General features: G+C 44.5%; 2 protein-coding genes across 13 annotated transcripts; both read left to right on the plus strand.

The window, feature by feature from the left end:
• The first annotated feature begins 2,063 nt into the window (after window positions 1-2,063).
• Window positions 2,064-105,739, plus strand: FAM120B (family with sequence similarity 120 member B). 12 transcript variants are annotated; one of them, XM_055269845.2, is made up of 11 exons: window positions 4,156-4,185; window positions 12,718-14,292; window positions 18,224-18,404; window positions 25,274-25,375; window positions 42,405-42,577; window positions 52,511-52,603; window positions 86,615-86,821; window positions 91,565-91,673; window positions 96,052-96,144; window positions 103,215-103,266; window positions 103,840-105,739. In XM_055269845.2, the coding sequence occupies exons 1-10, from the start codon at window positions 4,171-4,173 to the stop codon at window positions 103,253-103,255; spliced, it is 2,589 nt and encodes an 862-aa protein (XP_055125820.2). In that variant the 5' UTR covers window positions 4,156-4,170; the 3' UTR covers window positions 103,256-103,266; window positions 103,840-105,739. The 12 variants fall into 12 exon arrangements, 10 of the variants coding, with proteins under 10 accessions (XP_063480072.1, XP_063480071.1, XP_063480069.1 ...); XM_063623994.1 differs by lacking the exons at window positions 4,156-4,185; window positions 103,840-105,739 and adding exons at window positions 4,698-6,710; window positions 103,428-103,743; XM_063624001.1 differs by lacking the exons at window positions 4,156-4,185; window positions 86,615-86,821; window positions 103,840-105,739 and adding exons at window positions 2,066-2,178; window positions 103,428-103,743.
• A 14,309-nt stretch (window positions 105,740-120,048) lies between these two features.
• On the plus strand, window positions 120,049-120,984 carry LOC129477203 (uncharacterized protein C22orf42-like). The gene is made up of 2 exons (XM_055269854.2): window positions 120,049-120,413; window positions 120,489-120,984. The coding sequence occupies exons 1-2, from the start codon at window positions 120,146-120,148 to the stop codon at window positions 120,890-120,892; spliced, it is 672 nt and encodes a 223-aa protein (XP_055125829.1). The 5' UTR covers window positions 120,049-120,145; the 3' UTR covers window positions 120,893-120,984.
• The last annotated feature ends 23,195 nt before the right edge of the window (window positions 120,985-144,179 follow it).

The following is a 144,179-nucleotide window of genomic DNA, read 5'->3' on the forward strand; positions in this document are numbered from 1 at the left end:
CTCTGCTTCCTGCTTCCCTCAGCATGAACCTCCTGCGCATGAGAGTTTGGTCTCTTGAATTTTTCCCTCAGTCTCTTTCCTAGGTTTGCTCCTTCTGCTTGGAGTCCTTCCTCTTCTAACCCTTTCTCAGATCCTACTCCTCCTTCCAGGCTCAGTTCACAAATTTGCTCCTTGAAGCTTTTTCATCCCTATCTTAGACAGTTCAGATTGCTACAGCAAAGTACCATAGACTGGGTTTAGAAATTCATTTCTCATAGCTCTGGAGGCGCTGAGGTTTCAGATCAGGCACCAGCATAGTTAGTTTCTGGTGAGGCCTCTCTTCTGGGTTGCAGGCCATCTTCTCACTGTATCCTCACATGGTGGAAAGAGGGTAAGAGAGCTCTCTGGCCTCGTTATGGCACTATTCCCATTCATGAGGCTCCACCCTCATGATTTATTCACTTCCCAAAGGCCCCACCTCCAAAGACCATCATGCTGGGATTAATTTCAACTTATGAATTTTAGGGGGGGGGACAGAAACATTACAACCCTTACTCCTTACAATATGTTTCACTTGTTGCCTGGTATTTAAAGTATGTTAGTTTATGTCCCCAACCACGATGAGCACTCCTTAAGACTAGAGGTCATTTCACATACTTCTTGGTGTCACCCCACAGCACTAATCAGCAATAGGTGCTGAACACCATTTGTTGATTTTACTTAAAGAAAAGCCCATCAGGAAGCGTAAGCCTTGTATGCTGAATCGAGATTCCTTCCCAAATCCCTTAATGCATACGTGGTGCCACTTCAATTTGGTAATGTTTTCTGCGTACCTGATCAAGTGCTTTGCTAGAGATTCTGAAGAAAATCAACAGAATGTGTTTCCTAGAACAATATTTGACCATTTTACTTCCCTGATGGAAGACTCATTAGCTCACCAGGGCTTATAGCTGCCTTGCTGAGACATACTGTGTGTAAGGATAGGTTTGGAGATACATCCTAAATAAGTTGATATTAATAATTGACATTTGTCAATAACTTACTTTTCAGAAAAATAAATCAGATTGGTTTCAAGGTTGTCACTCACATATGCCTTCCAAAATGTTTGCTTGGTTGTAGAGAAAAAGGTGGAACTGCAGCTAGAGGGGTGGACTTGCTCATCCCCCGGGAGCCCACCTGATTTCCTAGCCCAAGGGAGCATGTCCTGAAGGTGAGTTTCGCTATCTTAGAGCAGCTGCAGAAATAAGACTGAGATTGTGGACTACAGAGTCCAAACTCCTGAATATGACGACAGGGACCTGCACGATCAGGTGGCACCTGTTCCCCTGTCCCCGCCACCATGTAACCACAGCAGCCACTGGAATTCCTCTGAAGCATCCTGCTCCCTCACTGCTATTGCCTCTGCCTTTCCCCTCTCTCCCTGGAATTCTCTCCCACCCAATTCCGGACTAGCAACAACCTGCCTGAAACAACTTTCAGCTGAAGAGTAGTCCAGAGCGACAATGGTGACGGTCAGAACACCCGGCCGAGAAGTGCTCAGCGCTGACTGGGGCCGGGCCGTCTCGATACGGAGGCTAGGGTCGAACGCCAGGACGTCCCCGCTCCCTCCCCAAACGCGGCGGGGAAGCGCGCGGCGGGTCCCCTGGGCAGAGCCCCCCCGCCGTCCCCGTTTCCGGCCCAAGCGAGGCTCCCCGCCTCAGGGCCGCCCGCCTGGGCCGCGCTCGCACAACTGCGGCCTGAGGCCCCGGGAGCCGCCGGTCCTCAGTGCCTGCGGCAGGACAAAGACCAGCATGCAGTGTCAAGACAGCGTCCCGGCCGCAGGACAGTGTATGAACAAAGAGGTTCAAGGGCGGCACCCGCCCGACGCCAGCGGGCAGCTACCTGACTGCGCGAGCCGAGGTCCGCTAGCACCAGAGCAGTTGCTGTGGCAACAGGCCGCGGCGTCCCACTCCGCCGGCGCCTGTGCGCCGCGTCCCAGCTCCCTGCGCCTGCGCGCCTCTCTCCCCGCCCCACCCACGACGCGGGCGCTCCTCACTCTCGCAACGGTCACGCAGACCCCGCCTGTGCGAACCGGACCAAGTCCCGAGCGGAAGTGCCTTGAGCGGAAGCGGAAGTGAACGAGGCGGCTGTGGCGGTGGCTGAGGCGGCTGGGCCTGGGCGCAGCGGGCGCGTCTGCGGCTGGTGTTGGCTCATCTCTAGGTAGGGCCGGGCCCGAGGGCACCCGCGCGCCGTCCGGGCCGCTCCCGGTCTGCGTGACCGTCCGTTACCCGCGTCCAACCCTCGTGCGCGTCAACCCCTCGGCCTCTGCCCGGTCCCGGATGCCTTCCTGGCCGTGCCTCTGTCGTTGTCACGGCGGCTGCGACATCATGGGATCCTCGCGTCCCCGCTGCGGAGCCCGTCGTCATCCCTGTACCTGCGCAGAACCCTCCTGCCGGGCCCTGGTCCGCGTCGTAGCGCGCTCCCCGACCTCGCGACCCTCGCCTTGCCTGCCCCATCTTGAGGTCACCTGTGACCCCTACTCCCTCCCTTAAGATGTGTGTTTGGCTCCTGTGTGTCATTTTTGGGTCAGATCTGTTATCCTTCATAGCTGCACGAGTTTTCTGGTCGTCTCTAGAAGAGAGAGGCATCCTCTGATCTCCACTTTTCTCCCATCATCTGTGGGCTATCCCTGAATCAGGGCCCCAGCTCCTTGGGGAAAGACAGACAGAAAGACAGGGTTCCCTGCCAGCAAGGAGTTTACAGACCCGTGGGATAATACTGAGCGTCAAGCAGTTCCCACAATGCAGAAAGAAAAGGGTACCTTAGAGGGTGATTTGCCCAGGAGGGTCCAGGAAATTTCCATAAAGGTTGGATTTGAGCAGAGTTTTGAGTAAGTAGGAGTTGGGAGATGAACGAGGGTTGAGAGCCTATTCCTGGCATTAAGGACGTAAATGTTTAAGACATGAAGGTCTCAGACAGTCTGACATATTTGGGGAACTAGGAGTTGAGCATTTGTGAGACAAGAAATGTTGGTTAGGGATGGGGAATGGCAGGAAGGAAGCTAAAGAGAATGTGGGGCAAGGAAGTGATGTGATCAGATGCGTTCAAGAGATTCGGTCTGGCAGATATAGGGGTGGGGATGAGGGTGACTGCAGACAGACAAAAGGCTTTTGTCGTCGTTCAGGGACTGGAAACCCCGAAATGGCAGTGGAGAGAACTTGGAGGTAAAGAAGTGAGAGGGTAGACTTTCTGATGGCTTGAGCCCTTGAATAGAGAAGTGCGGAGAGGGAAAAGCCCAGAATGGGGACCATATCTGGAGCAGCAGGGTCCTACCCACCATTTCCTGAATATGTGAGAGCATCTTATCCGCAGCTGTACTCCCAAGTTCCTCCATGTCTAGTGTCATGCTTTTGTTTTTGACCTTTCTCTGGCCTCCCCTTCACATAGGCTCTTTGACCTGCCATCTTTGGACTTTGCTGTTAGGAGCCACCCTCTGCCACCACTACAGCCTTCACACTCTGTGTTCTGATACCTTCTTCATCCCATTTCTGCCGTCTCCCAGCTCCATCATTAGTGAGTGTTTCCCGACTTTGCCATTCCTTTTGTTTTGGAACTCTAATTGAGCCTTCTTACTAGTTGTATTCTTGAAAAGCACCAACACCATAGCTGGGTCGGGGTCTTCACTGCTCATCTTCACACACACACAAACACACACACACACACACACACACACCCCATTTTGTGACTACCTTGACCTTCCAGTTTTTTTGTTTGGTTTCTAACCACCTAATCTTCCAGACATATTGAAATCTCTGATCACCTGTGGCCCACTGAGAAAACTACAGTAGGTGACATCTGGGATAACGTAGTTTTTAGCATTCTGAGATTTTACCCCATCCAGGAACCTGAATCTGGATACCATTTATGGGGCAGATTTACTATAAAGCTAATGAAGTTCAGGTTTCTGGGTCTGTCACTTGCATGGGCCCTTGCCTAGGCACTGGGACCTCAGAGATCTTGTGTTTATAATTTGTATTCTTTTTTGAAAAGAGGGTTCGCAAATGGTATGTTTCAAGTCATTCACAGCTTAGATCCCTGCAAAACTGGCTATTTGTCATATCCAGCCTTGAGATTTGCATTTTTGTCCTTCAGACACCTTCCCTTCCCTACCTCCTACTTCTTCCTCTTTTGCTGTGTGCTTTTTATTTAGGCATGGAGAAACAAAATGTGAATGAATGGAACTGATCAAGTTCCTGCCATAACCTGACTTTATTTAGCTGTAGTGTCAGGAGGGAGATGTCAGAGCTTAGTAACTCAGCATATTGGACAGGATCTTTGTAACTTCTTTGTTGCAAGCTTAAATGCCTGTATTGTTAGATTTATTTCACTGCTGAGTTGCCACTTCCTTTAAGAAAAGGTTGATGCTAAGAAGGATAGTCCGCTTAATGGAAATCATAAAAGCAACTCTTAACTCCATGGAAACTAGGGTTATACACTATGTAAATTCACACAGGAATTTATTGCGACTTTTGATTTATTACTTTGAAAATGCCACCAGTTATTTTTATAGAGCTTTATAATGAGTATAAATAATTTTAATTTGTGTTCTGTTGGAAAATCTTCAGATTTAAAACATGTTTAAAGTTTAAATTATTTATGCAGAGATAAGGTATTTCTAAGGAATTTTTTAGTAGTAGTTTTAAATCTCCCTAATATGAGAAGTAAATAATTATCTTATTTTTACAAATAAGGACATCAGTGATGTACAAAGAGGTTAAATGATTTGTCTTCAGCTGTACAGTAAATCAGGGCCTCCCTTAGCCAAAAAAGCCAGGCCTGAGTACTGTTTTGCTTATAAACAAATATTAATAAAGAGGAATCTATTTTATCAGTTCTTATTATAGAACATTTAATATAAGATGGACCAAATTATATCTTTTGGTGTTTCCATATATTAATACCTATCTGTGCTCATCCATATATGTCTACACACTAGGTTCTATAAAAGTGGGCAGTGTTAATACTGTTCCTATTAGGACTTTTAGTCCAAAGAATTAATTTAATTTGGATTTGTGCAAATTATTATAAAGTCATTTACAATAAAACCATGGCTAACTATGACAAGAGCATATTAACCTTTTGAATAGGGGAGGAGTTTTCTGGTTAGATTAGGTTTTTGCCCATTAAGCACCAAAATATGCCATTTAGGTTGGGAATCTTCCTAAAGTATATTATTTCTTGTGTTCTTAAATAGAATGTGCTGAATGTGATGTAAACTTTCCTCAATGATCTCAAGTGACCATTTAAATATAATTTGTTATGTTGTGATGTGAACAGTAATGTTAGGCTTATTGAGGCATATACAGCTATTTGCTTTGGGGGTTTTTGCATCTTTCCAGTTTGTAAAGTTTTCTGTCCTATTGTTTCCTTGGGTCAGCTGTTAGCACTTCTAACTGCTGTCAGTTTTCCTGCCCAAAGTTTCTACATTTTTCCCTAGTATGGGTTTAGGAGCTAATTGTTAGAACTGATCAGAAAAGTAGTCCGTAGATGATAATAAGAGCCTAAATAAGTGTCTTGTGAGTAAGTTGTTTATGCTGCATCAGCCTCTAAGGGGTTTTGTAGAGCACAGTGTGGGTAGGAAAGGCCAAGGGCACCGGAGTTCTGAGTTGCTGGGAAAAGCCAGAGAGTCTCTTTTATTCCCGATCCTTCTCTCAGGGCCCAGTGATAGGCTGGTGACTGGGAATAATGTAGGAAGGAGAGATCTCGGGTAAGGACACATCCCACAGGGTGGCTCTGTGGTGAGGCCTTTGCCCCACTGGCAGCACACAGCAATGACCAGATCACTAACCCACAGCAGTGCTAAGTGAGGGTTGTGGCCTAGTGAAAGGCAGCTGGGCTATGGAGTCAGATGGATTCAAATCCTGGCCTCCTTATTAATTACTGCTTGTGGCTTCAGGCAGGTGATTTCACCTGACACAAAGTTTGCTGCCTCCTCAAAGTGACTCCTGCCTTCTTCTTTGCTGCTAGAATGTGTCTTTGACTTAAGAGGCTGCACAAAACTGATAATGTGCTCTAATCTGGGCCAGTGGGACTAGAGGAGCTGCCATGGGACTTTTGGAGTAGACTGCACACACTTAGACAGTTGGGTACATTTTGATGTATGTGTTACAGCCCTCACCCAAAGCTCTGTGCTTCTCAGAGGACTCCGAGTCTTTGTTTGCCTCATTCCTCAGGGTTCATGGTCTTAGCTGGGGATCTTGTCTTATTCATTGCTGTATCCACAGCTCCTAACATAGGCCTTGGAGCACAGTAAATCCTGAATGAGTATTTATGAGTGAATGTGGGAATTTGGTTGAGTTTAGATCTCATGTTCTTAGTGTATTTCTGGGGGGATAGAAGAGGGTCTCTCTGCCCTTCATTTTCTTCTGTGATAGGAAGTGGCCCTGCATCCCTCTAGCCTTGGGATTCTCCCAGAATAGGGAGGGAGAGGGGATGCTGAACAGCCATAGCACCTGGTTCACGATGGACCATCTGACTCCCGTCTTGCCTGCCTCACCCATCCCCAGAACATAGGCAGAGCAGTGTTTCTGAAATGCACTTGCTTGAGTCCTTGGCGACATCTCGTTTCCCTTCGGGTGAAGCGTAGACATTTTAGCATGGTTTGCCAGGCCTTTCATTCATCCGGCCCCAACTCCTCCAGCAGTATCTCATCTCTTCATCCTCCCTGAAAATAGGTTCTAGACATACTGAAGGTGAGTTTTTTTTTTCCATTTCTACACTTGATGAACAAATTTATAAATACAATTGCAAGTTAGATTAAACTACTTAATAGAGCAGATGTTTTAAGCACCTAATAATTTGAAAAAAGATACCTTGTAGACCTTTAAAAGATTTCCTCCATGCTGCTCATGCCTTCCTCTGGCCACACCTGCCTGTCTTCAGGCCTTGCCTTGAGTACCCTCTCCTGAGGGGATTGTCTTAGAGCCCTAAACTAGGTTGGCTTTCCCTGCTGAAAATTCCCCAGCACTCTTACCTTGTCTGTCCTACACTTGTGTCCAAGAGACTGTTGCCTGCTGGAGGGCAGGGACCTCATCTGTCTTGTTCATAGCTCAGTGACTACTCCAATGTCTAACATAAAGGTGCTTGCTGAATGAGTAAGCCAAATTTATTTTCAAATAAAATTACCTGGTATTGTTGAAGAGAGCTGAATATTCATGAGTTACAAGTGGGTCTATTCTTGATACAATGCTTTTGGAGAAAAACTACCAATGTGTGCCTATGCTGTGACTCAGCAGCTTCCTGTCTAACATACTGACGAAATGATCAGAGGTCTAAGATTTATGTACAAGGATGCGTTTCATATTCTTAGTTATGGCGTGCAATATCAGAAATAATCCAGGTGTTCTCCAGCAGAGTTAGAGAGCTTACGTCCACGTTGTACATCTGTTATACATGACACTGTGGGAGAATAGTGACATCATGAGTTGGGAATATATTTATAACAAATTAGACACCAAAACAGATTATAAAAGTATAATCTCAATTTTTAGAAGCAGTGAATAGTAGAAAAAGGCTGAAATATGTAAAACGTTTAAAAATTTTTTCTTGTGTTTTCTCTGAATTTTCTGCAAATGGTTCATTTTTTGATCAGATTTTTTTACAAATTAATATATTTCCCAATATTAAAAAGTAATCTAGCTTATAAAAATTATAAATACAATAAAACCTCGCTAAAATTTATGTCTGTTTTAAAATTTGTGATAATTTAAGAATTTTGACATATTGGGCTGATTTTACTAAACTTTAGGCAATCGATAAACATGTTTGATGAACAAATTTATAATTATACATAAAATTGTACCACAATTTCACTGTTACTAAGTGGCAGTTAGAATCTGGACTGTTGCATTTTATTCTGGAACTTTTCGTTTTATCAACAAAACTCTGCCCATTATTCTCCCACTTCCCCTGTGACATCAGCTGGCACCAGTGGTTGTGGCCCAACTGTTCTGAGGTATCCTCCAGGGCACCCTGAGTCTAGACATCTATTCCTAGAAATTCTAAAGTGCATAATAGCTATAGGCTTTCTTTGAGGTGCTGATGTTAAAATTCTAACATTTGTTCAAACAGTAGGAAGATTTTACTCAAGACTATTGTAGTGAAGGAGAGAGATCTGGCTCAGCTCTGAATACAGTGAAGACAGCTGGGGATTTACAACCAAGCAGCAGAGTGGGGGTGAGGGGATGGGAAATTTCTAAGGGAAGACATCAGGGGTAGGGAAATTCTTGCTGAAAGCAGGCCAAGGTAGCCAGATATCAAAGGTGGGTTCTCTTTAAACTGACTTAGCAGGATTCTTGCTACAAGCACCAGATTGAGGCCTGGTAGAGAGGAGGGCTCAAGGCCCTAGCAAAAGTGTGGTCAAGATGAGAGTCTTTATCGGTGATTGGGAATTCTTGCAAAGCTCAGCAGTTTAATGACCCCTGTATGGAGATCATCTGAAGCAACAAGACCAACTTAACTGGCACCCACCCTTATTTATTCACCTGGTTGTTTGTGCATTCATAAATAATAAACCTTCAGCAGATACTATCCTGTGTGCTGTCAGGGGATAAATATTAATCTCTTGGGATTTTCGGTCCCTGTTCTCACCCAACTGGTGTTTAAGAGGTCCCTATGAGTTTCACTTTTTAGGCAGGGGAGGAGAGAAGAAACAACAGACCTCAGATACTCCACAACAACCCATGGGGGAACATCACTGGGAGAGCCTGGGCCCAGGCCCAGCCAGAAGTTACCATTGAAAGAAAAATTACTTTGTACTTGGAAATAAAACAAGAAAAAAGAAGACTTTGTGTTTTGTATTGTCATACTGGGCTGTTGTTTCAGACTCACCCAAAATTATTTAATTTTCTAACAGATTTACCTCTGTTTGGCTTTGCTGCTTACTCTCCATTAGAGTACAAACATTGTGATGTTATATGCTAGTTTGTAGATTCGAGATGCGAATTATTTCTGTTCAGAGATTACGGTTTTATTTTCTCCAGCTTACCTTGCTTATTCCAATGTGCCTTTGCTAATGGACTGTGTGAGCTTGAGCTCCTCTAGTGCTCTGATCCAGCTTCCCTGTCTCTTATGTGCCATTGCTCATTACTACTTGCCTGAGTTATGTCTTTTAGCTTTAGACAGTTATACTTTGACATGGCTTAGATGCTGGGGGTGTGTTAAGGTGGTTACAGCAGCCAAGTATTGGTTGTCCCGCAGAGGCTGCTGTCCATGTGGGGAGTTGCCCTTGGGCTGTCCGTAAGTCCCTCATCCCTGTGTCCAGAGTGACGCCAGACGAGTCTTCCTCACTGTGTGTGCATCCATCAACGTCAGGCAGCTTCGTTTATGCTGAGCGCATTGCTCTTAACCTCAAGGTTTGTAAGTTGAAAGATTATAGTAAAGGAGCTTCTGAACTTCTCTTTCCTCTTTCTATTTCCCCATTTACTGGTAACTCAATACCCCGGGACTGCTCTGACTGTCAGGAGAATGAGCCAGCCCTAGGAACAAGGCAGCTTCCAGCTGTACCTTATGCCTGCAGCAGCTCCTTACTGGGATTTCCTGCTGGTGCTTTGTTTCCCAAACCCTTTGTAGGCTGCTTGAGGGCAGTGATTCTACCTTGCACTGCTTCTTTGGCCATAATTGAAGTCTGTAACTTACTGATTCCTGATTTCTCTTTATATACTGCCCTTGGATTAATTCATTTATTTATTCAAATACTGGGCCTGTCCCATGCAGATGTTGTGCTAGGTGCTGGAATAAGACAGGATGGTGAGGCCCACCTCAAAGGGAGAGATCCCCAAAGGGTCCCAGGCCATATTTGGGGCAATTAGACTCCTCCCTAATGAGAAATAACTTCTGTTTGTTTCTAAACAACTATTACCTAGATAATGAAAATTTGCTATATAATTTGCAGGTAGAATGACTTTTATATACACATATTATTTTCCCCAGTCATCCCATAATAACCACCTTTAGAGAATGAAAAGCCTGCATATATGCTCTTAACAATGAAAGGCTTAAAAAAGAAAAAATTTAAAGCGATATCCATGGAATTTTCTATATCTTTTTATACATTTTATTCCCTATCTCACTAATTGCATTGATGAATAGATGTTGTGAATATTTAGCACTTTGAAGATACTGAAATACTGGAAGGCATCCTCTAATGTCACAGGTTCCCAAAACCTTTGCTATCCCAATTTTTCTTGGTAAATAGCATAGAAGAGCACATTGTAATGTCACACTCTTAACTCATGATTCAAACTGTGAGAAATTGGTCCTATGTGTCTTGAGCAGTCCAACCAGCAACTCTGGGAACTGCCTGGCCTGAGAGCCCCACTGGCTGCTGGCTTCTGACCACAGTGGGTGTGCAGTGAACCCTAGGGCCTGGCTTGCAGTCAGGTTCAGTCCTCTGCTTTGACTGTATTCAAATGCTGTTCCTTGTTTTTTCCTTTCTGCTGTCCAGGGGCTCTCCTGGGCCCGCAGCAGCCAGCACAGAGCTTGGTGAGAGAAGTGGGGCCTTCCCTCACAGCGTAGAAATCAAGTCACACTCGAGATTTGTGAGGCTTATCTTTGGCCAGCTCATCATCAGCAAACCATGCAAGGCCTGTTTAAATTAAAGCCAGGCATAGAGCAGTCGTCTAGAGCTGGTGAAATCAGCCTTTTAAAAGCCATTTCGACCAACCTTTTTTGTATTCTTGTATTTCCTTTCCAACACCTGTCCCCTGCCTACTCTGTTGGAATAACAAATGAAAAAGAATACTCTTTTTCAGAAATAAGAGTGTAACCTTCCTGGACATAGGTTCCATGCCATAGAACCACCTTACAGTTGACATAATACACTATGAAGCCCAGTTTCCACTTCAAAAACTCAAATACCTTGGCTGTGTTTCCAAGATAAACTCTTTACAAGTCACAATACTGTAGTGATTTGGTGTAGATGTATGAATGTATCCCATTATATTTAATAACTTTATAAGCAAGCCTTCTCTAAATGTCATCATAAAATGTGTGCTATTTATGTTCACCCAATTTTTGCATATTTTCATTATGCAATTAATGAAAATCCCATTAATGTGGCTATTAAAAGGATACCTTCAAATTCTACTGTTAGGGGCTAGAGTCCATTAAAAATCAGTAAATTCTGTTTGGGCACAGTGGCTCATGTCTAATCCCAGCGCTTTGGGAGGCTGAGGTGAGAGTTCGAGAGTTTGAGACCAGCCTGGGCAACACAACATAGTGAGAGCTTGTCTCTACTAAAAAAAAAAAAAAAGAAAGAAAAGAAAAATATACAGGTGTGGTGGCAGCTAAGACAAGAGGATCGCTTGAACCTGGTAGGTTGAGGCTGCAGTGAACTGTGATCACACCTCTGCACTCCAGACGAGGCAACAGAGTGAGACCCGGTCTCAAAAAAAAAAAAAAAAAAAAAAAATCAGTAAATTCTTAAAAGATAGTCCTGTGAGGATGCCTTTTCTCAACCTAACAATTTATAGTTTCTTCATTTGTAAAATAAAGCTGATAATATTTATGTGTCAGGGTCGTCCTAAAGATTAGAATGTATATGTTAAGTGCCTACCACTGTCTGGCAGCTGGGAAATACGCTAAACATGAGAGATACCCATGTGCTTAGTCACCTCATGACTGCTGCCTTCAGCCTGTCTAGGAGAGGCATCATTTGTTTTGTGCTGCTGTTTGCATATTAAGAATTTTTTGTTGTGTTTTTATCAAAGGACATAAAGCCTGCATGACTCTTAAAGAAAACTATAGCGGAAAAAGCATAGATCATAAAGAATGTCAGCATGGAGTTTTTCTGACCATTCACACACATCATTGCCTACTTGAAGAACGCCTTTTATAACGTCATATACAATATTGTGTTCATACCTTTTCCAGATTCCAAATTCTAACTGTAAACTACTTTGTATCTGTCTTTAAATTTTCCAATGGGCAGTTTCTCTGCAAAGTCAGTCAGTCACTATCTCAGATACTACAACATTCGGCATAGTGAATTTTATGTGGCCTTCTTAATACCTTTATTCAGGTGTATGTGACACATGTTTACAGTATACAGTTTGGTAAATTTTAACATACGCACACACTTGTAAAACCGTGATGACTAAGTGGTTAATGTATCTGTCACCCCCAAAAGTTTCCCCTTGGTAATCCTTCCTGCCACTGTCTGTCCCCATCCCAGACAACCACTGATCTGCTTTCTGTCACTACGGATTAGCCTAACTCTTCATGAACTAGAATTTTATATAAGTTGAATGATAGTGTGTACTTTTTTTGTCTGACTTCTTTTACTCAGAAAAATTATATTGAGAATCATCCATGTGGTGTTTCAATTTATGTTTTAGATTTTTAACAATAACTTCTGTTTGAGTTCCTAGATGAGAAATACTACTACTTTGAAAACTTAACCTCTTTTTGAATTTTATCAAGAAATACCTTGAATGATAATATTAATGAAAACATTAAAAGACTGCTACACTCTCTTGTCCTTGTGAAAGTCCAACTCAAGTAATTAACTTATACTTAGGTAAAGTTCCCCATATGTTTGAATTAAGAACTCTTCAGGCTCCTAACCAGCATATCATGTTACCTCGGAGACGAGTGTTTTTGGAAACAGAGTGTGAATATTAACTACTGTGTTTGCTTTGAAAGGTGCCACATATCTAATGATAATGCCATAATTACTCATTAATTTATTTTTCTTTCCAGATCCTTTCCTGGAGTTCAGTTATGGGTGTGAGAGGTTTGCAAGGATTTGTGGGAAGTACCTGCCCACATATATGTACAGTAGTAAATTTCAAAGAACTGGCAGAGCACCACCGAAGCAAGTATCCTGGATGTACCCCTACCATTGTGGTTGATGCCATGTGTTGTCTCAGATATTGGTATACTCCAGAATCTTGGATCTGCGGTGGCCAGTGGCGAGAATACTTTTCTGCTTTGCGAGATTTTGTTAAAACTTTTACGGCAGCTGGGATCAAGTTGATATTCTTCTTTGATGGCATGGTGGAGCAGGATAAGAGAGATGAATGGGTGAAACGAAGGCTCAAGAACAACAGGGAGATATCCAGGATTTTTCATTACATCAAGTCACACAAGGAGCAGCCAGGCAGAAATATGTTCTTCATCCCCTCAGGGCTAGCTGTGTTTACACGATTTGCTCTAAAGACACTGGGCCAGGAAACTTTGTGTTCCTTACAGGAAGCAGATTATGAGGTAGCTTCCTATGGCCTCCAGCATAACTGTCTTGGGATTCTGGGGGAAGACACTGATTACCTAATCTATGACACTTGTCCCTACTTTTCAATTAGCGAGCTCTGCCTAGAGAGCCTGGACACCGTCATGCTCTGCAGAGAGAAGCTCTGTGAGAGTCTGGGCCTCCGTGTGGCCGACCTTCCTCTTCTGGCCTGCCTCCTTGGCAATGACATAATCCCAGAGGGCATGTTTGAAAGCTTTAGGTATAAATGCTTATCATCCTACACCTCTGTAAAAGAGAACTTTGACAAAAAAGGTAACATCATATTAGCTGTGTCAGACCATATATCGAAAGTTCTTCACTTGTATCAAGGTGAGAAAAAATTAGAAGAGATATTACCTCTGGGACCAAACAAAGCTCTTTTTTATAAAGGAATGTCATCATATCTTTTACCAGGACAAAAATCTCCATGGTTTTTCCAAAAACCCAAAGGTGTAATAACTTTGGACAAGCAAGTAACATCCTTGAGTTCAGACGCTAAATCCAGGGAAGAAGTTCCCATGTGTTCAGACCCTGAATCCGGGCAAGAAGTTCCCATGTGTACAGGCCCTGAATCCAGGCAAGAAGTTCCCATGTGTACAGGCCCTGAATCCAGGCAAGAAGTTCCCATGTGTACAGGACCTGAATCCAGGCAAGAAGTTCCCATGTGTACAGGCCCTGAATCCAGGCAAGAAGTTCCCATGTATACAGACTCTGAACCCAGGCAAGAAGTTCCCATGTGTACAGGCCCTGAATCCAGGCAAGAAGTTTTAATATGGACAGACCCTGAATCTAGGCAAGAAATTATGTGTGCAGGCCATGAATCCAAACAGGAAGTTCCCATATGTACAGATCCTATATCCAAGCAAGAAGACTCCATGTGTACACACCCTGAAATCAATCAAAAATTACCTGTAGCAACAGATTTTGAATTTAAGCTAGAAGCTCTCATGTGCACAAACCCTGAAATTAAACAAGAAGACCCCACAAGTGTGGGGCCTGAAGTAAAGCAACAAGTAACCATGGTTTCAGACACTGAAATCTTAAAGGTATGTGTATCTGCCCAGCCAATATGCCATGATTGAAAATATATCCTCTGATGGATTTGTTAGTGAAGATCCATTACTGCCTTAGTGTTTGGCCAGTGAGAGGATGCACAACAGGAGTCTCTAAGTCTCATTAGGAAGTGTGACATTATATGTGTGAAAACTCATAACCAATGTTGGATACTGTCACATGAATATTACAGAAAAATGCTATAAGAATATGAGAGAGAAAGAGAACATTGTGGGTTAAACAGGGAGAAGGCCGGGCGCGGTGGCTCATGCCTGTAATCCCAGCACTTTGGGAGGCCTGAAGCAGGTGGGTCACCTGAGGTCAGGAGTTCAAGGCCAGACTGACCCACATGGTGAAACCCCGTCTCTACTAAAAATACAAAAATCAGCTGGGCATGGTGGCGTACACATGTGATCCCAGCTACTCGGGAGGCTGAGACAGGAGACTTGCTTGAACCTGGGAGGCGGAGGTTGCAGTGAGCTGAGATCATGCCATTTGTACTCCAGCCTGGGCAATAAGAGCAAAACTGTCTCAAAAAATAAAAATAAATAAAGTACAGGGAGAAGTTCCCCAAAGAGGTAGAACTGGAGCCAGACCTTAATGGGGCAGCCAAAATATGCATTGAATAAGCAAAGACTTGGGAGTTGTGGAAGTACTAAAGGTGTAGCGTTTTGAATCTGCATCACGTGGGGGCGCAGGGAGAAAGGCCAGGCTAGAGTGTGGGGTTTGGAGAAATAAATGGGAAAAGGTAGACAATCATAGCCAAATTGGGAAGGTCATTAAATGCCACATGAGGAATTTGGACTTGATTCTGAAAGTATTATAGCGCCTTTGAAGATTTTTGATGGGGGGCCACTACGTGTGAGGTTCTGTGCTAGGTGCATTAGGTAACTTTTCTCAGATCTTCTCAACAGCTCTGTGAGATAGACTTATCCTTGTTTTACAGAAGAGGTCTGTGTCCACATGAATGTCTCAAAGGTACCTCAGTAAGTTCTAAACCAAACTTAACCACACACCTTTCCTTGTTCCCAGCACTGTGAATGCCACCATCTTTCATCTAGTTACAACTACATAGATCTGTAAGGAAGCTCCTGCTCCTAGTCTGATGCAAAACTCAGGCCTGGACAGCAGCTGAGCAGCTGTGTGGTGAGACCTGGAGGGCAGCCGTGTGAATCTGCCAGCCAACCAGCATTCGATTTTTTTTAAGCAGGTATATTGATGTGATCAGATTTTTGGTTTTTGAAACATTACAGTGCAGTGAGTGGATTTAAAGTGGCCATTGTAGTAACTCAGGTAAAATACAAAAGAGCTAGAATTAGGAAAATGGCAGTGGAAATAGGAAGAAACAAATTCAAGAAATGTTTCAGAAGTGAAACTAATAAATAAGTCTTGCTGTGGAGGTGAAGTTCCTCCTTGAGCACCGGGGATGATAGGTGCTGTTAATCTAAGGAAGAAGGAGGAAAGGTTTTACAGGGAGAAGAAGATTAAGTGGGTTATATTTTAGTTGAGTAGATGGCTCCTCTAACACATGTTCTCGTAGTGAAATATGGGCCTAAAGTTCTATTACTGGCATCTGGGAGTTATCCTATGTGTAAAGTAAAAGATGATGTGGGATGGAGACTTAAGGAACAGTCCACTGAGAGATCAGGAGTGAGCAGAGGAGGAAGGAGAATAAGGAGGGGATAATCCCCACAAAAGTCCAAGGGGGCAAGTTTCAAGAATGAGAAAAGAAAGGGTCAGGAGTATCACATGCTGCAGAGGTAAAGAGGTAGAATAGGACTGGACATAGGCACTTGGGTCAGTAATTAGGAGGTCCTGATGGCCTCAGAGAGTTACTGCAGCACAGGGTTGGGAGTGGAGGCAAAGCCGACAGGGAGTCTGGCAGTGGAAGAGCCTTTGTTGGGGAAGGCAGAGTCAAAGAGAGTCCTCACAGGAAGGGAGTGCCTGGGCAAAGTGGTGGGTCGAGAGTCGTTCACATGGATTGAACTTAATTGTATCTTTGAAAACAATTTTGAAGTTTCTTACATTGCCCTTACATTTTCTCCATAAAAATTTTTTGCGATGTCATCTTCCAACCCTAACAGGCAACTAAAATTCAAACGTGTATTTTAACCATACGTAGTCACCCTGGAAAAATGCTCAGGTAGAAAGGCTGTGGGCACAACAGTTACATTGGATACATGCATAACCACAGCCTTATATCTGTGTCTTCTCTATGTCAGCATTTTGGAAGATCAGTTGAGTTTCTGTTTGTTTGTTTCTTTGAGACAAGGTCTCACTGTCACTCAGGTTGCAGTGCAGTGGCACTATATCCTCCGCCTCCCAGGTTCAAGCAATTCTCCTGCCTCAGCCTCCTGAGTAGCTGGAACTACAGGTGCACTCCACCACACCCAGCTAATTTTTGTATTTTTTAGTAGAGATGGGGTTTCGCCCTGTTGCCCAAGCTGGCCTTGAACTCCTGACCTCAAGTGATCCACCCACCTCGACCTCCGAAAGTGCTGGGATTACAGGCATGAGCCACCGCTCCTGGCCAGATAGCCTTATAATCTTATAGAACATGCATTGGCAGTGAGCTGCAAGCCACACCTCAGGACAAGTGCTTTTCTTATATTATTTAATCCTCACAGTAGTCCTAGGAGCCGGGCACTTTTTTATTAAACCCATTTTCTATAGGAAGAAGGTAAGGAACAGAGTAAGACTGAAGCCTACGAATAATGAATCAACATAACTAGGACTATTTAAGTACATATAAATGAGACACTCTTAGGATTCAGAGTTTCTGGTATCCAGGTTATTCTAGCATCACATTTTAATGCCTTTAGTAGTAGACTGGATTTAAATTTTGAATAGTAATCTAGATGAACTTATTCTCACAGTAATAAGAATATTCTTCACTGGAAGGTAAAACCTATATATTTAGGCTATGATAGCCCTTCTGATTTTAACTACTTATTTAATGAGAAAGTGGAATTAGTTTAAATCATGTATCTCATCACCTACCATGAGCCAGTACTGTCTTGACATTACAGAGGAGAAGCACCTGTGCCTGGCACATGGTTTTTCACTCACTAAACAATTTCTGAACAAATGAGTGAATGAATATAGTACGGCTTCTAACGCTAAGCAGCTTACAGTTTAATAAGGGAGGCAGACCAGGCAGCTGTGTTACAGGGAAAATAGGATATGAGCTCCATAAGGCAAGCTGGAGGTTGGTCCTGTCTAAGGGAGGAGGAGAGGGTGACATCAGCAAACCTTAAAGGGAAAAGAGGATTGTAAAGTGGGAGGCTGGGAAAGACTGGAAGAGAAAGATTCTGGGTAGGGTAAGTTCTTATGGGGCACAAGTAAAGGTAGAAGAGGATTGAGTACTCTTGAGCAATGAAGATGTTCTGTTGAGACTGGATTATGGCCATTTCTATGAGGGTGAAATGGTGTGCAAGGCTAGAAAAAGGAGATTGAGGCTTTATAGTGGGGCCTCAAATGTTATGGCGAAGGATTTGTGGTAGCCATTCAAATGTTTTGAATAGGGTAGCAAAGTTTTCAAAGACAGTATGGCAATGGTGTGAAGGATGGGTTGGAAAGGGGAGAAACTGGGCTAGGGGATTAAGACCCTTTCATAGCAATACTGGTGAGAAGTAGTGAGCACCCGGTTACTGGGAGGTTATCGAGGAGACAGAACAGTGAGATACTGCAGAAGATAAGACTGGTAGACATTTGGAGAGAGGAGGAAGAGGGGGAATAGAAAGTTTGAAATTGGTAGTCCAAAGGAAAGAGAACATGGCAACTTGATGTCATGAATTTCAGGGTCAGTTACATTTCTGAGGGCCTTAAAAAACTGGCATATGATGAAAGGCATTGACTTTTTCTATTTGAAGGTTACTATCTTGTTTTTAAGGAGAAATTCAGTTGTATTTAAATTTCAAACAGGTTGCTAGAACACATCACGTCCAAGCAGAAAGCTACCTGGTGTACAACATCATGAGCAGTGGAGAGATTGAATGCAGCAACACCCTAGAAGATGAGCTTGACCAGGCCTTACCCAGCCAGGCCTTCATTTACCGTCCCATTCGACAGCGGGTCTACTCACTCTTACTGGAGGACTGTCAAGGTGAGAATTGGTTGGTCCCTCTTAGTAAAGGTTCTATTTGCAGTTGAGTTCTGAGAAACTGGCCAGATGAAATAGAGTGCGTTCTTTCAAGACATGGAGACAATTAAATGGGTTTTATTTCCCTGTCAAATGTATAATTGCGAATACCACTGACATCTGTAAAAAATTAGGTGTAAGTGCCATTGGACATCTATATCTAATTAGCAGTAAGTTGATCAGTGTGCATTAAAAGAAGAATGCGTGATTTCTGTAAAATGTCATATTTTTATGCCTTAAAAGGATTTTTGCTTTTTTAAAAATGTGAAAATTATTTCCTCCTGTTGGGGAGAGTAGAGTATGTCTATTATTAGAAGAAAACGATGTCTACTTAGTCTTCCCTCAAAATGTGATTTTTATAAGATAATTTTACAAAATCTAGTGATCCTGTTTTTAAATACAAACAATTTTCCTTTGGTGTTTTAGTAATTTGTGTTTTTTCTCATCTATATTTCCATTATGTGCTTAGCAACAAGAGTAGAGAGTGGACCATCAAGGACCCAAATAGTGAAAATGAGGAATTTTAACCCCAAGGAGAAAGTTAGTGAAGGTCCCATAACTCACTGTTTGGAATAGTTTTGGGGGGAATCAGGAGTGTGGAAGAGCACTTCATATTAGAAACCAGAGATGTTGAATGCATTTAGTGACCTTCTATTTCAGTAAGGCCTTGTTCGTTTTAGACAGAGACCTTAGGTACTTTATGGTCTGATTTGAGAGTGCGTTGATAAGAAACATGGTCTACACACTATTACCAGGATAAGAGAGAGAAGGAGTAGGATACCGGTGAAAGTGGTCCATTTGCCTAAGCATCATTATTTCCAAACATGTCAATATTAACCTTACTCTGTTGTTCCAGAAAGTGAACATTTACATAATCTAAAAGTGGTGATAGAATCATCAGATGGAAAAGTCATCATTATTATTTTTGGATGATGGGGCTCGGGGTAGTGGGGTTATTTAAATCCAGTTTTTGTTAGATTCCTGTAGCGCTACCCAGCGTGCACTGCTTTCTCCCATACATACTGCAAGAGTTCACCGCTGTGACCTAAGGAAGCAGACATGAGAAAGATGTTTAAGCTGATTTAAAAACAGAAATAAAGAACCTGTGTGATAAACTCTGGAGCCAAATGTTATTTAAATCATTTTTTAAAATTTATTTTTCTTACGCGCTCTCTACCCACATTCTTTCTTAACATGGATGTTTGCACATTGACTCTAATGATGGAAAAAAGAGATCTTCCTCATGAAAACATTTTTACATTAAATAATAATATTGGAATTATTTTCAGACTATTTCATTAAAATATAAACTTCACTAACCTAAATTTCACACTTTGTTAATGTAATGTATTTAGGACCAAGTGGATAACTTTATTAGATAACCACATAAACAGGAAAAACCATTCACATTGAACTTGTCTTCATGGTTGATCTTTAGTTTTTTTCTTTCTCCCTCAACTTTTTGGCTTTCTACATGAAGTTTACGTTACTAAGATATGAAAATAAAATGCTGTTTTTGCTGATTTATATATGATGATAATAATGAAGTGTATCCTATGTTATTTGTTTGACTTAGTTTATGATCCCATTTGTATTTGAAAATGTTGTGTATTTTACAGTTGTTGAGTAGAGTGTTCTGTAAATGTCAGCAGTGTTAGTAAGGTTATTCCAAGTCTTTTACTGATTTTCTGTCTACTTGTTCTTAGTTCCCAGGAGAAAACGGTTAAAAACTCCAGCTCTTACTGTGGATTTGTCTATTTATTCCTTCAGTTCTGTCAGTTTTTGCTTTAGGTATTTTGAAACTCTGTTGTTAGGTGCATATACGTTGAGAACTGTTATGTTTCTTAATGAATCGACCCTTTTAATAGGAGAGTTCACTTTTAAAAACATGGTAATACCCTTTGTCCTAAAGTTGTCTTTGTTTTATTGTAATATAGTCACTCCAGTATTCTTACTGTTAATGTTTGCACGATATGGTATTTTTTCTGTCCTTTTAAACTATTTCTTAACATCTAAAGTGCATCTCTTTTAAAAACAGCATGTCCAGTGTCAGTCTCTCTTTTAATTGGAATGTTCACACTGAATGTAACTTTTGGTGTAATTAGGGCTCACTCTTCCGTTTTGCTCTTTGTTCTTTTTTTCCCACATTATTTTCTCATTTTCATACTTCTTTTGGATTAGTTTAATAATTTTTAGTATTGTGTTTTATGCACTCATTTGGATTATTAGATTTACCTTTTTTTAAAAAAAAAGTAGTTGGCCAGGCACAGTAGCTCACGCCTGTAATCCTAGCACTTTGGGAGGCCGAGGCAGGCGGATCACCTGAGGTCAGGAGTTTGAGACCAGCCTGGCCAACATGGTGAAACCCTGTCTCTACTAAAAGTACAGATACTAGCTGGGCGTGATGGCAGACGCCTGTAATCCCAGCTACTCGGGAGGCTGAGGCAGGAGAATTGCTTGAGCCCAGGAGACAGAGGTTGCAGTGAGCCAAGGTCACACCATTACACTCCAGCCTGGGGACAAGATGGGGACAAGAGTGATACTTCGTCTCAAAAAAAAAAAGTGGTTGATCTGGGGTCTGTTAGATTGGTGCAAAAGTAATTGCGGTTTTTGCAATTTTAATATCTTTAACGTCACCATTTACTATCAAATAATATACCATGTTACTAGCAATGTAAAAACCTTCTAACTGTGTATTTTCATTCTCCCCAACATTTTTGCTACTGTCATTTTAGGTCTTGTACATATATGTATTTTTTAAATTTGAAATAATTACAGATTCACAGGAAGTTGCAAGAATAGTACGTAGTTTCCCATGTACCTTTCACTCAGATTCCTCCAAAGATGACATCTTATATAATGTAATATCAAAGCCAGAAAGTTAACATCAGGTACAATGCTAACTAAACTGCAGACCTTATTCATTTGTGCCATTTTTTACATGCATGCATTTATGTGTGTGGGTGTGTAGGTCTGTGCAAAGATCCTGCAGCTACCCCACAGCCAAGATACAGAGCTGGTTTGTTAGCACTCCCTCCATGTGCCCCTATGTCCTGACAGTCTTTCTTCCCCCCATTCCTGTCCTCTGGCAACTGCGAATCTGTTTTTCGTCTCTATGTTCTTGTTCATTTCAGAATGTTATATAAATGGCAGCATACAATATGTAACCTTTGGAGATTATGCATATGTTTTAAACCCTGTAATACATGAGGGGTTGGCACACTTTTTCTGTGAAGGATCAGATAATAATAAATATTGTAGGTTTTGAGGGCTCCCTCCACAGTCCCCGTCACAACTACCCAATCCTGCTATTGTAGTGCAAGAGCAGCCATAGACAACGTGTATATGAATGAGTGTGTCTGTGTGCCAGGAAGCCTTTATTCAATTTTCCCATGTGACAGAACTTGAATTTTATTTTATTGATTTATTTTTTTTTTAGAGACAGAGCCTCACTCTGTTGCCCAGGCTGGAGTGCAGTGGCACCATCACAGCTCACTGCAGCCTTCAACTCCAAGGCTGAAGGGATCCTCCTCCCTCAGCCTCTTGAGTAACTGAGATGACAGGCATGCGCCACCACACTCGGCTAATTTTTAAATATTCTTTTTTTGAAGAGATAGGATCTCGCTATGTTACCTAGGCTGGTCTCAAACTCCTGACCTCAAGAGATCCCCCACGTCAGCCTCCCAAAGTGTTGGGATTACAGATGTGAGTTACCGCACCAGGCCAAAACTTGAATTTTTTTTTTTTGAGATGGAGTCTTGCTCTGTCGCCCAGACTGGAGTGCAGTGGCATGATCTCGGCTCACTGCAAGCTCCGCCTCCTGGGTTCATGCCATTCTCCTGCCTCAGCCTCCCGAGTAGCTGGGACTACAGGCAGCCGCCACCATGCTCGGCTAATTTTTTGTATTTTTAGTAGAGATGGGGTTTCACTGTGTTAGCCAGGATGATCTCGATCTCCTGACCTTGTGATCCACCCGCCTCAGCCTCCCAAAGTGCTGGGATTACAGGCGTGAGCCACCGTGCCCGGCCAACTTGAATTTTAGAGAGTATAATTTTCAGGAGTCACAAAATGTTCTTAAAAACATTTTTTTCCAACCATCAAAAAATATGAAAACGTTATTAGTTTTCAGACTGTATAAAAGCAGGCAGATTTGACCCATGAGCTGGTAGTTTGCCAATTTCCACTTTAAATTATAGGCTTTATATACACTGCACATGCAGGCTGCTCCGGTGAGTCCATGAGTGAGTGGGGAGTGAGTGGGAAGCCAGGACATGACCGTGTTGCTGTAGGCTTTATACACACCGCACACGCAGGCTGCTCCGGTGAGTCCGGTGAGCGAGTGGGGAGTGAGTGGGAAGCCAGGACATGACCATACACTGCTGTAGGTTTTATACATACTGCACACTTAGCACTATAATACATTAAAAAAATATTTCTTTCCTCAACAATAAATTAACCTTAACTTACTGTAACTTTTTTACTTTATAAACTTTTAAATTTATTTAACTTTTTGACTCTTGTAATCAACACCTAACTTAAAATACAAACACATTATACAACTGGACAAAAAATTCTTTATATCATTCTATAAGCCTTTTTCTATTAGAAAAATTTTTAACTCTACCTCCTGAATTCATACTTTAGAAATTTTTAATTTTTTTAAACTGCTTTGTTAAAAGCTCAGACACAAGCACACACATTAGTCTAGGACTCCACGGGGTCAGATCATCAAGGCTTTACCAGAAATGTGTATGCAGTCCGTCACTAACCGAATCATCGTTTATGCAGTACGGGACTATATTTCATCTTTCTTTGGGGGATATAGTTTTGCTGCATATAGAATTTTAGGTCATTCTGTATTTTCTCCTGGCTTGTGTAGTTTCTCATGAGACAACAAGGCTCATCTTTATCATTGTTCCCCATGTGTAATGTGGCTTTTCTCCTCTGGCTGTCTTTACAATTCCTCTCCTGTTTGCTGGATTTTGAGTAAGGTTCACTCTGCCCCCTTCATGGGATTCTTGAGCTTCCTAAATCTATGGGTTTCTATTTCCTATCGAATTTGGAAAAAATGAGCGTTTTTTTAAAGAAGATTTTGTCTTTCTCAATCTCTTTTGCCTCTTCCTCTGGGCCATTTGTTGACTTCCTCCTACAGGATCCACATAGTTTTGCTTATTTTCGTGTCTAGCGTTTTTTGATTGTACGCTAGAACATTTTGGATACTAAAAAGAGTGTAGTTTAGTTCTGTCAGACAGTTACTCTACCTGCTCCTTCCGAGACATGCCTTTAAACTTCATTAGGCTGTGTCCATTGTGGCTTTTACTTTACAGCTAAGCACAGCCCTACTCCTAAGACAGGGCTTTCTGGGCTCTCACCAGAGTGCCCAAGGTGTGGGACGAGGTCTCTTCATGTTTGCTGGTGGTGGAAACTCCACTGTCTTCAAGCCCAATGCAAGCTCCATTGGTTGGCCAGCCCCAGGACCTTGCCTGGCTTCTGTGAGTCTTACCCTATACCCCTATAGCTCTCTCTTCAGCCAGAGTGTAAAGGGCACTTGCCGTCTGCACACTGCCCTGCTCTCTGGTGCTCTGTCCTGCAGATCGTGGCCTCAATAGTCTTGATCTCCAGTCTCTGTCTCCTCATCTGAGGAACTACCTCCCTCACTAGGATATAGTCTGGACAGTGCCTATGGGCACAAAATTGGCGTGATAGAGGGTTGTTTCCCTTCTGTCTGGGATAACAATCTGGCACTGCCCATTGTCCATCACATGAATGCAGTTGCTAGAACCGTTTCTTCAGTTCTAGTGTTGATGGTAGGAAGGCTGGTCAGTGGCTCTGCGCATTCACAAACGACCACCCCCACTGTCCCCTGCTCAGTGGCTGTGCTCTATCACAGCCACCCCCACAGTCCTGTGGCGTCACAGGTACTGATAATGCCAACTGCAAAGTCGAGTGCTGGAGTGATTCATGTTCCTTTTTTACTGACTTTTTTTTTTCTTAGAAGATTTGGAGATGTTCTCTTTATCCTGTGTTTAGCAAATCTCTGTTGTCTCAGTTCTCTTCTGGAACTGCTGTGAAATGCAGGTGGGGCTTCCTGGATTGATACTGTCTTTCTTCATCTTTTGATTCCTGTTTTTGTCTTTTTGTTCTACATTAAGGGAACATCTCTCCACTTCATTTCTCAGCTCTTTTATAGAAAAGTGTCCCCGCTTCTTCTCATCATCAAGGCCTGCTTCCCCCAGCCCTGGATCAAGCCCACTGCCTCTCTCTGCCCCTCATCGAAGCCCTCTGCCCAACTTGACCAGCTGTCTGACTGATGATCACCTTTGTGCTGGGATGCCTGGCATCTAGGGACACCACCTCTTCTTCCCTTCCCCATTAAGCACCTGCTCTCTGCTGACCTCCTCCCTTCAGAGTTCCTCAGTTACACCCACTGTCTTCTTTACCTGGTCTTGCTTTAAAAAACTGTATCCATGTTGACTGTCAGATTCCAGCAGTTTTCTTTAAGTGTTTTCTGGAACAGTGTGAGGGGAGTAGGGAGGAAGGACATTGTAGGAGTCGTTAACATGGCAAACTCTCTCTCCCATATTATTGTTTACTTACCCAGATTATCCTGAGGATTTCGTCGGTTCCACAGCGTATGGTTCTTGATGGAATGAACAGATTACTCTCAGATTGGGGGATAAGAAATTAATTGTTGGATAACTAAGGTTACTCAGTCATCTTGGATTTGAGAGGTTACCTTTGAATTGGCCACCTGGGCAGAGCTGGGTCTGTGACACCGTGAGCCTGGCAGTGCATGCTCTCATGCATCTACTGACCCAACTCTTTTTCTTCAGATGTCGCCAGCACCTGCCCGGCTGTCAAGGAGTGGTTTGTGTATCCTGGGAACCCACTGAGGCACCCGGACCTCGTCAGGCCACTGCAGATGACCATTCCAGGTACAGGCAGCCTTTCTTTAAATGAACCACAGATCTTTCCATTCTATGATAAAAGTCTAAGAATGCATCAGTTATGGAAAGCATCTTTTACCAGAACTGCACAAATACTAGTTTTTATTTAAACCCTTGGCTCATGATTAATGTATCCATCTAATAAAGTCCCAAAATAATGGAAGGATGATGCTGTGGCAGGTTTACCCCGGACCATCTGCAGCGGTGCTCTGCCTCTTTCTCCATCTACCCTGGTCCAGGTCCACAGCAGTGGAGAGATAAAAGAGACAGAAGGATGGCTGTGGTCAGCTCATGTTGCTGCCACAGCCCCAGTGCCTGACGTCTAGTTGTTGCTTGGTAGACGTCCACGGAGTTTAACAGGATAGATTCTTGATATTTTGCTTGAATCAACAATCTTACCTTCACCCCACCACTGAAAGCATATTTTGATGAGTTCTGGCACCAGAAAGAGAAGATAAAGGAGGGTTATTTTAACTGGAAAAAAGGTTATATTTTCATGAGTAGTATCTTAAAATTTAATGAGAGGTAAGGAAAAACAAAGTTCACCTACAGATTAGCTGAAGTATATCCAAAGAGCAGCCTTTCTTTCTGTGAGTTCGTAGTATCTGAAACAGGTCAGGAATGTACAAGTGTCAGGGTAGGGTTCTACATACAAACAGTTAAGGAAGAGGAGGCTAAGCTTCAGAGTTTATTTTTAGTGGCTCATGTCATTGTTTCACAGAACAAATACTTTCCTACAGTTTTGCTATTCCATTTTCATATGCATTAAATTCTCTGGTGTCACTATTATTTTCCATCACATGAACCTGTAATTTACCAAGTATGGATCTGAGCATTATAATTGGTTTTTAAATAAATGGAATTGTATTGAGAGAGAAGTTGAGAAAAGCTATTGTAGGGAGTGTTTCCTTATTCTGTTAATCATAGACTAAAACCTTAAAAGTACTTATCAGAGAAACATAATTAAAATGCATTGACATTTCTTTTTACAGTAAGGAGCATTTTTTTAAAGGATAGCCAAAATAATTTTCCAAAAATGTTTTATTATATATGTAATTTTCATCTTATAGTATCTTTCCAAATATAATATGGAAAATGACTATTACATCTCTCTTCATTGTTTGAATTAAAGAAAACATTTGACCGTTCGTCATTGTGTCGAGTTAATTTTAAAGGCCACTCTATATAATGTTTTAATAAATTCCAGAAACTGTATAAGTATTAGAGAGACTACTTCAGAGCTTGTGAAAACATCCTCTGTTGCACTCCTAGAGTGGGAAAGCATGTGTGTAGCACCGTGGACCACACGTTGGGTTCTCTTCTGGAAGGAGCTCCGGAAGCCTGTGCCCCCTACATGGAGGGCCATGTCTCAAACACACTCATTCTCACAGCTATTACTCTAGAATTGGATTTGAACTTTTATACGGAGGGCCACGTCTCAGACACATTCATTTCCACAGCTATTGCTCTAGAAATTGGATTTGAATTTTTATATGGAGGGCCACGTCTCAAACACACTCATTTCCACAGCTATTACTCTAGACATAGGATCTGAATTTTTATTCCAGATTATTTCAGTGGTGACTCCTTATTTACACTTGCATTAATGATGATAATTAAAAAGACAAGATTTTAAATTTTAAATGCTTTCAGTATCTATGAGGAATATTGCCAAATGATTTTAGACAAAAATGGAAAACAGAGCATCCAATTTCCTCTCACGTATTCACATGAATACAACATACAATTAAAAACAGATCAGCCGGGTGGGGTGGGGTTGGGGGGGCTCATGCCTGTAATCCCAGCACTTTGGGAGGCCGTGGCAGGTGGGTCACCTGAGATCAGGAGTTTGAGACCAGCCTGGCCAACATGGTGAAACTCTGTCTCTACTAAAAATACAAAAATTAGCCGGGTGTAGTGGTGGGCATCTGTAATCTCAGCTACTCAGGAGGCTGAGGCAGGAGAATTGCTGGAACCCTGGAGGCGGAGTTTGCAGTGAGCCGAGATCACGCCACTGCACTCCAGCCCGGGCAACAACAGCAAGACTCCACCTCAAAAAAAAAAGTGAGATCCTGCCTATGGGCCCTCCCCTTCTACCTGTCAGGAAAACCTGCAAAAGGTTCTTGTCGCACCATTAGAACCAGTTTTTCCTAAATGATACCCATACCTGATTTTCCTTGTTCTTCTAAGACAGTTTTAATTAGGGTGATCTCATAAGTGCTACATTTTCTGTGAGTTTTTCAATATAGTGGCCCATGTTCTTTTTTTTTAAAGGCTTTTTCCTCTGACAGCACATGTGGTTTAATGCTTGCTTTCCTGAATTGTAGAAATAAAAGGAAATCACAAGTATTTTTCAACAAAGTAGAAGTGAGGCTGAAGGGTGCAGAAAAAAACTATAGAAATTAGTTAAAAATTAGTAAGGGGAAATAATCAAAATTAACGAGCCAGGGAGCAGAAAAAGAAATCTCATTCCTGGGTACTATGGTTTGAATGTTTGTACCCCCGCCCATCCAAATTCCTGTATTGAAAACCTAATCACTAATGTGATGGTATTCGGAGGTGGGGCCTTTGGGAGGGAAAGAGGTGATTAGATGGGATTCCTGCCCTTATAAAAGAGGCCCCTTCTTCCGTGTGAAGGTGCCAATGTGCCATCTGTGAACCAGGAAGCGGGGCCTCACCAGAAACCAACCATGCTGGCACCTTGATCTTAGACTTACAGCCTCCAGAAATTTTCTGCTGTTACAAGCTACCTAATTGATGGTGTTTTGCCATAGCATCTCAGATGGACTAAGACCCTGGTTTGTTTTATTCAGGGAGCTTATTTACATGCTTGTATTTCTGTGGGCCTCATCTTTTTTTTTTTTTTTTTTTCTTTTCTTTTCTTTTCTTTTCTTTTCTTTTTTTTTTTTTTTTTTTTTGAGACAGAGTCTCACTCTGTCGCCCAGGCTGGAGTGCAGTGGCACAATCTCAGCTCACTGCAACCTCCGCCTCCTGAGTAGCTGGGACTACAGGCACGTGCCACCACACCCAGCTGATTTTTGTATTTTTATATTTTTAGTAGAGTCTGGGTTTCGCCTTGTTGGCCAGGCTGGTCTCAAACTCCTGGCCGCGAATGATCCTTCCGCTTTTGCCTCCCAAAGTGCTGGGATTACAGGCATGAGCCACTGTCCAGCATATGGGCCACATCTTTACGTGTGTGCATGTGGGAGCATGTATATAGGATATATATACTACATTTCATTTCTTTTACAATATATCAATGGAAGATGATGTTTCTGGTAACACAGCTGAGCTTCCATTTCCCAAACCCAGCTTGTCAAGGTCCTTGATCTGTGCATGTGTGTCTACGCTTTCCCAGCACACTGCCTGCTCTGACTCCTCTTACTCACTTTCCTGACATTCTCCATTCTTTGGCTGGGAGTCTTGGCCCACACCAAAGGCAAGCATTTGAAATTGCCTTTACAGTCTCCAGAATTGGAGATTTGTCAGTTCTTCATTTTCAAAGTGGGTGGCTTTTTTTCTCTTCTAAGTGTCGTTTAAGTTACTTTGAGCATATCCTTATTTTAGAAACCTAGGAAAACTAATGCACACATCTAATTGGTAATTTGTCTATCTTGAAGGACCTTTTTAAAGTGGTGTTCAACAATCAGAAAGCTTGGTATTTCTTGGCTATACACATTTGATTTACCAAAATTGCAGAATATCTTAGAAGATTATTTTACAAAACAAAATGAGGGTAAGTCATACATTTCATGAAAAAAGGACCATGTATTTGATTCAATCTGTCATTGCTATCAAACAGTTGTAGTGGCTTTCTTGTTCACCTCCTCTTACATACATCGTTGAAGGTTTTCATCTGACCCTTGTTGCAAGGTCAGTCAAGAAAGTGTCAACAAGTCTTGGAGGTTTCTGTGAGTGGTAAAAGGAAGCTGGTGTGTGTGTGTGTGCACATGCCCTTAAGGAAGCTGGTGTGTGTGTGTGTGCACATGACCTTAAGGAAGCTGGTCTGTGGGTGTGCGTGTGCCTGCCCTTGGTGAGGCTCTGCTCATGTGGCTGCCAGTGTCTAAAACTGCCCCGACCATCGCAGATCAACATAAATTGGTTAAAATCTCTAAAGCGGTTTTTCACCAACTTGTAAAAAATAGTGTGAACCTTTGTCAAATGTGTTAACAAATTCACATCAGAGTCACAAGAGTTAAATTTTGCATTACTACTTTTTATAGCCACTTTCACTGTTGAATGCATTAGATGGGAGTGGTGTAATGATGTCATTTTTGCAAGCATGAAATTAGAAAACTTATCCATGTAAGTATAGAGTTTGATGTATTGAGATGTAAATGTATTCTGTTTTGTTTATTATGAATGAATTTTTTTGCTTATTATAAATAGGCTTTTGAAGTTTATTCATCTAAAGATTCACTTTGCATGTGCGTAGTCAGGGTTTTTTGAGTTTTTTTTTTTTTTTTTTTTTTAATTTAAGTTCTGGGATACCTGTGCAGAACTTGCAGGATTGTTACAGAGGTATACATGTGCCATAGTGGTTTGCTGCACCTGTCAACCCGTCATCTAGGTTTTAAGCCCCACATGCATTAGGTATTTGTCCTAATGCTGCCCCTCCCCTTGCCCCCAACCCCCCGACAGGACCTGGTGTGTGATGTTCCCCTCCCTGCATCCATGTGCTCTCATTGTTCACCTCCCACTTATGAGTGAGAACATGCGGTGTTTGGTTTTCTATTCTTGTGTTAGTTTGCTGAGAATTATGGTTTCCAGCTTCATCCATGTCCCTGCAAAGGACATGCATGAACTCATTCTTTTTTATGTCTGCATAGTATTCCATGGTGGATATGTGCCACATTTTCTTTATCCAGTCTATCATTGATGGGCATTTGGGTTGGTTCCAAGCCTTGCTATTGTAAATAGTACTGCAGTAAACATACGTGTTCATGTGTCTTTATAGTAGAAAGATTTATACCTTTGGGTATATACCTAGTAATGGGATTGCTGGGTCAGATGGTATTTCTGGTTCTAGACCCTTGAGGAATTGCTACACTGTCTTCCACAATGGTTGAACTAATTTACACTCCCATCAACAGTGTAAAAGCATTCCTATTTCACCACATCCTCACCAGCATAGTTGTTTCCTGACTTTTTAATGATCACCATTCTGACTGGCATGAGATGGTATCTCATTGTGGTTTTAATTTGCATTTCTCTAATGACCAGCGATGTGATGAGCTTTTTTCTTCATATGTTTGTTGGCCGCATAAATGTCTTCTTTTGAGAAGTGTCTGTTCATATCCTTTGTCCACTTTTTGATGGGGTTGTTTTTTTCTTGTAAATTTAAGTTCCTTGTAGATTCTGGATATTAGCCCTGTGTCATATGGATAGATTGCAAAAATTTTCCCCCATTCTGTAGGTTGCCTGTTCACTCTGATGATAGTTTCTTTTGCAGTGCAGAAGCTCTTTAGTTTAATTAGATCCCATTTGTCAATTTTGGCTTTTGTCACAATTGCTTTTGGTGTTTTAGTCATGAAGTCTTTGCCCATGCCTGTGTCCTGAATGGTATTGTCTGGGGTTTTCTTCTAGGGTTTTTATGGTTTTAGGTTTTATATTTAAGTCTTTAATCCATCTTGAGTTAATTTTTGTATAAGGTGTAAGGAAGGGGTCCAGCTTCTGTTTTCTGCTTATAGCTAGCCAGTTTTCCCAGCACCATTTATTAAACAGGGAATCTTTTCCCTGTTGCTTGTTTTTGTCAGTTTTGTCAAAGATCAGATGGTTGTAGATGTGTGGTGTTATTTCTGAGGCCTTTGGTCTATATATCTATCTGTTTTGGTACCAGTACCACGCTGTTTTGGTTACTGTAGCCTTGTAGTATAGTTTGAAGTCAGGTAGCATGATGGCTCCAGCTTTGTTCTTTTTGCTTAAGATTGTCTTGGCTATATGGGCTTTTTGGTTCCATATGAAATTTAGAGTAGTTTTTTCTAATTCTGTGAAGAAAGTCAATGTTAGCTTGATGGGAATAGCAATTGAATCTATAAATTAGTTTGGGCAGTATGGCCATTTTCACGATATTAATTCTTCCTATCCATGAGCATGGAATGTTTTTCCATTTGTTTGTGTCCTCTCTTATTTCCTTGAGCAGTGGTTTGTAGTTCTCCTTGAAGAGGTCCTTCACGTCCTTTGTAAGTTGTATTCCTAGGTATTTTATTCTCTGTGTAGCAATTGTGAATGGGAGTTCACTCATGATTTGGCTGTCTGCTTGTCTATTATTGGTGTATAGGAATGCTTGTGATTTTTGCACATTGATTTTTGTATCCTGAGACTTTGCTGAAGTTGCTTATCACCTTAAGGAGTTTTGGGGCTAAGACAATGGGGTTTTCTAAATATACAATCATGTCATCTGCAAACAGAGACAATTTGATTTTCTCTCTTCCTATTTGAATACCTTTTATTTCTTTTTCTTGCCTGATTGCCCTGGACAGAACTTCCAATACTATGTTGAATCCTTGTCTTGTGCTGGTTTTCCAAGGGAATGTTTCCAGCTTTTGCCCATTCTGTATGATATTGGCTTTGGGTTTGTCATAAATAGCTCTTGTTATTTTAAGATATAGTCCATCAATACCTAGTTTATTGGGAGTTTTTAGCATGAAGCGCTGTTGAATTTTATCAGAGGCCTTTTCTGCATCTATTGAGATAAACATGTGATTTTTGTCATTGGTTCGTTTATGTGATTATGCTTATTAATTTGCATATGTTGAAGCAGGCCTGCATCGTAGGGATGAAGCCGACCTGATCATGGTGGATAAACTTTTTGATGTGCTGCTGGATTTGGTTTGCCATTATTTTATTGAGGATATTCGCATCAATGTTCATCAGGGATATTGGCCTGAAATTTTCTTTTTTTGTTGTGTCTCTGCCAGGTTTTGGTATCAGGATGATGCTGACCTCATAAAATGAGTTAGGGAAGAGTCCCTCATTTTCTATTGTTCGGAATAGTTTCAGAAGGAATGGTACCAGCTCCTCTTTGTACCTCTGGTAGAATTCGGCTGTGAATCCGTCTGGTCCTGGGCTTTTTTTTTGTTGCTAGGTTATTAATTACTGCGTCAATTTTAGAACCTATTATTGGTCCATTCAGGGATTCAACTTCTTCCTGGTTTAGTCTTGGAAGGTGTATGTGTCCAGGAATTTATCCATTTCTTCTAGATTTTCTAGTTTGTGTAGAGGTGTTTATAGTATTCTCTGATGGTAGTTTGTGTTTCTGCGGGATCAGTGGTGATATCCCCTTTATCATTTTTATTGTGTCTCTTTGATTATTCTCTGTTTTCTTATTAGTCTGGCTAGCAGTCTATTTTGTTAATCTTTTCAAAAAAAAAAACCAGCTCCTGGATTCACTGATTTTTTTTTAAGGGTTTTTCATGTCTCTATCTCCTTCAGTTCTGCTCTGATCTTAGTTATTTCTTGTCTTCTGCTAGCTTTTGAATTTGTTTGCTCTTGCTTCTCTAGTTCTTTTAATTGTGATGTTAGGGTGTTGATTTCATATCTTTCCTGCTTTCTGATGTGGGCATTTAGTGCTAGAAATTTCCGTCTTAACACTGCTTCAGCTGTGTCCCAGAGATTCTGGTACGTTGTCTCTTTGTTCTCACTGGTTTCAAATAACTTCTTCATTTCTGCCTTAATTTTGTTATTTACCCAGTAGTCATTCAGGAGCAGGCTGCTTGGTTTCCATGTAGTTGTGCAGTTTTCAGTGAGTTTCTTAATCCTGAGCTCTAATTTGATTGCACTGTGGTCTGAGAGACTGTTTGTTATGATTTCTGTTCTTTTGCGTTTGCTGAGGTGTGTTTTACTTCCATTTATGTGGTTGATTTCAGAATAAGTGCTGTCTGGTGCTGAGAAGAATGTATATTCTGTTGATTTGGGTTGGAGAGTTCTGTAGATGTCTATTACGTCTGCTTGGTCCAGAGTTGAGTTCCAGTCCTGAATATCCTTGTTAATTTTTTGTCTCGTTGATCTAATATTGACAATGGGGTGTTAAAGTCTCCCACTATTATTGTGTGGAAGTCTAAGTCTCTTTGTAGGTCTGTAAGAGCTTGTTTTATGAATCTGGGTGATCCTGTATTGGGTGCATATATATTTAGGATAGCTACCTAGCTACCTCTTCTTGTTGCATTGATCCCTTTACCATTATGTAATACCCTTCTTTGTCTTTTTTGATCTTTGTTGGATTAAAGTCTGTTGTATTAGAGACTAGGATTGCAACCCGCCTTTTTTTTTCTTTCCATTTGGTAAATATTCTGCTATCCCTTTATTTTAAGCCTATGTGTGTCTTTGCACGTGAAATGGGTCTCCTGAATACAGCACACCAGTAGGTCTTGACTCTTTATCCAAATTGCCGGTCTGTGTCTTTTAATTGGGGCATTTCGCGTTTACATTTAAGGTTAATATTGTTATATGTCATCATGATGCTATTTTGCACATTAGTTATTTTGCACATTAGTTGATGCAGTTTCTTCATGGTGTCAATGGTCTTTATTTTTTGGTGTGTTTTTGCAGTGGCTGGTACCAGTTTTTTCTTTCCTTATTTAGTGCTTCCTTCAGGAGCTCTTGTAAGGCAGGCCTGGTGGTAACAAAATCCCTCAGCATTTGCTTGTCTGTAAAGGATTTTATTTCTCCTTTACTTGTGAAACTTAGTTTGGCTGGATATGAAATTCTGAGTTGATTTGCAGAAGAATTTTCTTTATAAAATTGAAGTTTTAAGGGATGTCAGTGTTTTTGCCATTTTTCCAGTTCCAAAGTGATTCCATTCCATTCTAGAAATTTGGAGTATGTAACTTGAAATCCTTAATAAAATTTGGATTCAATTAAAAAAAGAAAGAAAGAAATTCTGAGTTGAAAATTCTTTTCTTTAAGAATGTCAGGGCCAGGCGCGGTGGCTCACACCTGTAATCCCAGCACTTTGGGAGGCCGGATCATGAGGTCAAGAGATTGAGACCGTCCTGGCTAATATGGTGAAACCTTGTCTCTACTAAAAATACAAAAAATTAGCCAGGGGTTGTGGCACGCACCTGTAGTCCCAGCTACTTGGGAGGCTGAGGCAGGAGAATCACTTGAGCCCAGGAGGCAGAGCTTGCAGTGAGCTGAGATCGTGCCACTGCACTCCAGCCTGGATGACAGAGCGAGACTCCATCTCAAAAAAAAAAATGTTGGATATTGGCCCCCCACTCTTTTGTGGCTTGTAGGGTTTCTGCAGAGAGATCTGCTGTTAGTCTGATGGGCTTCCCTTTGTAGGTAACCTGACCTTTCTCTCTGGCTGCCCTTAACATTTTTTCCTTCATTTCAACTGTGGAGAATCTGAAAATTAGGTGTCTTAGGGTTGCTCTTCTCAAGGAGTATCTTATTGGTGTTCTCTGTATTTCCTGAATTTGAATGTTGGTTTCTCTTATTACGTTGGGGAAGTTCTCCTGGATAATATCTAAAGTGTGTTTTCCAACTTGGTTCTGTTCTCCCCATCTCTTTCAGGTACACCAATCAATCGTAGGTTTGGTCTTTTCACATAGTCCCATATTTCTTGGAGGCTTTGTTCGTTCCTTTTCATTCTTTTTTCTCTAATCTTGTTTTCACACCTTATTTCAGTAAGTTGATCTTCAATCTATGATATCCTTTCTTCAGCTTGATTGATTTGGCTATTGATACTTAGGTGTGCTTCACGAAGTTCTCGTGCTGTGTTTTTCAGCTCCATCAGGTCATTTATGTTCTTCTCTGAACAGGTTATTCCAGTTAGCAGTTCCTGTAAGGTGTTCATCAAGGTTCTTAGCTTCCTTGCATTGGGTTAGAACATGCGCCTTTAGCTCAGAGGAGTTTGTTATTACCCGTCTTCTGAAGCCGAGTTCTGTCAGTTCATGAAACTCATTCTCTCTGTCCAGTTTTGTGCCCTTGCTGGAGAGGAGTTGCGATCATTTAGAGAAGAGGCATTCTGGTTTTTGTAATTTTCAGCATTTTTGTGCTGGTTTTTTCTCATCTTCATGGATTTATCTATCCTTGATCTGTAAGGCTGATGACCTTTGGATGGGGTTTTTGTGTAGGTGTCCTTTTTGTTAATGTTGATGCTGTTACTTTGTTAGTTTTTCTTGCAACTGGCCCCTCTTCTGCAGGTCTGCTACAGTTTGCTGGAGGTCCACTCTATACCCTGTTTGCCTGGTATCACCAGCGGAGGCTGCAGAACAGCAAATATTGCTGCCTGCTTCTTCCTGTGGAAGCTTCCTCCTAGAGGAGCACCGACCAGATGCCAGCCGGAGGTCTCCTGTATGAGGTGTCTGTCAACCTCTGCTGGGAGGTCTCTCCCAGTCAGGAGGCATGGGGAGGAGGGACCCATTGAGGAGGCAGTCTGTCCCTCAGCAGAGCTCGAGTGCTGTGCTGGGAGAAACCTCCTTGCCAGGATTTGCTGCTGCTCTCTGCAGAGCTGGCAGGCAGGAACGTTTAAGTCCACTGAAGCTGCACCCACAGCAGCCCCTTCCCCCAGGTGTTCTGTCCCAGGGAGATGGGATTTTTATCTATAAGCCCCTGACTGGGGCTGCTGCCTTTCTATCAGAGATGCCCTACCCAGTGAGGAGGAATCTAGAGAGGTAGTCTGGCCACAACCACTTTGCTGCACTGTGGTGAGTTCCGCCCAGTCCAAACTTCCCAGCCTCCCAGCACTGTCAGGGGAAAACCGCCTACCAAGCCTCAGTAATGGCAGATGCCCTTCCCCCCACCAAGCTCGATCATCCCAGGTGGACTTCAGACTGCTGTGCTGGCAGTGAGAATGTCAAGCCAGTGGTCCTTAGCTTGCTGGGCTGCATGGAAATGGGACCCGCTGAGTGAGACCACTTGGCTCCCTGGCTTCAGCCCCCTTTCCAGGGGAGTGACAGTTCTGTCTTGCAGGGGTTCCAGGCACCACTGGGGTACAAAAAAAAACTCCTGCAGCTAGCTCGGTGTCTGCCCAAACAGCTGCCCAGTTTTGTGCTTGAAACCCAGGGCCCTGATTGTGTAGACGTACGAGGGAATCTCCTGATCTGCGGATTGCAAAAACTGTGGGAAAAGCATAGGATCTGGGCTGGATAGCACCATCCCTCATGGCTTCCCTTGGCTGGGTGAGAGAGGTCTCCAGCTCCTTGCACTTTCTGGGTGAGGCGGCACCCCACCCTGCTTCTGCTCACCCTCCATGGGCTGTACCCACTGCCTAACTAGTCCCATTGAGATGAACTGGGTACCTCAGTTGGAAATGCAGAAATCACCAGCCTTCTGCGTTGGAATCGCTGGGAGCTGCAGACCAGAGCTGTTCTTATTTGGCCATCTTGCCAGATCTCCAGTATTTTCAGTTCATGGATTGATTACGATCATAGCCATGACATGACCACAAGGTCCCACAATAGGCCGTCTGCAGGCTGAGGAGCAAGGAGAGCCAGTCCAAGTCCCAAAACTGAAGACCTTGGAGTCCAATATTCGAGGGCAGGAAGCATCCAGCATGGGAGAAAGATGTAGGCTGAGAGGTCAGGACTGTGTCTCCAGTTTTCTGAGTTTTTTTGTTTGGTTTTTTTGTTTTTTGTTTTTTCCTTTTGGTCAGGAATGATCTACCAACAGACAATGCTAAATAAATACTCACTTAAATTGAACTTGTGAATTCAAGCTTTCACAAATGATCTGAGCTATAAGATATACGCAAGTTAATTCAAGGAGTTTCACTTCTTACATCCTGAAAATAGACACAAGCCAGGCAGTTTTATGTTTTTATTAACCCTAGGAATATGCAAGGAAAATAACCTTAAAATAACTCAAAAACCTACCTATTAAAAAATGTATTTCCATTTAAAAAGCACATATAAGTGCCATGGCTTAGCATCCAGCATGCCTTTCACTCTTCTGTGTTTGTAGCTGTAGAAACAGCAATGGGGCACTCTGGAGGTGCGTTCACAACTCTCCCCCAGGGCCAAGTCCTCCAGACACCTCTCAGGACAGCCTTCAGAGCTTCCCACCATAGAACTGCCTCCTTTGCCTGCTCTTCTGCATTTCCCCCTGGGGCTTGGTCCCTCCTGAAAAGACCCTGAGGCTGTCCTGTCCATCTATTCACACAAAACCTTTTACCAAATTGTGTACTGGGGTTTTTGAAGCTGATGCATTTTAGAAGTGATGCTGGTGGGTGACCTGGGGACCAGATTGCTTGTTTTGGTCTCTAAGTTCTTGTTGGAAACATCTCAGCTGCCCATGAGGCTCTGGGTGAAACATGAGGGCCACCTTCAATCTTTATTGGCAAAGTCTTATCTTTATACAAGACCTAGATGACTGGATGGGTGTGGATGGAGTCCTCTTACACACCAGATAAAGTTTGAGTTGCCCTCCCCTGCGTTGGTCTGCCTTCCAATTCTGATGCAAGTACATTTCCTTTAAACTGAAATTACTTACTAACAATTCCCTTGCATCGCAACCCTCCTGAGTTATCACACCTGAGTTAGCCATTCTTTTTAGAGAGTTTACCACTAGAAGAGAAGTGATCTAAATGATCCTCCAAAAACATCCACAACCTCCCCTGGGTAAGAGGATGCCTGGAAACCTGTCAGCTGAGAAATAAACCTCTGTATGGCTAGGAGGAGCTAACATTTTACCGCATTTATGAAAAGAAGTAACTATGTAATTAAAGCCTTTTTGTAGAGTGGTCAGAGGACTTCTGCATATTCTGAGGATGTTCCGTTCTGGCAGTAGCATTAAAAGACAATAACCTTGGAGTATATTATCTTCCATTAAATACCTGCAAGTTCTGGAGAGAGCTATGGAGATATCTTATCTCCTAAATTAGTATTCACGTAGGCATTCAATAAATATTTCTTGGCAAAATATTGATTGAATTTAGGATGAAAATTTTTTATATTAAAGAAATTTATGAGGACATTTTTCCTACTCTGGTGATTTTCTATAATCTATTATATCATTAGAACCCTCAAGAGCCAATTTCTTTATTGTTGGCAAGTTACTTGTTTTCTGTGTGTAAATGATTTTGTAGCCTTTTTGTTGAAACTCAGCAGCCGAATCACCTGGCTGGTGTGTTAAAACACAGATTGCTGGGCCCTACCCCTAGAATTTCTGATTGCGTGAGTCTAGGGTGGGACTGAAGAATTTGCATTTCTGAGTTCCCAGATGATACTAAGGCTGTTGGTCTAATAAAAGATGTGGGAGAGAGAGAAAACTTGTTGATTCCATAAGTTGTTTAGCAGCTTTGTTCACTAGTATGTCACTACGTGTCACGGCCTCTGAAGACTGAGAACCGACGAATCGTTCAGTCCGTTTGCTGGCACTGTTGCCTTCGGTTCTGGCCTCACACTGGTTCCTGAGTAGACCCACCTTGGAAGAACTGATGAGATCGTTCAGTCCATTCACCTGCACCATTGCCTGCCGTGCTGGCCTCTCTCTGGTTCCTGAGCAGCCCCACCTTGGAATCCCACTGTCCTCTATTGCAGTGGATGTCCCCATCACCACCTGGTCAAGTCCATAGATCTGAAGTCCCAGTCACCTCAGCATACTTCCCCTAATCATTTCGTGGATCCAGTCCCTCACCTCTTTGCCTGCCTCTTGTTTTTGCCTTTATATTCCCCCAGTCAGCTTCCCACTGCTGCCAGAGTCCTCCTGCGTAGCAGACTTGATGGTGGTCTTCCTTAGGGCATCCCTCCAGTGTGTTCCTGTTGCACTTGGGACACTTCCCTTCCCTGAACTTCCCTTTTTCTTCTCTCATCTTTGTTCATTTCTGCCCCCTCTTCAAATCTCAGCTCAAGTCTCTTCCTCACAATGTCTCTGCTCCGCAGCAGGAGTCCTCTGCCCTACACGTTGTAGTTGGACATGAGTGTATTTGGTTAGTTTCAGTGTGCTCCACTGATTGTAAATGTTCCCGAGGGCAGACAGTGAGTCATTTCCCTGTGTCGGCACCTCCTTTGGTGCCTGGCATGTGATTGGTTGGGTGCTTGGGTAGAGGGCAGGAAGGCTGGAAGGCTTTTATCACTGTCCATTGTTGCCTCCTTTCAATCCCAGAATAAGTTTTGTTTATAAGTGTCCTTTATCCAGCAAAGTCCAGCCCAATGTTCCCACCAGTCTCTTCCATGAAAATTTATTAATGCCCTGCCCCAATTTGTTTGTTACTCTCTTTGACCTTCAGAACTCTACCAGGCTGGGCACAGTGACTCATGCCTATAATCCCAGCTCTTTGGGAGGCCTAGGTGGGAGGACCACTTGAGGCCAGGTGTTCAAGACCAGCCTGGGCAACATAGCAAGACACTGTCTCCAAAAAAAGGGAAGGAACTCCTGTCATAAAACCTTCGCACTCTTGTAATATTTGCACAACCTTCTCCTGCAAGCTCTTCCAAGGTAGCAACTGTTCATCTTTCACGTGGGGCCACTCAGGTGCAGAGCACCTAGAATTGTATGTATCAGTGCATATGAATGGAGCTTCAGTTCTCAGCCTTCATAGAAACTTTTGTGACAATATGGTAGGAAAAATGTTGGTAAACAATTGATGGATTTTGTGTTTCTTCCTTCCTGTCTTGTTTATTAGACAGATACCTGGAAATCTCTTACTTGGATGTCTAAGCCCATCTCATGGAGTCTGAACCTGTAGGGAGTGAATAAGAGATCACAAGTAAATACTGTTCCTAATTGTGTATTCAGGAAGTCTCTCATTTATCATTTCCACTAGACAGTCCTGCATTGCTTAGCCACAGTGATCAGTTCTGAGAAATGCGTCGCAAGGTGATTCTCTCGTGAGAACATCATAGAATGTACTTGCACAAACCTAAACGGTGTGGCCTATGTCTCCCAGGCTACAAACCTGTGAAGCATGTGGCTGCCGAATACTGTAGGCAGCTGTAACACAGTGGCAAGCATTTGTGTATGTAAACATTCCTAAACATAGAAAAGGTAGAGTAAAAATAGGGTATTGTGATCTTACGGGACCACCATTATATATGAGATCTGTCAGTGACCAAAATGTTGTTATGTGGCGCATGGCTGTACTGGGTTCTACTAAATAGATGTAATGAATCTTTTTTTTTTTTTTTGTATTAAATTTTCATGTGTAAGCAATGAAACACAGGTAAAATCTTTCCACTCTCCATCTCCCTGCATGCTGATGGGGACATGACCTTTCAGCCATGTTCATAAATGTCTTATTCACGTTAAAAAAGGACTAGAAACTTGTATTTCAAAATATGGTTATATCTGGGTGGTAGAATTGTACATTGTTTTTATTTTCTTCTTTATACTTTCCTGTCTGAATTGTAGTCAAAAAATGATTTTCAAAATCTTTAGTATATTTGAAATAACTGTGATAATGGAAGATTCATTATTTACCTTAGATCCGAGACTAGTAAACTTCTGTGAAGGATAATGTAGAAAATATTTCAGGCTTTGCAGGCCACATGGTCTAGGTTACTCAGGTTGGTCGTTGAAGCCTGGAAGGAACCGTGGACGATACCCACGTGTGCACACGTGGTCCAGTAAAGAGCCTCAGCCTCAGATGCTGTAATTGGAATTTCGTGTGGTTTTTCTGCATCATGAAATATCATTTTTACTTTGTTTTTTTTTTCAATCATTTAAAAATATGAAAGCCCTTCTTAGTTCATGGGCTGCATAAAAACAGGCAGGAGCCGGGTTTGTCCCGAGACTGCACACGTTGCCTGAGTTGATTATTCTCCTGAAAGTATGTTTCTAAGAAGTAGTTACTGACACTTGTGGTTGTCTTGGACTCATCTCTATCTTAAGTACTGCTGCCATAGGGTTGTGTTGTTTTTGCTAGTTATCCTTAGCATTTTCTTAAGAGAAAAATGTTTTTTCTCTCTCTGAAATAAATAATGAAAAAGCTTTTCAGGTGGAGGGAATACTTCAGCCATTTTGGAAATGTAAGTGAGTTTTGTTGAGTTGTTTCACTTCTGATGGTGGGAAATATACCACTGAGAGTAGTCAATGCTATCGTGGGAAACATAAGAAAAGAAAGAGAAGAATTTCCTTTTTGGGGTCATTTGACTCTGAGGCCATTTGGTTAGTAGGTTCTGTTTCCTTAGTAAACAAAAGGGACATTTAGATCCCAGCCAGCCTTGAGCTTTTGGCATATATTTTATAGCCAAGTGGTCCTCACAGAAAAATCACAGCTGTGGATAGCAAGGGCGGACATCTCGGCAGTCACAGATTAACAAGTCTGACCTTAGAAACGGCACCTTTCTGTTTGTCAGAGTGGAAGCAGAGCTGCACCTGCATCTGCAACTCAGTGTGAGTCGTCATCATTTGTCGTGGTTTCAGTCAATGAGTAAGGGTGTTTTTCTTTTGATTTTAATAATTTAAACATCTATATAAAATATAGAAGTGAAACACTAAAAATTACATTTTAGGAATTTCTGTTTATTTAATAGTTTTAGGAAAGTGCTTTCCAAAGCCTGGGGTCCACAGATTGCCTGCATCCAAGTCTTCTGAGTTGTTAAAATGCAGACTTCCAGGCACCCATACCTATCTAATCAAATCATAGTTTCTGCATATAGATCCCAGGAAAATGCATTTTTTACAATCTCTACAGTTGATTCTTTTGCACATGAAAGGTTGAAAACCATTAATTTAGGAAAGTAAGAGAGCAAACTAAAGGGGTAGATGGATGACGTTTTATCCAAGTGCTCCATCAGAGCTGTGATACTGCAGGGCAGCAGTACCTTCTTATATCCTTGGGACAGCACATTTGAAAGATGTTCTGAAAGCATTCTTAATGGTCAAAAGTGCAGTATCCCTCAAAATTTAGCCATTAAAAAAAGAAGGAATGTTTTCATTGAAACGTACATATGCCAGCCCTTTAGGTTTGGGCTTTTAAAAAAAAAACACGAATCTTATCATGTTTACTTTCTAGTTCCTTTTACATCAGGAAGGGAAGAGATTTGTTTCCTTTTACTGTATTTCTACAAGGAGCATATTATAACTCTGTGCTGCAAAGAACAATAGTTAATGGACTTTTTTTCTTAACTAGGGGGAACGCCTAGTTTGAAAATATTATGGCTGAACCAAGAGCCAGAAATACAGGTTCGGCGCTTGGACACACTCCTAGCCTGTTTCAATCTTTCCTCCTCAAGAGAAGAGCTGCAGGCTGTCGAAAGCCCGTTTCAAGCTTTGTGCTGCCTCTTGATCTACCTCTTTGTCCAGGTAATGTCCAGCTGCCCATTCCAGTCACTGCAGCCTGCGCTTACTTTATGAGAGGGAGCGTGCGGGATATTGCCATGGCTGGTGTCCCGGATCGTCTTTTTCCAGTGTCTGTTCCATGGAACATTATTAGTCCTTTGAAGTGCTCTAAAAATAAAAAGAAGATTGTATGGCAAAATACGTACGAGAAACTCTGTCACTACCTCAGCTTTAGAGATCGTATTAGAGACTTAGGAAGTCTTGCAGGTGATGGAAGCTGCTCTGGCCTTGACTAAACTTTCTCAAACTTCGTGGACCATAGTGTACCTCCTCTGTCCTCGTGGCATTGTTTGGGGGGTGGTTCTTGTTTCTGGGTTTTAGTGTAAAGGTGAGAAAGGACCTGGCTAGAGACCTAGCTTCTCATAGCTCTTTGCCTCTGGACAGATTACTTCAGCTTTTTCCTATGTCAGTTTCATTCCATCATCCAGCGAATGTTTATTGATTATATGCCTTCATTTTCTAATCTGAAAATGAGATAATCTTAGTAGCTGCCTCCTAGGGCTGTTGGGGCGATGTCAGGTGTCATAATCTTCATTATTTATGTCCTCCCATCCTGCCGAGCTAGAGATTGTAGTGGCAGATCCTTCATTTAGGCTCACTCGACAAGGTGGACTGTTTCTTTTGCATTAGTTTTATGCGTAGTTTATATGTGAAAATCATAAAAATCAGTTAAAGGATTCCCCTTTTTAATAGTTTTCTACATGCACGTGCTTGGACACCTTTAGTAAAAGAAAGGCTGAGAATGCTCCCATCTCCCAGCCCCTCTTTCTCTGCTTTGCTCCTCCCCACCTCCCTCCCTGGCTCTGTGATTTAAGATGATTTTTGTCCCATTGTTGACAAAGTGTCTACTTCTTCAGGCTGTTAAGATGTCTCATAAGCTTTCTTCACTCCTTCAAGCCATCGTCTCAGCTTCTCTGACCTCCCTATATGGTGGGTCTCCATTGGCATAGCCATTCAGTGTTCACTTACCTGGAATAGACAATTATAGAATTATTTTTTCAAACCTGAATTTACTTTACAAATTACTGATTGTCTTTAAGAAATGTACTCTTATTGTAGAAATACATCTCAAGGGAATCTTGGACTGATTTTTTGTTTCTAAATGTCCTCTTGGCTCTGCCCGTTCTATAGCTTGCTCTACATTTTGCATTTTGTAAGATGTGATATGGTTAAGTAGTGCTTAGAGGTTTTATTGCTTCATTATTGGTTTCACATGCACCAATGTAAACCTTAGTTTTTGCCTTACCATTTTGAGTAGATTACTTCTTTATTTGCTCAAGACATAGCAGATTATAAATTAATGTAGGATGTCAGGAACTATTTAAAATGTAGATGTTAAAAGAGAGGAGATGAATCCAAGATGGCCAATTAGAAGCAGCTGCGGTCCGTGGCACTCACAGAGAGGAATGAAAAGGGGCAAATGAATTCAGCACCTTCAACTGAAATACTGAGATTTTCACTTTGGGACTTACTAGACAAACAACACAACCCATAGAGAATGAAGTAAACTAGGGGTGGAGGGCAGTGCCCCACCTGGGAACAGTATGGAGCCAAAGGAACCCCCACCCCCAGCCAGGGGAAGCCGTGAGTGATTTGTGACCCTGCCTGGGAAACCATGCTTCTCCCATGGATCTTTGCAACCCATGTATCAGATCCCTTCATTAGCCCATACCACCACAGCCTTGGGTCCGATACACAGAGCTGTTTGGAGTCTCAGCAGAGCAGCCGCTCAGGTATACACAGAGACCCAAGAGTTTTACATACTCTGGCTCTGGGATCCCTGGCAAGACAAGAAATCTGTCCGTACATATCCCTAGGAAAGGGGCTGAATCCAGGGAGCCAAGTGGCATCATTCTGCAGGCTGCACTTCCATGGCACCTCACAATTTAAGACCCACTGGCTTGGAATCCCAGCCGGCCAATGGCAGTGAATTAGAGTCCACCTTAGAAGGGTCCAAGTTCCCAGGAAGAGGGACAGCCACAGTTCAGTCAACTTACCTGCTTCAGCCTGCCAGCTTTGGAGAATACAGGCAGTCCGGACGAGGAAGGGTCCCCCACCTCCAGTGCAGCACGTTGGCTCTACCAAAAAGCAGCCAGATCCCTGATCCTGTTCCTCCTGACTGGGTGAGTCCTCCCAGTAGGGGTCTTCAGCCACCTCCTACAGGTGGGTGTGGGCCAGCAACAGATCAGTGACCGCTAGGACAGAGCTTCCAGAGGAAGGAGCTGGCCGCTATCTTTGCTGTTTCACAGTATTCACTGTTAATACCTCCAGGTATAGGAGAAACTGAGGCAACTGGCATCTGGAGTGGACCCCCAGCAAACTGCAACAGCCCTACAGTAGAATGGCCTGTTAAAAGAAAAACAGAAAACAAAAGACCCCACAAAAACCTCATTCAAAGGTTATGGATAGGGTTAGAGATCTCAAAGGTCAAAGATAGATAAGCCTACAAAGATGAGAAAGAATCAATGCAAACATGCTGAAAACTGAAAAAGCCAGAGTGCCTTTTCTCCTCCACATGACTGCAACACCTCTCCAGCAAGGACACAGAACTGGGCTGAGGCTAAAATGCCTAAATTGACAGAAGTAGGCTTCAGAAGGTGGGTAATAATGAACTTCGCCAAGCTAAAGGAGCATGTTGTAATCCAATGTGAAGAAGCTAAGAAATATGATAAAACTACAGGAGCTGATAGCCATAATAGCCGGTTTAGAGGGGAACATAATCAACTTGATGGAGCTGAAAAACACAACATAAGAACTTCACAGTGCAATTACAAGTATCAATAGCAGAATAGACCAAGCAGAGGAATCTCAGAGCTTGAAGACTATCTTTCTGAATTAAGATAGGCAGACAAGAGTAGAGACAAAAGAATTAAAAGGAATTAACAAAACCTCTAAAAAGTATGAGATTATGTGAAGAGATCAAACTTACGACTGATTGGGGTACCTGAAAGAGATGGGGAGAAAGGAAGCAAGTTGGAAAACGTACTTTAGGATATCATTCAGGGGAACTTCCTCAACCTAGCAAGATAGGCCAACATTCCAATTCAGGAGATACAAAGAACCCCAGTAAGATACTGTATGAGAAGATCAACCCCAAGACACATAATCATCAGATTCTCCAGGTTGAAATGAAAGAAAAAATGTTAAGGGCAGCCAGAGAGAAAGGCCAGGTCACCTACAAAGGGAAACCCATCAGACTAACAGCAGACCTCTCAGCAGAAACCCTACAAGCCAAAAGAGATTGAGGGCCAATACTCAACATTCTTAAGAATTTCCAACCCAGAATTTTATATCCAACCAAACTGACTTCATAAGCGAAGGAGAAATAAGATCCTTTTCAGACAAGCAAATGCTTAGGGAATTTGTCACCAACAGACTTGCCTTGCAAGAACTCTTGAAGGAAGCATTAAATATGGAAAGCCAAAACCATTACCAGCCACTACAAAAACACACTGAAGTACACAGACCACTGATACTGTGAAGCAACCACATAAACAAGTCTGCAAAATAACCAACTAGCATCATGATGACAGGATCAAATTCACACATAACAATAGTAACCCTAAACGTAAATGGGCTAAATGCCCCAGTTAAAAGGCACAGAATGGCAAGCTGGATAAAGAGCCATGACCCATCCATATGCTGTCTTCAAGAGACCCATCACATGTGCAGAGACACACATGGGCTCAAAATAAAGGGTTAGAAGAAAATTTACCAAGTAAATGGAAAACAGAAAAAAGCAGAGGTTGCAATCCTAGTTTCTGACAAAACAGACTTTAAACCAATAAAGATTAAAAAAAGACAAGAGTATTACATAATGGTAGAGGATTCAATTTAACAAGAAGAGCTAACTATCCTATGTATATATGCACCCGGTACAAGAGCACCCAGATTCACAAAGCAAGTTCTTAGAGACCCACAAAGAGACTCCCACACAATAATAGTGGGAGATTTTAACACCCCACTGACAAATATTAGATCATCAAGACAGAAAATTAATGAAGACATTCAGGACCTGAACTCAGCTCTGGATCACTTGGACCTGATAGATAGCTATAGAACTCTCCACCCAGATTCAACATAATATACATTCTTCTCATTTCTGCTCGGCACTTACTCTAAAATGGATCACATAATCGGAAGTAAAACACATCTCAGCAAATGCAGAAGAGCTGAAATGATAACAAACAGTCTCTTAGACCACAGAGCAGTCATATTCGAACTCAAGATTAAGAAATTCACTCAGAACCACACAACTACATGGAAATTGAACAACTTGCCCCTCAATGACTCTTGGTTAAATAGTAAAAGTAATGAGAACAAAGAGACTACTTACCAGAATCTCTGGGCTGCAGCTAAAGCAATGTTAAGAGGGAAATTTATAGCACTAAAATGCTAGAAAGATCTCAAGTTAACAACCTGACATCTCTACTAAAAGAACTAGAGAACCAAGAGCAAAAGAAAACCCCAAAGCTAGCAGAACACAAGAAATAACCAAGATCAAAGCTGAACTGAAGGAGATAGAGACACAAAAAACCCTTTAAAAAAAATCAATGAATCCAGGAGCTGTTTTTTTTTAAATTAATAGACCACTAGCTACGTTAATAAAGAAGAGAGAAGAATCAAATAAATACAATCAGAAATGATAAGGGGGTTATCACCACTCACCTCACAGAAATATAAGCAACCATCAGAGAATACTGTAAACACCTCTGTGCACCTAAACTAGAAAATCTAGATGACATTGATAAATTCCTGTACACATATGCCTTCCTGAGACTGAACCAGGAAGAAATTGAATCCATGAATAGACCAATTGAATCCCTGAATAGACCAATAATGAGTTCTGAAATTAAGGCAATAATAAATAGCTTACCAAACAAAAAAATCCAGAACCAGACGGATTCACAGCTGACTTCTACCAGAGGTACAAAGAAGAGCTGGCACCATTTCTACTGAAACTGTTCCAAAATATTGAAAAGGAAGGACTCCTTTCTAACTTGTTCTGTGAGGCCAGCATCATCCTGATACCAAAACCTGGTAGACATAGAACAAAGAAAGAAAACTTCAGGCCAATATCCTTGATGAACATTGATGCAAAAATCCTCACTAAAATACTGGCAAACCAAATCCAGCAGCAGATCAAAAAGCTTATCCACCATGATCTAGTTGACTTTATCCCTGGGAACTAACTTCAGCAAAGTCTCAGGATATAAAATCGCCAGTATTCCTATACACCAACAACAGGAAAGCAAATCACAAATAAACCCCCATTCACAATTGCTACAAAAAGCATAAAATACCTAGTAATACAGCTAACAAGGGAAGTGAAGGACCTCTTTAAGGAGAACTAAAAACTACTGCTCAAAGAAATCAGAGAGGACCCAAACAAATGGAGAACCATTCCATGCTCATGGATAGGAAGAATCAATATTGTGAAAATGGCCATATGGCCCAAAGTAATTTATAGATTCAATGCTATTCCCATTAAACTACCATTGGCATTCCTCACAGAATTAGAAAAAAAAGATTTTAAAATGCATACAGAACCAAAAAAGAGCCTGAATAGCCAAGACAATCCTAAGCAAAAAGGGCAAAGCTGGAGGCATCAGACTACCCGACTTCAAACTATTCTACAAGGCTACTGTAACCAAAACAGCATGGTACTCATACAGGAACAGAAACAGACCAATGGAACAGAATAGGGAACTCAGAAATAAGACCACACATCTACAACCATCTGATCTTTGACAAACTTGACAAAAATAAGCAATAGGGAAAGGACTCCCTGTTTAATTAATGATGCTGGGATAAATGGCTGAGCCATATACAGAAAATTGAAACTGGATCCCTTCATTACACTATATACAAAAATTAACTCAAGATAGATTAAGGACTTAAATGTAAACCCAAAAGTATAAAAACCCTAGAAGAAAATCTAGGCTATACCATTCAGAACATAGGCATGGGTAAAGACTTCATGATGAAAACACCAAAAGCAACTGCAACAAAAGCAAAAATTGACAAATGGGATCTAATTAAAGAGCTTCTGCACAGCAAAATAAACTATCATCAGAGTAAACAACTTACAGAATGGGAGAAAATTTTTACTATCTATTCATCTGACAGAGGTCTAATATCCAGAGTCTACAAATAACTTAAACAGATTTACAAGAAAAAAAGCAAACAAACAATCCCATTAAAAAGTGGGCAAAAGACATGAACAGACACTTCTCAAAAGAGGACATATGGCCGGGCATGGTGGCTCACACCTATAATCCCAGCACTTTGGGAGGCTGAGGCAGGCAGATCACGAGGTCAGGAGATCGAGACCGTCCTAACACGGTGAAACCCTGTCTGTCCAAAAAAAAAAAAAAAAAAATTAGCCAGAGATGATGGTGGGCACCTGTAATCCCAGCTACTTGGGAGGCTGAGGCAGGAGAATGGCATGAACCTGGCTTTCAGTGAGCTGAGATCACGCCACTGCACTCCAGCCTAGGCAATAGAGTGAGACTCTATATCAAAAAAAAAAAAAAGGACATATATGTGGCCAAGAAACATATGAAGAAAAGTTCAACATCACTGATCATTAGAGAAATGCAAATCAAAACCACAATGAGGTACTATCTCATGCCAATCAGAATGGCTATTATTAAAAAGTCAAAACAAATGCTGACGAGGTTGCGGAGAAACAGGAACACTTTTACACTGTTGGTGGGAGTATAAATTAGTTCAACAATTGTGGAAGACAGTGTGGTGATTCCTCTGAGACCTAGAGGAGAAATACTATTTGACCCAGCAATCCCATTATTGAATCTACCCAAAGGAATAGAAATCATTCTATTATAAAGATACATGCGTGCGTATGTTCACTGCAGCACTATTCACAATAGCAAAGACATTGAATCAACCTAAATGCATATCAGTGATAGACTGAGTAAAGAAAATGTGGTACATATACACCATGGAATACTATGCAGCCATAAAAAGGAACTAGATCATGTCCTTTGTAGGGACATGGATGGAGTTGGAGGCCATTATCCTCAGCAAACGAACACAGGAACAGAAAACCAAATACTGCATGTTCTCACTTATAAGTGGGAGCTGAATGATGAGAACACAGGGTCACATGGCAGGGAACAACACCCACTGGGGACTGTCGAGGGGTCGGGGAGGGGGAAGGAGAGCATCAAGAAGAATTGCTAATGGATACTGGGCTTGATACCTAGGTGATGATATGATCTGTGCAGCAACCCATCATGGCACATGTTTACCTATGTAACAAGCCTGCACATCCTGCACATATACCCCCAAACTTAAAATAAATGTTGGAGGAAAAAAATGTAAAAAGATATTTCTTTTGATATTATATATTAAATATGCATGTATGCACTATTGGTTAATATTTTCTATTTTCTAATAATCTACAGGTGTCTGTAGTTACCATTGAGTCATAGTGGGACTTGAGAAGTGGCGGGTAGCCAGTAAGCTGACTTTTCTCACCCATAAAAATACATGTGTTTTGTTCTTGATACCATGTGTGTGCACAACCATGGGGAGGCCATTGTCGGCCCTCCAGGAGGGACACACTACCTGCTGTTCCATATTAACGATGCTTGCTGATCCTGTGTGTGGTCATGCAGCGCAGCTCTGCCTTCCCATCACTGTGCAGGTGACTGCCAGTTCTTTAAATTCACTTCAAGCAGAAAAAGCCCAGGACCCCAGAACAGTAACATCACATCCCTATTTATATAAACCTGAAGCAAGACAAGTGTCAGGAGGAAAATTTCCACTTTATCTTTTTTCTATTAATAAAGACCTTTTAAATAAAATCTCTTTAGTGCAAGTTGGCGTGAGCAGACTTGGTAACTTGTCTTTAAAGGAGATGTTTAAATTGGAACTTTTAAAAACTAGAAAACAACGGATTGACAAATCAATTTGGTATTCACTAGATGAAGAAGATGCTGTATTATTCACAGGGATAATAACCCTCAGAATTAATAAGGCTAAAAAGATACATTTATAAAAATATTACAGTTTTATATATTAAGCCTAAATCCGATGTTTTGATGTGTAATATGGGATAAAATAGCATACTGTTCAGTGCACGAAAATGACAGAGAAACTAAATACAGTTGTGTCTTGGTATATGTGAGGAATTGGTCCCGGGACCCCCAAGGATGCCAAAATCCATGCATCCTCAAGTCCTGCGGCCAGCCTGTGGAGCCTACAGATTTGAAAATTTGGCCCTTTATATTCGGGTTTTACATCCCATGAACACTGTATTTTTCCATCTGCGTTTGGTTGAAAAAAAATCCACATATAAGTGAACCTATGCAATTCAAGCCTGTATTGTCAGAGGTCAACTGTACTCTCATTTGGTCTGACCTCCCAGTTAACAATAGCCACAAATGATTTTATTAAAGACTCATCTGAGAATATCCTCTGGAAAGGCAAGTTTACATTATAGAAATGCATATATTTTATATTCCTTTTATTCCAAGGCAACACTTACTTGGAATAAAAGTGGACTAGGATAGTGACATGGTGAGTAAGAGCATCAGCAGGTCCAAGCGGCAGTCAGCACCCCCACCCTGGTGGAAGCAAATGCCGCCATCCTCCAGGGGAGCACAGGAGTGCTCTGATCTATGATGGGGTTGTTTTTGTTGCAAATAGGCATGTTAGCCATTTTTAATATCCAAGAAGAATCAATGAAGTTGTTGTTCATGGGTTTACTGTTGGCTTTCTGTTTCTTTTTCCGCAAGCCTTTACTTGCCACAGAAGGTGCTCTTCTGTGAGAAGCAGCTCTTGTGGTCTTAGGATGCTGTGGACTCGTTCAGTCAGCGGGCATGTTCTGCCTTTATCTGGGTAGCTGAACTCGGTGGCTGGGAGAGAATGTCTCGACCTCCTCACTGTGGGGCAGGGGAAGGGATGGCACTGTCTTCTCTTGATGGGGTCTGGGAGAGGAATGGCTCAACCTCCTCACCATGGGGGGCAGGGGAAGGGATGGCACTGTCTGCTCTTGATGGGGTCTGGACCGTCCATGTCTTCCTCACTCTTCACACCCTCTCCTTATCTCCATCATCTACTCCACACCGAGCGATGCTCAGTCTGTCCTTTGCTGTCTCTTGTTCCTCTGTCTCTCCTTCCTTTTCTCACTTTTGTTGCATCTTTTGATTCCACAGAAGATTAGTAGGGTCACATATTGGGTTCTGATTTACTCTCAACTAGGATTCGAGGACACAGGTTTCCTCTAGGTTGCCGAAAGTGGATGATGACCCCAGCTCAGCCCAGCTGTGGATACTCGCTCTCTGAAAACCCCTGAACTGTTTGCTCTGTGCAATTTGTGCCAAACGTGATCACCTGTCTGGCTCTAAGACCTGGTCTTGGTTGGCACCTCATGATTATTCCCAGATGTTCTATAGAGTTCTGCCTTGTTAGAGTCTATCCCCGACTAGAAATTCAGGCTCCCCTTCCAGCTGGGCTGTGAGTTGTGTGCACAACTGGGGATACCATAGAGAGAGCTTCACAGCCAGGAGCCAAGGATGGTGTGAAGAGGCTGTGCTCTCTCCACCTGCACACTGTCTGCTACCTGAGGTCTGATGCACCATGTGTGTGCCTGTGCATGTGCCTGTTTGTGCACCTGTGTGTGTGCCTGTGTATACACCTGTGTGTACATGTGTGCCCGTGTGTGTGTGCATGCCTGTGCGTGCACCTATATGTGTGCACCTCTGTGTGCTTGTGTGCACATGTGGGTGACTGTGCGTGTGCCTGTATGTGCCTGTGTGTGCGTGTTTGCACCTATACACACACTCATAGTTAATAACTGAGATCAATTTGTAAGAAATGTTTAATTTTTCCTGTAGCCTAACACTGGTCATTCTCTGTCCTTTTCAGGTGGACACTCTTTGCCTGGAGGATTTGCATGCGTTTATTGCACAGGCCTTGTGCCTCCAAGGAAAATCCACCTCGCAGCTTGTAAATCTACAGGTACAGACATGACCAGTTAGTTGTCACTGCCCAGAAGACAGCTGTGCAGTCCAGCGCTCTCTTTCCCATTGTAGCTGAAGTTTCACAGAAAAGATCAGGAAGGTATTTTAGTCAGGATCTTTTCGTGATGCAGTAGTTTGTCTTTGTCTCTGTAAGGGCTCTGGGATGAGCAGCCAGATGAGGTACTAGTAGGTGCTGCCTCAGTTCCAGTTTTGTGAAACTTGTATTTCTCAATACTGCCTTTATAGGCTAGTGATTTGAAGAGAATAGCCTATGTGGTTCTCTGTAAACCTTATTAATTTCTGGTGTTAGCAGTTTTGGCCCTCCCCTGGCCTGCCTCCCAGATGGCTGTTGGCTCAAGGGTGGGGCTGCCTGGCACCTTCCTGGATCCCTCCTGGCGCCTTGCCTGTGGCAAGTGTTCAGTAAAGAACTTCATATGAGGGAGAGGGTGCACCTCAGCTAGGAGGTTCACAGCCTCTATTGTTTGTATTCAAACATGCCCTCTGGGAGTGCTTATTTCTTTAATTTCACAAAATGGCCCAATCACAGCTAAGTTCCACAGCTCTCCTCTGTGGCTGCACCCTTGTGGACCTGGGTACTGGGTGTTGTTTCCTGTTAGAATATCCCAAGGTCAAGTCACCTATGGATGGAATCTTAAAATTCTGCTTTATCAATGCCATCTGATCATGGTTATTGATTTATCCATAGCTGTAGTTTAGTTGCATTTGTTTTACTTGTTTTTCTAATGGGAAAAACTAAGTTTCATTTATAAATGGCTTTTACTCAAACCTCATAACTTAGGCCAGGTGCGGTGGCTCACATCTGTCATCCCAACACTTTGGGAGGCCGAGGTGGGTGGATCACCTGAGGTCAGGAGTTCCAGCCCAGCCTGGCCAACATGGTGAACCCTCATCTCTACTAAAAATACAAAAATTAGCCAGGCATGTGCCTGTAATCCTAGCTACTTGCAAGGCTGAGGCAATAGAATCGCTTGAAACCGGGAGGCGGAGGTTGATATGAGCTGAGATCGTGCCATTGCACTCCAACCTGGGCAACAAGAGCAAAACTCAGTCTCAAAAAAAAAAAAAAAAATCACCTCACACCTTTTTTTTGTTTTTTTTTTTTTTTTTTTTGGTGATAAGACTCACTCTGTTGCCCAGGCTGGAATGCAATGGCTCAGTCCCTGCTCACTGCAACCTCTGCCCCATAGGCCCAAGTGAGCCTCCCATCTCAGCCTTCTGGGTAGCTGGGACCACAGGCATGTGCCACCCTGGCTAATTTATATGTGTGTGCGTGCATGTGCATGTACGTGTGTGCGGAGACGACATCTCATTATGTTGCCTAGGCTGGTCTCAGACTCCTGGGCTCAAGCCATCCTCCCGCCTGGGCCTCCCAAAGTGCTGGGATTATAGGTGTGAGCCACCACACGCAGCCACAACTTTCAATACTAGGTTTAATTCATAAACTAATTCTCATAGCATAGCAGTCTAACTAATGAACAATGCCAGATTTTTTTTTGTATTAGAAATTTCATAGCATCAGTATCTAAAAAGCGGCCTTTTTTTCCTCCATTAAGCAAAAACAGAATTTTAAAATGTTAATTTTATGTTATCAGTAGGTTAATCTGCATTCTTCATGCTGAGCGGCAGCCCTGGCCTCCCTCCTGGGCCCCGGTTGTGGCTGCCATTGGCTGTGGGTGTTTGTAGCAGCCGCTGAGCCATTGCCATTATAGTCTGGGGGCCTCACCTGCTTCCCTCTTCCCTGTCAGTAGAATTAAACAACAAGACAGAAGTATTACAGAAAGAAACCCTGGGTCCTGTTCTCTGGTCCTAGGCCACATGGGCAACATAGCACTGGAGTCTGAGAGTCACACAGATGAGGGAGCTGGGTCTGCCCTTCACCAGCTATGGGGTCTTGAGCAGGTTCTTAAGGACATGGCAGCAAGTAACCAAACTTCTCTGTGCTTCAGTGTCCTCTCATTTGTAAAATAAAGAAACCAAGATTTAAATGCAGCAGAAGATGTAATGTTCTTTGTAGGCATTTAGCGCATTCGATCTTCATTTTCACACCCCGTGGATGTGCCCACCCTTGCCGTGTTGTAATTGGCAAAGCTAAAGTAGAAGCAGGCTTTTGACACCCTGTCCAGAGTTCTGGCCATGCTGCCATTTTCCATGAGAAAGACATGATTAAATAAAGATGCTGTAGAAAAAGGTTGGTTTTAAAAGCACTCCCATAAGTACGCAGCCATCACACAGAGGCCACTTCCCCTTAGCCATCCACTCAGCAGCACTGGTGTATACAAACATAGCAGAGACTTGTCCCATGGTTCTAGTTCTGTTCTGTTAAAAGTGGGACCTGTGCCAATTATTATTAATCATTGGTTCCTTCCGAGAATTGTGACTGGGCAGCTTGTGATCCCTGAGGTCACTTAGGAAAATGCTTCCACAAGGAGGGCGGTTTTTCTAACAAACCATGGCACTAAAAACAGAATGTGAGTTTCGCTCGTCTCCCCACCAGCCAAGGACTAGCTTGATATCCTAGGTAGGTCAGAGTCACCACTCAGCCGCCCTGCTTGGCTCCCTCCTGTGAAAGGTGGAGACATGGTTTGGGGAGGGAGTTGGGTCCAGGTGCAGCCTCCCCACAGCTTCTGACTCTGTTCTGACTGCTTCACGTTGCAGTCGCATTGCATTGGGAGTTCGCTGTGGTTTTCTCAATAATGAGCTAATTGAGCCCCAGAGGTGTGTGCCCTGGTGTCACTAGCCACTGTCGGGTAGGTGGCTCTTCTGGCAGTGGGTGGGTCACTGTTGCTCATAGTGAATTTTAAAACACTCTGTTAGTTCTTTGCCCAACATTCCTTTCCTACTCAAATAGCTCAAATATAGCCTTAAAAAATATACATATATATATATATATATTTACATTCATATTAAAAATTTAGGTGACTGGATTATATGTGTAAAGGTGCATAGTACATATTTATGTATATACACATTCATTTACATACATAGAAATACATAGGAATACAAGAACCCTTAACCTGCAATAATGTTATAAGTAAAGAAGAAAGAAGGAAAGCAGTATTACTTACAGTTTAAGAAAGCCAAAACATGACTTTTTAAAGTAATGGACAAAGGAGAGTTGTGCACTTGACAGGAGGCTGCTGTTTTCTGGATACTGAGGACAGGCCTGTGAGCGGAAATGATGGCGGTTGTTTTCCCTTTGTAGTTAGGTCTCTGAGTGCCAGTTTTGTGTTTGCCAGTATTCCTATTCATGTCTGTAACTTTCAGTGTGTGCTTCTAGTATATGGTTCTAGAGAACATACCTGCTCGATTGAACTTTGAATAGGACATGTGATCCTTCATACATAGTTTGTACAACCCTTGTGATCATATATACACATACATATAGATGTATGTGGGATTTAAGTTAGAATCTTTCTTTTTTAATTTTTTGAGACAGAGCCTCGCTCTGTTGCCCAGGCTGGAGTGCAGTGACGTGATCTCAGCTCACTGCAACCTCTACCTCCTGGGTTCAACTGATTCTCATGCCTCAGCCTCCTGAGGTAGTTGGGATTCCAGGCATGCACCACCATGCCTGACTAATTTTTGTATTTTTAGTAGAGACAGGGTTTCACCATGTTGGCCAGGCTGGTCTTGAACTCCTGACCTCAAGTGATCTACTCGCCTCAGCCTGCGAAAGTGCTAGGATTATAGGTGTGAGCCACCACGTCTGGCCAGAATCTCTTTATAGTACAGAAGTAAAGTAAATTAAGCAATAGGCTGAATTATATAATGGACAAGTAAATTGTGAGGTCTCCCTCTTTAAACAACTTGAAGGGGGGAGGTAGAGACAGAGCAGAAGAGGACATGAACTCTGGCACCCTCAGCACCCTGTTTATTGATGTGACAGGAGGAATGTTTCTGTGGACATTCAAGGTCACGGGTCACTCTCCTGTTGCCATCCAGCTCTCCACAGCTGGTGCCCTTGTGGGCCTGGAGTCCAGCATCCTGGTTCAGGCTTCTGTCTGCAGTCAGTGGGCATACCATGTACTGTCTAGGAATGTGAAAAGAGGTAGAATTATCTACCTGCCACTCTCCCAGTGTTCTGTAAGAATCTGATACATGCCCAGATCATTTTGTAAAGTCCTCTGTAGAACAAGATACCATGGTTGCCATTATTCTCTCATTGAGCAGAGTGGAGTGTGTACTACGTATACTGCCGTGGGGCCAGGCCCAGTGAGTGCACTCACATGGTGTGCGCTCAGAAGTCATTTTGCTCTCATCCCAGGGTGCAATAATAATTTGTTTTCTCTCTCTTTTTTTTTTTTTTTTTTTTTTTGAGACAAGGTCTGGCTCTGTTGCCCAGACTGGAGTGCAGTGGTGCAATCTTGGCTCACTGCAACCTCTGCCTCCCAGGCTCAGGCCATCCTCCCACCTCAGCCTTCCTAGTAGTTGGGACTACAGGCACACACCACCATGCCTGGCTAATTTTTGTATTTTCAGTAGAGATGGGGTTTTACCATGTTGGCCAGACTGGTCTGGAACTCCTGACCTTCAGTGATGGGCCTGCATCAGCCTCCCACAGTGCTGGGATTACAGTCGTGAGCAGCCACGCCCAGCCAAAACATAATTTTTTAAAAATGTGTTTTGTTTTTTTCGGGATGTGGCTGTGTGCTGGTGATTTGTGCTGCATTTCGTCTTGTTCAGTCACTGAGAGAGATGCCTGCCCCTTCCATTGCATGAAGTCACTGAAGCAAAGGCTGAAAAATGTGCAACTTCCATATCCAGGGACCCTGAGTCTCCTCCACCTTCTCCGACCTCTCCTCCTTTGAGCCTGCGATGTCCCTTTTATTTATCTTTGTTCAGCAGCACCTTTCACACTGTGGGTCTTGTTCTGAATCCACATGCCAAGTCACTATCCCAGAGTCCTGGCCAGGTTGGTGTGGAGTGTGTTCTGAGGGACACTCGTGGGTGAGAAGCCACAGTGTCCCACTTAGGGTTTTCAGTTTCCCGTTTCCCTCCTCTCCTAGACTAGTGCCCCTTTGAGGAAAGGGATAGTGTTCTTGCTCCTCTTTATTTTCCAGCACCCAGCATCCTGCCAACATTGATTAACTTGATTAAATGGATACCTGCAATTTAAAAAGTATATATGAGCGTTTGCTGAGACAGGCAGAGTCTGTCTGGTTCAGCAAAGTGTTTGTGCAAATACAAAGCAGGTGTCTAGACAAAGCCCCACCTTTGCAGAGCTCTCTCTGACACCTCTCTCTGGGGTTCCCTACAATTCTAGTCTCAAGAGCTGATGGGAGCACTTGGGACAGGGATGCCTGGGGGGGCCCTTCAGAGGCTGGTGCTGCTGAAACACAGATGCTGGCATGCCTTTCCTTCCTCCCCAAGATCATCCTCTTCAGATAACTGTGGTGGCGTTTTCATTTCTCATCTCTCTGTTACCTGGAAATGCTATGAGCTTGTAGATTGCAATGGTGAGACCTGCAGTTGGTGAAGCCAAAAGCCCTTTCGTACATGTTCATATAGATGACCATGGAATGATTTTCTGATTCACTGGATGGACTCCTGGGTTGGAAAGCAAAGCTAGGGCTCTGGAGTTTACAACATCGGAATGAGGGGAGGAGAAGATGGGGCAGAGTGCAGAAAAGGGCGTGGTGTGCCTGGGGCATGTACTCCTGCTGAAACCCCCAGTCAGGCTGAGCCCTGGGCCATCTCCTGTCTCTTGCGGCTCCCTCCTGGCATTTACCCATGTGGAACTGAATACGTATTCGTGTGTATGTGAAGCTGGTCAGACTTTGAGCCCACTTGAATTTTCTGAGACCAAAATGTCATAAACCAAGGCTAATGAGAGGCTTACATCTAAACATGGAGGATTAGGATTCATGCTGGCTGTGGGGATTTCTCAAGATGGTGGCAGAAAAGAGTCTAGCTTCATCTGCTGCTTGGTCTGCAGGGTTCCTTCTCGCCTTACTAGGGATGACAGCTGTGGTCTATGTCATGCATTCTTGGCTGTTTGAAACTAAAGTTGTGTCTTGGACTTCACCCTTTGGTTTTGCCCCTTGTTGTCAAATAATGTCCACCTGAAGAAAGAGGTTGCAGGCAGTGCCTTTGATGATAGCAGATGCTGAAGCATGAACCTGTGGAGGAAAGAATTGCCCAGGAAAAAGGCCCAGATGTTTTCTGTTCATGAACTAGATGTGTCCTCCTGAGGGAATTCAAATCAAAGAGTTGGCAAAACTGGGCGGTGGCGGTGGTAGAGAGGCATGAGCATATGAGCATGGGCCCCTGACACACACACACACACACACACACACACACACACACACACCCTGCCAGGCTGCCTGGAGCAGGGCTCGGCCCCTGACGCCCCCCCTCCCCCCTAGGCTGCCTGGAGCAGGGCTCTGTTGGAATCATGGAAGGAACACACACACTTTTTGAGCCTATCAGAATTGCAAAGTTGGTGCAAGTGTTTGTTTTTTTTTTTTTTTTTTTTTTTTTTTTTGAGACGGAGTCTCGCTCTGTCACCCAGGCTGGAGTGCAGTGGCGCGATCTCGGCTCACTGCTAGCTCCGCCTCCCGGATTCACGCCATTCTCCTGCCTCAGCCTCTCCGAGTAGCTGGGACTACAGGCGCCCGCCACCACGCTCGGCTAATTTTTTGTATTTTTAGTAGAGACGGGGTTTCACCGTGGTCTCGATCTCCTGACCTCGTGATCCGCCCTCCTCAGCCTCCCAAAGTGCTGGGATTACAAGCGTGAGCCACCGCGCCCGGCCTGGTGCAAGTGTTTATTCGCCTGCCATCACCATTGGGTGGGGTGGTCTGTGACAGGCTCAGCAGGTGTTGGTAAAAGGACCCTTGACCAGAAATGCAAAGGGGACAGAGCAGGAGCTCCTCACAATCATAACAGCAGTGAGCTGTTTCTTGTTCTTTGTGGGAAAATGCTTGGAGCCTAAGTCTTGTACGGAAAAATAGATAAATAAGCAAAATGTAAACTCAGTAGCATTCTATCATTGAGTGGCATGTTGCACATCCAGGCTCTCAAGATATAATACAAGTTTCTCTGCAGCTGTTGGGAGGTGGCACTAAATCGTTGTTCCTGGGAGTTAGATTCTGCTGCCTGAAAGCTGAAAGGGAAGCAAAGGCCTCCCCAGTTATCCTGGTGAGACGAGAGCTTGGTGTGTGGGGAGCTGAGAGCTGGGAATCGTGGGTGGTGGAAGCTGTTAGGTTCTGGCCAGTTGCCTTGGCAGAGCCTTGCTGGCTCCTAGGAAAGAGTAGGAGTCTCTCCATTGTATCTGGGAAGTGGGGGTGGCCGGGAAGGGGAATGGCAAGTGGGGAGGGGCAGGCAGCTGAGTCTATTTGGCTGGACCTGTGCTCTGAGGGGCAGGTGCCAGGGGTATGAGGGAGAGTGGCGTGTGAGCGCACCTGAGTGGGGTTCCCCTGGTGGCCCACACCCGTCAGGGGCCTGTGTCACCCACAGGAGGGGAAGCTTCACTTGGGAGGTGAGGGGTGGAGTGGAGAGAGCTCAGGGCCAGCATGGTCTCTGGTGTGGGGGTGAATGGGGGGTTGAGAGGAGCCAGCGAAGGCTTAGAGGGCGAAAGACCAGGTGAGGCGTAGCTAGGGACTGCAGGCTGTTGAGAAGAACATTGTGACATTTCCCAACAAATGAGTACTTTGTCGGCATGAGCACACAAAGTGAACAGTGTTGTGGGCCTTGATCTTCCCCTAGTCCTGTTGATTATGGCCTCAGGTCAGGACACACAAACTCACCGCTCTGCCCAGCCTTGGATAAACTCATGTTATTTTTTAGGTTTTTTTTTTCTCCTTCTTGTTGCCATATTCATATTCAGGACTTTGATGAGAAAAGAATGAGGTAGAACATGCTCATTGCATCTGAGCCCACACTGCTTTGATCCTTTTCTTCTCACCAGAAACAGTTCATTAACCTAGAATAAGTCACTTTTAAGCTTGTTTTAAATTGTGACAATTCTGATTTAAACAAATTTTTCTTTTTAGGTTAGCTATAAAACTCACCAGTAGAAGTCGAAAATAAAATAATTGTATGCCATTGAATCTCCAAATGATATTTTTATTTTGCTACAAATTAATGAAACTTTAAATTATAGTGATACTCTCACTTTGTCAAAAGCTTCAACCAGGGGTTACCAGACTATCGCCCATAGGCCACATTCCGCCACCAGCCTGTAGTGAGGCGTGTGAGCTAAGAATGGTGTTCGTTTCTAAATGGTTAGGGAAAAAGTCAAAAGAATAATATTCCATGATGTGAAAATTACATGAAACGCAAATTTCTATGTCCAAAATGGTTTTCTTGGCACATAGCCATGCTCAGTCATTTACAGCTGCCTTTGCCCTGCAACAGCAGAGCTGAATGGCTGCGAGAGACATCATATGGCCCACAAAGCCAAAAGTGTTTCCATCCGGCTCTTTCCAGAAGAGCATGCTGACCCTTGGCTGGAGCCAGCAGGTCAGTCTGCGGGGAGACGGCAGGACGGGGAGCCCCATGCTTTTGTCTCTGTGCCCCTCCTGCAGCCAGGTCTGCACGCACACACAGTGACAGTAATAACCCCATGCATGAATGTAGCAAGTTTTCAAGACATTGGAGGGCTTTGGTAGTTAGTTTTCATGTCATTACTTTGAGGTAATTAAGTCCTATCTTATTCTTAGAAAAATGAAGATATAATTACGTGTCTTGGCATTGGTCCTTATAAAGGAGCTGAAGTGAGGATATAAATTCCCTGACTCTTGGTTCCACTTCCACCTAATTCTCCTACACAAAGACCCTCGCCATGATAAAACCTGGATTTGGGGGTCTGTAGGGGTCGGGGTGTGGCTGACTCACATGGATCTCCTCACACCTGTTAGGATGCCTTACAAGCATCAAGTGCTTTTTTAAGATTAAGTCATGTTTTCAGTTGACACATAATAATTGTGCATATTTATGGGGTACAGTGAAATGTTTCAATATGCATGTATGTTGTGTGATTTAATATTGAAGTGTAATGTTGCCTGTTGGTTCAGAGCACAGTGGCACCTTAGAGACAATTCAGTCAAGCACTTTTGTCTTATAGACCAGGGTTTTAGGCTCAGATTCGTGGAACGGTTTGCACCAGGTCAAGGTATAGTGCATGTCCGAGCTGATCAAAAGGCCAAGGTTCCGAGTTCCACCGTGCACTCCTTTACTTCCTGCCTTCTCACTAGACAGTGAGACACCTGTAAAGTGGAAAGCAGGTATGCCATGTGTCAAAAGCCGATTTAGAACCCTTCTCATAAAAGATCTTTACTCAGTGCTGCTCTCGGTGAATTCTCACTTTACAAATGGGATATTTTTCTGTAGGCAGAATCAAAATGCTTTGAAGACATAATGAGATCAAGCCGTTAAGATGGCGCTTTACTGATGAAATCCCTAAGACAACCATGAAAATACAGGATTGTGTAGTATGTTTTCAAGGAGATATTTATAAAAATGCTTTTACTTCCCTACACAAGTTCACAGAAGAAATACAATTTTTAAAGAAGGAAAAATGCTTTCATTATTGGGCACTCAATAAAAATGAATAGTAGATGTACTAGTCAGTTTGGGCTGCCGTAACAAAACACCACAGGCTGGGTGGCCTAAAACCACAGACATTCCCTTCTCAGTGTTTTGGAAACTTGATGTCCAAGATCGATGTGCCAGCAGCTCTGCTGTCTGCCGGGGCGGGGGCCTCCCTCCTGGCTTGCAGGCAGCCAGTTTCTCACTGTGTCCTCATAGGGCGGAGAACAGAGAGCAGTCTCCTGAGGGCACTCACCCGCTTTGGTAGGGTGCCCCCCCAGCCCCCCGCCATGACCCAATCAGCCCCACCTCCAGATACCATCCCACTGGGGATTTAGCCTTCAGCATAAGAAATTTTGGAAGGACATATTTGCCCGTAGCAGTAGAAATAGGAATCTTGAAAGTTTTACTGGACTTCTGTAAACACAGAAGATGACTGATGAGTCCCTCAACAGCTTAAATGAGATAAGATGGAAATGAACAAAGCAAAAGAAATTAGTATTCATATTTTTTTCTCACTTTTATTCTCTCTTGTGCACATAGACTTTCCAATATTTATCCAGAATTTTCACAGGCAAGAGAGAAGAGAAGTTTGTGGCTGCGTTTGAACCTAGGAAAGGACTTTGAGAACTCAGGATGCCTGGAACCAGCTGTGCAGTGCGTCTGCCTCCTGGACTTGGCAGCAGGGCCCCACTTTCACTGACTTTGCCCATAGTCCTCATAATTGTAGTAGGTGTCTCCTGCTACAGATCATGATACGTGTTTCAGAAAATGTGATCTCTATGAGGAAGCAAGAAAAGGTAAGAAGGACCATAGCAGAAAGCAGAGAATTCCAAGTCCAGTTTGGAGAGAGTGAGGAAGTCAGCTGGAAAGGTCTCTCATGATAAAGGATCCAGGTGTTGCTGCCAGCAGTGCTGGGGCAGGCCCCGGGGCTGAACCCGCCACTGGATGTGCCTGGGGCACTCCTCGGGTGACCTTTGCCTCAGCAAACTTAGGGTAGTTTTTTTTTTTTTCCTGCTCCCATACCTGACTCCTAGATAGGAGGTTTCTCTTGTCCTGGAGAATCTTAAGAGAAGTGTGTCTATGTTCTTGGAATCAGGAGAGCTCAGTTACTTGGGGGTGGAAACGGAGTCTTTTATACTTTCCATGGAACCTTTGCACCTTGTAGGTACTCAGTAATTAATTGTCAGTTTGCTGAATATATCCATCAATCTTAGAGTTTATGCTGTGATGCTGGTAGATGTATTTTATCTTCATGAATAAGAATCTTTCACATGTAACTTATTTTTCTACAGCAGAAACAAATTTCAGGATGTAATTTCAGTTTTACAAAAAATGTACCTTTTTTGAATATAGCAGTCTAATTTCTCTTTTAAACCCGTTCTGTGAGTCAGCAGAAATTTATCACAGAGGCATTGCAGAGGTGAGACGGAGACTCTCAGTTGCCCTTGAGCTGTCGTGGCCCTGCTCTCTGCACCTCACAGACTTCCCCAGCGGGGCGGCCCTCAGGCCCTGTGTCCTCCTGCTCCCACATGCGCTAAGTGGCACCTTAGGGGGCCCTTGCTGCCCAGACACTCCATGCAGACCTTTCTTTTCTGAGACGCAGCTACGTCCCCGAACTCTTTGTGGAAGGCAGGGAAAGTGATGGTCTGCTCTAAGATGCCCCAGCCACCTGAGGGTCCATCACCCTCCCTCTGGGGGGTGAGGCAGAGGACCCTGTTTCTGTAGGGCTCCCAGTTTCTCTGTGCCCCTGGCTTCCTCTCCCTCTTTCTTGGTTCCGGGAGCTGCTGTCCAGTCGTGCTCTGGCAGATCTGAGTTCTTTGAAGTTCTTCTGGGGGTTAAACCTAAACTCAGAAGCCAGAACTCGGTAATATTACCCTCTCCAGTTAGTCGTCTGACCCTGTACCTGTCATTGCGGGATGTCCTAAATGACTAAAGAGGGTGGGGCAAGGCAGTGAAGGGGAAGAACAGCAGAACTGCAGTCAGCAGTTCAGATATTACCTCACTGCATTTCTTACAAAGATTCGCCTTCTAACACCTTTAAGGACTTGTTTTCCTTAACATTCTTTTAAACTTGGTTTCTTCCTATAGCTTTACATATATAAATACAACTATTCCTATTCATCATTATGCTGAGGTCTCAGGATGGTTGTGCATCTCTAACAGACAGGAGATGCTGCAGTAGAATTTGCAGCACTTAGCCCTGTGTGCAGGCGGGAGTGAACACTGAGCCACCACCACACCAAGCAGGAAATGGTGTATATATATCTCAATATGGATGGATGGATAGACAGACATTATTTAGACAAAGTCACATAAACTGTACAATTCACCCATTTAAGGTGTACAATTTAATGGCTCTGAACACAGAGTTGTTGTTCAGCCACAATCAATTTTAGAACCTTTTTGTCACCTCAAAAAGAAACCTCCACCTCTTATGCAGTCTCCCTCCCCCCAGCCCCAGCCCCACACTCCTCAGCCCCTGTCTACCACTCATCCATTTTCCGCCTCTGTAGATTTCTTTGTTCTGAACATTTCATAAACATGGCATCGCACAGTTTGTGGCCTTTCGTGTCTGGCGTCATTCACTGAGCACTGTGTTTCCCAGGTTCTCAATGGCTGAGGGTTGTGTGGATGGACGACGTTTTGTTTGTCCGTCATCAGCTGAGAGACACTTGGTAGTTTCACTTTTTGGCCTCGTGAATAACGTTGCTATGAACCTTTCTTTACAAGTGTTTGTGTGGACCTGCTTAGCAATTTCCTTCAATATGTGGAATGACATCCCCCTCAGATGTTAGTAACTAAAGCTTTTCTGTTTTTTTGATATGTACTTTTTGCCATGATAAGAAGCTATCATTGAATTCAGAGGTTTCAAGAATTGTGTGTAAAAAACATTTGGAATAAAAACCTCCACCTTAAGATGCAAAAGGGAAAAAAGGAAATTCTCCAGAAAGATTAATTGAAGAAGAAAAAAGCAAAAAGCATCTCACAGTCAGCACTTGTCAAATGAGGCCTGGGGGTCAGAGCCCCCTCTGTGCTCCTAGCACGTGAGTCATCAGGGGTCAGGCCTTGAAGAGTGTCTGCCATTCGTTCCGAGACAGGAAGTAAGAGATGATTGGCCAGGAGACTGCAGCTGCAGGTCGCAAGAGCAGCGCCTGGTGCCAGCTGCCACCCTCAGGCTTGGAGCAGAGAAGAGATGGAAACCAAATAACCGAGGGCCTGGCTCAGGACCTTCACGCAGTTTTCAAGAAATTCATCTTTTCTTGCTGTTTTCCTTGTGTTGAGTCAGGAAATTGAAAAACAGAAAAAATAAGCGTGAAAGTAGGTAGTTGACTCTCAAATTTATTCAGTTATTTTTAAGGAGTTTATCCTACTGATATGAGTAAAATAAAATATTAGGAATAATGAGAGCTTATTTTCTATCTAGACATACAGAGTCTTGTTTTGCCATTTGATAAGAGCATGGTTCATGCAGTCTGAGTAATTTGTTTACTCTCAGTTTTAATTAAACTTTTTAAGAATGATTTTTTTATACTGGATTTAGTCTTAAAAGCTAAGAAAGCCTCAATTCAGGTACTGCTTACATACACTATTTTAATTATATTAATGTTAAAAGAGTGATTAAATCTATTAGGAGTCACTGAGATTAGTATTTCAGAGACATCTAATGAAAGCAGTTTGACTAATGTAAATTATTCCAAGATGATGGTAGTATCTACAGGGGCGGGGGGTGGGATTTAAATTCAGCCTTGCCTGGCTGTACTTCCTGTCTCATCCAGCTCTGTGATTCTTTGAATGTGAGCACGTTCTTAGAAGAGAGTCTAATTTTATGAACTGACAGTTGTAACTCAGAGCTGTGCTGTTTCCTTAGGTAAATACTATGTGGGCTTTAGACAGCTGTCAGATACAACATGGGAATCTCAGATGGATGCAGGTGTTAACTGCAGTGCTGCTGGGTTGGTGGGTGCTGCCCTCATGGAGCATCTTTACCAACATGGGAGGTTCTGGCTCCTCCTGCCCCTGCTCAAGGAGGCTGAGGAGTAGCTGGACATGAGTAGAAGCTGGAGCGGCGCTCGCTTACATTCTGTAAGACTGTGCCCAACTACAATCTGAAGACTTCTAGTGAAGAGAAAGAATTTTAGTTATAAAATCAAACTAGGCCTTTTGGACCAAAGAAAATCAGTTTATTTTTGCTCTTTTGTTTACTAATAAATAACAATGCATTCATAATGTTTTCCCTGTTTAGATTTCCACCAACTTGTAGGACAAGCACCCTGATGAAGCAATATCTGAAACTTAAAATAGCACTTTTGTTCATACAAGTATCATTTTACATAACTGCCAATAAACCCTAGTAAATGAACCTTCCTTAGCATATAAACACAAAAACAGTTGAGCTGTTTACTGTTAAATATTTGCTGTCAGGCTTTAGGAACTTTAGGAACTGGTTTTTCCGGTTTCCTGGTTCCCATCAGGTGCCCTGGGACCCTGGACTCCATGGCCTCAGCAGGAAGAGCTCAGCTTTCCTTGTCTGTTATTCCAGAGCACCGTAAACCCTATTTCCAAAATACAGGCTACTTTTATTTACAAATTTTATTCATTGAGTTGGACAAGCCAAAGGCCATACCTTTCAATCATATTGAAGTGGTGATGTGAGCCTTAGACCTGGGGCCAACCCTCTGTCACGCTGACTTGGGCTCCCAGAATGTTCCCTAAATTCCAGAGTTCCTTAGAGAAGGAGAGTCACCAGGTGACTTTCTCTGTTACTGAGAAGATAACCTCAGATCCTCAGATTTTACTCCTGCAGCCTGTGAAAATGTTCTCTCCCCATGTAACCCCAGTTAACTTAAATTAGTTGTTTTTTCTGTTTGATTAGTAATTTTAAAATTGGTCTTTGTTACCAAGCTTTTCACAAGTCCCAGGGTTACTGCACAGTGTTTTTGGTATGGACCTCCTCACAGAAATTTGCCGAGAAGAGGTGTAATTTACTTTATAAAGCTTACGTTTTAATTAGAAAAGTAAAAGCACAAGGCAAACAGGCCTGAGAAGTACTTTTAAAGTATATTCTCTGGGAAATAAGAATTTTGCAATGAACACACTTTTAAAATAGTATCTTCTGTCTCCCAGACCTCCAGAAGCACAGGAAAAGAGCATAGGTGTTCTTGTTGATGCCGGATATAAATGCCCAGGTACCAAATCACAGAATACACAAACCCAGCATCCCAGAGCCCCCAGCACCAACACGGTGCTGCTACCATGTCAGATCATTCCTCAGTTCTACCTGGATTGTTTACACGGTGCTGCTGCCATGCCAGATCATTCCTCAATTCTACCTGGATTGTTTACACGGTGCTGCTGCCATGCCAGATCATTCCTCAGTTCTACCTGAATTTTTTACCCTCACTTCTGCTTAGAGTAGCGGCAAAAGAAAGCGTTGTTGAGGAAACTGAATGTCTATAAAAAGCATCTTGGGTTAAACTTCCCCTCTGGTCCTGACACCACTCCCCACAGTAGGTTCTCTGACTTGACAAGAGGACGTCTCAGGTTGTGTCCTACTGGCTCCTCGCCCCTCAAATCCTCCATTGGTTGTTTTGCCCATTTTGGATTTGATCATATGTGTAATTGTTTCAGGTAGAGAAATAAAAGAGGTAAATGATATGTAAATTGTGAAATGGGAGCAAGGCAAGTTTGGTTGAGTTTTAGCTTGAATGAACCTGACAGAAGTCGGCGTATTTAGGAAGAACAGGGTGAACTGGTGTGGCCCCAGCAGGTTCCGTTTCAGCTGTTTACTCTGCCTGAGATGAGATCTCATTGCTTCTTGATGCTCTTGCACCAGGAGTTGGCAAGTTCCTGCTTGGAACAGAATTGTTTAATGTTTATTGTTGACTTGTTGAGGCTTTATTTCACTGAAAAACTTACCCACACGTAACACTTGTTCAGAGCACACCCTGACTTCTAAGAATGAACATGTCTGTCATTTAGGCCAGGTTATTTTCAAGAGCAAACTTTTCAGTTTTCAGTGTGGGAAATAATCACCTTTCTTCTTCCCTTCACTCAGTGTTAGTGCCATGAATAGGGCATTGTTGGTCGAGTGTCTGACCCAGGATGGCATCTGTTAGATGAACTGGTGATATCACTTTACATTCCTAAGGAATATTCACCTGTCCTTGTTGCAGCATGTCATAGCAGCTTTACCTATGAAGGGCCTTCAGAGCACATCAGTAGATGATAATTTGGTGCCATCTGTCTTTATTTCCATTATACTTTAATTTCTTGAGGATAGGACTTCCACATTTGCACCTGGTTTAGTAGTTGTCAGCTATTGGTGACTGAACGGAACAAATCCAATTCTTCATTGCACAGATGAGATCACCACAACCCACAGAAGTGGCATCACCTGCTTTCAGTCCCTTGGCCAGGTGGTGAGAGAAATGGGGCTTCCAGTTCAGGGTTCCCTCTGCTATAACTCAGGGATGGTCCCTAAGCTGGTGGTTAAAGTGTTCATATGAAGTAGGTCCAATCTGTGGTTGTTGCTGTAATCAGTGTGTCAGCACAGAGTTCCGCAATTTCAGTATCTTTCTAAATAACTGACTGTGGAATGTTTGTAATCACACAGCACATAGGCAACAGGGGCTCACAAAGCAAAGGCCTTGTGAAGTACATTCCTTCAGGGTGGAAACTGACTATTGGCAAAACACAGTTCTCAGGTTATCTGTTGTTCTTAACAACAAGCGTCTCAGTTCAGGGTAGGCTTATTGTGGTTTGCTTTTGCCTACAAAGGATGTATGTTGAGTAAGAATCTTGGCCTATTACACAGTAAGTCAATAATTGTGTCCTTGCAAATAAGCATTGTGTTCTAAAATGGAATCAGCATATTTCCTTAGAAAGACACTTCCACTCATTCATTAATTGAGCAGCCCCAGTTGATAGAGAATCAGAATATCATGTTCTGATATTTAATCAGCAAACTCGTTTATTCAGTAGAAATTTGAATTCCTGTGATGTGCCAGACTTGTGAGGAGGGACACAGGGAAGATATGGCAAAGAGGCCCTTCAGAGAGCTCAGAGTCCTAAGAAAGTAAGAATAGCGGGCGAGAACTGCATAGGAGATGCACCGGGCACGGCCGGATGCAGGGACGAGGGATGGCTCCCGTCTGGGCATAGAAGGTGTCTCAGAGACTCCAAGGAGGAAGTGACTCCTGGACTAGATCGATAAAGGGTGGGTAGGATTTAATGAGTCAGAGGTAAGAACAAGGGAAGGAGCGGGACTGTTTCTGAAGAGAGAGCATAGAAATTCCCTGGGGTGTTTGGGAGCCACAGATGTGTGGCCCTAAAAAGGCCAGAGAATTCAGTGAGGAGCCTTGCCCAGATACACGGGGAGCTGTAATGAATTACCTGGGACAGCAGAAATGGAGGTGGAGATGAAGAGAGAAATGGCAGGTCATGTTCAGGAAGTGAAATTGCTAGGCCCTCATCATGATTACAGCATGAGATACAAGGAGGAGGCCCTAGTGTGGTTACTATTTCTCTAGTTCAGGTCTCTAAGGTAGGTTAACAGACAAGGGGAGGAGGTGATGAAGTCAGCTTTGTGAGGACTCTGTATGAGATGTTTCCAGACAGCTGGATATGCAAGTGTGAAACTTGGAAGAGAGTTTGGCATCGAAGATTTGGGAAGCATAAGACATATGTCTTTGTAAATAGGTAAGAATGAGGTTCAGTTGAGAGATGTACGTATAGTGTGATAAGGACGGTAAGCCAAGGAGAATAACACCTTCATTGAAGGACCAGCAGAAAGACGGTGAACACAGAGACCATAGTGTCGAGGAACACGGGGGTGAGGGCGAGGGGGGCAGCGGGGCGTCAGAGGAATGGTAGAGCAGAGAGCGCTGGCATGCGGGGACGACCACGTGCAGCAGAGCGGTATGCGAGAAAAGACCGGTTAGTACCCACTGGGCCTGAACCTTGGTCACTGCTCACCTTGTTGAGAACAATTCCAGGAGATTGGAGGAGCGGAGGCTGGTTGGAGTGGTTTGGTGTACGGATGAGTGGTGAGGCAGGAGAGACGGTGAGATCATCTTTTGAGGCGTTCGAATGTGAATCGAAAATCTGGACTAGCCAGATGGGAACATGGAGAGGAAGGAGGAGCGCCTGCTTGGTAAGAAATAGACGTCTGAGTGCTTGGCACAGGGATTAGGGTAACCCCCTAGAGAAGAGGAGGAAGTGCCTGTTTCAGTGTAGAGCAAGTGCAGAATGCCACTTTATGCTTTACACACGTCCCTAAACCCAGACGCCTGGGAGAGCACGAGCTCATGGCTGCTGTGTGCTGTGCGCACGCGTCCCTAAACACAGATGCCTGGGAGAGCCAGCCCTTGTCGGATCTGCAGCCTAGCAGGGGGAAAGAGACAGGAAGCAGGAAGCAGAACCACATCCTAGCAGGGGAAATGGACAGGAAGCAGGACGCAGAACCAGGAAGCGGTGGCGTAGACAGGCCTGCAAAGGGGCAGCCAGAGCCCTGGAAAGCAGAGAAGCAGGGCTGAGCCCTGAGCTTCTGGTTGTGGGCGGGGTGGGCTGCACCTGAGCCCTGAGCTTCCGGTTGTGGGCAGGGTGGGCTGCACCTGAGCCCTGAGCTTCCGGTTGTGGGCAGGGTGGGCTACACCTGAGCCCTGAGCTTCCGGTTGTGGGCAGGGTGGGCTGCACCTGAGCCCTGAGCTTCCGGTTGTGGGCAGGGTGGGCTGCACCTTTATTTGGCCACATTAAAAAGGGGCTATTTGAGCTAAGACTTGAAAAAATAAGAGAATTAACTATTCAGCTTTCTGGGTGAAGAGCATGCTAAGTAGGTGGCCAGTGCCAGAGGTGGGGGTGTGCCTGTGTCAGGCAAATCAGGAGGAGCAAGGGACAGGGCCGGAGCCATGGGCCCAGGCAGCCTGGTGAGGGATTTCTCTGGCATTTATTCTGAGGGAAATGGGAACCTTGCTCAAGATTTGGAACGAAGGAATGACATGACCCAACTCACCTTTTGGAAGGATCAGCCTGCTGCCTCTGTTAAAACTAGGCTATAGTGCAGGAGTCCTTTAGTGGGGATCTGTGGTCTGAGACAGGAAAAAATATACCTGTGTTTTCACTAACTTCTAACTGAAATTTATCATTTCCTTTATGATATAGTCAAGAAAACAGTAATAATACAGCACCTGTGATTTTGTTACCAATAGAAATCAGATATTTTCATTACAGTTGGAGAAGTCCTTATATATTGTTTACTCTCATCGTTGTCTCGAAACTATGATTATTAGGCTCATTGCTAGGTCGTAGGTACAGTTTTTACAGGTTGAGTATGTCTTAGCCAAAGTGCTTGGGACCAGAAGTGTTTCAGATTTCTGAATATTTCATTATACTTACCATCTGAGCATCTCTAATCCCAAAACCTGAAATCCGAAAAGCTCCAGTGAGTATTTTGTTTCAGCGTCATGTCAGTGTTCAAAAAGTTTTGGATTTGGGAGTATTTTAGATTCTGTATTTTTAGAATAGGGGTTCTCAACCTGTATAAAAAGGGGGCTAAATTACTGTATCTTACATTTGATTTTTATATTATTTTGAAAACTGTCTCATAATTAATTTCTTTATAAATATGTGTATTTTATTATACTCATTAACTTGTTGTAAGAAAGTGTTTATAGGCTTCCTCAGGCTGCCAGAAAGATTCGTAATACAAAAGAGATTTTGTTTGTTTGTTTTTCCAAATTAACCTATCCATCACCTTCCGTAGTTACCTTTTGTGTATGTGTGTGTGGTAAAAGCACCTAAAATCTACCCTCTAGGCAGATTTTCGGTATACAGTAGAGTGTTATTAACTCTAGTCCTTGTGCCATGCATTAGATCTCTCCAGACCCATTCATCCCACGTAACTGCAACTCTGTCCTTGGACTCACTTCTTCCCATTTCCTCCCTCACCCAGTAACTCCCATTCTGCTCTCTGTTTATATGTATTTGGCATTTTCAAGATTCCACATGCAGGTGAGATTGTGCAGTATTTGTCTGACTTTGCCTGACTTATTTCACTTAACGTAATGTTCTGCACTTCCATCCGTGTTGTTACAACATGACAGGGTTTTTTTTTTTCTTTTTTTTTTTTTAATAGCTGAACAGTATTCCATTCTGTATATGTACTGTTTTCTTCATTCATCGGTTGATAGATGCTTAGGTCGGTTCTGTGCTTTGGCTGTTGTATAGAGTGCTGCAGGAAACATGGGTGCAGATATCTCATCGACATACTGATTTCAGTTGCTTTGGGTCTATACCTACAAGTGAGATTGCTGGGTCATATGGTAGTTCTATTTTTAGGCTTTTGAGGAACCTCCATACTGTTTTCTATAATGGCTGTGCCAATTTACATGCCCACCAACAGTGTGCAAGGGTTCCCCTTTCTCCACATCCTCACCAGCACTTATCTCTTGTCTTTTTTGACGACGGCCATCCTAGTACGTGGTGAGGTGATTTCACACCGTGGGTTTGATTTGCTTCTCCCTGGTGATTAGTGTTGGACACCTGGCATATGCCTGCTGACCATTTGTGTACTGTCTTTAGAGAAATGTCTATTCGTATCCTTTGCCCATGTTTTAACTGGGTTGTTTTTTGCTGTCAAGTTGTGTGAGTTCCTTACATATTTTGGATGTTAGCCCCTTGTTAGATGCATGGTTTGCAAATATTTTCTCCCAGTCCATAGACTGCCTTTTCATTTACTTCATTGGTCACTTTGCTGTTCAGAAGCTTTGCTATGTGAGGTAGTCCCACTTGTTTATTTTTGCTTTTCTTGCCTGAGCCTTGGGGGGGTCATACTCCAAAAATGAGCTATAGAGAGAAACAATTTTGGAGCTGCCTCCAGGAATAGAAGACTGAGACAATTTGGACTCACTTTCCGGTTGAAGACAAATAGAAAAGCTAGCAAAACATTTTTTAAATAAAGCTATTTGAAGGTATCAATGAACTGAAAAGGTAATAAAGAAGTGCCATGTCAAGATCCTGTAGAAGACAGAGATCAAGGGAGGTCAGCTTGGCATTAGGAACCACTTATGCTCTGATGTGTTTGCCTGTCAAGAAGTAAGAAAACACAAATTAGTACTACTAGGGATAAGGCAGGGGATATTACTATAGACCCTTCTAAGAAGAAAGGGAAGCACTGCAAACAACTCTACACACATGCATTCAGCAACTTAGATGTAGGGGCCAAATCTCAGAAAAGCGCAGGTGACCACAACCCCCCAATACCAAACAGGTTCTTTAAAGAACTCCATAACTGTTAAAGAAATTGAATCTATAGTTTGCAAACTCCCCTCGAAAGACGCCTCTAGCCCAGAGGTGTCACTCGGTAATTTATCGTATGTTTAAAGAAGAATTAATACTAGTTCTACAGTCTCTTCCAGAAAACACAAGAAGATAGACCATTCCCCAGTGAGGCCAGTATTACCCTGACACCCAAACCAGACAAAAAAAAAATAGTGCAAAACAGAAAACTACAGACCATTATCCCTTATGAACATAGATACAAAAATCTTTAACAAAATATGAGTGAATCAAATCCAGCAATTAATTATACACTATGACCAAGTGGCTGGTTTAGTACTTAAAAATCAGTCAGTGAAACTCTCCATATTAATAGATTAAGGAAGAAAAGTCACATGATCATATGAATCATTCAGAAAAAGGATTTGACAAAATTCAGTGCCCATTCATGGTAAAAAAAAAAAAAAAAAACTTTCAGAAAAATGTTAATGGAGAAAATCTTTCTCAACTTGATAAAGAACATCTACAAAAGCCCCTACGGCCAATGTAACACATAAAAGACTAATTGCTTTTCCCCAATATCAGGGATATTAGGGACAGAGATGTCTGCCCTCACCACTCTTACTCAGCGTAGTGCTGGAAGTTCTGTCTAGTGCAGTGAGGAAAGAAAAGGAAATAAAAAGCGTGCAGACAAAAAGAAGAAAACAAAACTGTCTCTATTTGCAAATGACATGATTCTCTAAATAAAAAATCCCAAGGAATCTACAAAAAAACTAGAGCTAGTTCGGGTGTGGTGGCTCATGCCTGTAATCCCAGTACTTTGGGAGGCTGAGGTAAGAGGATTACCTAAACTAAGAAGTTCAAGACCAGCCTGGGCAACATAGTAAGACCCCCATCTCTACAAAAAATTGAAAAATTAGCTGGATGTGTTAACTACTCAGGGAGCTGAGGTGGGAGGGATTGTTTGAGCCAGAGAGGTCAAGGATCTAGTGATTCATGATCACACCACCATACTCCAGCCTAGGCAACAGAGTGAGACCCTGTCTTTAAAAAAAAAAAAAAAAAAAAAAAAAAACTAGATCTAGTGAGAGTTCAGCAAGGCCTCAAGCTACAAGATCTATATACCAAAAATCACTTGCATTTCTATATACTATTAATGAACATATGGAAACCTAAATTTAAAAGATAGTACTACTTAACAATTGTTGCACAAAAATGAATTACCTGGGCATAAATCAAATAAACATATACAGGATCCATATGCTAAGCATTGCAAAATACTGATAAAAGAAATCAAAGCAAACCCAAATAAGTGGAGACACATACTGTGTTCATGTCCTGGAAGGCTCAGCGGAGAGGTGGGTTCCCCCCAGACTGATGTACATCATGTCCTGGAAGGCTCAGCGGAGAGGTGGGTTCCCTCCAGACTGATATACAGGTTCGATGTACTTGCTAGCAAAAATCCCAGCAAGGTACTTTTTGTAGATACACAAGATTATTCTAAAATTTATATGGAAGGGCGGTGAAACTAAAAGTCACAAAAATAATCTTGAAAAAGAATAATAAAATGGGCAGAATCACTGTACTTGATAACATACCTTGCTATATAACTGCAGTAATCAATACAGTGTAGTGTTGGTGAAGGGACAGACACAACATCAATGAAACAGAATAGAGAACCCAGACATAGACCCACGCAAGTACCACCAGTGGATTTGGACAAGGTGCAAAAGCAACTCATCGGAGGAAGGCAGCCTATTTAGCCAGTGTGGCTGGAGCATTGGATACCCATAAGCCAAAAAAAGAAAAAGGAAAAAAACAAAAGGACCTTGTCTTTGGCCTCACACTTTTGTAAAATTAACTCAAATGGAAAATGAAATTAAACGTAAAACATAAAACTATTACACTTTTGGGAAAAAAATAGAAGATCTTTGGTATTTAGGGTCAAGCAAAGAGTTCTTAGACTTCATACCAAAAGCATAATCTATAAAAGGAAAAATTGATAAATTGGAAACATTTTTAACTCAACATTTTAAATTCAAAATTAAAAATGTCACTCTATTAGGATAAGGAAAAGACAAGCTACTGCCAGGGAGAAAATATTTGCAAACCTCCTGTCTGACAGAGATCTTACATCTAGAAAATATAAAGAATCTCAGAACTCAACATTAAAAACAATCCAGTTAGAAAGTAGGCAAAAGACAGACATTTTACCAAAAACATTCAGATGGTAAATAAGTACATGAAAAGTTGTTCAACATAATTAACCATTAGGGAAATGCAAATTAAAACCACAGTGAGATATCACTACACACGGATTAGAGCAGCTAAAATTAAAAATAAAATAGTGACACCACCAAATTCTGGCGAGGATGCGATCCTTATACACTAGCCTCTTACATGGCTGGTGTCGGTCACTCTGGAAAACAGTTTGGCAGTTTCTTAAAAAACTAATAATGCACTTACCATCTGAACTAGCAATCACATGCCTGGGCATTTATCCCAGAGAAATGAAAACTTAGGTTCATTCAAAAACCTGGGCATGAATATTCATAGCAGCTGTATTTGTAGTAGCACAGGTTGGAAACAACCCAGATGTCTTTAAACGGACGAATGTTTAACAGGCTGGTGCATCCATGCCATGAAGCACAGCTCGGCAATAAAGAGGGATGAGTGGCTGGCGCTTGGAGCCACCTGAATGGATCTCAGGGGAATTATACTGAGTAAAAAAGCCAATCCCAAAAGGTCACATACTACATGATTCTATTTATGTTACATTCTGAAAATGACAGGATAAAGAGATGGATAACAGATGACCAGTTGCCAGGGATTTGGGACAGCACAAGGGAGGTCTTATGTGGAGAAACAGTTTTGTTTCTTGATGGTAGTGGCAGGGGCTGCACAAACCCACCAGCTTTTGAAATTGCCTAGAACCTGAATAAGGATTGTGGGTGGCACTGATGCCAGCTTCCTGGTTTGGATATTGCCCTGTAGTATGTCAGATGTTACCATTGGTTAAGGATACATGGGGCCCTCTATCCTATCTTTGTCAATTCCTGTGAATCTATAGTCATTTGAAAATAAAAATTAAAAAATAAATCACCAACCAAACAGATACCTAAGGTCTCAGGGACACTGGGAAATTAAAAGTTTTAGGACAGAAAAAGCTGTTCCATGCAGCTGCTAACCCAGAGAAACCAGTGTGCCTGCATCAGAAGTGGACTTCAGGTAGAAACGGCCATGAGAGGAAGAAGGGACACTTGAGAAGAAAGGTCAGCGCCGCAGGGTCATTTCCGGATTCTCTAGATCTGTAAGTTAGTATGCACGGCTTCCAGATGCATCAGATGAAAACTGACACAACTGAAAAACGAAGCAGACGCATCTGTAATCACAGTGGGACGTGTGAGCACAGGGGTCCACAAACTGTGGCCAGTAGGCCAAGTCTGGCCTTTGGCCTGCTTTTGTGTGGGTCTGTGAGCTAAGAATGCCTTTTGGGGTTTTTAAAGGGTTGGTTTAAAAAAGAATATCTAACAGAAACTGTAGGGGGCCGGTGAAGCCTAAACTCTTCACTGTCTGGCCCCTGCAGAGGAAGTCTATGGAGCTTTAACAAAGCCTCTCTCAAGAGCTGATAGGACAAACAGACAGAAGGTTAGTATGGATTCGAATTTTTGAACACATTTTGAACACAGTGAACACACTCATCCTAACGGACATATAGAATCCTGCACCCAAAAGCTATAGAGTAAACGCTTTTCCAGTGCATATGGAAAATCTACCAGCATTGACTAGATGACAGCTCATAAAGCAAGCTTCAGCAAATTTCAAACAATTGAAATCATCCATCTTTTTTCTGTCCACAGTAAGCTAGAAATCAGTAATAACAATAAGTTAAAATTCTCAGTTATGTGAAATTAAAATAGTACACTTCTAAATAATTCACAGGGAAACAGCAGAAACCACAGTGGGCATTATAAAATATTTTGAATGACAGTGAAAATATTGTCCATAAAAAATATGTGGGATGAAGCTGAAAGCTGTTCTGAGAAGGAAATTTGTAGAATTAAATGAATATACTTTTAAAAAAAGTCAGTGATCTAAGTATACATCTCTATAAATTAATAAAAAATCAAACTCAGGGAGTGTGGTAGGTAGGAAGGAAATAGTAAAAGCAGGAATTAGTGAAATAGGAAATAAATGGAGAATAGAGAAAGGTTTTATTTACGTCATTTGCAGGAGTTCTCCCTCCTTGCTGGTGGGAATTCAAAGTGGTGCAGCCACTCTGGATGGCCGTGAGGCGGTTTCTTACAAAGCTAAACAGGTCTTAACACGCAGTCCAGTAGCTGCACCCCTTGCTACGGCCACACCACAACCTGTACATAGAAGTTTCAGCAGCCCTATTCGTAACTACCAAAACTTGGAAGCAGCCAAGTTGTCCTTCAGTGGGTGATTAGATGAACGAACTGTAGTCCATCCAGACAGTGGAATGTTATTCAGTACTAAAAATAAGTCTATCAAGCTATGAAAAGACATGGAGGAAACTTAAATGCATGTTACTAAGTGACAGAAGCCAATCTGAAAAAGCTGCCTACTGTCTGATTCCAGCTATAGGAAGTCTGGAAAAGGGAGAACTGTGGAAACAGTAGAAAGATGAGTGCTTGCCAGGGGCTCGGGGTAGGGAGGCTGAGCAGGCAGGCAGGAGGACTTCAGGGCAGTGTACCTGCTCCAGATGGTGCTCTTATGGTGGGTCCAGGTCATTACACATTTGTCCAAACTCGCAGAATGTACACCACCGAGAGTGAACCCTCATGTCAACTGTGGTCTTGAGGGACATGTCAGTGTGGGTTCGTCGATTGTAACAAATGTGTTCTCCAGGGATTGGCGGGTGGAGGCACTGATCTGTAGAGAAGCAGAGGGTATGTGGGAAATCTCTGTACCTTCCTGTCAATTTTGCTGTGAACCTAAAACTGTTCTAAAAACATTAAGTCCTTTTTTTTAAGTTAATTTGAAAAGATGAATAAAACTGATAAACCTGTTACTAAATTGATCAAGAAAAAGGAGAAAGCACAAATTGCCAGTATATGGCATGAAAAAGGGACATCTGTTTACATAGATAATGCAGACTAGAGAGATGAGGGAATATTTATACCAATACATTTGAAACTTCAAGTAAAATGTGTGCCATGAAGAGTAATTGTGTTAAAAAAATTTCAGATAAAATGAACACGTTCCTTGAAAAATACAACCTAATAAGACTGAAGTATGAAGAAGTAGAAAACTTGAATGGTTCCATGTCTGCTGAAGACATTGAATCTGAAATGAAAACTCTGCCCACAAGGAAACCCCAGGATCAGAGGGCTTCCCTGTGAGTTTTTCCAGACGCCGAAGGAGGAACCAGCAGCTGTGCTACGCCCATTCTTCCAGAGAGCAGCAGAAGAAGGAAGGCTTTCCAACTGTTTCTATAAGTCCAGCAAAATCCTGATGCAAAAATCTAACAAAGACTCACAAGAAATAAAAATTTAGGCCAGTCTGTTTCATGAAAATAAAGCTTCCAAACAAAATATTAACAAATCAAATCCAGCAATATATAAAACCAATACATGATGACCAAGTTGGGTTTATTTTTGGAATGCAAGCTTGATTTAACATTTGAAAACCATTGTAAATAACAATGAATAAGAAAAAGGATATAGTGGATGCTAAAAAAAGTACTTGATTAAATTCAGTACCTGTTCATGGCAGTCACCTTCAGGCTTCTATAGGAAATACACTTCTCACTAACACATCCTGTTAGTTAGCATCTGCTCAGCCCTGTGTACTTGTATAATGGTTGCTCTTTTTAAAAACGAGTGTTGTTTTGGATAATTTTGTACAATAGAAAGTGTCGTACAGTACTATTTTAGGATAAAGTATTGCTGTGCAACAAAAATCATTTTGATTAAACCTTAGATTAACTCTCGGATAATCTCAGTTCATGATAAATTTCTTACGGTGGTTAGCAAGCTTCTATTTTAGTAAGTGAAGCCTTAACTTCTTTTTTTTTTTAACTTATTTTTTAATTTTTTATTTTTATTATTATACTTTAGGTTTTAGGGTACATGTGCACAATGTGCAGGTTTGTTACATATGCATCCATGTGCCATGTTGTTTTGCTGCACCCATTAACTCGTCATTTAGCGTTAGGTATATCTCCTAATGCTGTCCCTCCCCCCTCCCCCCACCCCACAACAGTCCCCAGAGTGTGATGTTCCCCTTCCTGTGTCCATGAGTTCTCATTGTTCAATTCCCACCTATGAGTGAGAACATGCGGTGTTTGGTTTTTGTCCTTGCAGTAGTTTACTGAGAATGATGTTTTCCAGTTTCATCCATGTCCCTACAAAGGATATGAACTCATCATCTTTTATGGCTGCATAGTATTCCATGGTGTATATGTGCCACATTTTCTTAATCCAGTCTATCGTTGTTGGACATTTGGGTTGGTTCCAACTCTTTGCTATTGTGAATAGTGCCACAATAAACATACCTGTGCATGTGTCTTTATAGCAGCATGATTTATAGTCCTTTGGGTATATACCCAGTGATGGGATGGCTGGGTCAAATGGTATTTCTAGTTCTAGATCCCTGAGGAATCGCCACACTGACTTCCACAATGGTTGAACTAGTTTACAGTCCCACCAACAGTGTAAAAGTGTTCCTATTTCTCCACATCCTCTCCAGCACCTGTTGTTTCCTGACTTTTTAATGATGGCCATTCTAACTGGCGTGAGATGGTATCTCACTGTGGTTTTGATTTGCATTTCTCTGATGGCCAGTGATGATGAGCATTTTTTCATGTGTTTTTTGGCTGCATAAATGTCTTCTTTTGAGAAGTGTCTGTTCATGTCCTTTGCCCACTTTTTGATGGGGTTGTTTATTTTTTTCTTGTAAATTTGTTTGAGTTCAATGTAGATTCTGGATATTAGCCCTTTGTCAGATGAGTAGGTTGCAAAAATTTTCTCCCATTCTGTAGGTTGCCTGTTCACTCTGATGGTAGTTTCTTTTGCTGTGCAGAAGCTCTTTAGTTTAATTAGATCCCATTTGTCAATTTTGGCTTTTGTTGCCATTGCTTTTGGTGTTTTAGACATGAAGTCCTTGCCCACGCCTATGTCCTGAATGGTATTGCCTAGGTTTTCTTGTAGGATTTTAATGGTTTTAGGTCTAACATTTAAGTCTTTAATCCATCTTGAATTAATTTTTGCATAAGGTGTAAGGAAGGGATCCAGTTTCAGCTTTCTACATAGGGCTAGCCAGTTTTCCCAGCACCATTTATTAAATAGGGAATCCTTTCCTCACCTCATTTCTTGTTTTTGTCAGGTTTCTCAAAGATCAGATAGTTGTAGATATGCGGCATCATTTCTGAGGACTCTGTTCTGTTCCATTGATCTATGTCTCTGTTGTGGTACCAGTATCATGCTGTTTTGGTTACTGTAGCCTTGTAGTATAGTTTCAAGTCAGGTAGCGTGATGCCTCCAGCTTTGTTCTTTTGGCTTAGGATTGACTTGGCGATGCGGGCTCTTTTTTGGTTCCATATGAACTTTAAAGTAGTTTTTTCCAATTCTGTGAAGAAAGCCATTGGTAGCTTGATGGGGATGGCATTGAATCTATAAATTACCTTGGGCAGTATGGCCATTTTCACAATATTGATTTTTCCAACCCATGAGCATGGAATGTTCTTCCATCTGTTTGTATCCTCTTTTATTTCATTGAGCAGTGGTTTGTAGTTCTCCTTGAAGAGGTCCTTCACATCCCTTCTAAGTTGGATTCCTAGGTATTTTATTCTCTTTGAAGCAATTGTGAATGGGAGTTCACTCATGATTTGGCTCTCTGTTTGTCTGTTATTGGTGTACAAGAATGCTTGTGATTTTTGTACATTGATTTTGTATCCTGAGACTTTGCTGAAGTTGCTAATCAGCTTAAGGAGATTTTGGGCTGAGACAATGGGGTTTTCTAGATATACAATCATGTCATCTGCAAACAGGGACAATTTGACTTCCTCTTTTCCTAATTGAATACCCTTTATTTCCTTCTCCTGCCTGATTGCTCTGGCCAGAACTTCCAACACTATGTTGAATAGGAGTGGTGAGAGAGGGCATCCCTGTCTTGTGCCAGTTTTCAAAGGGAATGCTTCCAATTTTTGCCCATTCAGTATGATATTGGCTGTGGGTTTGCCATAGATAGCTCTTATTATTTTGAGATACGTCCCATCAATTTATTGAGAGTTTTTAGCATGAAGGTTGTTGAATTTTGTCAAAGGCCTTTTCTGCCTCTATTGAGATAATCATGTGGTTTTTGTCTTTGGTTCTGTTTATATGCTGGATTACATTTATTGATTTGCGTATGTTGAACCAGCCTTGCATCCCAGGGATGAAGCCCACTTGATCATGGTGTATAAGCTTTTTGATGTGCTGCTGGATTCGGTTTGCCAGTATTTTATTGAGGATTTTTGCATCAATGTTCATCAAGGATATTGGTCTGAAATTCTCTTTTTTGGTTATGTCTCTGCCAGGCTTTGGTATCAGGATGATGCTGGCTTCATAAAATGTGTTAGGGAGGATTCTCTCTTTTTCTATCGATTGGAATAGTTTCAGAAGGAATGGTACCAGTTCCTCCTTGTACCTCTGGTAGAATTCGGCTGTGAATCCATCAGGTCCTGGACTCTTTTTGGTTGGAAAGCTATTGATTATTGCCACAATTTCAGATCCTGTTATTGGTCTATTCAGAGATTCAACTTCTTCCTGATTTAGTCTTGGGAGGGTGTATTTGTCGAGGAATTTATCCATTTCTTCTAGATTTTCTAGTTTATTTGCATAGAGGTGTTTGTAGTATTCTCTGATGGTAGATTGTATTTCTGTGGGATTAGTGGTGATATCCCCTTTTTCATTTTTTATTGCATCTATTTGATTCTTCTCTCTTTTCTTCTTTATTAGTCTTGCTAGTGGTCTATCAATTTTGTTGATCTTTTCAAAAAACCAGCTCCTGGATTCATTAATTTTTTGAAGGGTTTTTTGTGTCTCTATTTCCTTCAGTTCTGCTCTGATTTTAGTTATTTCTAGCCTTCTGCTAGCTTTTAAATGTGTTTGCTCTTGCTTTTCTAGTTCTTTTAATTGTGATGTTAGGGTGTCAATTTTGGATCTTTCCTGCTTTCTCTTGTGGGCATTTAGTGCTATAAATTTCCCTCTACACACTGCCTTGAATGTGTCCCAGAGATTCTGGTATGTTGTGTCTTTGTTCTCATTGGTTTCAAAGAACATCTTTATTTCTGCCTTCATTTCATTATGTACCCAATAGTCATTCAGGAGCAGGTTGTTCAGTTTCCATGTAGTTGAGCGGTTTTGAGTGAGTTTCTTAATCCTGAGTTCTAGTTTGATTGCACTGTGGTCTGAGAGACAGTTTGTTATAATTTCTGTTATTTTACATTTGCTGAGGAGAGCTTTACTTCCAACTATGTGGTCAATTTTGGAATAGGTGTGGTGTGGTGCTGAAAAAAATGTATATTCTGTTGATTTGGGATGGAGAGTTCTGTAGATGTCTATTAGGTCCACTTTGTGCAGAGCTGAGTTCAATTCCGGGATATCCTTGTTAACTTTCTGTCTCGTTGATCTGTCTAATGTTGACAGTGGGGTGTTAAAATCTCCCATTATTATTGTGTGGGAGTCTAAGTCCCTTTGTAGGTCACTCAGGACTTGCTTTATGAATCTGGGTGCTCCTGTGTTAGGTGCATATATATTTAGGATAGTTAGCTCTTCTTGTTGAATTGATCCCTTTACCATTATGTAATGGCCTTCTTTGTCTTTTTTGATCTTTGTTGGTTTAAAGTCTATTTTATCAGAGACTAGGATTGCAACCCCTGCCTTTTTTTGTTTTCCATTTACTTGATAGATCTTCCTTCATCCCTTTATTTTGAGTCTATGTGTGTCTCTGCACGTGAGATGGGTTTCCTGAATACAGCACACTGATGGGTCCTGACTCCTTATCCAGTTTGCCAGTCTGTGTCTTTTAATTGGAGCACTTAGCCCATTTACATTTAAAGTTAATATTGTTATGTGTGAATCTGATCCTGTCATTATGATGTTAGTTGGTTATTTTGCTCGTTAGTTGATGCAGTTTCTTCCTGGCTTCGATGGTCTTTACGGTTTGGCATGTTTTTGCAGGGGCTGGTACCGGTTGTTCCTTTCCATGTTTAGTGCTTCTTTCAGGAGCTCTTTTAGGGCAGGCCTGGTGGTGACAAAATCACTCAGCGTTTGCTTGTCTGTAAAGTATTTTATTTCTCCTTCACTTATGAAGCTTAGTTTGGCTGGATATGAAATTCTGGGTTGAAAATTCTTTTCTTTAAGAATGTTGAATATCGGCCCCCACTCTCTTCTGGCTTGTAGAATTTCTGCCGAGAGATCAGCTGTTAGTCTGATGGGCTTCCCTTTGTGGGTCACCCGACCTTTCTCTCTGGCTGCCCTTAACATTTTTTCCTTCATTTCAACATTGGTGAATCTGACAATTATGTGTCTTGGAGTTGCTCTTCTCGAGGAGTATCTTTGTGGCGTTCTCTGTATTTCCTGAATCTGAATGTTGGCCTGCCTTGCTAGATTGGGGAAGTTCTCCTGGATAATATCTTGCAGAGTGTTTTCCAAGTTGGTTCCATTCTCCCTGTCATTTTCAGGTACACCAATCAGACGTAGGTTTGGTCTTTTCACATAGTCCCAAATTTCTTGGAGGCTTTGTTCATTTCTTTTTATTCTTTTTTCTCTAAACTTTCCTTCTTGCTTCATTTCATTCATTTCATCTTCTATCAGCGATACCCTTTCTTCCAGTTGATCGCATCGGCTACCGAGGCTTCTGCAGTCTTCGCGTAGTTCTCGATACTTGGCTTTCAGCTCCATCAGCTCCTTTAAGCCCTTCTCTCCATTGGTTATTCTAGTTATCCATTCGTCTAATTTTTTTTCAAAGTTTTTAACTTCTTTGCTATTGTTTTGAATTTCCTCCCGTAGCTCGGAGTAGTTTGATCGTCTGAAGCCTTCTTCTCTCAACTCGTCAAAGTCATCCTCCGTCCAGCTTTGTTCCGTTGCTGGTGAGGAACTGCGTTCCTTTGGAGGAGGAGAGGTGCTCTGCTTTTTAGAGTTTCCAGTTTTTCTGCTCTGTTTTTTCCCCATCTTTGTGGTTTTATCTACTTTTGGTCTTTGATGATGGTGATGTACAGATGGGTTTTTGCTGTGTGTGTCCTTTCTGTTTGTTAGTTTTCCTTCTACCAGACAGGACCCTCAGCTGCAGGTCTGTTGGAGTTCACTAGAGGTCCATTCCAGACCCTGTTTGGCTGGGTGTCAGCAGCGGTGGCTGCAGAACAGCGGATTTTCGTGAGACCACAAATTCAGCTGTCTGATAGTTCCTCTGGAAGTTTTGTCTCAGAGGAGTACCCAGCTGAGTGAGGTGTCAGTCTGTCCCTACTGGGGGGTGCCTCCCAGTTAGGCTGCTCGGGGGTGAGGGACCCACTTTAAGAGGCAGTCTGTCCGTTCTCAGATCTCCAGCTGCGTGCTGGGAGAACCACTACTCTCTTCAAAGCTGTCAGTCAGACAGGGACATTTAAGTCTGCAGAGATTCCTGCTGAAATTTTTGTTTGTCTGTGCCCTGCCCCCAGAGGTGGAACCTACAGAGGCAGGCAGGCCTCTTTGAGCTGTGGTGGGCTCCACCCAGTTCGAGCTTCCTGGTTGCTTTGTTTACCTAAGCAAGCCTGGGCAATGGCGGGCGCCCCTCCCCCAGCCTCGCTGCTTCCTTGCAGTTTGATCTCAGACTGCTGTGCTAGCAATCAGCGAGACTCCGTGGGCATAGGACCCTCCGAGCCAGGTGCGGGACACAATCTCCTAGTGTGCCGTTTTCCAGGCCCGTTGGAAAAACGCAGTATTAGGGTGGGACTGACCCGATTTTCCAGGTGCCGTCTGTTACCCCTTTCTTTGACTAGGAAAGGGAACTCCCTGACCCCTTGCGCTTCCCGAGTGAGGCAATGCCTCGCCCTGCTTCGGCTCGCGCACAGTGCGCTTCACCGACTGTCCTGCACCCACTGTTTGACACTGCCTAGTGAGATGAAACCGGTACCTCAAGCAGAAATGCAGAAATCACCCGTCTTCTGTGTTGCTCAGGCTGGGAGCTGTAGACCGGAGCTGTGCCTATTCGGCCATCTTGGCTCCCAGCCTTAACTTCTAAAGGGGATAAAATATCTGTTACTTTTTTCCTAATTTATTTCAGTTTTATTTAAAATAGCTCTTGGTTAATTTGAGCTACATAGATAAGCCAGACAATGACGGATTCAGTTTCACGTACCTCATTTATGGACTCATGTGGACACTCGCTAGATATCGGTATCACTTTCCATGGAGCCAGTGTCAGCCAGGAGGTAGAGAGTATCTCGTGCAGCATCCTCGCTAATGCAGGAACCCTCTACAGCATCTTAGGATAGCTTCCCCGTTTGAGAACAGAATGTTGGACATCAAGGTAAACTTGACAGTGAAAAGAAATATTTCATATCGCTATGGTCTTAATTTGCAAAGATTATCAGCCTATCAACCTAGTGAGATACATAAGCCATTTTATTCTTAAATGATAAGTGTTCATTTAAAGTTAGATCTTTCATAACAAATACTCATAACTGCAACAATTACGATTTTTAAATACAATAAACTTAATAGTGTCTACAATGATACTCTCTTGGCTTCCCTGTCTGTCCCTTTGCCTTTGAAGAAAGTTGTTCAGGAAAGAATGCACCCAGAAGTGAATGATCATGTGAGCTTTTTCCTAGTGGATCAAAGTTTTCACCATTTCTGTTCTCAGCATAGAGGTTCCTGGGAGGCAAGAGACACTGTGCTCACTGCCTGCGTATGTGAAGCAGGCCTGAGGAAGTGTCTGAGGTTGGAGTGGGTGGGTGGATGGATGAAGACACACTCTTACTGAGGAGGCCCCCTCATTTCTGTCAGCTGAGGTTGTTCCAAGGCCTCTAATCAGTAGAGCTGGTGAAGCTCAGCTTTGAGGATGCAGCTGTGGTGATGCTGTCCAGTTACTGAGCGAGCATCCGTTCTGAGCAGAGTAACTGCAGTGCTGAGATCTGTTTCCCGCATGTGTGACTCCTGTCTTACATTTTTGGTGTGTGTTCTGGTCTCCACAGCCTGATTACATCAACCCCAGAGCCGTGCAGCTGGGCTCCCTTCTCGTCCGCGGCCTCACCACTCTGGTTTTAGTCAACAGCGCGTGTGGCTTCCCCTGGAAGACGAGTGATTTCATGCCCTGGAATGTATTTGATGGGAAGCTTTTTCATCAGAAGTACTTGCAATCTGAAAAGGGTTATGCTGTGGAGGTTCTTTTAGAACAAAATGTGAGTTCACAGACACCTACCTTTCACCAGAAACATCCCTGTAGCTCCAGGCTACACAAAAAACATGAAGTCGGCTGTTGCATTTTTCAAATTAACGCTTTCCAAATAAAGGATTCCGTTAAACCAGGAACACATGATTTGAAGCATCAGGCTTCTGCATCAACATAGCTAATACAAGCTGAATATCCCTTATCTGAAATACTTAGGACCAGAAGTGTTTTGGATTTTGAATGTTTTTGGAATTTTGGAATGTTTGCATATACAGTTGATCCTTGAACAATGCAAGGGTTAAGGGCTCCAAATCCTTCTGCAGTGGAAAACCTGTATATAATTTTTGACTCCGCCAAAATGTTACTACAAAGAGCCTACTGTTGACCAGAAGCCTTAACCAATAACATAAGCAGTCAGTTAACACATCATTTGTATTATATATATATTATATACTGTATTCTTACAATAAAGTGAGCTAGAGAAAAGAAAATGTGATTAAGAAAATCATAAGAGAGAACTATATTTACTGTCCATTAAATGGAGGTGATCATCATCACATTGAGTGGGCTGAGGAAAAGGAGGAAGAGGGGTGGGTCTTGCTGCCTCCTCAGGCGTGGTAGAGGCAGAAGAAAATTCGAGTGTAAGTGATCTATGCAGTTCAAACCCATGTTGTTCAAGGGTCAGCTGTACATACATAGTGAGATATCTTGGGGCTGAGACCCAAATCTAAACACAAAATTCATGTATCTCTCATATACTCCTTATACAATAGCCCAAAGGTAATTTTATACAATATTGGTAATGACGTGCATGGAACGGTGTTTTCACTGCATCCATCACATGAGACCAGGTGTGGAATTTTCCACTTATAGCAGTTGTAGATTTTGGATTTTCAGATTAGGAGTGCTCAACCTGTAGCTTCTTCCAGAATTCTTAAAAAGGGTTCAGGACTCCCAAACTTAGGCTTAGGTAGGGCGAGCAGCATCACACCCAGTCTGACACATTTTTAATTTTTGAAGTGCTTTTTACTCCTCTCCCCATTTCTCACACACACATGCACACACATATATGTAATACACATACTTTTTTTTTTTGAGGCAGGGTCTTGCTCTGTTGCCCAGCCTGGAGTACAGTGGTGCAATCTCCACTGACTGCAAAGTCCCACCTCTTGGGCTCAAGTGATCCGCCCTCCTCAGCCTTCTGAGTAGCCAGGACCACAGGTGTGCATCACCATGCCCAGCTAATTTTTTTTTTTTTATGTTCTCAAACAGCTGCCCTTTATTGAACACCTACTATGTACCACACATTTTTTTATATATGGCGGGGCAAGATTCATCCAGATAGGAATGTTTCCAGCCTTCTGTGAATATGCTGAAAACAACTGCACACTTTAATATGGTGAATTTTATGGTATGTGAATTTTGTCTCAGTAAAGCTGTCATTTTTTAAAAGAAATACCAAGTCTTTTTTTTTGAAATATACTTAATATATTTTAACATGTCATCAATACAAAATCATTAACAAAATATTTTGCATTTTTCATACTGTCTTCAAAATCCAGCGTGAATTTTATACCTAAAGATTTTCAATTTGAATGCTAAATTTCCTTTGGAACTTAATTTGCATTTAGATTTTATAAATTTTACAATTGACAATGTAGACTTATATACTCAAGTTTTTCCAAACACACTTAAATGTTGCCCAATATTTGAATGGTGTGTCAGTTTTTAAATTTAAATTGATAAAAATTAAAGTTAAAAGTTCAGTTCCTCAATCACGCCCACCAGACATGGCCAGTGGTTACCACTGTGGACAGTGCAGGCTGCACTGCTTCTCAACCAAGGGGGAATGACTTGCCAGACACGCCCTTGTTGGATTATAATAGATGTCCACAAAATATGTTCATTATCAGGATTTAAAAAGGAAGAATTTCTTGTTCTAAACCAACTGCAAGTAAAACACAGTATAGAGAAGGAGAAATTCTTGACACCAGAAGGAGTAAATGCTCAGCACATTATTGTTTTTGGCTAAGTTACTAAAACAAGAGTATTGTTCTTTTTTTTTTTTTTTTAATTTTTTTTTGCACCCAAAACAAACATTTTCTAAAAACACATACAAACAAAAAGATGCATATCAAACATATTAGGAAGGTTGCACATGGTAAGACGGGGAATAGAAATGGGGGGTGGGAATTAAAGAAAATAAATGAGAGAGGGACTTTGTATGGATCAATGATAATAACTCAATCCTCTATTTGACAAAGAAGAAGGAGAAGGAAGAGGAAGAAAAAGAAAGTGGGATAAAGGATCAGAAAGGGAGGAAAATAGAAAAAATTAGAGTACGACTCCAGGGTAGATCTGTTTTGTTGTCGCTGGGTTGGTTGGTTGGTTTGTCTGTTGTATTTTTCATAGGTTTCGCCATGTTGGCCAGGCTGGTGTCGAACTCCCAGCCTCAAGTGATCAACCCGCCTCGGTCTCCCAGAGTGCTGGGACCACAGGCGTGAGCCACCACGTCCAGCCCCCACATTGTGTCTGGCCTCCGTGGTAGACCTCCCAGACGGGGCGGCCGGGCAGAGGCACTCCCCACATCCCAGACGGGGCAGCCGGGCAGAGGCGCCCCCCACTTCCCAGACGGGGTGGCCGGGCAGAGGCGCTCCTCACTTCCCAGACAGGGTGGCGGCCGGGCAGAGGCGCTCCTCACTTCCCAGACGGGGCAGCCGGGCAGAGGCGCTCCTCACTTCCCAGAAGGGGCGGCCGGGCAGAGACGCTCCTCACTTCTTCCCAGATGGGGCGGCCGGGCAGAGGCGCTCCTCACTTCTTCCCAGACGGGGCGGCCGGGCAGAGGCGCTCCTCACTTCTTCCCAGATGGGGCGGCCGGGCGGAGGTGCTCCTCACCTCCCAGACGGGGCAGCCGGGCAGCGGCGCTCCTCACCTCCCAGACGGGGCGGTGGCCGGGCAGAGGCGCTCCCCACATCCCGGACAATGGGCGGCCGGGCAGAGACCCTCCCCACCTCCTGGACTGGGCGGTGGCCGGGCAGAGGCTGCAATCCCAGCACCCTGGGAGGCCAAGGCAGGCGGCTGGGAGGCAGAGGCTGCAGCGAGCCAAGACCACGCCACCGCACTCCAGCCCGGGCAACACGGAGCACCGAGTGAGCGAGACCCCATCTGCAGTCCCAGCACCTCAGGAGGCCGAGGCAGTCAGACCACTCGAGGCTAGGAGCTGGAAACCACCTGGCCAACATGGCGAAACCGCGTCTCCAGCCAAAGGAGAAAAACAAGGGCGAGGTGGTGGCGCAGGAGAATCACCGGAGCCAGAGGCAGGGAGTCTGCAGTGAGCCGAGTACACTCCAGCCTGGGCAACAGAGGGCAGGAAAAGGGAAGGAAGGAAGGAGGGAAGGATGGAGGGAGGGAAGGAGGGAGGGAGGAAGGAAGGAAGGTAGGTAGGTCCCAGCTAATTTTGGTATTTTCTGTAGAGATGAGGTTTTTCCATGTTGCCCAGGCTGGTCTTGAACTCCTGGGCTCAAAGTGATCCGCCTACCTCAGCCTCCCAAAGTACTGGGATTACAGGCGTGAGCCACCGCGACCAGCCCCTCTCCTCATTTTTTAATGAGGAACTAATACTCCCTGCAAAAGTGCCCCCACAGATATCAGACTAATCTGATAGGTGTAGTTATGATTTATTACTTGAAAATACTCCCCAAAGGCTGCCAGTTTAGTTGGGGACGCTGGCTGCTGTCCAGCTTAATAAATAAAATCGCTACATGACTCCTGGAAGATTTCCAAATAAGGCCTCAAGCCAAGCTCATTTGGAATGTGTTTTAATACCCGCAGGGATGAGAAAAGCGGTGTGATCCGTGAGAGAGCATACCGGTCTGTCACGATAAAGCACTCCAAGCTTTCATAGCAGAGAGAACACATTTGATAATGTGTTGCCATCACTGTTCCTCGCATACACACACACACACAGACTCCAGAGTGGCATAGGACTGCAAGTATTTAGAACTTGGAAGCAGCCTGAATTTTATAGAGAACAAAAGCAGAATAAGAGGAGAAATATGCTTCTAATAAGCCAATAAGTATTGGAAAGTAGACTATAGAAATGAAAGGTAAAGTAGCCTTATTGGACCATAGCCTGTAAGTCATCCATCAAGGATCTTTTCCTTTCTTTATCCAGAGTCTCTTGACCAAGTTCCAAGTGATTATAGGTTCTAGTTTGGGGAAAAAAAAAAAAGTTTAGGATAGAATATTCAATAATAAAACAGGAAGCTTGAAGGAAAGGTTGAATGTTCCATGTTCTATTTCTTGATCTGCTGATGTTGTTTTGTTTTTGTTTTTGTTTTTTTTTCTGACGTTGGTATTTCTGCTGAATGTTCTTATAATTAAGAATTGAAAGATTAAGATATATTAAATCCAAACACTTTTTAAGGTAAGATTGTGTGGTAATCACCTAAATTGTCATCATAGGACTTGAAGATTCTTTTTTAGAAATCATTGTTTAGCCTACAGAAGCTGCTTGGTGTTATTTTTCTGGGGGATCTAGGAGACTATGTTCTCGAAGACCCTCTTGGGATGTGGTCATGCTGAAGGAGAACTGTGCTGCGGTTGGTGCCTGGGAGGAGGGTGCAGCCACCACTGCTGCCTCGCCTGGGGAACAGCGTGGGAGGGTGTCCCCTAAGCTTCCTTCCAGCCACATCTGGCCCTGCTCTGCCACATCTGGCCCCTCACATCTCATTTGCATCTGGTCTGTTTGCAGAGATCTCGGCTCACCAAATTCCACAACCTGAAGGCAGTCGTCTGCAAGGCCTGCATGAAGGAGAACAGACGCATCACCGGCCGAGCCCACTGGGGCTCACACCACGCAGGTGGGAAAGGACCAGGTGCCTCGAGAAGCCCCACAAGCGTAGAGCCTAACTGCTTCCTGAGTCTTGTTGGTCAATGAATTCTAAGAAGAGGCTGATACAGTTGGATGAACAGAATAGAATTTAAATGATAGGGCCGGGTGTGGTGGCTCATGCCTGTAATCTCAGCACTTTGGGAGGCTGAGGCAGGCAGATCACTTGAGGTCGGGAGTTCAAGACCAGCCTGGCCCACATGGCGAAATCCTGTCTCTACTGAAAATACAAAAATGAGCCAGGCGTGTTGGCGGGCGCCTGTAATCCCAGCTACTTGGGAGGCTGAGGAAGGAGGATCACTTGAACCTGGACGGTGGAGGTTGCAGTGAGCCAAGATCACGCCACTGCACTCCAGCCTGGGTGACAGACTGAGACTCCATCTCAGAAAAAAAGTATTAAAATGATAGATCTCTACCCAGTGGTTTAAATTCTGGTCCCAGCAGGAACATTTCTCAGGATTCACTCATTAATTAAATAATGAAGAACTCTTTTTCTGTGTGTGTAAACTCCTTTCTAGGGCTCCCCAAAGTGGAACAGCTCCTTAGGTAATGTTTGTTTATTTGACAAGAGTTTAGGTTTATTTTTTCTTATAATAAAAGTATTATAAAAAGTGAGTATAAAGAAAGTAATTAAAAAGGAAATATACATGGCCTTTAATTCTGTCACATAAAAATAACAACGTGGGCTTCTGCTGAGGTTTTCTGTGTTTGGATCTCATTGTGAGTACACTCCATGCAGTTTGCATCCTGCTTTCCCACTTAGCACTTAACTTAGGGCGTTAACACCATTCTTCTTAAACAACGGCCACAGAATCTTCCACCACTAGATAGCTGTTCCCCCGTTTGGAGCTCTGAAGATATTTCCTTTTTTTTTTCATTACTCCTAATGCTTTTATGTGTATTATTATTATTTTCTTAAAACAGAATATCATTGTCTGTGGAATCATAAATTGAAATGTAGTCAATTTCACGTAAATGATCACTGAATACCTTCTCCAGCAGTGAGCAAGAGTTTCCGTTTCAGGGTACCCTTGACACTTAAAAAGTCTGGGGTGAGTCAGACTTTTTGTTTTTTTGAGATGGAGTTTCGCTCTTGTTGCCCAGGCTGGAGTGCAGTGGCTCGATCTCGGCTCACTGCAACCTCCGCCTCCCAGGTTCAAGCGATTCTCTTGCCTCAGCCTCCCGAGTAGCTGGGACTACAGGCGTGTGCCACCACGCCTGGCTAATTTTTGTATTTTTAGTAGAGAAGGGGTTTCACCATGTTGGCCAGGATGGTCTCAATCTCTTGACCTCGTGATCCGCTGGTTTTTAAAAACCAATTTGGTAGGTGAAAAATGTATCTCATTGATTGAATGCTGCTTTGTCTGTCAGTGAAGTTAGACATCTTATTAGTTTATTTTGTTAATGAGACTTTTTAATTATTCTTTCATGCCCTCCTTCAGTTCATGTTTACACCTGTAACTACTGCAGTCCCATTATTTTTCTTGATGGAATAGGAGAACTCAGCCCAGATTCTTATCCACCCAGACTATCTCTAGGAGAACTACTTGGTGTCAGCCTTGCAAATACCATTCTCAGAGGTTTTGTGTCATGAGGGGAGTAGCTACCTCAGATGCGCCCAGATCCCACCAGGTGTCGTGCGTAGCACCCCACAAAGGGAGAGCAGCCGGGATGAGTGGAGCCATGTCCAACCGTGAGAGGGAAGGCTGCTTTTTCTACTGTTCCAATCCTTTTCTCCGTCTTTTGACTTTCTGCCACCAACTATAGATAGACAGAGATTGAGACCCCAAAACAAAGTTGATTTATTGCAAAATAAATGTGTGATACTCTCTCACATTGCCCGTTTCCTTACCTGGCTGGCAGTAGGTCCTCAGAAGTCTGCGCCGTGGCTGGGCACACACCTGTAATCTGAGCACTTTGGGAGGCCGAGGTGGGAGAATCACTTAAGGCCAGGAGTTTGACACTGGCCTGAGAAACATAGCGAGACCCTGTCTTTACAAAAAAAAAAAAAAAGTCTGCACTGCATACACAGTCCTGCAGGGTTCCCTCTCCTCTCCAGACTGAGGTTGTCAGCGAAGCCATGACAAGGGGCTGAGAGACCTGCAGATGCTGGACGCTGCTGCTTAGGTGGCAGTAGGCATGGCGGTTGTCAGGCCAAACTCCTCTTTCATTTCAGAGGCCATGAGGTCCTGCATGACAAGTTTATTTTGAGCACTAAAGATGACCTGTTAGTTTAATGCAGTGGTACAGTGGTACTTGTAATCTTTATAGAAACTAAATTTTGACTATTTTCTTTTTTTTTTTGAGACGGAGTCTGGCTCTGTCGCCCAGGCTGGAGTGCAGTGGCGCAATCTCGGCTCACTGCAAGCTCCGCTTCCTGGGTTCACGCCATTCTCCTGCCTCAGCCTCTCCGAGTAGCTGGGACTACAGGCGCCTGCCACAACGCCCGGCTAATTTTTTGTATTTTTAGTAGAGACGGGGTTTCACCATGGTCTCGATCTCCTGACCTCGTGATCCACCCGCCTCGGCCTCCCAAAGTGCTGGGATTACAAGCATGAGCCACCGCGCCCGGCAAATTTTGACTATTTTCTAATGAAGTCTGCATACAATGGGCAGAAATCAGTGTCCTGTCATATTATTCCAAGTTAATGAGGCAAACTACATTTTCCTTTCGTATTATTCCATTAATGAGGCGAACTACATTTTAAGAGCTATGATAGATTAGTAAGATCATTTCGTGATTTGGAAACTGTTCCCTTTTTTGTTCTCAAAGTAATTTTCTTCACAAATCCAACTTAAGGTTATATGGTTCTGTCCCTCATTTTGCTGAAGAACCTTATGCCCCACATGGCTCACCCAAAACCAAGCTGATTCTTAGTTGCAGAACTTAGACTGAAGCCTCCACCGCTTGGCTCCAGCCCCATGTTCTTGGGTAATGCTGAGCTTGCACCTCCTGTGTTGGGGAAGGGCTGCAGGGACGTGGTGGGGCTCTGCAGTCCTGGCTGCTGTTGTCTGCTTAAACGGGCCGCACAGCCAGGCCACTGCAACACCAAGCTACTCTTGGTGTGTTGGCCTCTGGACCCAAGCTGACAGCTGTGAGCTCACAACTGCTCCGAGCTTGGAGTCACCTGTTATTCTCAGTGTGTGGTCACGAGTGCCCATGCTGGAGGTGAGCTGGAGACCACGTGTGTAAGATGAGCACACACAGGCTGACCCTGGCCAGACGTGAGGAGCATGTCACCAGTCCTGCAGACCAGTAGCTCAGAGACAAGGGCAGCAGTCACAAACGGCAGGAAAGTGGGTCTTGGGGGACTTTCAGTAGCTAGACTAGGGTAAAACACCACAGTAGGAGGACACTGGGGAAGGTGAGTCAGCCTTAGAGACCACAGAGGCTGTTGAATGCCAGGCGAGTCGTGGCTTTTCTACCCACCTCACACCGGGGAGCTTTTGAACTTTTTTGAGGTGATGTGATCAGAAATCTGTTAGTTCAGGACCTGTATCTGGGTCCCAGACAAGGGGGTCGGTCCTGAGGGCAGCCCTGGAGCATGTGCCAGCACAAGGCCATGCCCCCGTGGACACCGCAGCATGTCCAGGGAGAACCAGCCTGGCGGAGGCATGTCCTGCAAGGCCACTCTTCACTCATAGTTAAGGCCCCAGGCGGCCTGCACACTGCATGTGTGGTCACGCACTGGGAGTCCTGGTCACAATGTGGCCCACCTCGCAGATGCTTCCAGTGCACCTGTAGAGCAGGGACAGTGCCTATGGCAGGGCTGGACGGCCTGGGCCTTCTTTGTGGAGCACCATGGACGATCACGATACCTTTAAAAAACCACACGAGTTTGTATTTAATCAGGCCTTCTAGTAGAGACAAACAGGACAAGGTGTCATGGACTGGGAAGTTACGGAAATTTTAAAGTACGAAAAGTGTGTGTGAATGAAGTTTGTGGAGAGTGGGGAGAAGCTCACAAGTCCCAGAAGTGCTGCTCCATGCCTCACCCAGGGCCCCAGAGGGATGGGCTTGGTCATGGGCGCCACGGCCTGCGTAGGTCCAGGGGGCCCCAGGGAAGAGGAGTGGTTGGGCTGCTCAAGTCTTTGTTTGCAGAGTCTAACCTCTCTCCACCAATACCAGATTCTCCTGGGGTAAGGTGTAACATGCAGATCTGTGACTCCACTCCTGAGCCAGATTCTCTGGGGACGCAACCCTTAAATTTGCGTTTTTTCATGACCCTCCCTCTGATTGAAGTATGGGGAAACTGCTGACCTGGTGCTGCTTGCCACCCTTACATGATGTGTCATTTGGGTTAAGACATCTGACAAGTTGCTAATCTTCTGACCATGTGTTCCCACAGGGAGGTGGGGAAGACAGGGCTCCAGCTACCACAGGACGGGCTCTGGGTATAGCCGTTCCAGTCAGGGACAGCCGTGGAGAGACCAGGGACCAGGTAAGAAGGCCAGTGGTCACTCTGCTGGGCCACCTGCATGGCACTGCCTCTCACCTTGTGCTTTTGCTGCTAACTGCCTTCCTCCGTTTCAGAAAGGTTGTATAGTTCCAGTAAATAAACAGATAAATATACCAATGCATCTAATTTTTATCATTTAGTGAAATAAAGACAAATAATTTTCCATGCTTGATGCTAGCCCTGTCTGCTTCTGGCCACTTTATTCATTTTCTATCAGTTCATTCTGCTCAAGATCCAGTTTTTGTAATTTACTCGCTAGAAGGCACTTGTAAAATTTACATGTGGGAGATCCATTGTTCTCATGAAAAAAGGACAGGTTATAGTGTTTCACCAATAGCTGTATTCAGGTAATAGAATTCTGATATTTTCCGTGACTTGGATTAAAGTGTGAGGTAGGAAATAGCCCCAACCCTTTGTTTTTTACATACATTGTACAGATACTGTTTTAATGCATGTATTGTGCTGAATTTAAATACATCAAGAACTTCACATCAGTATATGAGCTCAAATTCCGTATAGTTTTGAGAGCCAAACTTAATAAACTTTGAAATTACCTAATATTTATCATTTAATCCCTTAAAATCCAAATCAGCCTTTAATTTATGGTATTTATGACTTTCACAACGTCTAAAATGTGTAGAGACTTCGCAGGCTGCTCAAATTATTCCCTAAAACACAGCAAGTCTTCGGTGTGAATCCAGTTGACCTTTGGGGTCTGTCTCAGGTGGAGTCTGCATGGAGGCTGCGGGGCCACACGTCTGTTGAGTGCCATGTCCTTTCCTCTTGGGTCTGTACAGTCAGCAAACATTGCGAGTCCACTATATTGTTGAGATGAGAATTGATGGTGAATGTTTCTGAAATGCCCATCCTTGACAGAATTGCGAGTCCACTGTATTGTTCAGGGTAGATGAGAATTGATGGTGACTGTTTGTGAAATGCTCGTCCTTGAGAGAGAGCTCCATGAATTTAGATTTACATTTGCTTGAGATGTGTTTCCTTGAATGAGCTTAACCTGCAGAAACTCGACCCCACCAGGTCGTGCACTCACTGTCATCTGGAGCTTCCAGATGGCCCCACTGAACACGTGCAGTCCATCCTCTCATGGCCTCTACTACAGCCTAACCATAAGGGTCACTTCCACTTTGTCACTAACTAAATCATCCGAGTATTTATACCAGTGCAGTGCAACTGAGATCTGGGCAAAAGACCTTCCATTTGTGCAAGGATATTCGAGATTGCTTTTTAACTTAGAAGGTGCTGCAGTTGATTGGAGTGAAGCACGAACAGGGAACCCAAAAACAATGGGAGGGGTTTTGTAAACTTACCTAAACTCATACTGAAGCCTGGTGCTATGGGCCATTGCAGCTGCCCTAGGCGACTCTGGCCTTGGGGTGCAGTCCTGTGCAATGCACGTGCTGTGGCTTTCCAGTTCGCTTCTCCACTCTGGCTAAGAGTCTGCTTTCAGGTCAGAAACTGCAGCCCTGAGGTCGTGTGTGTGTGGAGAACTCACCGCCTGTCCTCGGGGCTCCCCGTGGGCTGGGGGCCTACAGCCCTGACCTGGCAGGTCTGTCTCCAGCTGGCCGTGCATATTAGGGCTGCTTGGGAAGAATGCAGGGTCTGAGATTCTGAGTCTTTGGGATGAGAGGCCTTCCTCACATGAGCCGTGGTGAGGGTGCTCCCAAGAGGAAGGTGAGTGTGTGCAGAGCACGTAGGTCCAAATGGGTGGGTGGAGCTTATGCTCCCCCTCCATCCCTCCCTCGCTCTCTCTGCTGCTTGAAATAGCAGATCTGAGATCTCCTTGACAAGGTGATATTTAAGCAAAGGCCTGATAAGAGGGTGGGAGCTGATGCCAGATGCCTGTGGGCCAGACGTGCAGGCAGAGGGACCAGTCGGGGCTGTCATGAGGTCAGGTGGGCTAGACTTGGAGGGCCCGGCAGCTCTGTGTGAATCTGGAGTCCACCCCGACTGAGAAGCTTGCCCCAGGTGATTGCAGCAGGTGGTGAGACCTCAGTGACCACATCCTGCAGAAATGCTCAAGGCCTGCAGACTGACCACATCCAGCTGATGATGGCACACAGTTTGGTCTAGATCTAGGGTTTAGTAATGTTGGAAGTACTGGTGTTGACTGGTGTGGAGTAAAGCTACTGGGTGAAGCGGGCATCCCAGCCTCATCCATCCACACCTTCCCGCCCTGGAGATCCATGACCAGCCTGGCCGTAAATGCCAGGCCAACCTTGATGACATGAAAGGCGTTAGCCCCTCTAGGTGAAGATTCAGCAGAACCCACCTGACCCATGAAGGCAGGCTGGCGGGGGAGGGAAGAGCCACAGCCTCTCTTTCGGGCAGTCTGACTGGGCAGGGCATGCTGTCGTGTCCCCTACTCCTAGCCTTGTGGTAAGAAAGGAGACCTCTGCTTACCCTCTTTGGCTTGGGGTTGCCCCCTTTCTTCCCCCTGGGCCTCAGGAAGGTGGAGAGGGGATAGTCAGGAGAGTCCACAGTCCAGATGGGAGGATGGGAAAGAGGCTACGGGTTCTGCAGACAAGTGTGCCTGCCTGTCACAGAGGAAACTGTAAAGAGCGTGCCATCAGGCCTCCCACGGATGGGACACATCACCACAAGCAACGCACTGAACCCTTTCCGTCGGGCGTCTGGCCTGGATAACCTTGAGTGTCCTTTCTAGCTCTGGAATTCTGTGACTTTCTATTCTCTTTATTGAATGGTGGGTGAGACATTAGTAAAGTGTAACTCTTAGGAGTCAATAAGGAAGGTAGAACTATGTCATAAGCCTTAGGAGTGAGTGAGAAAGGTAGAACTATGTCATTTACAGATGTACCATCAAGAACATGCCCCATCCTGCCCTGATCTTAGAAGGCAGGTGGAGTGGGACCTGTTTGGTACTGACTCCTCTGGGAATGGTAAGAGCCACAGGCTTTTATTTCTTTCATTTGCTTCCAGAGGCGGCCTGCTGTGGTAGCTTCAGACAGGCTGACTTTGTCTCAAGCCCTGGTTCTGCCCCTTCCCTGTGGCCTGCCTTTAGGGGATCCCTGGACCGCTGGGCTGCTCCCTGGCTTCTGATCAGTGTGGCCTGACCAGCTGCAGGGATGGTGCCTCCACAGCACCAGCATCCAGGCGGAGGTGATCGTGGCCGCTTCTTCCAAAACCACGTTTTTCCTTTCCTGGCATTAATTCTAACATGTCTCTTAATATTTATGTCAAACTGTTTTGTTAAAGAGTTTTTTCTGTTAAAAATAAAGCAATGTCAGTCCTACCTCAGTATCGCTGTTCTTGCAGAATGAAGTGAAGCAGGAACAGCACCAGAGCCTGCAGGTGTGGCCTGGCGGGAGCGGAGTCATCTGCTTCTCCCGGGGCTCACCCAGAGCAAGGCCCCAGGTCAAGTGCCAGGAAGGGTGTCATGCACATTGGCTTCTTTCTTTTGTGTGACGACAGAAACTACAAGAGCATCTTTAAAGTAGACCAGAAGAACCCCCTTCCTTGGATTGACAGGAAACAGATTTCTTCTGATTCTGTTAGCAGAGAACAGTGTCCAGAAATTTCTCCTCCTCGTGCAAATTAAAACAGCAGAATGACTTTCCATAGGCAGAACCGTAGCTAGTCATCCTCAGCCCTGGGTCCCTGCCAGGGGAAAGTCTCACTCTTGGAACCCTATGTGCGTCTGCAGCAGATCCCTCGGCCATCCAGTAACAGGCACGCCCCAGTCACCCCTGGTCTTGCCAGAAGTCCGGAGGCCGCCGTGGTTTCCTCATCCTGCCTGATGGCAGCTCCTTGGGGCAGGCTGAGCTAAGCCTGAGGGATCTCCAAGTGGCATTCAGCAGCTGGTATGTGGGTGAGGAGAGAGCCCTCAGATGGACACAGGTTTGGGGCTGACAGGACATGGGGGGCTGGCAGGAGACAGAGGCAGCGTCCCATCAGGACTAAGCTGGAGAGGGAGGCCGTCCAGAAGCTGGCAGAGAAGAGAGGCTCTGAGGACAGAAGCTGACAGAAAGGGCCAGGGAGCTGGGAGGGAGGGAGCAAAGGCAGGCTGCCCCTGCAGGAGCCAGGACAGGCACCGCCAGTATCTCCAGGAGTGCTTATTTCTTACTCCTTTCTGCCTGTAATAGTATAAGCTACTGATAGGAAGCAGAAAATATGTACAGGCTGAGTATCCCAAGTCTGAAATCCAGAATGCTCCACAGTCCAGAATTTTTGCCCACCAACAGGATGCTCAAAGGAAACGCTCCTTGAAGCATTTTGGAATTTCGGATATTCAGATTAGGGTTGCTGAACCCTGATAAGTATAATGCAGATATTCCCAAATCTGAAAAAAATCTGAAACCGGAACCACTTTTGGTTCCAAGCATTTCAGAAAAGGGTTACTCAGCCTGCAGTAAACAACCCAGGGCTGCCTCCGCAGCCTGCATCTGTGTGGGTTTGGACGCATGAGTGGCCACAGGCCTCCCCAGGAGGCACTCCTTTCTCGTCCCCGAACATGCCATCCTCCGTCAGGACTCCCTGCACCCTGGGCTCTGCGAGGCCCGCACCCTGCGTGTCCCACGCTTCAGTCCCTCATCATCTTTGCCATGTTCCCACCGCTGAGGGTGCTGTGCACGTCCCAGGACGGACCTAAGGAGGCAGGCTGAGCAGATGAAGGCCCCTGGTGTGGGCGCCCTCTTAAATATTAAATATCAAATTTAGTCTTGCTTTAATATTTGCTTCCTGTAGATTCCTGAATCCCTGAGCTGGTCCGCAAGGCCGTGGGGGTGGCAGAGGTTCTCCCTAGACTCTGCATTTTGCCAAGCTTTCCATAGCATGCCCAGTAATTTGCTTTTAAATCCAGTACGCACATCTGTAAGTACCACTTTAGCACAAGTTTCATTTCTGACATACATTTCTTTAGGATGTCATTGACAAACATAAATAAAAAGCCAAGTAACCAAAGTGAATTTGTAGTTCTTCCTGACCCAGAAAGGAGCACGGAGGAGATTTGAGCAGTGGGCACAGGAGAAGTGCAGGCACGCTGGCCCTGCTGAGTGAAGGGCGCGTGACCAGGAGAGCAGCTGTCTCTGTCGCCTCGTTCCTAAGTCACTGTTAAGTGAAGTGGGCTCTCCCGGGCTCTGCAGAGCCCACAGCCCTCCAGAAAGGAGGAGACAGTTGGGCTACATGGCGTGAACTCCAGGTGTAGGGTTCCCTTCTCACCACCTACAGGACCGCTTTGAATTTCAGGAATGCTTTGGAACTCGAAGGAATGTTTGTCAGTCTGGGTGCAAGGCCTAAGGGAGCATGTTTTACCACTTCTGTTCTGGTCACTTAGAAACAATAAAACCGTAATGACCTCAGCAGCTGGAGCCTAAGACCACTTCAAGGCTGTGCCCTAGTTTCATAAATAAGTCTTTGAAGAAGATCCCTGCTTTATTGGAGTAGATCATAACAGTAACACAGAAATCAAAGAGTGGTGATGCATGTGGGTTTGGGGCCAGAAAGTAGCTCTAGGAGACTCTCGGGTTAAAGGCAAAATTGAGATGTTAAATGCTGAGTTTGTGTCAGATTTAAGAGTTTAGGAATGAGGGTGGGAGAAATTAAGCCGTTCCTGCAAGACAGAAGCAAGGATGCTGTTTCATTTGCATTGTGCCTTCCATGCGGAAGTAATTACAAAAATGATATTAGTGGTGCCTGTGTGTATTCTAATTTCAGAGATCCAGTGTAAAGTGTATGTTATACACACATGCACACACACTGCTCGCATCAGGACTGGAATGTGCTTTTCAGACCAAGTAATCCACTTTTTCAGTTGTAATTACCGTGAGTTTGGGGCAGCACATTTCTTCCTGGGTTTTGCCTACCTTCAACTCCTCTTGGTATTTCTTGAAGATATTAAAGTAGTTCAAGTAGAAAGTTGTCACTATTTCCAGGGCAATTGATAGGTAAAATTCCTTGTGTTAGTAAAAAAACTAAAAATGCCTCTTCATGAAAGTACTCAGTCACTGCCAAAAGGTTGTCAAGTTTCCGGAGCCTGAGTGTGTGGACAGGTAGGGGTGTCCTGGGGAGCCTGGCCTGAACTCTCTGGTCTACTTCAAAGGCCTCAGAGCTCAGTGCAGGCAGCTGCCCCTAGAACAAAGGCTGCCCAAGTGAGAAGGCTTTAACCTCTTCCTTGCTGTTGCTCAGCCCAGCTGGAAAGAGATGATGTGTCAAATTCCACAGTCCATAGCTACAATTTGCCTGTGATTTTCCAGATTGTCACTTCTCTGTGGTGATTCTGTAGGAGGCCTGCTATAAAACTGTCTGTGATCATCTGTGATAACAAGGGTGGGGGCAGAGGTAACAAGGATCTGGAAACCTCACTTTGGCTGTAACCCTCTCCTTTCACACCTTCTGCCAGAGCTCACGCTTTTGGGGGGAGGGGAGAGACCCAGGCTGCCCACGGCAGGAGTGGGTCAGAGGAGAGGCATGGAGACCATCCCCAGTCACGGCAAGTGAAGGCTCACGCCGTCATACACCAGAAGATAGAGCAGGGAACTCTGGAAGAAAAGTGTTATTTTTAAAATGTGAAAAACTGTCACCGTTTTTACTACTAGTAGGGAGGTTCTGCCCCGAGTCTCTTCCCAACGTTACCTGTCTATCAGAAAGGCAGACAGTAGCCACCCAGGCTGTGGCTGGAGAAGGGAAGCCCTGGGCCAGCCGCAGAAAGAGCTGCACGTGGGCTTTTCTGTGTTGGCAGAACGTCCGTGGTGAGCCATCTGCATGTGAATTTCCATTTCCAAAAGTCGTCAGCAATAGTGAATGCCTAGAAATCACGCAGATGGATGGAGCTGGTGTGAAGAGGGACAACTTCGACATTGTTTCCTTCCACGAACCTCTTAATTAATTGCTTCCACTTTAATGGAATAATTATGGAACACAGTTTCAATGGCATGTGGCCACAACTGTAAAGAGGATAAAGCGCTGTCCTCCAAATACAGCTCACCATCTTTGTTCATACTTAGAAATGTGCAGCGTTCTTGTTTGTATATTGAGAGAGATTTAATGCTTACTTTGGTTTTCATGTCTGTTTACTGCAGGAAGCAGACAGTATGAGCACGACCAGTGGAGAAGGTACTAGTCATCCTCCAGGTAAGTTCATCACCTGCATCTCCAGAAGAAATCAGTCACATGTCTGTCTTTATAACATAAATCTTCCATATCAAGTACCAAAGTAAACAGAACTCAGATATTGAATCCTGCTGACCTGGTGCCGAGTTAACTTGGTTTCAAGACGCACTTGCTTCCTCCAGAAAGAGTGTGGAGAGAAAAAGAGGCACACCTGGACACAGAGCCCTGCCAGCGCCCTCCTCTGCTGTCGCAGCTGCAAGGAGACCGTGCCTGTGGGAGCCAGGCCTCACTTGCATGAAGAAGGAAAGATGCCTTTTTCAGTGGTGTCTCCCTCCCATTGTGCAGAAGAGCTTTTGTTGGCTTCTCTCCCGAGCTTGTGCCTGATTCTGTGGCCCAAAACAATCATTGTTAACATCTTCATGTGTTTCATTCTGATCTGTCATTCATGTATATGATGCCTAGCTCATTTCATTTTAAAATAAATGGGAATCTGTTGTATTCTGATTTTTTATTAACAACACTAGATTATGAGGGGTTGTCTCCTGTTATTAAAAAGTCAGAAAACACTATACAGTAGTCCTCCCTTATCTGCAGGGAAGACATCCCAAGACCCTCAGTGGATGCCAGAGACTGGATGGTATGGAACCCCACATATATATACCAGTGGTTTTTTCCTCTACGTACATACCATGGTAAAGCTTAACAAAGAACAGTAAGAGATTAACAGCAATCAGTAACTAATAAAAGCTATGTGAATGTGGTCTCTCTCAAAATATCGTACTGTAATCACCCTTCTTGCTCTCTGAAAACCAAGAAGACCACTAAGGGACTAATGGTCACAGAAGCTGGATGAGGGGCCGATTCATGTCCCGGGCATGACAGAGCGGGAGGCACAAGGTTTCATCACACCACTCACAGTGGCGAGCAAGTTAAAACGGATCTCCCATTTAATATTTTCAGACTTCTGTTGACCATGAGTAACTGAAACCACAGATAGTAAAGCTGGGGATATTGCAGAAATTCTTTTCTAATCAGAAATTCTAATCAAACCTAAGTTTCCAACTATGTGTTCTTTTGGTCCTTAGAAGTGTTTGAACAGAAAAGTAACAACTAACTTCCCATCTTTCTGGTGGAAGAGTTAATTCTGCCTGGAAGGTTCTGCCTGGAAGGTTCTGCCTGAGAGACATGACAGCATGTGTGTGACTCCTGTGTCTGATTCTGTGGGGTCATCCCTTTCGTTTCATTTTGCCAGTGCCTGGTTCAGGATTTTTTATGGCAGTGCCTGTGAAGACAAGCCTGGCCCTCCATCCAGTCACACAGGAAATCCACAGAGAACATGCTGAGAGCAGCCAGCGGCTGGGCTGCCAGCAGGCCTGGTTTATGATGCCGCAAGTGAACAGCACGTTTGTTCCTCTTTATCTCTGAGCATTGAAGGACTTTTGTTTAAAAAAAAAATTAAGTTCAGAGTAATCCTTTTCATGGAAGAATCTTCAGGTCATCCAAGAATTGAAATTTTAAGCCCCAGATTGTACTGAGCTGTACCTGTGGGAAAAGGAATGGCCAGGGTATTGATGATGGAAAAGATTCAAATGAGGAGTTAGAAGGCAAGCCCTCTGTGGGCAGCCGTCTTCCAGAAACCTCAAACTTACGTCTGTCTCCACCTGAGAAAGGAGAAGAAAAGCTGGTGGTGACCCCTGGTCCCGCTGGGCCACGCCATGGCTCTGAAGGTGCCCAGTGTTCTTAGGACGTGCTCACTCCTGTCACCTAAAGACATTTCCTTCTGGTTGTTGCTCTTTAAAAACAAAATAAGCCCCTGAACGTGCTTGCAGACCAGTTTGTGTGCCTGTACTTGACAAATTACCTTGACCAACAGGCCAAAGGCACAGGGCTCCAAGGCATCATCTTTCCTTAAAATCCTGAGTGTTTACTAAAAAGGGACACAGTCTCTAGGTATTTTATTACATTTGTATTTCTTACATTTGAAATATCCTAACGGCTCCGTTCAGTTTCTTCTTAAAGACATTTACATCTAATTATTTTTCATGCAAGTCTTGCAGGACCCATGTTTTTTCCTAGCTTTGGAAATCGATTTTTTGCCTTCCTCTTATGAGGGTTTCCCTATGTCAGTAAACATTAACTTTCTATTTCTTCCATTTTTGCTCATTTGAAACCCCTGCTGCTTCTAGATCTATTTCTTTGCCCTTGTGTAACTTTGAAATAAATTCCTCATCCCTTAGACTAAGAGAGTGGGTGTCTGTGAAAATTGTTGTCTCCTTCATAATACCTAAATTCTAGTTTGTCAATAAAATGTTTGTGTTTGGTTAACAAGCCCTTATTTAAACCATTGAGTTAGTATAATCTTTATTACATTTGAAAAACCAGAGAACTGAATTTTTTGTCATTCTAAGATGTAACACTGCAGTCAAGTCTTCTGATGAAATTTCCATATATCAAATTGAAAATAAAGCAAAATATATTTATTACTCATAACTAATATACTTTCACATTTCTTTGATTATTTGTAAGACATTTCAGCATGTGGACATGGGGAAGGGTGAGCCTCCCCCAGAAACATCTCCCTGCTGCCACCATGGCCACGGTTCTGCAGTCTCCCTTCACTGACTCCTGAAACTCCACGTAAATCTACCATCACCCACCCCTTTGACTGTTCCCTTCACCTTCTTGCTCACAGAAAGCTGGTGTTTCCCCCATACCTTGGTGCATAGAGCCGACGCCCCTCACATTCTTGGCCTGTTCCAGGCTGTTGTAGTCGCTTCAGCACGTGGTAGTGCACAACACCCATTCAATTGTGCTCATAGATTCTGGGCGTTGAGTCCAGGCAAGGCATGGCAGGCACTACCTGTCCTGGCTCCCATGTCTGGGCTTGGCTGGAAGACCTGGAGTCGGACGAGTCCTCGTTCTCGCCTGTATCTGCTGATGCTGGCTCTTAGATGGGGCTTGTGTCTCTCCATGTGAACCTCTCATTGGTCCTGAAGACTAGTTAACTGATAACTGGATGGTAACTGGATTCTGAACACAAGCATCGCAAAGGCTAAAGAGCCAGGTAGAAGCCATGTTACTCTTTATAGCCCAGCCTCCGAAGTCACAGCATCCAGCATCTCTTCTGCCATATCCTGTTCATCAAGGCAGACAAAAAAAAAAAAAAATTCAGATGGAGATGAAGTACCTGCTTCCTCTTGGCCAAGCAGGACAGAGTCCCAGGAAACCATGTGAGACCAGAAGTATTACTATGGCCATTTTTGGAAAATACAGTCTCCTGCACAGACCATTTCCCCTTCTCCATAAAAGCCACAAACTTGGAATCTCATCATCCAACCTTGCCACCCACCAGTCCTCCCTGTTGGCCTTTGGGTTCCTGGCTGTCACTCTTCCCAGTATGACTCTTGTAATAATTTCTGGCAGCCTTAGTATCCTGGAGCTAATCCTTCTGGTACCCTGATCTCAATTCCTTGATGTCCCCTCCCAGTGATCTTGTTCCCCACCTTTGGCCTTGTAATTACCAGTAACTCAACTCCTTCACAATCTCAGTCCCCAACACTCACTCTCCAGCCACACAGCTCGTTACCTCTGGCACATGGCGATTCCTCAGTCAGACAGGAGCTGGTGCATTGACCCAGCACACTGCAGCCGAGTGCCCGTCATCAGCCGTGGTCCCTTCCTCACCTGTCCTACCCTATCTGCTGACTTCCGTGGTCAGTAATGGAAGTGACTTTCTTGTATACACTACTTTGCCTCTCTTGTTGTGTCTATGTGGTAAAACCACACACCTAGGTTAAATCCAACTCTGCTTTTAGAATGTGGCTAGAGAAAATCCCACAGTCATCCTTACTGGTCCCACCAAAAATCTAGTGAGCCCTGGGTACTGCCCAGTGGCCATTCCCCACTTCCCCCTGCGCTCTTCAGATGCTTGGTTTGTGTCCTCTGCTCAGCCTTCCAGCACTTCTCCTGTCCTCAGTCACAGGTGACAACTTTGCTTTCTGTAAGTTCTCACAGCCATGTTTGCTAGCCTTCAAGCATCTGCATCATCAAGTCAGAATTCATAAACAGAATACCGGTAGAAATAGACAAATCCACAACGGAGGGAGTATCCACTTTTTAACCTACCACATGGATGAGCTGACTCTGCCCCTACCTAAGGCCGTCTCTCCAGCTGTGAACCCAGGGTCCCTCAGCTGCTCAGACAGCCCCAGACAGCCCCTTGCCCCCGAGTCATCAGTGGTGTCCTCTCCATGCTGTCCCCCCCATCTTACAGAAAACCTCTGCAACCTGCTTCTCACTCCAGCGGCCACATCATGTTTCTTTACCTTTATAGAAAAATAATGCTGAGTCCAGAATCCTAAGGTCATCCAAATTAGCATTCTACACTAAGAGGAAAAATTAACACATTTTTGGGAATCAGAAATTATTTGACCCATAGAGCCTTTCCAAGAGAAAGTGGATAGCAAAATCAGCACATCTAACAGGAATACATGGACAATGAGAAGCAATGTTAAGTAAAGAAATTAGTAAAATTTCAGTCATTGCTAAGCAACTATTAACCCAAAGTGAAGAACCCAAACAATTGGAGACTAAATTTCCATATTATTTCAAGGAAAGAAAGGAATGAGGGCAATGAGATAAAAAGAAAAATAAAAGCATACTAAATTTCTTACCTTGCTTAGAAAGGATACAAATTTTTATTAAATCTGGATGTTTTTAGAAAAATGTAAGTTTATGTATGTATGCTAAAATGTTAAGCATGCCCATTAAAAGAAGAAAAGTAAATCATGAAAGTCTTAAAACTGTCATAACCTTCATGCATCTGGCATAATGAATGAAAATTACAAGCAAAATACAAGGAGAAATAGACCCAGTGATAAGACACTTAACATGCATTTCTGTCTCAGAAATCAAAAGATTTTGTAAACCAAAAGAAATGACATACATTTGAGTAAGTCAGTCAACAAGCTTATTCTAATAGAAATATACAGAACAAATAGATGCCTTTTTATTAATATTCTCAAACACAAATGGACAGTTCACAAAATTTAACCATGTAGTAGACCCCAAAGTAAACCTCAATCAAAATACTGAAAAGCCAATTTACTGAAATCACACAAGCCTATTTTCTGCCCTTAAGAAAATAGAGGCCAGGAGCGGTGGCTCACATCTGTAATCCCAGCACTTTGGGAGGCTGAGGTGGGTGGATCACCTGAGATCAGGAGTTTGAGACCAGCCTGGCGAACATGGAGAAAGCCTGTCTCCACTGAAAATACAAAAATCAGCTGGATGTGGTGGCAGGCGCCTGTTGTCCCAGCTACTCGGAAGGCTGAGGCAGGAGAATCGCTTGAACATGGGAGGCGGAGGTTGTAGTCAGCCAAGATTGCGCTACTGCACTCCAGCCTGGGTGACAGAGCAAGACTGTTTCAAAAAAAAAGAAAATACAATGAGAAATCAACAACAAAAGGATAAACAAACATTTTTCCACTTAGAAATTGACTCACCATTTAAAAATATTTATTGAGGAAATCAAAACCAAAATTACTTTTAGAAATAGAAGTGTTACCTTAAGAAATTCATGGGAGAGGAATGATATCAGAGAAGATGGCAGAGCAGGAAGCACCAGGGATCCATATCCCCACCTAGACAAAAATGGCACTGGCAGAAACTATCCAAAGTAACTATTTTGGAACTCGGGAGTCTACTTGACAACTTGCAGCTTCTAAGGGGAAGCTTGCCTGGTAAGTTGTGGTTAGTTTCCATCAGTTTTGGATGCCTGGTTCCCAAGTGCATGGTAGACAGCCATGCACGCATTCCTGGTGCAGTTTGCTGGAGCCAGGATGAGCAGTAAGGACCTTGTTCTTCAAATACCAGGGCTCTGTGTTGTGATTGCTGCTTTGGATCACTGAGTTCAGACAGAGACTGGGCGCCATTGGTTCTGCCCACACTGGCTAAAGCACCTTCCGTGGGATCTAAAGGAGTAACACCTGTGGGTTTCTATGGATTTGTTTTTGCTTTTTTTGGAGTCAGGCATTTAAGGATTAGGACATTCAAGAGCAACCATATATAAGGGAAAATTTAGAAAGCCACAGCACATGGCCAGGGGAGTGACAGGCTCAGAAAAGACCTAAGAGAACTGAGAAGTTTTTCCCTCAGGCTGGTCTTCACCACAGAGGCACCCTTTAACAATCAAAAAGTAAACCCAAAGGGAGGAGGATTATCTGATTTCCAGAGGTGCAACGTTATAAGATTCAAATGTCTGTTTTTCCACAATAAAGAAAATTACATGGCATACAAGAAACAGGAAAGTATGGCCCATTCAAACAAACAAAAAAAAATAAATGGCAGAAAGTATTTCTGAAGAAGCCTAGACATCAGACTTACTGGACAAGACTTTAAAACAGCTGTCTTAAAGATGCTCAAAGAAAACATGGACAAAGTCCATTGAAAATGTATGAACAAAATGAGAATAACTCAATATAAGAGATAGAAATTACAAATAGGATCCAAAAAGAAATTCTGGATCTGAAAACAGTAACTGAAATGAAAATTCACCGGAGGAGTTCAAAAGCAGAACAATAAAGTATTGAGCAGGCAATAAAGAATGAACAAACTTGAAAATAGGAAAATTATTGAGCCTGAGAAATGGAATGAATGAAGAAACGTGAACAGAGCTTAAGGAACCTGGGGAACAGCAAGTGGACCAACACACATTTCAAGGGTCTCAGAAGGGGAAGAGAGAGAGAAATAGAATAAATAATTCTGAAAACTTCTCATATTTGATAAAAGACATAAATCTGCAAATCCAAGAAACTCAACAAACTCCAACTAGGATAAACTTGGAAAGAGACTCATACCAAGACACATTATAGCCAAACCATTGAGGGCCAAAAGCAATCCTGAGAGTGAAAAGTTACTCATCAGATAGATTACAAGGGACCTTCAATAGAATTATTGCCAGTTTATCAGAAACCTTGGAGGACAGAGAGCAATAGGTAGATACATTTAAAATGCCGAAAGAAAAAAACACTGTCAACTGAGAATCGTCTATCTGACAAAACTATCCTTCAAAAATGAAGGAGACACTCCCAAATAAACATAAGCTGAGGGAGTTCATTACCACTAGACTTGCTGTGCAAGAAATGCCAAAGGGAAATCGCTCAGGTTGAAATGAAAGGGCCCTAGACAGTAACTTGAAGCCACATGAAGCAGTAAAAAATCTCCAGTAGAGACAAATATATGGGCAATTACAAAAGCTAGCATTATAATTTTGGTTTGTAACTGCACTTTTTATTTTCTACATGATTTGAAAGACAAATGCAGAAGAAACAACGGACTAATCTACATTATTGGGTTCACATCTGTTTCAACATTGTCTCCTCCAAGAATTCATTAGCTTGATTTCCCAGCCTACTTACTCTTTTTTAATTTGAGGTTTAATTTTTTCAAAGTAAAACAGTCACATAGTTTAGAGAGTCAAATAGTTCTATAGGCTGTTTTTAAAAGCACATCAGTCCCCTTCTGTGTTTCCCAGAAACACCTTCTTATACTTTCAGCTTTTCTGATGTTGTGTCCTAATAATCTGTGTATTTCTAAATAATATTCTATTGCTATTCCTTTATTTTCTGTTTTAGGAATTACCTATAGTGCTCACTATAGACATCAAAGGATTTCCTCTCTTGCCTCTCATCTCACTGCGTTTCCCAGTTCTCCCGAATGATTTTAATTTTACTTAGTTTATATTACTATTTCCATGAAATCACTGTTCACAGCCAAACCAAATAATTATAATTACTTTTACTTTTTCACTTATCATTTGTTTTTCCCTAGATTCTTGTTTTGTTTCTGTGGGTTTATTTAGTTTTCTATACATTTATCATAATTTCAGCTCTCAGTTATAGAAATCTCAGTATACCTATACATTAGGTATCCTGTTAATTTCATCTTCTCGACGTATCTTCTGCTCACCGGCCAGCCCTGCCTTGTGAGCTGTGGCTGTCGTCCCTCTCTCTGGAGTTGGGGCCCTGAGTCCCATACAATCCTCTTTCTTGATTTATTTCCTTATCCTGAGAAAAGAGGAGAATAGGCAATATGTTTTTGAGGCCTTGCAGGTCTGAAAATGTCTTTATTATACCTTCATATTTAATTGAAAGTTTACCTGGTTGTAGAATTCTAGGTTGGAAATAATTTCTTAGAATTTTGAAGACATTGCCTCATTGTCTCCCTCCTGCTTCCAGTGTTACAGCAGGCATCTGATGCTTTTCAGGTTGTCGATGCTTGTCTGTACCCATATTTTCTTCCTGGATGTTTATAAGGTCCTCTGTTTGTCCCTATTTGTGTGAAATTTTGTGATGAGAGGCCTTAGTGTGGGTTTGTTTTTACCTACCATGCTGGGCACTCTGTAGAATTTTCAGTTTGGCCCCTCGGTCCTTCCATCAAAGAACACATGTCCTAGCAACTTAAATTGGCCTGACTAGATGGCAGTGTGATTGCCTCAGTTCATCTTTGTCTGTTAGCTTCATTATTGTAGAGAGTGTCCAATCAAACTGCTACCTGAGCAGAACGTGCAAGTGGGTGTCTTTGCCAAGTTTGTCCCATCCTCAGCATCCTTGGAAGGAGGAAAATGGGTGGGACGGTGTCTGACTTCTTCCGAGGTGGCCTTGTTATAATTTTCTGGAAACTTCTTCCAGAATCCCTCTGTCTTGCCTCTTTCTGCTGAGCCTCCCCTCACAGTAGAAGCTGGTTTTGGTGTGCTGCCTCTATGTCAGTGAGCTTCCTACCCCTGTCATCCAAGAATGCATCTTCATACCCATAACATTCCTCGTATCTCTCTCTCCTACTTACTGATTCCTTTCTGTCTTGCCTCTGTTTCCTTCCTAAATCCATATTCGGAAACAACCTTTAAATAACCTGGCAATTAGACAGAATTATTCTTTTTCTCAATAAAGAACCCATTTTATGCCTTTCTTATCGTTTTTCTAATCAAAAACATTTTCCTTTTTTGTATATTTTATATGCAGAATTATGTATATATTAATTAGAATTTTAACTTTTAGTAACCTTAATTTCTGACAAGCAATTTTGAACTATTTGTCACATATTGGTATTTTATAAATGAGAACCCTTTTATAATTCTTAGAAATATGTTTCTCCATACAACATAATATTTTATGTATATTAATAGACCCAAATATATTTAGTCTTTCTATAAAATGTAAGAAGACAAGAACAAATTTATATTTATGTTTAGCAATTGATGTTTCAGGTTTTTAAATCTTATTTAGAAATGACCTAGACATTTAATGAGTATCTGTTGTTCAACTTAATGTTAAGATTTCAAATTACATGAAAAGCTTATTTAAAAGCATTTATTCCATTTACATTTACCTAATTTATTTTTAATAATTTACCTAGATAAGTTATGAAAACTGAGATACTAGACAAAGCTTGTCATCATTTCAAGTTATTTCTTCTTAACCATTTTTATAGCCTGTGAATATCAGGCATTCATCTAAGTAAGTACCTTAAAGTTAAATATATGGGTATTTTGTCAATAACCCTGAAGATACAGCAGTCTTATTAAACCACAATATTAAATTAGTCTTATTTATCAAAGAATTGCACAAAGATCACTCTGTTTTAGGCTGGGTTTATAGTTTTATAACTTTTGTGTCAAACCCTGACACCTTAAAACATCTAGCAGAGACAAATATAAAACTATTAGACCGAAAATGGAGGGGGGTGGAGCCAAGATGGCCGAATAGGAACAGCTCCGGTCTCCAGCTCCCAGCCCCAGCGACACAGAAGACGGGTGATTTCTGCATTTCTGCTTGAGGTACCGGTTTCATCTCACTAGGGAGTGCCTAACAGTGGGTTCAGGACAGTCGGTGAAGCGCACTGTGCGCGAGCCGAAGCAGGGCGAGGCATTGCCTCACTCGGGAAGCGCAAGGGGTCAGGGAGTTCCCTTTCCTAGTCAAAGAAAGGGGAAACAGACGGCACCTGGAATATCGGGTCAGTCCCATCCTAATACTGCGCTTTTCCAATGGGCCTGGAAAACGGCACACTAGGAGATTGTGTCCCGCACCTGGCTCGGAGGGTCCTATGCCCACAGAGTCTTGCTGATTGCTAGCACAGCAGTCTGAGATCACGCTGCAAGGCGGCAACGAGGCTGGGGGAGGGGCGCCCGCCATTGCCCAGGCTTGCTTAGGTAAACAAAGCAGCCAGGAAGCTCGAACTGGGTGGAGCCCACCACAGCTCAAGGAGGCCTGCCTGCCTCTGTAGGCTCCACCTCTGGGGGCAGGGCACAGACAACCAAAAACTCAGCGAGAACCTCCACAGCCTTAAATGTCCCTGTCTGACTGACAGCTTTGAAGAGAGTAGTGGTTCTCCCAGCACGCAGCTGGAGATCTGAGAACGGACAGACTGCCTCCTAAAGTGGGTCCCTCACCCCTGAGCAGCCTAACTGGGAGGCACCCCCCCAGTAGGGACAGACTGACGCCTCATTCAACCGGGTACTCCTCTGAGACAAAACTTTCAGAGGAACTATCAGACAGCTGAATTTGTGGTCTCACGAAAATCCGCTGTTCTGCAGCCACCGGTGCTGACACCCAGCCAAACGGGGTCTGGAGTGGACCTCTAGTAAACTCCAACAGACCTGCAGCTGAGGGTCTTGTCTGGTAGAAGGAAAATTAACAAACAGAAAGGACATCCACACCAAAAACCCATCTGTACATCACCATCATCCAAGACAAAAAGTAGACAAAACCACAAAGATGGGGAAAAAACAGACCAAAAAAACTGGAAACTCTAAAAAACAGAGCACCTCTCCTCCTCCAAAGGAACGCAGTTCCTCACCAGCAACGGAACAAAGCTGGATGGAGGATGACTTTGATGAGTTGAGAGAAGAAGGCTTCAGACGATCAAACTACTCTGAGCTACGAGAGGAAATTCAAAACAGTAGCAAAGAAGTTAAAAACTTTGAAAAAAAATTAGAAGAATGGATAACTAGAATAACCAATGGAGAGAAGGGCTTAAAGGAGATGATGGAGCTGAAAGCCAAGTTTCGAGAACTACGCGAAGAATGCAGAAGCCTCAGTAGCAGATGCGATCAACTGGAAGAAAGGGTATCGCTGATAGAAGATGAAATGAATGAAATGAAGAGAGAAGGGAAGTTTAGAGAAAAAAGAATAAAAAGAAATGAACAAAGCCTCCAAGAAATTTGGGACTATGTGAAAAGACCAAACCTACGTCTGATTGGTGTACCTGAAAATGATGGGGAGAATGGAACCAAGTTGGAAAACACTCTGCAAGATATTATCCAGGAGAACTTCCCCAATCTAGCAAGGCAGGCCAGCATTCAGATTCAGGAAATACAGAGAACGCCACAAAGATACTCCTCGAGAAGGGCAACTCCAAGACACATAATTGTCAGATTCACCAAAGTTGAAACGAAGGAAAAAATGTTAAGGGCAGCCAGAGAGAAAGGTCGGGTTACCCACAAAGGGAAGCCCATCAGACTAACAGCTGATCTCTCAGCAGAAACTCTACAAGCCAGAAGAGAGTGGGGGCTGATATTCAACATTCTTAAAGAAAAGAATTTTCAACCCAGAATTTCCTATCCCGCCAAACTAAGCTTCATAAGTGAAGGAGAAATAAAATTCTTTACAGACAAGCAAACGCTGAGTGATTTTGTCACCACCAGGCCTGCCCTAAAAGAGCTCCTGAAGGAAGCACTAAACATGGAAAGGAACAACCGGTACCAGCCCCTGCAAAAACATGCCAAATTGTAAAGACCATCGAGGCTAGGAAGAAACTATAGCAACTAACGAGCAAAATAACCAACTAACATCATAATGACAGGATCAGATTCACACATAACAATATTCACGTTAAATGTAAATGGGCTAAATGCTCCAATCAAAAGACACAGACTGGCAAACTGGATAAGGAGTCAGGACCCATCAGTGTGCTGTATTCAGGAAACCCATCTCACGTGCAGAGACACACATAGACTCAAAATAAAGGGATGGAGGAAGATCTATCAAGCAACTTGAAAACAAAAAAAGGCAGGGGTTGCAATCCTAGTCTCTGATAAAATAGACTTTAAACCAACAAAGATCAAAAGAGACAAAGAAGGCCATTACATAATGGTAAAGGGATCAATTCAACAAGAAGAGCTAACTATCCTAAATATATATGCACCCAACACAGGAGCACCCAGATTCATAAAGCAAGTCCTCAGTGACCTACAAAGGGACTTAAACTCCCACACAATAATAATGGGAGATTTTAACACCCCACTGTCAGCATTAGACAGATCAACGAGACAGAAAGTTAACAAGGATATCCAGGAATTGAACTCAGCTCTACATAAAGTGGACCTAATAGACATCTACAGAACTCTCCACCCCAAATCAACAGAATATACATTTTTTTCAGCACCACACCACACCTATTCCAAAATTGACCACATAGTTGGAAGTAAAGCTCTTCTCAGCAAATGTAAAAGAACAGAGATTATAACAAACTGTCTCTCAGACCACAGTGCAATCAAACTAGAACTCAGGATTAAGAAACTCAGTCAAAACCGCTCAACTACATGGAAACTGAACAACCTGCTCCTGAATGACTATTGGGTACATAATGAAATGAAGGCAGAAATAAAGATGTTCTTTGAAACCAACAAGAACAAAGACACAACATACCAGAATCTCTGGGACACGTTCAAAGCAGTGTGTAGAGGGAAATTTATAGCACTAAATGCCCACAAGAGAAAGCAGGAAAGATCCAAAATTGACACCCTAACATCACAATTAAAAGAACTAGAAAAGCAAGAGCAAACACATTCAAAAGCTAGCAGAAGGCTAGAAATAACTAAAATCAGAGCAGAACTGAAGGAAATAGAGACACAAAAAACCCTTCAAAAAATTAATGAATCCAGGAGCTGGTTTTTTGAAAAGATCAACAAAATTGATGGACCGCTAGCAAGACTAATAAAGAAGAAAAGAGAGAAGAATCAAATAGATGCAATAAGAAATGAAAAAGGGGATATCACCACCGATCCCACAGAAATACAATCTACCATCAGAGAATACTACAAACACCTCTATGCAAATAAACTAGAAAATCTAGAAGAAATGGATAAATTCCTCGACAAATACACCCTCCCAAGACTAAACCAGGAAGAAGTTGAATCTCTGAATAGACCAATAACAGGTTCTGAAATTGTGGCAATAATCAATAGCTTACCAACCAAAAAGAGTCCAGGACCTGATGGATTCACAGCTGAATTCTACCAGAGGTACAAGGAGGAACTGGTACCATTCCTTCTGAAACTATTCCAATCGATAGAAAAAGAGGGAATCCTCCCTAACACATTTTACGAAGCCAGCATCGTCCTGATACCAAAACCTGGCAGAGACATAACCAAAAAAGAGAATTTCAGACCAATATCCTTGATGAACATTGATGCAAAAATCCTCAATAAAATACTGGCAAACCGAATCCAGCAGCACATCAAAAAGCTTATCCACCATGATCAAGTGGGCTTCATCCCTGGGATGCAAGGCTGGTTCAACACACGCAAATCAATAAATGTAATCCAGCATATAAACAGAACCAAAGACAAAAACCACATGATTATCTCAATAGATGCAGAAAAGGCCTTTGACAAAATTCAACAACCCTTCATGCTAAAAACTCTCAATAAATTAGGTATTGATGGGACGTATCTCAAAATAATAAGAGCTATCTACGACAAACCCACAGCCAATATCATACTGAATGGGCAAAAACTGGAAGCATTCCCTCTGAAAACTGGCACAAGACAGGGATGCCCTCTCTCACCGCTCCTATTCAACATAGTGCTGGAAGTTCTGGCCAGAGCAATCAGGCAGGAGAAGGAAATAAAGGGTATTCAATTAGGAAAAGAGGAAGTCAAATTGTCCCTGTTTGCAGATGACATGATTGTATATCTAGAAAACCCCATTGTCTCAGCCCAAAATCTCCTTAAGCTGATTAGCAACTTCAGCAAAGTCTCAGGATACAAAATTAATGTACAAAAATCACAAGCATTCTTGTACACCAATAACAAACAAACAGAGAGCCAAATCATGAGTGAACTCCCATTCACAATTGCTTCAAAGAGAATAAAATACCTAGGAATCCAACTTACAAGGGATGTGAAGGACCTCTTCAAGGAGAACTACAAACCACTGCTCAATGAAATAAAAGAGGATACAAACAAATGGAAGAACATTCCATGCTCATGGGTTGGAAGAATCAATATCGTGAAAATGGCCATACTGCCCAAGGTAATTTATAGATTCAATGCCATCCCCATCAAGCTACCAATGACTTTCTTCACAGAATTGGAAAAAACTACTTTAAAGTTCATATGGAACCAAAAAAGAGCCCGCATCGCCAAGTCAATCCTAAGCCAAAAGAACAAAGCTGGAGGCATCACGCTAAATGACTTGAAACTATACTACAAGGCTACAGTAACCAAAACAGCATGGTACTGGTACCACAACAGAGACATAGATCAATGGAACAGAACAGAGCCCTCAGAAATGATGCCGCATAGCTACAACTATCTGATCTTTGACAAACCTGACAAAAACAAGAAATGGGGAAAAGATTCCCTATTTAATAAATGGTGCTGGGAAAACTGGCTAGCCATATGTAGAAAGCTGAAACTGGATCCCTTCCTTACACCTTATACAAAAATTAATTCAAGATGGATTAAAGACTTATATGTTAGACCTAAAACCATTAAAATCCTACAAGAAAACCTAGGCAATACCATTCAGGACATAGGCGTGGGCAAGGACTTCATGTCTAAAACACCAAAAGCAATGGCAACAAAAGCCAAAATCGACAAATGGGATCTAATTAAACTAAAGAGCTTCTGCACAGCAAAAGAAACTACCATCAGAGTGAACAGGCAACCTACAGAATGGGAGAAAATTTTTGCAACCTACTCATCTGACAAAGGGCTAATATCCAGAATCTACAATGAACTCAAACAAATTTACAAGAAAAAAACAACCCCATCAAAAAGTGGGCAGAGGACATGAACAGACACTTCTCAAAAGAAGACATTTATGCAGCCAAAAAACACATGAAGAAATGCTCCTCATCACTGGCCATCAGAGAAATGCAAATCAAAACCACAGTGAGATACCATCTCACACCAGTTAGAATGGCCATCATTAAAAAATCAGGAAACAACAGGTGCTGGAGAGGATGTGGAGAAATAGGAACACTTTTACACTGTTGGTGGGACTGTAAACTAGTTCAACCATTGTGGAAGTCAGTGTGGCGATTCCTCAGGGATCTAGAACTAGAAATACCATTTGACCCAGCCATCCCATTACTGAGTATATACCCAAAGGACTATAAATCATGCTGCTATAAAGACACATGCACACGTATGTTTATTGCGGCACTATTCACAATAGCAAAGAGTTGGAACCAACCCAAATGTCCAACAACGATAGACTGGATTAAGAAAATGTGGCACATATACACCATGGAATACTATGCAGCCATAAAAAATGATGAGTTCGTGTCCTTTGTAGGGACATGGATGAAACTGGAAAACATCATTCTCAGTAAACTATCGCAAGGACAAAAAACCAAACACCGCATGTTCTCACTCATAGGTGGGAATTGAACAATGAGAACTCATGGACACAGGAAGGGGAACATCACGCTCCGGGGACTGTTGTGGGGTGGGGGGAGGGGGGAGGGACAGCATTAGGAGATACATCTAATGCTAAATGACGAGTTAATGGGTGCAGGAAATCAACATGGCACATGGATACATATGTAACAAACCTGCACATTGTGCACATGTACCCTAAAACCCTAAAGTATAATAAAAAAAAAAAAAGAAAAACAAACAAAAAAAAAATAAAAGCCAAATCTTATCATTAAAAAAATAATAATAAAAAAAAATAAAATAAAATAAATGGAAAAGTCAGGGAGAGCCTTGTGAGGATGATGGGAGGGGGCTTCCAGAGAGGAAATTCTTCTTTGGAATTCCTGAAATGGGAACAAAGTTGTTTTGGGAAAAGGACAAAAAGACACAAAGGTGGCTGCAGCAGAGTGAAATGAATGTCATGGGCTAAGGCCTTGTACACGTAGTGAGCAATGACAAAGAATATGGACTTTAGTTGAGATGGGAAACCACTGGAGGATTATAGCCTGGGGATTACTGTTAATTCTCCAAGAAAAAGACTGACCAGTGGCTCTGTGAGAACATACTGTAATGCAGGCAAGGGTGGAAGCAGGGAGACCGGCAAGGAGGCTGGTGGCGTAGTTCAGGTGAGAGTCAACAGTGAAGAGACAAACAATAGTGACCTGAAACAGGCTGACTTGAGAATCTCTAGATTCAAGTGAACCTAAAAGTAGGTAATAAAGTGGTAAATAGTCAAGTCACAGAAAAAGAAATGCAGATGATCCTTAAACACATCTTCACACATAAGAGAAAGGCAAATGACAACTATACTGCAGTGTCTCTCCTATTGAGTGAAATTCCAAAAACGTGGCAATACATTCTTTGGTTTGGCTGTAAGGAAAGTTGCATGCATAGATTGCTGGTGGAAATGCAAAATGGCTCGACTCCACGAAGGGGAATTTGGCACAATCTCACAACCTTGCAAATGCGTTTAAACCGGAAATCCTACTTTGAGGCATTTTATCCGGAGGGTATCCTCCATAAATATGAAACAACCTATGCTCAAAGACCTTGTTGCATTATTTTCAATAGCTCAATATTGGAAATTACTGAAATGCCTAGTAAGGAACTAGTAAAATTAACTAGTACTTCCACCTACAGGAGAACTATGGAGCTGTAAACAAGGGTTTGGGCGCCGACACCAAGCGCTACTTAAGAATGATATGGAGACGGCATGGAATTTGGCCTCTAGAAAATACAGATTTGGTCAAAGATCTCAGTGAAGGCCCACCTGTCCATCTTGTCCCAGATGTGGGAATCTCCCATGAGGCTGAGATTGCTATCCCTGCAGCAACCGCAGCACCAGCCGCAGCACCAGCATCCATCACTGCAAAGCGGGCCAAATTGGATTTCAGAGCCAGGAAGGACCAACTCATGCAGTACCTAGGCCTCCCGAAGACGCGGAAGACGCCGGAGACGCCCAAAGGTTTGGATGCCGACTCCAAGCACTGCTTAAGAATGGCATGGAGACGGCGTGCAGTTTGTCCTCTAGAAAATACAGATTTGGTCGAAGATCTCAGTGAAGGCCCACCTGTCCATCTTGTCCCAGATGTGGGACCCGCCCACGAGGCTGAGATTGCTAACGCTGTGGCAGCCACAGAACCAGCCGCAGCACCAGCATCCACCACTGCAAAGTGGGCCAAATTGGATCTCAGAGCCAGGAAGGCCCAACTCATGCAGGGCCTAAGCCTCCCAAAGACACAGGAGACGCCGGAGATGCCCAAAGATTTGGTCGAAGATCTCAGTGAAGACTCACTTGATGATTTTGAAAACCTTATGACACCAGAGATGGCAAAGGAGAGATTGGAAGATTACCTCTGCTGGGTTAAGATGGCAGAATCTCGGCTCAATGAACCCATCAGCCCCCACGTTCGAGGACTTCTCCGGTGTTCGTCTCCCAGGTAGCTGGGATTATGGACGCCTGCCATCACGCCCAGCTAAAATCACTTTATGAATGCATATTTCCATCTGGGTGAAATAAAAATCACAAGCCTCTCTCCCTAAAAAAAAAAAAAAAAAAAAAAAAAAAAAAAAAAAAAAAAAAAAAAAAAAAAAAAAAAAAACTATTAGACCAATAAATGCAGGCAAAAATGTATACTCACAGTTTTGAAGTTATTTTACCAATGATTTTTAAATCAGCTTATTTATCAAAGATCTACTTAGGTCACATGAAATAGAAGACATTTCGGTTAATAGCTATATACTTTATATGAGCACTCATTTAAGCAAATCTGAATAGAAATTCTTAGGAATTTCTGGCCCACTATGCCAGGTTTTACCATGTGGATACAACGTACAACATAATACATGCACATGTGCATAAACACACCTGAAGTTATATACATACACAAAGCTCTTATAGCTTTCATTTTAGAATTTTAGTCATGAGACAGTAAAATATACAAACTCACTAGTTTATAAAAGATAGTTGGGTCCAAATTATATTTCTGACAAAATGGGAACTGTTCACGTGGCAAAAACTTTATTTGCCCTGATAGATAGCCTAATGAAAGCTGTGGACCAAAATATTGGGTTAAGCAGTTTGGTTTTAAAAGGGATTTTTTTGTGTTTGTTTCAAATGAGTTTAATGTTAAATTTTTAATGTTTATGTTTTAGCTTGAACTGGCTGAATTATATAAGAAAAAAAATGTCCAAGTAGCCTTGAATTAGTAAAAGTCTGTCTTTTGTTTGCAGTCTGGTTTCCTTGCACCTGGCTGGTCAATGCAGGTGGGGAAACATTTTAGCAGGTTTTAGGGGGCATCTTTCCCTTGGCTCCTGCATGACAGAAAAAGCAATGTTTATGCCAGAGATACAAAAAATTATATTACTGCCCTGAGCTCAAGATTTTGACCTGTTTGATCTCGGATCCTAACTTTTATAAACATTTATCTAGGCCTTTCCTTTTAGACTATCAGTCCTTCAATTAACTGTTCCATCACCCTAAGCAACTGTTAGGCAAATCTAAATTTACATTTTCAAAAAGTGTCTACGTTGTTGGCTACCATGGAGCTGTTATAATTTGTAAAGCCAGTAATTTGAAAGCCCTTTAAGACTTTTTTAAAAGAACCTTGGCTGGAATATCATAAGCAGTGAATTTTATCTCAATACCAGCAGAAGGGTCAGCAGATTGGACATAAGCAGAAAAAAAAATAGAGGACTTACAATGCTAACTTTATAGTTGTAGATTTTTTTTTAGAAAGTTCAGATAATGACCACTCAGCTCTGAATTTTCCTTGGTGTAATTTGCCCATCAGTTTAAAAATGTAATGAGAATGGGCCATAATACAGCCAGCTGGAGTCCCAGAATACCTGGCACGTCCTCATGTTTGAGAATCCCATTCCGTTTCTTATTAATCTCTTGAGAGCAAAGAAAATCCTATAAATCCTCTCAAGAGAATGTCGGGAGTCTGGACCAGCGTTTTAGAGAGAATGTCGGGAGTCTGGACCAGCGTTTTAGAGAGATTGTCTGGTGGCTGGACCAGTGTTTTAGATAGTGGCAACCACTCTAGTGGGTTTTAATGAGCCATCCTGTGTCCAGCATTTAGAATGCTTGTTTTTGCTCTGAGAAGATTTCCAGAAACAAGCAGGAGAAAAGAGCCACATCAAACAAAATATTAAATTAGGTGCACAGAAAGAATCAAAAGCAAATTCACTAGGAAAGACATGCCTCAGAGACAGGATGGAGATTCTGCAGGAATCAGACACTTTATACCAGAAAGGACTTGCTGGAAAAGACAAAAGGTCTTTTATCATCCCAGCAGGGATGGAAGGGCTGTTATTAAAGGTGGCCTTATCACCAAAACAAACTCCTATGAAATCAAAAAGCCTCTACCAAAAAACAGCGAGGCTCTGCCTGAGAGAAGACTCACCAGGGTGGAAAAGCAAGCGGCAGACGCAGAGAGCTCAGAGGGCTTGAGTGAGAACTACACACCAGCTCTAAGAATCACCAGTTTCTTCCAGTCACAATCTTTCTTCAGGTTCTGTTATAGACACCACTTATGTAAACCTAACAACAGAGACAGGCTGTCTAACAGAAAGTGATATTTATTTGGGAGTAGGCATTGCAATGGGAATACATGTGCCATAGTAAACTATGTGCATATATATGCAACAATGGGGAGCCAGTTAATAAGGTACTATCCATGCCAAGGGGACAACAGCAGGATAAAATAATTCACAGTGGCTCGGGCCAGGTGTGCGGAGTCACTGGCCGTGTGGGACATCCAGGCCTCCTCTCCATTCGGTGTGCGGAGTCACTGGCCGTGTGGGACATCCAGGCCTCCTCTCCACTCGGTGTGCGGAGTCACTGGCCGTGTGGGACATCCAGGCCTCTCCACTCGGTGTGCGGAGTCACTGGCCGTGTGGGACATCCAGGCCTCCTCTCCACTCACTCAGCATTCAGTCTTCTCAGACACTCGCAAACTGCAGAGGAATTAGCCCTCCAAGGCCCCGTGAGGCTGACTGCTGTTGACAGGTAAAAGCCTCTTCCATCCCTGTCCCACTCACTGAGCAGCAGGAAGGCTCTGACAAGGGCCTGGCGAAGGGAGGAGAAGAGGCACCAGGGTGTGGTCCCAGTACCTTGCTACTTGCTGTCCATGGTGTCATCCCCGTTGTCTTTGCCACTGTTTGCCAAGCTCTGCCTGCCTCAATGCTACACACAGCTCAGAGCAGGGAGCATGGCAAGCTCATGGGGCAGCTAGTGGGGCACATGGGGCAAGTGGTGGGGCCTGGTGCTGTCCCCACAAGACTGGGGTCTGCAAAGGGACTCTGCAAGTGTGATTACATTAAGGCTCTCGGATCGGATGGTCCCAAGTTATCCAGGTGGGCCCTGCATGCATCTCAAGGGTCCTCATAACAGGGAAGCAGGAGGGCCTGACAGAAACAGGTTGGAGTGACGCAGCCATGAGCTAAGGAGGGCCGGCTGCCTCTAGAAGCTGGAAAAGACAGGAACAGTTCTCCCCTGGAGACTCCAGAAAGAACCAGCCCTGCCAACACCTTGATTTTAGCCCGGTGAGACCCATTTTGGACTCCTGACCTCCTGAACTTTATGGTAATAAACTTGTGTTGCTTTAAGCCACGAGGTATGTAGTAATGTATTACAGCAGCCATAGCAAAAATACTGTCCAGTAGGGTCCAGAAATCACAGGTGGCTACAGAGACCAGACAAGTGGCCCCTCTGCAGGTAAACAACGCACCTCTCTGCAAACACTCCCCTTGTCTTAGTTCTGGTTGCAGACCCTCAGTGTGGAATTGGGCTCCCCTTTCTTAGCCACTCAGCCTGACATGCTGTTCCTGGCCTGGACCTCAGCTGATGAGGAGCTAAGGTTACAGCGGGGAGGAGACAAGTGTGCTCTATCCTTGCAGGCTCAGGTCTGGGGAAACACAGACAAGCGTGGCTGGACTGGAAGTCCATGTCGATCAGTGCCGTGCAGAGCTGGCACCCCAGCTGTCAGTGAGGTCTGTGGGTGCAGCAGGTCTTCCCGCAGCTTCCGCTCCCCCAACACCCTCCATGTCCCGACTTTGTCCACGCAGCCGTTGGTCTCTGCTGCCCTCCATCCCGTGGCTGAGGATTCATGCATGCCTGGACTACATGGTCTGGAGTCATGATCTACTGGCAATACTTGTCTATCATTGCTTTGGAATTTGGGATTGAGATGGGAAGGGCTAAATTTAGCATCTGCATTCCCACATAGCAACCTAATCAGGTTCCCAAAGCCTCTAGAAGCTCCAGGTTGAGCCTCCAGGAAGGCAGCACAGCTTGGGAGACAGTACCTGGGGCCACGTCAATGAGGGAAGGCTGGGGTTTGCTTCAGATAGCACTTTGCAGGGGGTAGGGCAGGCTGCAGTGACTCCCAGCACCACGACCTTGACTGCCCTACTTGGCTGTGGCGGCGTCTGAAAGAAGTGCTTACCCTGGGGAACCAGGAGGACTTCACAGTCCTCTGGAGAAACCCACGGGCTCACAGCAGCCCCTCCATTCCCTCCACCTGAGGCGGATCTGTGCGATGAGGACGGGCAGGTCCCGAGCACCAGACTCCAGTCGTCACTCCCGCAGCTTGGAACCAACCGCAGCCGGCGCGCAGGACAGCCCTGTGCAGAGCGCGGGTTTCACGGTGGGCAAAGGTCAATGCCCGCAGCCGCCTCTGGGTGGACGAGGTCTGCCTGGCATCAGCACAGCTGAGCATCTACTGAGGTGAACTTCCCAGGGGCAGAGAAACCGCGAACAACACAAGCCTGATTTAGGAAGAAAAAACTAGCGTGAAACAAGCCTTAGTACTTTTGGACATTGAGTTGAAAGTTGGGTAAATATCTTTATATTTTTTTTCCCTGTCCACTAAAGGCCTCAGCGTGATGCCGCCTTTCCCCAGGAGCATCTGCATGTCTTCCCACGCGAGGCTCAGGCCCGGCTCTCAGCACGGGAGATTCACAGCCTTGGCTGGGCTGTTGTGAGACTTGAGGGCAGGGGATTGCTTTGCTCGTTTTCATGTCCCCCACAAGGCTTGGGACAGTGACTTCCACACAGTGGGTATCCGACAAATATTTGATTGGGTTTTGTAAAATTCCTGTTCCCAAAATGCATCATTCTGAGAGAGTTTTTAAATCTTTCTTTTTTCCTTTTACAGATTTGGCCCAACTGAAATAATTGTGTGTATGGCTCTATTTGCCTAAACAAAGGCAAAAATATGTGTGTGGTCATGAGAGATCCCAGAGCCTAGTGGACCCCAAAGGGCACCTCACTCATTCATCTGACAACCTTTAGTTCCTCCTAAGTGTGGCTACTTCCTGAGGAAAGCACAAGTGACTCCCAGGCCCACTCAGAGCACCCGATCCCGACATCACAGGGACACCCATCTCCTTCAGAGGCCTGTGCAGCCCCAGAGCCAACCCTGCTGATGTCATGGCTTCCCAGGCTGGAGCTGGTGGGAGCCACATACCAGAGTCTTGGAGGGTGAGGGCTGGCACCAAGGAAAAGTGTGGGTTGGCCCCAGGGAGAGGATGGGCCCAGCTGCCCCCTGCTATGGGCATTCACTGTGACAGAAGCAACCAGCACTCACCTCCCAAGGGCCTCCACAGTGTGTGGAATTAGAGCAAAGTGTAATGAATGTCTGAATTTACAGCAGAGGAACATGAAAAATTGTCTCTGTTTAAGAAGGCAGGAAAACCTTTTTACTGTTGATATCAAGTTCATTGAAGTATAATGTGCATCCAACAAAATTATGCATTTTTAACAAATGGAAATATCATGGAAATACTCATGTGACTATCACAATTGATACACGGGTTTCTGTCCAAAAAGCTGTCTTTAGTCTGAGCCCTGGCCCGGACAACGGCCGTCTGCTGCTGAGTCTCTTGATGCCTGTAGGGTCTGTTATGATGACCCTCCTCCATTCCTGGTCTTGCTAACATGTACCCTCTCTCTTCTTGATCAGTCTCGGTTGGAGTTTATCAAGTTTGCCAGTCTCTTCAAAGAACCAACTTTTGGTTTTGCTAAATTTCTCTGTCACCTGCTCTTTATTTCACTGACTTCTGTTCTTTATTTTGTGTTAACTCTTACTTTGTGTTACTTTTGCTCTTCTTTTTCTAGCATTTTAAGGTGGAACTTCAGGTCACTGATTTTAAGCATTTCTTCGTTTGTGGATAGGCATTTAGAGCTATAAATTTCCCACTAACCAAGTATTGTTCTAAATGCTTAATTGGAATGATTAAAATTTTATACATTTTGTAAAATTTACTCAGATTCACACATTCCCTTGAAGATGCCCCTGAAGCTTCCTTCGCATAGCACTGGGGTGATGTGACACATTTAGGGCTGCCCCGGCTTTGTCCCGCTGGCTGTTTCTCTTGGGTTCAGGGAGCTGTGACCCAGGGATTGGTGGCCGTGGGCTCACTCAGGGATGATGACAGGAAGACAGATGTTTTTCACACAGTGCCCCTGAAGAGAAAATGCACATTAATTTTTTTTCTCTTGGATGTGCAGCATTGGTAAACCAAGTCAAGCAGAAAGGAGGTGGAAGGAAATTCCTGGCTTTCCTGGCAGCTCGTCTGTCTGGGCACTTCATGAGTAGTTTGTTCACTGGCACCAGTGGACCTGGCAGGTCCCATTCATGCAAACGTTGTCTCTGCCCCCAGGCTCCCTGCAAAGCACGCCAGGGTGTTTGTTTCTGTACAAACTGGATTTATCCCTCTGGTCAGTCAAGCCTGCTCCTGCAGATTTTAACCTGATTTGTTATGGAGAGGAGAACTGTCGAGTGGCTGCCCCTGCTGGCCTCTTCCTAATAACTTCTGAGCTTGCAGATGGATTTCCACCGCATTTGACCTAGAGGCGGAATATCGAAGGCCTCTCCACACGGCAGCGTCCCGCTCAGGACTGGAACGCATCCAGCCCAAGCAGAAATCTGCGTGGACATTCCTGGGATGGGATAGGATCCAAGTGAGGATTGTTACAGGACCCCAGAGGGTCAGCTCTGTGCTGATATTGGGTACCAGTGAGCAGTGAATTTGTGAGGCCTGGTGAACCAGGCAGACTCGTGTAGAGCACAGACAGGCCTGAGAACAGAGACCAGAGATATAATGGGAGCTGGGAAGCTGTGTCCACTCTGGACAGAGCTGCACCCGGGACCAGCGGACACTGAAGAAAGGAGCCCAGGGCTTCTCTGAAGCTGACAAGACTGTCCACGAGAGAAAGGGTGCCTGGCTTCTCCTGGCCACAACATAGCCCCAGTGCAGACACAGCCAGGCCTGCCCTGTGGCCTGTGACCACAAGACTGCCTTCCTGGAGCCCAGCTGGGCCTGGAACTCAGAGCCAGGCTAGACACCTCCTCCACCCTTGCTGGCCGGCAGAGATCGGATCCCAGAGGTGTATCCAGCGTCTGGGCATAGTAGATGTTCAGTGAAAGGCAGTTGCTGTAATCATGCTGGCAGTCAACAATGTAATCACCAAAATCTTTTCTCCCTGAGCTATCCTCATGCTGGTGAGGGTGGAGAGATTGGGGACCTCATTTTGAGGGGCCAAACCATATGCAGGGAATACAAGGTCTGAGAGACGAATCACTTGTCACACTAGCCAGTGGCCAGTGCACGCGAACGTGTGTATATTGACTTTGATCAGCTTTGAGGCCGCATCCTCTGGGACCGCACCTCCATGGCCGAAAGGCTTCTAATTCTCCTTTGATCCTGTAAAGGGCAGTTTGATTTCTCCTGTAAACATCCACAGAAACCGGAGGCCTGAGATAGTGACACTGGAAGGTGGGCAGGCTGCTAATGAGGGTTCCTGGCTGGGATTCAGCCTCAGCACGCAGCTCTGTGTGCCTGGCTGTTGTTAACTGTGCAGCGCTCTGGTTAAGCGAGGCTAGGAGTGGCACTGGCGTGTTTGTAATCCGCACTCACCAGCACCACGCGGGCTCCCCTGGCCTCTGTGCCTCTCGGCAATACCGCACCCATGGGAAGGGAGGAGAGCCTCCCGCCCACCCTCCATCTGTGCCCGTGTCAGGGCTTACAGGAACATATGCTGCCTGTTACTCACTGACCATCTGTTCACAGAGCTGATGAAGTGTCCCGGTTACCCCGGCAACGAAGCCCTTGATTGGCGGCGGCTCCACAAACATTTGCCGCTCAGGTTTCACTTTTATCTGTGCTCTGGAATGGGGCTGGGTGGGGGATGCTGAGGCCTGGGGGCTGGGGATCAGCAGGCTTGGGGGGGTGCTGGGGTCTGGGGAGCAGGCTGGGGGTGATGGGCTGAAGCTGGGAGGTCAGCAGGCTGGAGGAATAGGCTTGGAGCTGGGGGGTCGGCAGGTTGGGGGATGGGCTGGGGCTGGAGGAGCAGGCTGGGGGGTGGTCTGGGGCTGGAGGAGCAGGCTGGGGGTGGTCTGAGGGTCTAGGGGTTAGCAGGCTAGGGGGTGGTCTGGGGCTGGGGGAGCAGGCTGGGAATGATCTGGGGGCTGGGGGGTCAGCAGGCTGGGAGGTGGTCTAAGGACCTGGGGGGTCAGAAGGCTGAGGGATGGTCTGGGGCTGGGGGAGCAGGCTGTGGGGGGCAGGCTGGGGCTGGGGGTTCTACAGCTGGGAGGCCAGGCTCCCCTTCTCCATTTTCCTTTCTCATCTCTCTCCCACCTCCTTTCCCTCAGCACTCACCCACCTCCAGTCTGGCCCTTCTCCCCACAGTTCAGAGCAGGTAGAGCTGGGAATATGGCTGACCAGTCTGACAGCTGGGTGATGGCTTGTTCTTGTTCACCTGGCGCCAGTACCTTTCCCAGACTGCAGGCTGGAGTCTAAGGGTGGAGGATTCTCAGCCTCCCAGTCCAGGGCAGCAGCTGCCCAGAAGCCACCCCACGGCAGTGGACATCTGTGCCCCCGTTTTGGAGACCTGGTGTGATGAGGACACATGGGCTGCAATTAGCTGTTAGCAGGGCCATCCATGGACCACAGTCCCAGGAAGACGTTCTGTTCAGTTGCTCCGGAAGGGACCTAGGGTGCACTGCAATTGTGGAGGGGTGGTTGCTGCTGATCCCAGCCCCCAGAGGGAGTTCCTGAGTTTTTAGCTTGAGTTGAGGAGCTGAAAATGGAAGCTGCAGCAGCCAGTTCATGGCAGTCCCGAAAAGAGGCAAACCACCTCCTCTCTGCTAAGGACATCAGCCAAGTGCTGAGGCCAAAGGCCTACAGATGAACCCTAGTGTGAGATGGAGAGGCTGAGGCACAACACTAGTGCCAAACTGAGCCTACGTTCTTTTCTTTAGCGAGACCTGGGATTGAGCGTCACAAAGTCTAGATTCTATTTATTCCACCATCTCACAGTCTGGTAGCAAATGTCTGTGGGGAACCCTCCTCACTCCTGTCTGAGCTTGGAATCCTGGGACTAAGAATAGCAGCATGGCCCTGCTCTGCATGGGACTGGCGTGAGTGCCAGAATGCTGGGTCTCAGGGCATGCGGATTGCACATTGATGGCATGTGGAGGCCACCTGGGGTCTCAGACAGCACAGGTGAGGGAGCTCTGTGTCCACAGGGACCACGACATTTTATCACAAGGGGCACAGCACACCAGCGTCCTCACTCCCAGGAAGAGAGGCCCCGGACTATCTGCTGTTGGCTGAGATGATTGAGTCACTGGCCCTGCTGCACAGCTGGGGTCAGACACGGAGGCCAAGCTCTGCTCCAGGCTCTCTGGGGCCTTCTTGTCACCGGACGCTGAGCAGAAGTGGGGTGACACAGAATGCCCACACCCCACAAACTCCCTGGGAAGCCAGTGTCTCTGAAAGATTCCATCTGGGACAAGAGAAGCCATCACTTGGTTGGAGTCAGCCCATCACGGCTCTGCCTGGAATGGAGAAGGGTCCAGGTGTCATCACTCTCTCTGCCCGTGACCCCCAGAATTTTGCAAAATCTGTTTTAAAAGTTTCCTTGTAAAAGTGACTCGTCCTCCGTCAGGAGCCTGGGTCTCACTGGCCATTTTAGGAGCGCAGCCTTCCCGAGCTCAGCAGAATCCCTCCATCGCAGTGAGCACTGGTGGCCCCCTCCCTACTGCCCTTCCCCTTCCTGGGTCCTCCCAGGCTGGCGACTCCTCTTGGCCTTGATTCTACGCTTTCAAAAGTCCAGCTCCCACCAGTTCCTCCAGGGCCCACTGCGGGGTCACCACAGGTCTGTCCAGGGCATGGTGAGGCCCATGAGACCCCTTGTTCTATAGACGCTACGCTTCTTAAAAACAGGGACTTTGTCCCTCACTGAATCGTAGTTTTCTGAATCATTCATCATTGCAGCTTGTAAGCATCAAGAGTGTTTCCTAAATAAGATTAAAATCTGGCCTTCAAACAACTTTTGAATTAACTGAAATGTATGTTGGGCACCAAACGGATTTAAGGACAAGTCTGCCTTGGGCTTTTACCAAACTCCAGCTCTTAGACTTTATTATCTCAACTGAAATAAAATTGAAATTTCTTCATAATATCTGATATATATTTTAATTTCTGACAGAGATACATTAAAAGACCCATTTCAAGGTTACTTGGATAAAGAATGGAAAATGTCAATTTTCAGCTGTGCCATTTCCCATCTATTCCAACAGTATTTAAGCTTCTCCAAACAAAAATAGAAGGAAAGCTTCCACATTTTTTTGTGAGGCCAGCATGACATTGCCACCAAAGAGACCAGCTTAAAAAAAAAAAAAAAACTACCAACAAACCTAATGTGTCAATAGCAATGTAAAGAGGCCAAATAAAATATGAGCAAATGAAATGCAGCGGCATGTTGAGAATTACACACCACGACTAAGGGTGGGTTGTTCTGCCCAGTGCAAGTCGCAATGACTCAGTATTGGGTCTATTAATATAAATCACCATTTAATAGAGCAAAAGAGAAAAACAGTATGACCAGCCCTGGAAATGCTGGCAAACAGTGGATGGAAGTCAACATCCTCCTCTGTGTTTTGAAGTAGAGACTGAAATGTTCCTGATAAAATGGGAAGGGATGAATAGTTCTTTTACATGATAAATGACCTCTGCCTCATCCTGACCATTCCCTGCAGCCACTGAGGAGGACAAGACACTCAGAGTTTCCAGGCTGCGTTCTCTCACTGCTTTGGAGGCACATCTCGTGCAGTTAAGGCACAGAAACTGGGAGTGCAAAAATGAGATAGGAGCAGAGAAAGTGATGATGACTTATAGATTATTTGATTGTACGTCTGGATAACCCTGAAGGAGCAATTGCAAACAAATGTGCAAAAATATAATTCGACAAGGTTAGCAACCAATGTGAAACATCTACCCCAGGAAAACGGCCCTGCCTCAGAGGGATGTGCACAGACAGGGCAGAAGCCAAGCAGGTATACAGACTTTCAATGTTTGCAAAGTTAGTCTCTGCACATATGATACAATCCCAGTTAAAAGGCTAACTTTTTAAAAACAGGCGAAATCTAAATTTGTGTAAGGAAATATTTAAGAACAGATAAGATAAACCTAAAAGAAAAAACAAATAATAGAGAAACTATTACTATCAGATCTCAAAACATATTATAAAATTCCATTTAAAACTGTGTCCATTTAAAAATATGTTACTGGCAAATAGATAATTAGAAAGTATAGAAATAGACCTCAAAATACTGCAAATTATATGATAAAGACATTTAAATCATGAGGGGAGACAGGATATTCATATAATGATGTTGACTAGGTAGTCTCCTGGAAAAACTATAAAGTTGGTTCTATACTTCACCAAAATTAATTCCAAATAGAGCAAAGGTATAACTGCCAGAAAGAAAAAAAAAAGGAAGAAAAGCAAAGAGGAGACCATGGGAGAATTTTTTATGACATTGGAGTATGGAAGCTCTAAAGACAAAATCCAGAAGCCATAATAATGCTAAGAAATATGATGACGCAAAAATAAAACCTTCTTCCTAGAATGAAACACCACCATGAGCCAATCGAAAGATAATAACAAGCTGAAAAATTTGCAATTAATACCAGAAACAGTCATTTCCGAATATTTAAATCAATAAAAAAGAGACCAGTAAGTTAATAAGTAAAAAGAAGCAAAGGATTTCAACTGAGTTCACAGAAAACAAAATATAAGGCACTCTTAACCGCATGAAGAAAATGCTCACAAAGCCCTGCTCAGAGCCAGGGTGTGGGCAGCCAGCGTCTTGTGCGTTGTGAAGGCTACATAAAGCCCGTCTCTTCCCAAGAACAGAAAACTGGCCACATCCATCGGATGGCAAACGCATGTGACACCTGGTCAAGCAATTCTATTAACAATTCTATTCCTATGAATTTATTCTATGGATACATTCATGCAGATGTGAAACGACACGTGTGGTTACTCGCAGAGGAAGGGCCATATAAGCTTGGAAGTGGCCGTCAACAGTAGACCAGGTCTAGAATTTGGAAAACGCTCACGCAGCACACGGCCGTTAGCTGGTTTGTGATTCCCCCTTCATCATTCACCTGTCAAGGGTGTTTCTCATTAGGCCCTGGGGGTGTGCTCAGCCCTGCCAAGCACAGCAGGCACAGATTCTTCCTCAAGAGTTACAAGCTTCTCACCCTGACTCTTCCCTTAAGAATCTGGCTCCCAGGGCCACCTCCCAGAGACACCATTGTCAGAGTGGAGGAACGGACTTGGGCAGGTGTGACCTCCAGAATCCTCAGAGGCTTTTCCAGCTCCGGGAGTGGCTTCAGACCTGAATCATGGTAACCCGGCCCCCTCCTGACTACAGACCATCCTGGAGTGTTACCGTGGAGATGGGAGCGCCCAGACCACGGAGATGTTCTGAGGGAATTTCCATTCTTGTCTTCAGGACATTCTGCCAGGATGGGGACCTGCTAGAAGTATGGGACACCAGCTGTCCCTTTGCTATAAGGCCCCCATCCCAGGTGTGCCTCCCTGCCTCACTGTCCCCTCAGCACAGTCCAGCAGGGCCAGGAGAAAACCACCAAGATAGTGCAGTCCCTGGGAAGGGGTTGCTACCAGGCCCTACCCCATGGGAGGAGGGCTATTGGGCTCCCCCTGGGCCCAGTGGCCTGGCATGAGCCAGCAAATGACAAGATGGGGCAGGCAACCTGTTCTGTTGTCTGGAGGGCCTCAGAGCCCGCACGGCTTTCTCTGTGCACAACATGTGCACGGGGAAGACAGGCAGCTGCCCTGACAGGGGTTTCCACACAGAGTCCCTCCAGACTTCTGTGCCTCCACATCAGAAACGAGCCACTCTTACAAGCCATCAGAGTGCTTTTTGGGCCTGAATCGGGCCTTGCATTTGTCTGTACCTTGGATCCGAGAGGCTGTCACCCTAGAGAGAAGAGCATGCTGACGAGCTGCAGGGCTGAGATGGAGAACGGGCAACAGAAGTCATCACTTGACTTGCACAACTGCCTGTGCTTCCTTCTTTGTGTAGAATTCCCTTCCAGAGCCTGATAGAGTGAGAAGCAAGAAGAGAGCCATGTTGAATGAGAAGCTGGGTCACAAGGCTGTGCCTGGCGCCTCTGGGTTGCCCTGTGAATGCTGATGAGCCCACAGCTCCGCCTGGCCCAGAAGCAGCTCAGAAACGCCCCGAGTATGAGTTGATTTGACACCCGGCAGCTGGGCCTGGGCTCAGAGCAGAAGGCCTGTGGGCCTCCTCAGTCAATCGGCACCCATCACCACTGTGAAACACACCCTCAGTCAGCACCCATCACTGCTGTGAAACACACCCTCAGTCATTCGGCACCCATCACCGCTGTGAAACACACCCTCAGCCAGTGCCCATCACCACTGTGAAACACACCCTCAGTCAGCACCCATCACCACTGTGAAACACACCCTCAGTCAGCACCCATCACCACTGTGAAACACACCCTCTGTCAGCACCCATCACCACTGTGAAACACACCCTCAGTCAGCACCCATCACCACTGTGAAACACACCCTCAGTCAGTGCCCATCACCACTGTGAAACACACCCTCAGTCAGCACCCATCACCACTGTGAAACACACCCTCAGTCAGTGCCCATCACCACTGTGAAACACACCCTCTGTCAGCACCCATCACCACTGTGAAACACACCCTCAGTCAGTGCCCATCACCACTGTGAAACACACCCTCAGTCAGTCAGCGCCCATCACTGCTGTGAAACACACCCTCGGTCAGTCAGCTCCTGTCACCACTGTGAAACACACCCTCTGTCAGTTGGCGCCCATCACTGCCGTGAAACACACCCTTGGTCAGCGAAGACGCACAGTGGAGGAGCAGCCCTGCCACCCTCTTGACACAGCTCAGCCTCTCCACTGGGCAGGTGCAGAGGCACCTGCTAAGGCCTCTGCCACTGCCTGGCAGAACGGCCCTCTTCAGACTTGCTTCTTAGGAGTAGGGGCTGGAGCGCTGAGTCCCACAGGTGGGTCTGGTCTGGAGGACACCCGGCGCCCGGCCTCTCATAGAACAGCCCTGACAAAACATTAATATCCCTGCTAATGATGCCTGGCTGTCAAAGCTGGGGCAGCAGCCTCAGTCCAGGTGGTAGAAAACACTTGGAAGGGCTTTGAGAACTTGCTTACAGAAAAGGCACCAGCTCAACAGGTAAAGTTGTTTCCTGTCATCAAAGCCAAAGGGAGAATGCAAAGTTTCAAGTCTACCTTCCCTGGCAGCTTCTTCAGACGAGGTCTCCCTGGCTCCCTGGTTTTTCTCCTGGCATGGCCCTGCCTCACGACGCCTACCATTGTCGCCATCCATGCCAGGTTTGTCCACAGTCCGCCCTCGACTGTCCCCTCAGGCCTGGCTGCGTGTGCCTTCCTGGGGGCAGCTCAGGGCTGAGTCAGGGACCTCGCACCGCATGCTCCTTGACCCCAACGGCCTCATGCCCTCCCTGCCACAGAGAGGCTGCAGCCCACTTGGGCTGTTCCTGATGGGAAGCTCTTTGAGCTGGGCCCAGACCTGCAGCTGTGGGATCCTGAGACAGCAGCCCCTCTGGACTGCGTTCAGGGTCCCAGGCAGCGCCTGTGCTGTACCGTTCATTCAGCTCCAGAGGTGCCTGCTGCTCGGCGCTTTGCTGCAAAGCCACTGCAGTCCGACTGTGGGAGGGTGAGCCCCTCACTCTGCCCACCTGCTGCACTGCACTCTATGGGACCCCTGGTGCTCCTGAAAACAAGGGTGGGTTCTGTGGGCTGAGGTGAAGCCTCTGCTGGGCCCAGAAGTCCCTTCTGAGGAGAATTGGGGCCAGCTGCTGAGGCCTCGAGGAACACAGACCACGATAGACACTTCTGTAGCAGGACTTTGCTTCTAAGAAAGGAAACCTGTGAGTTTTTTTTTTTTTTTTTTAATGAAAGTCAGAGCCTGGAGTGAAGACAGCCTCTGTCCCACCCTCCGTCCTACGCAGGCGCGGTGCTGAACTGCAAAGGCAAAGCTCCCCATGGAAACCGCCTTCCCGCTAGTCTTCGCCCTCTCTGACAGCAGGCCCCGAACAGAAGTGTGGAAACGCCTTCCAGGACAGTGCTAGCGAAGTCACTGTTGCACCTGCAAGTTGGACTCAGCTGTAACATTTTCTGTTTGGTTTCATGCAGACAATTCAGCCAAGCCGGCAAACAGCTGCCCCAGGAGCAGATGGATTTGTAATTGGTGGAGTAACGGCGTTGCGCCAGCTACCCCACACATCCTCGGCCAGACCCAGCGGTGACCTGCAGAGTCCAGGCTGAGCTGCTGCACTGTGAAGCCTGTTAGGCTATCGTCTGGGACGCATTTTCAAAGTTCCTGAAGCAGGATATGAGCAGTCCTTCCTTACTGATATTTTGACATATGTCTAGGTGGAAGATTTTTAGTCCTTGAATTAATTCCTGAAGAAAACACACTACAATTCAGAAACAAACGCAGGCTTTATGTCCCTTGTTCATATTTAAAAATTTAAAAGGCGGAGAAACATCCTTAGTGGATTTCCCGGTAGCTTAATGATGTGATGGATGCCTCAGCCCATCAGAGCATGGCTTAGTCCTGCCGAGTGGAGCTGAGGGCTGTGTCTCCTCCAGCCTGGAGTGCACAGCATGACTTAAATTGGGGTATGTGACCAAGGGTGTCTCAATCTGCTCCAGCCCAGAGAGGACTCGCCTATTAGAGTTACCTGCTGCCAGTCAACATTCTTCCCACAACACAATCCACATCAGTAGGATAGAACCAGTGGGTCATGTAGGCTACATTCACTGGGGAAAGACATGGAAGTTATCCGTTATGGGAATTATCTATTACAGAATGGCTTCAACGTGAAGTGAGTTTAAGAACCCTGGAACTAGGGACGGGGGTTTACTGTTGGGGTCTCTGATTCTGAGAACCTACCTGATGCAAACTCTGGTGAAAGGAACATCCCCCTCCCAAATCACGTGAATTCTCCTGATCCGATTCTCCTGGCCGAGTGTTTCCTGACACATGAGCACCAGGCAGTGCCTCCCTGAGGACACACAGCAAGGGGCTGCGGCCACATTTCTTCCCTTCAAGCTGCTGTTCCAATTCCTGCCCTCCCAATCTTCCCAACCACACCTCACCACAACCCGTCCAGCACCAGAAGCTCCAGCAGGAGTTCAAAGCCCTCAGTGCGGGCTCTGACCCAGGCTGGCTGTCACAACCTGCCGACATGAACCCTGTGGCCAGAGCCCTCTGACCACCGACACTACGTGTGCTTCCCCACATCCGTGTCCCTGTGGCCTTTCCCCCCGGGAGCGCTTACCACGGGGTGGGGGCTTGACCTCGAAGGACACCACTGCAGCAAGCAGCACCAGCCTGGCGGGCCATGAGCCAGCACCCCACAGGTCTCACCCTTCCTCTCTGCTTCTTCCCCAAGGCCAGCTCCACAAAAGCTCTCTGGAACCCTTCACGGCTGTGCGTCATCTCTGCAGAGCCTCTATGGCTGTGTGGCTGGTATCCAGCGTGCCCAGCAACACTCTCCTCAGAATGGACGCCAGCTGCTGGTGCGGGCCCTGCCGGTCCAGGCGTGGAGAGGGCACTCATGGACCCAGCACCAGCTCCTGATGCATCACCAAGAGCGTCTCAGCTCCACATCCCTGCACCAGACGGGAGCTCACCAGCTCAGCAAGGCCATGTTCATGGTATGGCAAAGGTCGCCATCTGCCTCCCGCCCATTCTGATGGTCTCAGTCACAACCCTGCGTCCTCCAGGCAGCTCTGCGCTCATGCAGGCTGAGGCACCTCCACACTGACTCCACAAGGACTCAGCAAAGAATTGTGAGTAGACAGATGGTGCCTAGCGCGTGAGAGAGTGGTGAGGGCCACGCATGTCACCCTGTGCAGCCGCGAGCCAGGAGCACGAGCTCAAAGGACGCTGAGGGAGAGGGCAGTGGAGCCAACCGAGAGCATTGGCAGAGGGTGACAGCGCTGTCCTGGGAGGACGTGTGCACGTGTGAGTGGCGGGGACCAGGACAGGGACCACCACTCTCCGTGTCCTTTACCTTTTTATTGTTTAAATGTGTAACAAGCTTGTGTGGCGCTTGTAATTAAAAGACAGACTTGGCTGGGCACGGTGGCTCACGCCTGTAATCCCAGCACTTTGGGAGGCTGAGGCGGGTGGATCACCTGAGGTCGGGAGTTCGAGACCAGCCTGACCAATATGGAGAAGCCCCATCTCTACTAAAAATACAAAATTAGCTGGGCATGGTGGTGCATGCCTGTAGTCCCAGCTACTCGGGAGGCTGAAGCAGGAGAATCACTTGAACCTGGGAGGTGGAGGTTGCAGTGAGCCAAGATCGCACCACTGCACTCCAGCCTGGGCAACAAGAGTGAAACTCTGTCAAAAAAAAAAAAAAAAAAAAAAAAAGGACCAGTTTCTGCCTAACTTCTGGCTGTGATTTGACCTCTGACTCTGAAAACTGGGATCTTCCTGCAAAAACTTCAGAGACAAGGGCTTGCCCTGTGGAAAGCCTGGTGGTAAGGGCCAGACCGTCGACAGAGCGCGAAGGCAGAGATGAGCACTGTGGGCGGCCTGACGCGCCTCCGTCTGACATGCAGCTCTAGGCACTGCCTCCTGGGCGGTGGGTGGAGGCAACGGGGCCAGGCTCTGCTCGGCGCCCCAGGCCCTGGCATGGGTGGGCCTGGCTATGGAGGTAGAAGCTTGTGGTATCTCAAAAGTTGATGCAGTTTTGAAATGCAGTTATTCCTTAACACTAATTCCCTCAACTGTTCTCTCAACGAGTTCAGAAAGACTGAGATCGCAGCCTCCAAAGGCACGTGCAGTGAGTCCCTTGAAGCTTCTGTTCCATTTGCCTGTTTGCTCTCTGATCGCTGTGTCCTCTGCTCTCACCCAGCAGACGACCATGGCAGCTCTTACACACTGGGAACTGTGCCAGTTGCTGGGGGCCAGGGACAGGGTGGTCTCAGACCCCTTCTCCGAGGAGGGTCAGCCGACGAACAGCACACAGGAGGTGTAAAAGCAGGAAGAGGAGAGTCAGGCTGGGGCACCTCCCAGGGCAGGGCAAGGATGGATGCTGCCCAGTGCAGAGGACGGGAGAGGCTGGGACTGAACCACAGGTCTCTGCAGCCTGCCAGACTGAGCCCCCCACCTCCCTGGGCCCATAATTTCCTTTCTCTGAGCTCCTCACGTGGCTCTCTCTGATCCAGGGCCCCAGCAAGCCAGCAGGCAGGCACAGCGTCCCTGAGAATGAGCGCTGGTGGATTCCATGTCTTTGCTATTGTGAACAAGGCTGCAGTGGACACGCCTGTGCAGGAATCTCTTTGGTATTTGATTCGTTTTCCTTTGGGCGGATCCCCAGGAGTGGGATTGCTGGATCTAATGGTAGCTCTGGTTTTAGTGTTTTGGGAGCCCTCCACGCTGCTTTCCATCGAGGTTGTGCTTACATTCCCACCGGCAGCGTCTAAGAGTTCCCTTTTCTCCAAATCCTCGCTAACATCTGCTATTTTTTGTCTTTTTAGTAATAGCCATTCTGACTGGGGTAAGATGGTATCTCATTGTGGTTTTGATTTGCATTTCTCTGATGCTTAGTAATGATGAGAATTTTTTTCATAGACCTGTTGGCCACATGTCTGTCTTCTTTTGAGAAATGTCTGTTCAGGTTTTTTGTCCACTTTTTAGTGGGATTTTTTTTTCCTGTTGTTTGATTTCCTTGTACATTCAGGACATTAGTCCCCAGTCAGATAAATAGTTTGCAAATAATTTCCTCCCATTCAGCCAGTTCTCTCTTCACCCTATCGGTCCCTTTGCTGTGCAGAAGCCCCTTGGTTTAATGCAGGCTCCTATGCCCGTTTTTGTTTTTGTTACCTGAGCTTTTGATCACACTAAATACCCTGACTTGACCACTACACATTAGACACATGTAACAACATTTCTCATGTACTCCATAAATTTGCACAACTAAAAACAAATAACTTTTCAAATACAAAAAATAATAAAGGATAAGCATTAGCATCAAAACCATGGAAATGATGGGTGGCTTGGGAGCCAAGCAGAGCCATGGTGAGGAAGGGCCTCCGCTCAGAGTTGCTTGTGGTCAGGGCTGGCCTGGGACCGGCTCAGCGTTGCTCGTGGTCAGGGCTGGCCTGGGACCGGCTCAGCGTTGCTCGTGGTCAGGGCCGGCCTGGGACCGGCTCGGGCTCTAATTCCAGCTCCGTGCTCTTCAGCAAGTCATTCTCTGAGCCTCGGTTTCTTCAGCCACAGCAAGAAGAGCTTACAACAGGATCATGGTGGCAGGGGATCAAGCTAATGCCCACGAACATGTCACCGCAGTCCCTGGGGCATAGAAAGCACTCAGCCAATGCCTGCTCCTCCCTTTTTCTGCGGGAACCCATGGGAACCCCTGAGGCATATGGGACCTAAGCTAGACACCACATGGCTGATAATTACCGTTTTTCTTAGCAAATCTGCTACCTCACTCCCAGTTGCTCCTGTGACACTGAAGATAGGAGAGAGCCCCTCAGAGGATGAGTGTGAGCACAGGAGGCCTGAGGTGCCCTCCCCACACTCCTCCAGGGGGCTTCCATTAGCAGAGGAGCCTCACCTAGCTTCACACTGGGAGCTCTGGAGGCCCCCCTGAAAGGTGGAGTTCAGAGCACAGGACACAGTCCTTCTGTGGAAGACCACCCGTGACAGCTCTGCAATCACAGCCAGGATCAATATCACGTTCTCGCCACTTGGCAATTTAGCAATTACTGAATTTGTGTCAAGAAAACACATGTTCCATAAAAGAATCTTAAAATATGTTGACTCAATACCTCGAGTGATTGTTTTTGACACCCGCCCACTTTGACAATAGGCATTACAGTGGTGTTCTAAATATTCTTAGGGATCTGCTGAGACTCAGGAATTGCAGCCATCTCTTTCTTTATGGTGAGAATGTGTAATTAGTACATTGAATAGATTTTAACACTATTTTGGGAAACTGTTGAAGGGGCAATTGCAGTGTTGCGGTATTTGGGTCTCATTTTGTGTGTGTGTGTGTGTGTGTGTGTGTGTTAATTACATACTCAACAGCAGCTGCTGAGGCAAGACGAGCCAGTGTTTTTCTTCCTTCTCCTCCCAGGAGACATGGACTAGCTGTCACAAAGATGCCGCAGAAGTTTGTGAGTGTCCATTTGGAGTTTTCCCAGGCCAGGCCCTGGGGTCACTGCACAGCCAGCAGCCGCCTCACTCTTGCCTCCTTTCTGCTCAGGCAGAGCTAAGCTCTAGGGAACTCACTGTGAGCGTTCCCACTGGGGAGTCCCTGGGACTTTCTGGGTCAGGTGCCATCCCTGACCCTCTGCTGCAAGGGACTGTGATGACTGTGGTCTGGGGAGGAGGCCGAGGGCAGGGAGGGGCGTGGGCCCGGTCTCCCTCAGGCCCATCACCACCCACGGCCACTGGCCAGCTCAGCTCGTGCCTGGCAGAGGGTGTGGGGCAAAGGCCAGGTGACCCTGTGTGGACCCTTTTAGGACCCATGGCAGGCTCCACCACCTCGTTTGTAAATGATGAGCCAAACAAGACCCTGGAAAGCAAGATCTGCCTAAACTCAGGGGGAGCCCAGGCATCCTCCCAGCAACAGCTCCAGGCAGGCTGTGCCCAGGGCTGAGTATGGCCACATCATCGCTCATCCCGCGAGGGACCTGAGAGCCCTCCCAGCCTAAGCTGGTGAAGCGGAGACGGGGCCTTTCCCATGGGCTCTGCTGTGCACCGGCTGCTCACTTTGCTTTAGCAAGACGGAGCCAGACATCCCTTGCCTGGAGCAGGAGCAGCGCCTGTGACCCAAACGTGGGTCAAGGCGTTTCCTCTATTGCTCTGTTCAGCCCCCACCCAGCCCCGGAGCCCTGTTTCTTAAGCAGTTTTAATAGGACTAAACTAAAGCAACTCAGGACATGGTGGCGGCTCTCAAGCTCTGCTGTCCGTTTGAACCTGGAGGGCCTTGCTGAACACAGGTCTTTGGTCCCATCCCAGAATTTGTGATCCAGGTGAAGCTCTGAGATGCCGCTGGTGTGGGGACCACACTTTGAGGACTTTGGATTTGATTGCTGATGACATTCAAAGCTTCAGTTACTATCACAAGAACAAACTGAAGCTGTCTGCAGGATACAGAGTGCCTCTGGCCCACAGTGCCTCCGACCGCCCAAGAGGGCTGCCGGCCCCTCCCGCACCAGCTACTGTGCCCCGGTTCAAAGGCCAGAGCCAGAGATGCCGGCCCCTGTGGGTTCCGTCAGCGACCAGCACTGATGGAACACGGTGATGCTGAGTTTGGTGCTGCCAGAACTACCCGCAATAAAACAGTGGAGTCCACCCTCTAGAACCTGCAGGGCTCAGTCCGCCAGGAGGGTGCGGCTGGAGCCTCGCCATCCCCCCTGGAGGCACTGTTCCCTGTCCAGGCCTGCGCATGGGCTGCGCTGGGACCCTCCACATGCACCCACCCTCCCCAGAAACCCTACAGGACAGGGCCTGGGATGGGCGGGACCCCACTCACATCCCCCCTGCCACCTCAATGCCTGGGACCCCCTCAGTAGGCACCTGGGCCCTGCACCCTGGTAGCAGGTGGACGGCAGCATCCTGTGCCTGTTTCTGTCTTCAGTGAATGTTTAAAAAGCTGCTGGAACCACATCCACGGGTGCACCCAGCAGGACCAGGGCAAGAGGTCCCAGCCCCGAGTCAGTGTCACCCCCACTCACTGAGAATGCCCAGTCCCCCGGGGCCAAGAGCAGATGCGGCCTGACAGAGTTGGCGGCGGATTTAGGCAAAGTCTGACACCTGGGAAGGCTCTTCCTCAACGGGGCCAGGCAGAGAGTGTGTGAGAGTGTCAGTATGGAATGAGGATACAAGTGTGTGTGACAGTGGAAGGCTGAGGGTGTGTGTGTTAGTGTGAGTGTATGTGGAGTGAAGGTGTGAGTGTGAGAGTGAGGGTGTGTGTGTGTGAGGGTACATGGGAGTGAGGGTGTGAGTGTGAGAGTGTGTGTGAGGGTGGAACAGTGAGACTGCGTGTGTTAGTGTATGTAGGAGTGAGTGTGTGTGGGAGAGTGAGGGTGTGTGTGTGTTAGTGTGAGTGTACGTGGGAGTGAGGGTGTGAGTGTGTGAGAGTGGAAGGGTGAGGGCGTGTGTTTGCGTGCGTGTATGTAGGAGAATGTGATTGTGAGACAGTGAGGGTGAGTGTAGACCTGTGAGAGTGGAAGAGTGAGGGTGTGTGTGTGTGTATGTATGTGTGAGGGTGTGAGTGTGCACGCGTGCACACGTGTGTGAGTGAGGAGCCTCCCCAGCCTCCTGCGGCTCCTGAGGGGAAAAGGCTCCCGCCCTGTGCCCTTTCTCACCTTCTCATCCCAATCTTTAAGGACAGAGTGGGGACAGCTCCCAAACCCAAGGCCTCAGGAACAATTGAAGCAGCCTCTCTGTCCCTGGCACCCGGCAGCAGCTTCCAAGGGGCGCCAAGTGGAGGAAGAAGCAGCCTCTCCCAGCTCCTTCTTTAATCCACGGAGCACCCTTACAATAACCCTTTGAATATGAACCCTTTGTGCCCCAGATAGCATCTCATCTTCCTGAAAATGGTACCAAAATATTTGATCAGGTACCACAGCCAGATCCGGAGCAGGAAGACAGTCATTTTTCTCTGTGAGCGGCAGATGCAGACGGCCGAGAAGAAACTTGAAAGCCTTCTGCTGCCTCATCCGCCGGCCCTCCCCCAGTGAAGGCGCCGCCTGTCCTGCCCCATGGGAAAAGTCACATTCCAAGGGCGCCTCCCATGTCCCCTGCAATATGGGAATCAATCTCGTGTCCCCAAGTATCTGGAGGTGGGGTCTATCGCAGACAGCCCCAGTCGCGGACCTCGGGGCCGCCCCAGCTGGGCTCAGACCCCAGTGCTGCGTGGGCCCCCACGTCCCTGTCCTGCTGAATTAGAACAGTCCCCACCCAGAAGGCTGCTGGAGAGGGGAAGGGCACAGTGAGCCAATTAACTGAAGTGTGTGTCTGAAAGGGCCTGCTACCCGGTAGGCGGGAGGTGTTGGTCCTGTGTTCCCACCGGCAAGGCACTGAGGAAAGTCACCTGCTTCCTCCCAGCTCACCTCCCAGATGCTCAGAAGCAGAAAGACCCCGAGATGTGGCCGTGTGTCCTTTCCAGGAGGATACCAGGTCCTCACACACCGTCTGCCTGGCCACCCTCACCACAGACATTCACACTTCAAACCCTCCCTCTCTGCACTCTGAGCCGAGGAAACCTCTCTTCGAAGTCCTGAGCCTCTCTTAGACAAACCTCGAAAACAGTCCCCACTGAGGGCACTCGGAGTGCAGT

This window comes from Symphalangus syndactylus, chromosome 2 (assembly GCF_028878055.3).
Source record: "Symphalangus syndactylus isolate Jambi chromosome 2, NHGRI_mSymSyn1-v2.1_pri, whole genome shotgun sequence".
NCBI classification, from domain to species: Eukaryota; Metazoa; Chordata; class Mammalia; order Primates; family Hylobatidae; genus Symphalangus; species Symphalangus syndactylus.

What these genes read in the sequence shown, in the direction of transcription:
- FAM120B (XM_055269845.2), top strand. An exon ending in CAGACACTGAAATCTTAAAG is followed by an intron (nt 14,293 to 18,223) that starts GTATGTGTATCT and finishes AATTTCAAACAG; the next exon opens with GTTGCTAGAACACATCACGT. An exon ending in GTGGAGAGACCAGGGACCAG is followed by an intron (nt 96,145 to 103,214) that starts GTAAGAAGGCCA and finishes TGTTTACTGCAG; the next exon opens with GAAGCAGACAGTATGAGCAC.
- LOC129477203 (XM_055269854.2), top strand. Translation starts at nt 120,146, where the DNA reads ATGATATGGAGACGGCATGGAATTTGGCCTCTAGAAAATACAGATTTG. An exon ending in GACGCCGGAGACGCCCAAAG is followed by an intron (nt 120,414 to 120,488) that starts GTTTGGATGCCG and finishes TAGAAAATACAG; the next exon opens with ATTTGGTCGAAGATCTCAGT.